Below are 144179 nucleotides of genomic sequence, written 5' to 3'. Positions count from 1 at the left end.
GAGTGCTGGCCTTTAGTTCTGAATGAGCCCCTGGTGACAGCTCCTGAGTCCGTGTGTGTGTGTGTGTGCGCGCGCGCACGCGCCCTGAGGATGTGACTCAAAGTTCTTGCAGGGCTAAAAGCCCTTCAGATCCGTGATGACTGGACTGGATTCAAAGAGCCTGTTGAACCAAAGAAAGATTAAAAAAAACTCTCGAATCACAAAATCGTTCTTTTCAACAGAAAATTGTAAAAAAATGAAATTAAAATAAATTGTGCCTGAAAGCGTTTCAGCCTTTTCTCAAACACAAAGCTATTCCTTTGAGGGTTTTTCATATAATTTAAAATTAGAGCACAGTAAAAAATAACCACCTCACCACTGATCGGACTGGCAGTGAGAAATTCACGCCTCTACTTTTATTGTATTTTATTTTTCCACTGAGCAATGCAAAGCGTTTACTCTCTCGGGTTTTGCAATCGCAGTTGTTCCTGTTTTGTTCTTTTTGGCTTGTCATGACTTTACTTTGAACAGTTCCTCCTTTCTCACTGATGTCTAGAGACGACGCTCACAGCGGCTTGTGATCGGTGTAAAATCTACATTTTATGTAGTGGAAATGTTAGTGAAAAAAGCACAAAGGCAGGTTTATGTAATTTTTTGGCTGTTTTTAAGAAGAAGAAAAAACGTTTATACACATTTTATCATGTTATTGTTGTAATTCAACCAGAAATTATTTACTGTGACTTTATTTTCTAGAATATTTTGTTTTTGTTGTTTATGCATTTTAATTTAGAAGAGTGGCTGGGCTCTCCCTTAGAGATAGGGTGAGAAAATCGTTCATTCGGGAGGGGCTCGGAGTAGACCCGCTGCTCCTCCACATCGAGAGGAGCCAGTTGAGGTGGCTCGAGCATCTGGTCAGGATGTTTCCTGGACGCCTCCCTGGTGAGGTTTTCCCGGGCACGTCCAACCGGGAGGAGACCTAAAGGGAGACCTAGAACACGGTGGAGGGACTATGTCTCTCACCTGGCCAGGGAACGCCTTGGGATTCCCCCGGAGGAGCTGGCCCAAGTGGCTGGGGAGAGGGAAGTCTGGGCCTCTCGCCTCAGGCTACGGCCCCCGCGACCCGACTCCAGATAAGCGGGTGAAAATGGATGGATGGAATTTAGTTTGTATTTGTTCAATAAAATTCATTTATATTTAATGGTTTAATTTTGTATATTTCATTAACTATTCACAGCATTTGAGGCGCAACACATTCATTTATAACTGAAATGGTTTCCGACTAAATCCTGATTTTCCCTTCGGCAAAAACGATTTATTAACCTGATCTTCTCACATTTTTATTCTCATTATTATATTTCCTTAAAGGTCTCTGTGAATGCTGCATACACCATACGGTGCAACAGTTTAAACCCGTTAAATCAAAAGTACCTTAAAGCTGCACAAAACCTCTGAAGAGCAGCAAACTAAAGTACTGGGAGTACTTACAAGTGCCTGATGATTGTATCCGGCATGTTTCATCTGATAAATCCGTCGGCGTTGAAGCGATCCGTGAACCACATGTTGTTTCTGCGCAGCTCTCAGCGCTGTGTTCCTCCTCCTCCTCCTCCTGGTCACTTCATGTGATCACGTCAGTGTCTCTGAGGTCACAACTGGAGCCAAAGTGTCTGACAACAATCAGAAGAATCCTTAAATTACTTTAAAAATCCAGAAATGCATTTTGAAAAAGATTCAGAGTTAAATTGTGTCCATATCTGTGAAAATAAACGTGTTTGTCTTCCTGTGTTGAAGTTTCTCTTCTGGATGAAGACACAAGTAGATGGGTCTTCCCTCCCTGTCCCTATGTCATCTTCACCTCTCCGTCTTTCACCGCCCCGTCTGTCCCCATCACCCGTCTTTGCCAAGAAGACACAATGATCGAGGTGGATGCCAGAGTCCTGGTTCTGGCAAATGAGAGGTGGGAGAGTGGGGTGGGGGGTGGGGGGAGTTTTCCGCTCCCTGCTGGACAAGAGGATGTGCTCATACAATGTGGTGGCTGCTGATAAGAGCCTCAAAGCTGCCTGTGGTCTTTAGATAAGGACTCACTACCACCCCTTCTCTACATCCCCATCAACACACACACACACACACACACACACACTGGCAGGTTGACGCCTGCACGGATGCACACACAAACATGGCACCAAGTTGGTCAGTCCCAGACTTTGAAGGGAATGCTGGACGTTTTCCAGGCAATCTTGTGCCACTACACTAACATCACAATGAGCATAACAGACCATGTAGCATCCACACACACACACACACACACGGAAATATGTACACAAAAACCAAACAGGACACCATTAATAATAATAATAATGCATTGAACTTATATAGCGCTTTTCTAGATCCCCAAAGACGCTTTCACACACTCTCACATTCACACACTGCTAGTGATGGTAAGCTACTTGTAGCCACAGCCACCCTGGGGAGGTCTGACAGAGGCGAGGCTGCCATTTGGCGCCGTCGGACCCTCTGACCACCACTAACACTGGCAAGTTGGGTGAAGTGCCTTGCACAAGGACACAACAGCACGATACCCCTGGCGGGAGCTGGAATCGAGCCCATGACCCTCCGATCATGAGGCAACCCGCTCTACCACCTGAGCTACTGCTGCCCCATTAGCTACTGTTATAGCTTCATTTGACTCAGTTCAGGTAAAATGCCCCCAAAACACATCCTGGACCGGTTCAGAAGGATAATCAGCACACTCGTAACCCATTTATGATTTACATGAATTTGATTGTTTCCACCTCTCAAATGTGAAGAAAATCAAAGTTTAAAGAGGACTTTGCTTTTTAAAGCTACTGGATTAACGAGCATCTGAACGCAGAATATTAAAGAAAAAATAAAAGCACGACGCCGATGAAAGCCAACCTCCTCTATTCCGGTTCACGTTGATGCTTGCTTCATGGTTTTGACACCAGAACTCACAGCTGTGTCACTAATGACCACTGCACAAGCCGTCGTCTTGTGCAGTGGTGCAGTACTTTCCTCTCCAAGAGCTCTGAACTTCCTTCCTACAGACAGTCTATGAGCCGTTCTCAGTGCCGACTCGTTCCAGTCAGAATGTGTGTGTGTATGCGTGCGTGCGTGCATGTGTGTGTGTGTGTGTGTGTGCGCCACCCTCAGGGTCAGAGCGTCTTTCACCTCCAGCCCCTGTTCAGGCATTTCCTCCTTACACAAACAGTATAGGGCCTTTACAGTTACCTGACCTTTGAGGTCCTGGGAAAACAACCAGGTTTGCAAAGCAATAAATCTGTCACCATCATTGTTATTTTGTGATTTTTCTCACCTTTGTTATCACAACAAACAATCGGATTCCGTCTGATTCTGGGATGACTGATGCAGACAGCGAACAGGTCGTCACGCTGCGGTGCGTCTGACAGCTGTGGTTCTGGCTGATCACACCCACAGGGAGAGGAAGACGTTGCGCAGCGGCACCGTTGAGCTCGCAGATGCATCGTGAATTTGCCTGTAACACATAAAGAGCTCCTCGAGGGACACCGAAAATCCTCGGGGATCACCTTGTCCCGTTGCCTTGCGGAGCAATCTTCAGATAAAGACAAATCAATCTTCTACAGTTGAGTTTAATGTTTCTGATGTGACTTACCTGGAAGTTCAACACAGAACTTAAAAACGTAGTACTTCGAATTGGTAAATGCTTTCATTATAATGTGTGTTGTGTTTGTTGGAAATACATTTGGATGAAAATATGGTAGAGCAGGGGTGTCAAACTCATTTTAGCTCAGGGGCCGCATTCAGGGAAATCTAGTCCCAAGTGGGCCGGACCGGTAAATTAAAAACAACTTCAGATTGTTTCCTTTGTTTTAATACAATCCATATAAAACAAGGCTGGAGCCTGAGGACAGTGTATCCAAAATAGTACAAGTACAACACCTGAGGTGTACTTGAAAATTTGAAAAACATTAAAAATCAATAAATGAAAATAAAAAAACATTCCTTAGTGATTCAAAGAGCTTAAAGATCACATGGCTAGATCAGTTTCATGCAGCACTTAAAGTATATTTGACTCACTTTACTTTTACATCTTTTAGCTTTCACCGGCACATCAACATCAGAAGTCACATCCTGAGTGGCGGCCAACTTCAGGATGTGATTCAAGTTCTTGTGTGAGCCTTGAGTGCAGCTTTGTTTTATTTATACTCATTACAGAGAAAACTTGCTCACAAAGATAAGTTTATTTTCACTCTACATTGTAAAGTTTGAAAATAAACCATCTTGCGGGCCGGATTTAATCCGCTTGCGGGCCGAATCCGGCCCGTGGGCCGCATATTTGACACCCCTGTGGTAAAGGCTTGAAGACCATCTGCAGGCAGCTGGATGTTCTTGTGCCACAGGAACATAAAGTTGACAGAATTCCCCCCCCCCCCCCCCCCCCCCCCCCAGGACCTGAAGGCAGGAGCAAACGCAACCCCATCAGCAACGCCAAACAAAACTTTCACCACAAAGTTTCTAATTAATTGCATTTCAGAAGCTACCGATTAGTCCCCAAGCGGTTTCCTTTCTTCCTTTAAAGGATTTCTCCTCTCTGGAACGAACACAAGATGAACTGTGGACTTTCTCATAAAGGGCCAGCCTGAGCGCTCAAACTGTAAATAGGGAATAATAATAGAAACAAACGATAACAGACCGCTTCCGCTTTCCCCCTGAGTGAGGAAGAAATCAAGAGAGGATTGTTTTAATCTGAGAGCGGCGCTGCAGCGCCCTCCCCCTCGCTGCCTTAAAATAGGAGAATCGATGGGGGAGACTTCAAGTGAAATGTGTGTGTGTGTGTGTGTGTGTGTGTGTGTGTGTGTGTGTGTGTGTGTGTGTGTGTGTGTGTGTGTGTGTGTGTGTGTGTGTGTGTGTGTGTGTGTGTGAGCTGCAGCAGCTTAATGTTAAATGTGTGAATCTCATCACCCTGCAGAGCTGATTGTTTGTGGCGATCGTCCGACTAAATTGTGAAATGTATTTCCAGAATGCACCAGACATCTCTATTAAGGTCCATGTTAGAACTTCCTGGTGGTGAATCCACAACATGAGGTTCACATGCCTCAGCGTGGCTTCGTTGTTGAAAACATGAACCAGAATTAGTGGAGGCCATGACCCTTGCTAGAGAAAACGCACAACTACCAATGCTGAATTTGGGTTCTACCTGTGCAGAGGTTCTAAGTTTGCCAAGCGTGGTGATGTGTAAACCCTGCAGACCACCTTTGGAAGTAAACAGCATTCCTGCAGCAGCTCTCACACACTAAACACTTCCTGGTTTTCACTCAAAGTTGTGCCCACAGCGCATTAATTAACAGGCTCTTTACTGTCCCCTGAGTACCAAGTATTTACCCAGTACTAACGTGGTACATTTCAGGTAATGATTGAGTATTTGTTAATTAATTACAGAGTAATTGCAAACAAACGGCATTATTTCTGAGTAAAATGTGACTCTCCGAGTGTGCTTGGCTGCAGAGGCTTGGTTCTTGGTTGTCTGTTCTTCAACCAAACTAAGTTTCTGCTTCCAAACTTTATTTTTATCCAATTGCAGAATTATTGACCAAAAGCTTGGTTCAATACTCAGGGGAGCTTTTAGTAAAGGGTTAAGGCAGCTTCAGTGTCAGAGTTGGAAATTAACATATAGCTCACCGTGATGCTAGCTAAACAAATAATTGCTCATGTATAAACCTAGACATTACTAACCAAACAATTAGTCTAAACACGAAGTAGTCAGACATGAAAACATGTCAGCGGTGAAAAAGGTGAGACGCCCACCACTCGTGTGCCTGGAGACACTTAATTGGGGAAAGTAGCGACTACTCTCATAAGCTGAAAGCTATAATTATCACAATTATAACATAATATCTGGCTTTGCATGTAATAAGTAAGTCTCATAGATTTGTTTCACCACTGAATTACTGAAATAAAATAACTTTAGCAATATATTGTCATTTTTTTGGGTTTCACCTGTTATTTCACCAGAAAAGAAACAAAACAATGCCCTGATCAAAGCAAACACAGCAGGTGACACACATTCCAATTCCCTATAATTCGGGTCTGGATATGAAGCAAAACAGGAAGTACCAAAAATTGCAGTTCCACCCTCATCCGCTGGGGGCTGGTGTCAGAAGCGAGCAAATCCTCATTGACTCCCACGTTAAAAATACCAATTTCACAGCAGAAATAAACATGTTTACAGCCTGGTACCAAAACATGTTTTTGGTTTAAATGATCTAGTTTACACTCATGACAACTCTGAGGGGGGTGAATTTTTTTTGTCACTCGCTCTTCTGTTTGTGTATTAAAAGCCTAAAATTTTGTATAATTAATGAGCATCCGACCCACGTGAACGCAGAGCCAGCTCAGCGGAAAGGCCTCAGTCTGAGCCTCAGCCTCACCTGAAAACTGTTCAGCCATTTTCAGTCTCTCAACTTAGACCATTAGTTGTTGCGTTTGCACGTTCTTTTTTGGATATTATTTGTGCAATTGTTGGGCAAAATGACTTGCTGTGGTATTAATTGCACTAATAGAGCATCCAAGAAGTCTCCACTTCATTTATTTTGGTAAGTAAAATTATATTTATGTATTTTAAATGGTAAATGGTAAATGGTCTGTATTTGATATAGCGCCTTCTAGAGTCCTAGAACCCCCCAAGGCGCTTTACAACACAATCAGTCATTCACCCATTCACACACACATTCACACACTGGTGGGGATGAGCTACAATGTAGCCACAGCTGCCCTGGGGCGCACTGACAGAGGCGAGGCTGCCGAGCACTGGCGCCACCGGTCCCTCTGACCACCACCAGCAGGCAAGGTGGGTTAAGTGTCTTGCCCAAGGACACAACGACAGCGACAGACTGAGCGGGACTCAAACCAGCAACCCTCTGATTTTGGGGCGAGCACTTAACTCCTGTGCCACCGTCGCCCCACTGCCGCTCTTGCACTAGCTGAGTTTATCAAAGTAGCTTGCTAACTACCATTTTAACATGTACTGTTTAACCATGAAATTTAAATTTAATAGGGTAAAACCCAGTGCATTTAACATAATGCTGCATTTTTAAAAATGGGGTGAAATATGACATGTTGGTGGAGCTGGGATCCGACTATATATATATATATATATATATATATATATATATATATATATATATATATATATACACACACATATAATCAACAAGAATATTTTGTGTGTATATATTTTCATATATTCACACAAAAAGCATTATGTTGATTATATGTGTGTGTATATATATATATATATATATATATATATATATATATATATATATATATATATATACATACATGCACACATATATAATCAACAAAATGATAGTGTGTGTGTGTGTGTGTGTGTGTGTGTGTGTGTGTGTGTGTGTGTGTGTGTGTGTGTGTGTGTGTGTGTGTGTGTACACAAAATCATTTTAATAATTTCCAAAAAAGGAAAAAAGATAAATAAATCATATATGTAAATATGTAAATATGTATAAATAAATTCTAATTTATTTATTTATTTAAAGAGCAAGTCACCCCAAATCAACTTTTTTTGCTGATAAACTATATAAATGAGTGTCTGATTGTGCTGCAGACAAATGCAGTCAGTAATACGGCACTTTAGTGCATCTTAGGTAAAATTTAAATATTCTGCCTAAAACTGTCAGTGTTGCACCCTCTTCAGGTAAAAACTCAGCACTGCATTTTAATTTAAATCTGCCATCGCTATTGGCTAAGAGGTACACTATGATGTTAGCTGGTACATTATGATGTCACAATATCGTGAGTGTGTGTATTTGTTAGCGGCTCTGCCCTCTCGTCCTGCTAGGCAACAGCATTTGTTGCATTTTTCAAACAGGAAGTGGGAGATGAGTAAGAATCTGGTGGGGGGGGTGACTTGCTCTTTAAAAAAGGAGAACAAAGGGAAAAAAGTGATAATCATGGACAGAGAGGATAAAAGGAGGGAATGTAATGACATCATACCAGTACTTGTGACATCATCATAGGGATAGCACCTCTATTGCACACTCGTCCAGCTATTGAACAGAGGACAAGATTTTCAGAAATCAACCATGACTGCCTTATCTTATGTGGAATTATTTTACCTCAGCAAGCAACTGGGGAGGGAAAGAGATGAATTGTCTCGAAAAGTCACGGATTATGAACGAGATATTCGGGTTTTGACAGAGAAACACGCGGCAGAAAAATTGAAATTTAAGGAGACGTATGAGAAGGATCTTAAACAAAAAGATGTTGATAAGAACACTAAAATTAAAAAAGCAAATGAAGAGATTGCTCGTTTGAAAAACAAGATCTCACAACAAGAGGAGTCTATTAAAAAACTCAAACAGGAGAATAAATCTCTTAAAATATGTGACAAAAAACTGAACAAAATGACTCTTGATGAAGAGACCCTAAAAGATAGAATTACGACCATCAAGGAAAATAACGAAAAGCTCAAAGCAAAAAATTTGAAGTTAGCTCAAGAGATTCTCGCACTTCATAAACAGAGAGACCTTCAGAAAGAAGAAGATTCTTTACATGTTAAAGAGAAGATGATAGAGAAACTCCAGCTTGATCTGGAAACCTGTAAGTTGTCGAACCAATCATTTGAGAATGATTTATTGGATGCAAAGAAAGAAATCAACAGACTGCAAAAGCAGATTAAAGATACAGAAGCACAGGAAACCATAGCCTACAAGGAGAAAGTCGTAGCCTTACAAAACCAGACAGAGAAATGTGAGGCTTTGGTTGATGAGCTGTGGCAAGCCAAGCGGGACTTAAAAAGAGCCAGGGATGAGCGTGAAAATGCATGTAAAACCATGGAGCAACTACGAGAGGAAATGGAAGAAATAAATAGAGAAAAAGAAAGTATGTTTGTGGATATTTATCACAAACAACTGAAGATAGATGGCTTGGGAAAGAAATTAGATGGCATCAAGGCAAATTTGAAAGTAGAAAAGGAGACTAACATTTTGTTGCGTGAGAAGTATCTTAAGGAAAAAGAAAGCGTACCTCAGAATGTATACAAGAATAAGGCGGAATGCCCATCATCAGATCTTAATATGTGGCATTTGAAAGTACAAGATGAATTAAATACTCCCAGTACGCCCAAATTTTCTAAGCGGTTTGACTTTAGACCCAAAGACGTTGCACCTTTCCGATACAACGGTAATGTTGTTAAACTCCCCCCCATAAACCAACCTGTTGGACACAATGTGTACACAAAGAAACCCTTTAGGGGACCACATCCTAATCCAGATCACTGTAACATTTTCAACACGAGCGGCTCAAACTTCCTTTACATTCGGCAGACATAGTCAACTTAGATCTTATATTCTAATTTACCTTAGATCTTATATTCTAATTTACCTTCTGAGGAAGCATGGGTTAACACAAAGTCAGAGGTCTTGTCAGAAGACAGAGCTAAACAGATATAATTCATCGTGGGTACGTACGAAGCTACGGCCGAGCTTGAACCCAAACAGAGGCAGAGCTTCTATCCTAGTTTACAATACCGTTGGAAAGTAAAATTATTGAATAAGTGCAGCTGTTTAAGGCTTCACGTGAATCTTAAAACATTTAGTAGTGAAACGTTGTTGCAGAACGTTAAGCAACGATACGTGGTTTCAGATGGGTGAGAATCGGGAGGCTTACCGTGAAATGCTTGTAGATGCTGACCTGCTATTGAAACGTTTAGTTAACCATTTATAAATCAGAGATCACCGATGACGACATGAAAATAGTCTCCTACAACGAGCTCCAGCATTAGCTCTAGAAAATAGACGGTGAGACTCTAGGATATGAAAATCCTGACAGATCTAGGTCACACTTTCAAAATAACATGGCCTCCACTAACTTAACTCACGACAGGGAAGGCTGTTGTTGGCTTAGCGTCCAGCAAACAGCAGAGAACGTCTCGACTAGTAGAAGCTAACTGTTAGGATTAGCAACTCCACCACTCCAGGCTTGTGTCATTTGTGGAGATAAAACTTCAACGTTACAAAACAAACAGTGTCAGTGTTAGAGCTCGTTTCTGTTAGCCAATCAGAGACGAGATGTCCAAATATTAGAGATGCTTGGCACCGGCCCAGCTAATTCAAGTTTATTTATATAGCGCCAAATCACGACTAGAGTAATCACAAGGCACTTCACACACAGGTCAGTTTATTAAGCCAGTCAGTAAAAAGTTTTCTATTGACCCTTTGCCCTTTTGATCGAAATGAAACTCCTGCTTTATGCTTTGCAGGCGTTTGCAGGAACAGCGCCACCTAATCTCTCAGAGCTTTTAATAAGGTATGTTTCTACTCGACCTCTCCGCTCTGCAGATGAGGATTTATTGGTCGAGCCTAGGTTTAGCTGCAGGTCTCGAGGAGTGAGCCTTTGCAATGCTGGCCCCAAGACTGTGGAACAAAGACTCTGCATTATTCTGGTAGAAGTCCAGTCCCTGTTCGAGTTCATTAATAGAAACCTTGTGCTCCTCACATTCAACCTCAAGCTTAAATGTTCTCACCTTTTCTTCCTGGCACCATTTGTTCACGATTTCCAGCTCTGATTGGAAATATCTCGGCTTGACCGAAAGAAGATCAACATTTTTTGTAAATCTCCAAATGATTCCTGCTGGACAGTCACAGATGGAGAATTTTCTTGTTGATTAGACATAATTACAGAGTTTTTTGTTTGTTTAACAGGCATAAAACTGTGTCTCAGAGAATATAGACTGGGGGGGGGAGGGGTGACGTCACAAAGGAAATGCAAATTAGGGGGCGGGGCGTAATTGAGGGACGCGCTGCAGACGCTGACAGAACCGTTGCTGTTCTGCACGGGGGGGGGGGGGGGGGGAGAGGAGGGGGGCGGCTCGGGATCCTTCGACTGCCAATGACGTCACATTACTGCAAATCTACTCGCTTTCACACACACGTTTTGGAAAGACATCAGCAGTTTTGTTAATAAATTCTTGTTTGTTGACACCTAAATGTTTTCTTTAGAATTGTAATTTGTTTAAAAAAAAACATATTATCTTTGTTTTGTAAAGAATGTGAAACTGCATAGAACCCACATCGGACTGACAAAAAATAGAACAGTTCTTATATGTGAAGCCATATCTGTCACGTTTAGGAGGGATGGTAGAACCCAAATTGCAGAACCCAGGAAGGACACGAGGCAGGAGTTGATATGTAAGGTAAAAATCCTTTATTTGGAGGAGGAACAAAAATAAATCCAAATGGCAGCGAGCCAAAATTCCAGAAGAACTAAAGCTCACTTAAGAGCACAGACACAGAGTGACATGATAAGGCTTATAAACAGGAGGGGGGTAATCAGGGAAACAGGTGACAGGTGTGAGGAGTGTGAGCTGAGGAGACACTGGTGGAATCAATTAACAAAATGGGAAGGGAAGGAGCTTGACCAGAGGGCAGATAAACGTTAACCTATAAACACAAAACTAAACCTAAAGACTGAGGGCCAAAAACAAACAACTAATAACTAGACGGATGAGGAGGACTTAATAAAGATTGAGTAGGAATGGGGAATGATTAGAAGGACACCTGAGGGAAGTCTACAGAGGGCTGGAGATAATAATGGGACACAAGAGGATGACCTGGAGTGGGAACGGTGGAGGGGTTGGGAAACAAAGGGACACAGAACATGACAGTACTGGAGATATGGGAGACTGGGAGATATGGGAGACTGGGAGATATGGGAGACTGGGAGACTGGAGATATGGGAGACTGGGAGATATGGGAGACTGGGAGATATGGGAGACTGGAGATATGGGACACTGGGAGATATGGGAGACTGGGAGACTGGAGATATGGGAGACGGGGAGATATGGGAGACTGGGAGATATGGGAGACTGGAGATATGGGAGACTGGGAGACTGGAGATATGGGACACTGGGAGATATGGGAGACTGGGAGACTGGAGATATGGGAGACTGGAAGACTGGAGATATGGGAGACTGGAGATATGGGAGACTGGGAGATTTGGGAGACTGGAGATATGGGAGACTGGAGATATGGGAGACTGGGAGATTTGGGAGACTGGAGATATGGGAGACTGGGAGACTGGAGATATGGGAGGATGCATCAGCGCATTGCATCCTGTTCCGGTGGTGGTACTAGAGGACGCATCGCATCCTGTTCTGGCGGTGGTACCGGAGGACGCATCGCACCCTGTTCCGGCGGTGGTCCCGGAGGACGCACCACATCCGGTCCAGCCTTTCCAAGAGGCTCCGGTCCAGCCCGTCCAGGCCCGAAGTCGACGCCTCCCGTCTCGAAGTCGACGCCCCCAAGTGAGATGTCGACGCCCCCAGGCCAGAAGTTGACTGAAGTAGACTTTTCCAGCTCTGAAGTAGACGTCTCCACACCTCAAGCCTCGACGCCCAAGTCTCAAGCCTCGACTGGAGATATGGGAGACTGGGAGACTGGAGATATGGGAGACTGGAGATATGGGAGATTGGGAGACTGGAGATATAGGAGACTGGGAGACTGGAGATATAGGAGACTGGGAGATATGGGAGACTGGGAGACTGGAGATATGGGAGATATGGGAGACTGGGAGATATGGGAGACTGGGATACTGGAGATATGGGAGACTGGGAGACTGGAGATATGGGAGACTGGAGATATGGGAAACTGGGACATATGGGAGACTGGGAAATATGGGAGACTGGAGATATGGGAGACTGGGAGACTGGAGATATGGGAGACTGGGAGAGTGGAACACTTCAGACTTGGGCATCGAGGCTTGAGACTTGGGCGTCGAGGCTTGAGGTGTGGAGACGTCTACTTCAGAGCTGGAAAAGTCTACTTCAGTCAACTTCTGGCCTGGGGGCGTCGACATCTCACTTGGGGGCGTTGACTTCGAGACGGGAGGCGTCGACTTCGAGACGGGAGGCGTCGACTTCGAGACGGGAGACGTCGACTTCGAGACGGGAGACGTCGACTTCGGGCCTGGACGGGCTGGACCGGAGCCTCTTGGAAGGGCTGGACCAGATCCTCTTGGAAGGGCTGGACCGGAGCCTCTTGGAAAGGCTGGACCGGATGTGGTGTGTCCTCCGGTACCACCGCCAGAACAGGATGCGATGCGTCCTCCGGTACCACCGCCAGAACAGGATGCGATGCGTCCTCCGGTACCACCGCCAGAACAGGATGCAATGCGTCCTCAGGGACCACCACCGGAACAGGATGCGATGCGTCCTCAGGGACCACCACCGGAACAGGATGCGATGCGCCGATGCACCGGAACAGGATCCTGCACCCGAGCAGATCCTGTACCGACAACGGACGTTAATGCAGCTCGAATGGCTGCGTGCACCCTGGCTGGAGTCATGCGTTGTGCAAAAGTGCATCAGTTTAGTTGACAGACTTGGATCTTTGACGATTTGCCACGTTTGTTTTCCATGTACTTTAACAGGTTGTATGCATTATTGTTTTATTTCCAAGGGAGACATGCATTTAAACAATGGCTTTATGGCTTTGGATCAATATTTGTTGCTTGATATACACTTTGACATTCATGTTGCTGTTTTTTATATGAATGCTTTTTTGCCGTTTCTTGATTTTTAATTCAGAATTAATAAACTAATTTACTGATACTTTTTGTATTCCTTGAAATAAAAAAAGAACAGAAACTCTTTTATGGATTTACAGTAATAAAATTACAGCAAATCGGTAATGAAACTACAGTGAAATTGTTATGAAATTACAGTAAAAAAGTTATTAAAGCGGGCTAGCTAGCAGCCCTGCTGTCAGCAAGCTACTGTAAAATTTACAGGAATTTTAACAGTGAGAATTTTTTATGGAACATCAGAAAACATTTCTAAATATTATAACATGCAGTGATTACCGACCAGGGGAAATGTTATATTGTTTTACCCAGATGAGAGCATTCTCTGTGCCTTGGTGAAAAAAACAACAACATTAGGCTGGGATGTGTTATGTTTTATGAATACTCAAATATAGTAATGCACGGTAGTATAAGGCTGATATCATATTATCAATTTAGGCCCACCTCGACTGGGCATGGATTTTGTCAAGCTGTGTCAGCCAGCGCAAAGCATGGGAATTAAAGGGGCATTATGGAAGTTTGACAGCCAAAACATGTGTAGAAATAATAAATGTCTTCTTCATACATTCTCCTGCAATGCCCTGGTCCTGTAGAATGAGCCCTGGCATTTTTACTGTGATTGCATGTTTTTCTGTAAAATCACAGAAAAAGAGAGATGCTCGGGTCGAGCAGGCTGCTTCATGCGCGTTCACGCTCAGGCATAGCCCGTAGCATTTGCTATCCGTAGCTTTAGCAGCAGAGAGAGAGGCAGTGCCACTTTGTCGCTGTTCCTAACGCCTAGTGACAAAGCTAGCTACATTTCTGAGGACCCTTAGCTACTTTCTGTAGAACTTTCTTCTAGATATTTCCTGCAAATTAGCAACAAAATAGCCATTTTCGCTTCGAATCGTTCTTTGGTTTGACGTTGTTTCAACTGTCATCAAGCAGTGTTAATTTTGACAGGAACTTTTCATTTTATTTTAGTCTTAGTCTTTTGGCTAAAAATTAATTTTAGTCTTAGTCCAATTTTAGTCATTAGATTTATTTTAGTTTTAGTCCTATTTTAGTCAATGAAAATAACAAGTAATTTTAGTCGATAAAAATAAGCAATTATAGTCAACAAAATACATATATTTTTTCTAATGAAGTAATTTCCTACTTTTGTATAGAGCACGAAAAAACTAGTAGTGTAATTTAATACACAGGGTCCAAACTCTTCACCACCACTAATCAGATATAGTGCACACAGCTAAGAATATAGAATATTTGAATAAAAAAACACTTCACATGTTTAACACTTACGTGTTTAATGAAAAAATAAAAAGCACACTGGGAATTACAAAGGTGCTCTTTTTAGCAATTGCACAACAAGCATTTTTCAAACTAGCAAGCAGAAATACTCAAAAATAAAAATTCCTCCTTTGTGGGCATGCATTTTTCCAGAAACTTTTCACAATAAAATGGTTAACACCCCAAAATAAGTACAGTACAGTACCTGTAAGCTGTTAGTTACGGGTGTGTTTTTGGTATTTAACACATACAAAAGGCGTACTGGGTTATAGGGCGCGGGCCGGGGCACGGTAAAACGTACCGGTAAAACATCTGTGCGGGCTCGGGACTCAGAACATATCAGTGCAAACCAGACATTGTGAAAATTATAAACAGCCAAAAGCATGCTTCACTTTACTGGTCTAGTCCTGGTTTAGAGCGCACGTGCACTTCCTCATTGCGCAAAAACGAACAACGTGTGTGCATGATTGTGCATGCGCCATGAGCAGTTCTGGTACTTTTTGGGTCGCAGCCGCTCGCTGCACCGCTTCAACTGTGCAATCGTGAGCTCGCACGGACATCTGGCGTGTTTGATATTTTGCTCGTCCCTCGTGAGGGTATCACACTCCGTGCGAGCTCACGATTGCACAGTTGAAGCGGTGCAGCGAGCGGCTGCGACCCAAAAAGTACCAGAACCGCTCACTGCGCATGTGCAATCATGCATCTACACTGCTCGCCTGCTATTTCCCTAATAACACACGTTGTTCGTTTTTATTTCTACAAGAGCATGGTCTCGGTTCTCATCCCAGCTGCTTCACACTCGGCTGTGAACCGCTCCAGCGAAAGCTGGAGGTCATGTTCTGATGAAGTCAACAGGACCTCATCTGCAAAAATCAGAGAGCTGATCCTGGCCACCAAAACAAATCCCCTCAACACCTTGGCTGCAGCTAGAAAATCCCTCCATAAAGTTATGAACAGAATCGGTGACAAAAGGCAGCCTTGGCGGAGTCCAACTCTCATTGGGAATGAGTCCGACTCACTGCTGACAGTGGGGACCAAGCTCTGACTCAGGCCATACAGGGACCTCACACCCTCTAAGACACACACACACACACGGCCAGGACGAAAACCACACTGCTCTTTCTGGATCCGATCCGAGGTTTGACAATCTGATGGACCCTCCTCTCCAGAACCCTTGAATAAACGTTACCAGGGAGGTTCATGAGTGTGATCCCCCTGTAGTTGGAACACCCTGCTGCAGTCCCCAGAAATGGCATTTCCACCCGTTTGTAGCTATAATGAAGCATTGTTGTAATACAACCGCTAATCTTCCACATCACATTGTGAGCTTTGTGTCTAAGAGATTATAAAGTGAGGACGTGCACATGCTAGGAAAACACACACACTCCCCAAAGTGGGCTCCATGGCTACATTTCCTCCTCATCATGTAAACACTATTGTGTTCAGGGCGATAGGGATCGCTGCAACCTAATTGTTTCAGCCAATATTTGCAGTGAATTTCATGGAGAAAGTGACAAACAACGTTTCAAGCACTGGCCGGGACAGATGCTCTCTCCCTCTTCTTCTGCTGCGACAGATGTCCTCTCTGTTTATTATTGCTGATGTTTATAGAGACGGGCTGTCCCCAAGCCCCCACAATGCGGCTCAGAAATTGGTCTCAACCCGGAAGTACAAAAATTGCAGTTCCACTCTCATCCACTAGGGGCTGGTGTCAGAAGCGAGCAAATCCTCATTGACTCCCACATTAAAAATACCAATTTCACAGCAGAAATAAACATGTTTACAGCCTGGTACCAGAACATGTTTTTTGTTTAAATGATCTAGTTTACACTCATGACAACTCTGAGGGGGGTGAATTTTTTTCTCACTCTTCTGTTTAAGTGTATTAAAAGCCTAAAATTCTGTGTAATTAATGAGCATCCGACCCACGTGACCACAGAGCTAGCTCCGTGGAAAGGCCTCAGTAGAGCCTCGGCCTGGCTTGGAAACTGCTCCGGGATTTTGAGTCTCTCTGTGTGTGTGTATTCTTTTTTGGATACTTTTTGTGCAATCGTTGGACAAAATGACTTGCTGTGGCATTAATTGCACTAATAGAGCATCCAAGGAGTCTCCACTTCATTTTTATCACTAAGTAAAATTATATTTACGTATTTTAGGTCACTGCCGAGCTGAGCTTAGATTTTAACATGTACTGTTTAACCATGAAATTTAAATGTAATAGGGTAAAACCCAGTGCATTTAACATAATGCTGCACTTTAGAAAATGGGTTGAAATATAACATGCTGATGGAGCTGGGTTCCAACTATCGGCTTGTGGAGCTCGGGAGACCGATGTTTTCCACCCGGTTCTCCCCTCCCCGCAGCTCGGCGCATCTCTGTCTGATCGCGGCTTCTGTGTGCTGCGTGTGCTGACGGCTTGTGGAGCTCTGGGATGGAAACCTTTCCACCCGGTTCTCCCCAGCGGCAGCTCTGCGCATCTCAAATCGCAGCGGCGCTTGTCTGCTGTGCGGCTGCCGGCTTGTGGAGCTCTCCGAGACCTCTGTGTTCCACCCGGTTTTACCCAGCGGTCAGCCCGGCGTATCTCTGACTCAGAAGCTCTGGTGTTGTGCACAGTTAACTCCGGTTGTAGCTAGGTTGCTACCTCCATTAGCTTAGCTCCCACCTCCGCATTAGCTTTGGGTTAGCTTAAGGTTAGCTTGTAGCTAGTTCGACCGGGTGTAGTCAGTTGATCCCAGCCTTACAGCCCCACCCTCAGCTCCGCCTCTCTTCCCTTTTATGGGCTTGACGGAACCTGTGACACGGTCAAAATGGCGGTGGTGGCCACCTCCATTTTAGTACAAAAACTTATTATTGGAGTCTATGGGAACCCATTGTCCATATATGTATGTCGATGGCTGTCCAGCTACAATGGTGGTTCCCAAAGTTAACTTTCTCATGAAGTAAGTAGCTGTTGAGTAAGGGCAGTAGACTTGTATAGGACTGGGTATGACAGGTTTGTGAAGAAGGTGTCCTGTTACTTCATCTGGATGCTTTAAAGCTACATAATAAGGGCTACAGTGAAATAATCACAAATCGGTCTAATGACTCAATCATTATTAGGAATGTATGACATTCCACGTGAGTTTTGGGAGATTTATTCAGAGAAATAAGACCCAGATTTCTAAAGACAATACATAATGTAGTATATAAAATGTGTTTCTTCTTTCATCAGGATTATTCCTCTAAATTACTCTCCCCATGCATGTATGGTTTTTTTTTGTTAATACTTTGTTTTCATCCCACAGGCCAAAAACATGCATGTTTAATGTCTAACGTCTTTTATTTAAAGCTGCTTTGACCTAAATCTTTTATTTTCTTATTTCTAACACAAATTTGTAACCATCTTTCATCTGCTTATGAAATTTTATAGTTTATGATGATTGTATGACTATTTTTTCTGATGTTATTCTATTTCTGTTTTGAGATCATTTTGATTTCATGACTTTGTTTTGTTTTAAGCACTTTGTGATATATTTGTGATAAGTGTTATATAAATAAAATGTACTTACTTACTAAAATTGTAACAGCAGGAATACACTTTGGTTATAGACTACAATAACACCCTGGGGTTGAAATTTAAAAAAATTCAAATACTTCAATGAGTGCCCTATAAAAGGTTAAAACTGGGTGTTTTAGTCCTTTCTGTGCTGACGTCGGTTAGGGGAAGCAGCCATCTTGAACTGGATGGTCTGAGAGTTAATCTGTGGAACAATAAACGTCCAAAAATAATAAACTGATGTTTCATAGCTACAGAAACTGAGAGATGGAGCAGAAAATGAGCAGTTTTGATTTAAAAAAATCTGAGTGTAGAAAAAATCTAACAAAGCCAAGTGGCACCCCTCATGTGGCCAACAGCTCGATCTTAAAAACACAATTATTTCTTTCATAAAACTTTGTGAAATCAGTTATTATCCCCTTTTTACGTTCCTGAAGTATCAAACTTAGTCTATCCTCTGATGATTTTCCACACGCTGGTTTATTTCATTTTGGCAATATTGTAAGATGTTTACTAATGGGTGCACACATTTAGTAATTTATCTTATACATAGTTTTTTTTGATCATTAACTATTTTCATTTGCATTCTGAGATTGGATGAACTGGCAGAGAGAGGGGACACGCCCAATGTAACTCCAGGCAGGAAGTGGAACATTCCATCTGGCTCCTGGAAGCAGGGAGCGTGATAATGAAGAAACCAGAAACCAGACGTTCTGAAGCTCTATTGAGTTTACCAGATTTTGTTAGGATGTATTAGTTAAACTTTTTTTGTGGTAGTTATGCTTTGTTGACTTAGTTTCCTAGGTTTATTTACTGTTTGTCTTAGTGTTTCCCCTGTCTCTCCCCTCCTCGTTGTCTGTAGGCTAGCCTGTGTGTATAAATTCCCCTGTGTGTCTCAGTTTAGTGAGAGTCTTGATTGTTACTTTTAGTTAAGGTTATTTTTGTGGCCATTTTTTCCTTTGGGCCCGTTTTTGTTTTGATTTTGTTTAATTCTTTATAAAATAAATGGAGAAGATATTCTTTTTAAACCAGTGTCCTGGAGTTTTACTGCTCGGTCCCTGACACCTGTAAAACCAAACTAACAACAAACACTCAATAAACTGATTTTTACCCTCTGCCTGTATGAAGTTAACCCTGATACAGCGTCAGCCCCACATCGATGGACACACTCGGATCCGTTCCCAGGATGCACCTGGTGTGAGGCGAACAGGCGGATATGAGGGACAGCTGTTTCCTGCGCACACTTCCTGGATGAGCAGAGAGAAGGGAGGGGCAGTGGGGTGCAGAGGGGTATTATTGGGCGGTGGGGATGAATCCAAGAGTGGGTAAAAGGGTGGATTTAAGTGTTTGGAGCTTTTTTTCCAAACAGGAAATGTCTCCTGCAGCCACGGTGTGAAAGTACAGAAGGTGACGTTTCATTTAGTGGATCTGAGGATTTAGGTGAGGGAGAGAGGAAGTGCAGGGACAAAAAGTTAAGGGCAAGCAATGGAGAGGTGAGAGAAAAAGGTTCCTTAATTGTCTTTAATCTGAGAAAAGACTGACTCAGATGGGATGTGAGCTAATCAGAGTGTAGCGGGCTCGATCGATAGCTTCCTTGATGGCACACGTACTCCACATTCCTCCGGAGGCAGAAGAGCTGCACAACACCGTGTCTCGGACTGAAAGACCAAGTGGATTCTCCCACAATGCACCTGAATACTTATCTGAGCTTCTCTGCTCTCATTACTCTGGATGCTTCAGAGCTCCTGAACAGGTTCTCCAAAATGCTGTGTTCTAGATTAGAAAGGGCGAAACCTTAATATATTACATTCAATCTGATCAGGAATCAGTCAGAGTTCAGATCTAAAGGACATCAACTCTGTGGTGCTTCACCGTTTCTGGTAGATCACTCATTCCCAACACTTGTCCCATCAGCAGAATGCAGGAAGAGCTCCAACACCATCAGTCCCCAGCTTTTAGCACCGTCTGTTTCAGTTTATATTATTTAAAGAGCGGTTTCACTGAGAAACCATTTCTTACAAATTACGGAAAATGAGCGGTCACTCAGTTTTTCATGCAAGCTGAACATGAAAATAGTCTCCTACACCTGTCTCCTGCATTATCTACATTACTGTTCATGGACTCACCCATCGTGACTCGTGACGGGGAATGCTGTTGTTGGTTTAGCATCCAGGAAACAGCGGATAAGCTAACCATTAGCATTAGCAACTTCACCAAACAGCAGAACTCCTTCTGGCTTGTGTAATTAGTGGAGATAAAACATCAATGTCGCCGAGCAAATGGAGTCAGTGGTAGAGTCGTGTTGCTGTTAGCAAATCAGAGGCGAGATGTCAGAATAACAGGAAATGAGGGTCCAAATCCTGTCATCTGAAGCTACTTTCTCCTCCAGCTGACTCTACATCCTCAAACAGGCACACCGGAGCGTTTCTTTCCCAGAGAGCGACTTAGAAGGCAATAACTTTTACTAGAGATCACTGCAAATGTAATACCAATATGAGTTCAGTTGACCTTTAGGTCTCTGATGTCTGCATGAACTATCACGATGGGATGCAGGAACCCAGAAACTTCTCAGGCAGGAGCAGTTGCATAAATAAAAAATCCTTTTATTAGGACGATGAGCAAAACTCCAAAAGGGGCAGGAAGCCAAGCCTAATATACAAAGACACTGAGTGGCAAAAGGTCAAAAGCTCACTTAGGAGCAAGAGCCTAGAGTTCCTGGAGGGGTGCATAACAACACTAACAAAGACGATGGACCGACACACGAGAGACAAGACAGGGTTTTATACGCAGAGGGAAGCAATCAGGGAAACAGGTAGCAGGTGTGTGGGGAGTGTGAGCTGAAGGGATAAGGAGAGACTAATGAACTAAGGTCCTGTCCACACGTAGCCGGGGATCTGCCAAAACGTAGATATTTTTCTACGTTTTGGCCTGTCATCCACACGAAAACGGAGTTTTTTCACACGAAAACGGATCTTTTTAAAAACTCTGACCAAAGTGAAGATCTGCGTTTTCTCCGTTTTGGGTGTCTGCGTGTGGACAGACAAAACCGGAGTTTTAAGGTCCGCAACGTCACTTTCCGCGACAAAAAAAATGCTGACATCACGTGTGCGACCTTTGTTTACACTAGCCGGCAGCATGGATGCCCTCAGAGCTGCGCTCGCTTTATCAATTGTCCAAGCGCTTTTTGCTTGTTTGTTTTTGCAAGCGGAATTACTGCTCCTTGCGGAAGACCACAGACGAAGGACGAGGTTAAGAACGGGGGAAGTACTGCCGCCTACAGGTCTGGCATGTCCTTACCAACGTATTTATCCGGGTACGTGTGGACAGTTTTTTTTTTAAACGAGGTGGTGTGGATGCAAGTTTTTGGAGGGGCGGATATTCGTTTTAAAACAAACCTGGCTACGTGTGGACTAGGCCTAAGTGGGGAAGGAACACATAGTGCTAAGAAGGAAATACTAACTAGATAATATAAATATACAGAGAACTAAAGATAAGTGAACTAATAAACCTGAAACTAGACATCAGAACAAACAACACTAGACCTTTAACTTGGGGAACTAAAGAGACAAGAACCAAAGAGAGGGAATCTATGGGAAGACTAACACTAAAAGGGATGGGATAACTAAGTATGAAGTGACTGAGGGGACGTGAGGGAGACCTGGAGGGGGCCGGGGACCGAAAGGACACGGAACATGACATCAACACACCGAATGCTATTAAATGATGTTGACAGTGACATGAATACAACAACTAGTAAACAGGTGTTCCATCAGCCAGACCCGTTGCAGAGTAAAGAGTGGTGTGCAGACCTGGGCTGACTCATCATTTGACCTCTGACCTTGATATGTCACTACGTGCAGAACCTTACAAGAACAACCTCACGTCCATTTCCACTTCTGGCAGCACGGATACAAATATTTTCATGTCAGATGATGAGCTCTGACAATAGCGCCAGTGTGTGTGTGTGTGTGTGTGTGTGTGTGTGTGTGTGTGTGTGTGTGTGTGTGTGTGTGTGTGTGTGTGTGTGTGTGTGTGTGTGTGTGTGTGTGTGTTTTGGATAAGTATGTGGAACATCAGCCTCACACTGAGTGCCTCTCTCTCAGATTTCTCATCATCCTACTCATCCTGGTCCAGATTCCACTGGTGTGTCCACAGCGTGACGGAGGGACTGGGACCTGTTTTTAACCCTTGTTCTGTAATAATAGGAAACACAGCATCGCTTTCCATATTCTCGCATGGGGGGTGTTTCGCTCATTGTTCAATGCACTTGCAGTAGTCTACTGGAAAAATTTAAAAATAAACAAATAGGATGTGAATCTAAAGTTGATTTATGTCAGTAATTCAACCTAAAAGGAAACTAATCCATGAGACAGACTCATGCAAATCCAGATATTTCTGCCTATATTTATTATAATTGTGATGATTATGGCTTTCCAAAGGGTTCAAATGAGTTTCGGCTCGTTAAACAACAACAGACAGCTACAGCTTATAAGCTTTACTTTCCCATATTCCAGTCAGATTTGACAAAGCTCCTCGGATGAGAAGCGAAACGTCTTCGAGTCCAGTTGCCTTCATTTGAACCATTCGGATTATCATGACCTGGATGACTGAGAGCCTTCACCAGCATATGATTATGGCTCACAGCTTATGAAAACCCCAAATGCAAAATCTCTGACAATTACAACATTCAAAATTCTGAACTCAACGTGTCAGCGAATGAATCCAGAGCACCCGCAAAGGGTCTTAAGCCTTTAGATGGTCTCTCAGTTTAAACTGGGTTACCAACAAAAATGTACTTTTGCATTAAATTCTCATTTTTAGAGTCGCATCTGTAAATGAACACCATGTCAGATGATCTCTGTAGGTAGAAAGCTCTCTCACTCCTGTTTAAGGATTTATAAGTTCGTTGGAGCAGAAAACGCCAGATTTCGGAGTCTTTCTCATCATCAGTTTCTGATGTTTGCACATCTCTCCTCTGATTGGCTAATAGCAATGCGACTTAACACTGACTCTGTTAGCTCTGCACAATTGAGGTTTTATTTTCACAAATAACAAGCCTGAAGGAGTTCTGCTGCGTTGTGGAGTTGCTAATGCTAATGGCTAATTTCTACTAGCCAAGGCGTGCCCTGTATACTTTTTTCAGAGTGAGAAATTGGAGGTGTAGCGCGAGTGTGTGTGTAGACAGTCAAAGGTGTGTGTTTCACACTGGATTTGGAGGCCCTGTCAGCATGACCCAGGGACTCCTCTGTGCGATGGAGGGAGCTTGCTTAATCTCTGTAGGCTGAGATTACATGTTTGTAAATGGGGAGGCCAGATTATTGCAAGCAGAAGCCGTTCAAAGGTTTTTCTGCAGAGAAAGGTTCAGAGCTACTAAATATTTTCATTCCAAGTTGGGTTTTGCAGCGGCTGTGAAGTTCAGTCTACGTTTCTGACTCTGAACTTTCCTAATATGCAAATTTCAGATGGTCGTCAAACATTTGTATCCCAGCTTCAGCGAGGCTATGAAAGCCACAGATGAGCCTTAACTGCTGTGGTTCGGTGTTGTTTCAGTTTCTGTGAGTCATCCTGAGTGAAACAGGTGTGCTTGTCAACGTTCTACCCAGCGAGCATCTTTGTGGCTAACAAAAACTAACAAAAGCTACTGTTTACTGACAGAAATGTGAGAAAGGGTCATCTCTCAGATCACTGTACAGGTTTTATCTTGTCTGTATTCCTGCCACTAGATGGCGCCAAAAGCAGTTTTTTCTTTAGCTTTTTTTTATTTCAGCCAGTTGATTTCACTTTTCTTAACGGTTTAATCTTTTATTGTGCAGCGAGTTGATTGAGTGAAAAAGTGGGCTGCGCTACGGCTCCTTTTTACTGCCCCATAGTTTGAACCAATGATGTGGCGCTCATGGACGAATCAAATCTTTTGAATGGGTTTTCAAAGTGAACGGTGGGAATCGAGTCTTAGTGGTGAATCGTTCATTTTGTCTTTAAGAAGCACGTTTTAACACCAAACGAGTCAAGTCTTTTAAACGGCTCTCTTCTAGTTTAAACCACCAAATAGTTCCATGGCGCAGCCACTGCTGCAGCGCACCACTCCTCATGGGGATGGGTCAAACGCAGAGATGTTATTCAAACAGTGATGATGACTAATGACTGTCAACCATTCTTGTGTTTGTTATGCACGAAAGGCAGGAAAGAGACAAAACTACTTACCAAAGAGTGAGCCAAATCTGTTGACCTAGTTGCTATGGTAAATATTTCAAACTAAGTTACTTTGTAAGTGTAATGAGCATTATAAACATCTAAGTGGAGACCTATTGTACGTAAAAGGGTTTGTCAGCACACCAAATGTGACAAATTCTGATTATTACACTTATAGTTTCAAATTAATGTCAGCTTTGCTTATTCAGTTACGAACATGAAAGACTCGGGACACATTCAGACGATTCATTTGGGATTTATTACAAAAAAAAGCCCATGAACACATACCAAAGTCTACCTTCAGAAGGGAAAATGGTTATTCAATGCAAAAACACAACATACAAAGAAACTTGTGCAGATAAAACCTGACCTTAGACGGTGTTTCTAGAGTCAGATTAGTAACGGTGCCTGCACAAAAACGCCTGTCACTGTTGACCTTTCCCACGCAGGTCATGGTTTTAAATAAACATTTCAACAATCCTGGCTAAACCTTCCAATAATTGTGCCATGTGTTTGTTTTTGTTTTGTCCCCCCCCCCCCCCCCCCCCCCAAAAAAAAAGAACTTCAGCTCTCCTAAAACATCTGGGTGCTCTGCATGTGATGTTTTCTCCACCAAGACAAAAGGAAAACGTGCAACAGCTGCATAAAAGGAACACGAACAAACGAGGGAAAACTGTGGCAGATATCCAAGTTTCACATTTTAGAACATTTCTTATTAAATCATGCTTTTTCTTTTTACAATCTTATCACTACTGAACCGTAAGAATATCTGAACAGGTAACCCACAAACTCAAACCAGCATTCACTCTAAGCGCTTTGTTTCCTCTGAGCTGAGGACACTTTCACCGAGTTTCCACACTTGAAGCAGATGGAGCTGGAGTTGCTCTCTTTCCGGGGGATGTGCCAGCACTTGACACAGCGCACTCGGTACTTCTTATACCTGAAACAGTTGGACAATAATAAACGTGGGATTAAAGCCAAACAAGCACACTTGCAGAACATCAGCAGCTGTAAAATGTTTCATTAAAACCCTTTTGGGGTCCATCCATCCATTATCTAAACCGCTCCATCGTCACTCAGCTCCAGCAGTCATCAGGTGAGAGACAAACAACCATTCACACACACACACACACACACAAATCTAGGGGATATTTAGAGCACCCAATTAACCTCACATGCATGTGGCAAGCCAGACTAAATAAATGTATTATTGGCCCACCATTATGGACCAATCACAGCTCTTTATGTGTTTGAAACCCCTCTAGAGAGCTGTGATTGGCTAGCCAGAGTCCTGGTAGGAGCTACTGAGGTTCCAATGGAGCATGCCTAGACCAAACTTTGCAAAGCAAGACTTTGGTCTAGTTCACTAGGCTATGTTGTTGTCTGTGTGGAAGAAAAAACAAATGCATGCATTGGAGAGAACACGCCAACTTCCACCCAGGAAGGCTGCAGCCAGGAATCAAACCTGCAACCTTGGTGCAGCGAGCTACTATGGAGCATTTAATAATGTGTTCTTCAGACTGATTACTGCATGGCTGGCGTTATGAAAAGGTTATTGAAGGGAAACAAGAAGCTATTTAAAATATTTAAAGAACTGTATGGAACTTTTAAATGCACAAGCAGGAACCTCCCGAGGTTTTAGGAGGTTTCGTGAACAGGGCTACGTTACTGAAAGCTACCTTATCCCACAGGCGTTGCAGAGCGGAGTGCCGTCCTCGGCATCCCTCCACATGGGCGTCTTCCTGGTGCAGCACGACGCACACACTTTGCCTCCTGGTGATATACACACAAGACATTCGTTATCTGCTCGTAATTATTTTGCAAAGTAAACTTCCATCTTTTTGTTGTTCTTAACTGAAGAGTTTTATAAATGTTTTACCACCTTAAATGGTAAATGGTCTGCATTTGTTTAGCGCCTTCTTAGGGTTCTACAACACCAAAGGCGCTTCACAAGTTACACAATCAGTCATCTACACACACACACACACACACGGGGATGAGCTACGATGAAGCCACAGCTGCCCTGGGGCGCACTGACAGAGGTGCAGGCAAGGAGAGTTAAGTGTCTTGCCCAAGGACACGACAGCAGAATTCTATGGTGGGAGCCGGGATTGAACCGGCAATCTTTCTGGACAACCTGCTCTACCTCCTGAGCTACTGCTGCCCAAACTGCAATATACAGAAAAAGTGAAAAACAGACTAATACACACATCTTAGCATCACGCTTAGCTTAGCTTAGTGTGTATACTGCTCTCATTTAATAAACTATGTAACTTTAACACATCTCAGTAGATGTTTATGGCATGTATGAACCATGTGTACATCAGATTAGATTAGATTAGATTATTAATGCGTCTGTTGTGGGTTCTATACAACATTTCAGGTAATTAAGAGGGATTTTTGTGGATGTTATAGCAGATGGAAACACATCTGGTCTGATTGGAAATAACATTTTTAATTGTGAAACAGACTTTATGGTGTTGGGGGGGGGGGGGGGGGGATCTAGCAGCACCCCCTAGTGGGCTATTTTCTATATATATATATGAGAGAAGCTACTGCTGGAGCTTTAACTAGAGAACATTATTATTTAATCGTTATATTTAAAACACCATTTCCTTTTGTTGCTGAGGCTAGCTATTTTAATATGTCTTTGTGTTTATTTGTTTTGTGTGAATCTCTGATAAACAGTGCCAGGGAATCAGGTGTTACTCATGGCATTAGCTGCAAGGTCGTTATCTTCTTCTGAGCTGGTGGACTTTACAGATTTCTGGGCAGTTCTGGTCCTCAGCTTTGGCTTTCGCACCCTCTTGCAGAGCTCCTTGCTGTGATGGGAACAAAATCAATAAATTACCTAAAATTAGGATTAAATATATACTTATACACACGCCATAGCTTTCCAAACCTGTACTTGGATGTAATGAGGAGCCGAGACTGCCCTCTGGTGCCATCCAGTTCTGTGTCTATCCTGAACGTCACTCCCTGGAAGTCTGGGTCCTGAATGTCTGCGCTGCGAGAGGGACAGGGTTGTTTTCGTCGAGTCCTGGGTCGACGCTGGTGGGCAGGAGGAAGATCCGTTTGCAACACCCAAACGTCCGACGGCGATGTTGCAGGCTCACAGCTTGAGGATTTCAGGTGGTGGGCTGCAGGAGACTTTTCCTCTGTGAGAGTTTTACTACATCCAGGTTTAGATGTGGTGAACTTGTCACCTTGCTCTAGAAGTGCCCGGCAGCTGTCTGTAGTGTCAAATCTGAAGGTTTCCGAGTGTGCGGGGAGCAGAAATGTAGGTAAGGTCATGTTTGCGTTTGACTGATCTGTGCACACGTTACTGTTTGAACCAAAGGTCATCGGGGTGTTTGGGCATGCATCAGGGCTCTGTCCTCCGTGTAAAGCCTTTTTAGTAAGTAGAACACCAAGATGATCTTCCCTGGTACCCTCCTGGCTCCAAACTAAAGATGTGTGAATGCTGGATTCTGCTCTGTATCTACTCAGAGGCTGCAAAGACTCAGACGAACTGTCTTTTTGCAGCTTCGAGGTACCTGGGCCTGTTTTCTCAGAGGTCTGAACACGCACACCACACTCCTCATCTTCATCATAGCTCTGGAGTACACGATGGTCCCCTGAGCCCTTCAGCCTAAGATCCGGAGTGGTAAATGCTGCAAGCCCTTGTCTTCCGACAGGAACGCTGTTCCTCTGAACTCCATCACGTACATCTGAGACAGCTAATGTGGTCATTAGGTGGCAAGATTTTGTGGAAGACCTTAAAGTTGAGTTCAGCTCAACATCTTTCTGTAGGAGTCTCTCACAGTGCAGGTTGATCAGGTTCAGAACCTTCCACGGACTGCTGCGTTCCTGTGGCGTGTCCCGGGTTGAGACATTGTTGTACACCAGGCCGTCCTTTTCTATTACTAAACAATCCTCCACACGACCACTAGAGGCTTTGCGTGATTTCTCATCCTCTTCTTCCTTTTTATTATTAAAAATGTACCTCTTTGATGTGTCCTTAAGCCATTTGGAGGATGGATTGGAATCCAAGCAGCTGTTATGAGTGGGCGACGCTAGTTTGGAGACTTCCTGGAAGAGGTAGAAGAGCGCTGAATCTGCACCGTTGACGTCAGCTGTGTTCTGGGATTCCTGGATAAATCCAGCTTCGGTCTGTCGTGCAGAGCTCATGCTGAGGGAGTTGCTGCATTTTAAATAAAAACAAATTAAGCTATAACCAATTATTTATAACAAGAATACCTAAATTCCCTCTGGGAATAAGAAAGTATAGCTTTATTTTTCCCTCAGTGGGGAAACTGCATTGTAGCAACAGCTCGAGGACCGAGGACAGCAGCAGTGGCACACAAAAGATATCACGTGAGAGTATAATTGTAAATTAAGATAATCAAGGTAATTATTACACGATAGTAATGGAAATATTGCACATGTTGGTGATATTAGGCATGGAAAGTTACAGATGTATGGGCTCCATTCAGTGACCATTATTTAGAGCAGGAGTGGGGAACCCTGGTCGTCGAGGGCCGGTGTCCTGCATGTCTTTGCTCCAGCACTTCTATTTCGGTGTTTAATGCACCTGTTCTGCAGCTCATCAGGCTCTGCAGAAGCTTGTTAATCACCTGCTGATTGAAATCAGGTGTGATGATGCAGGGTTGAAACTAAAATATGCTGGATAGCGGCCCTCGATGGACCAGGGTTCCCCACCCCGGGTCAGCCCGGCCCGGATAGCTCCAGTCGGCCCCAGCCTGGCCCGGTTGATTCCACACATCCTTGCTTAGGTATGCAAGGAATGCAGTCAGAGACACTTCCAGCGTCTGGGTAATCAGCATGATAATGAATGATAATGAATTGAGCATGCCTTAAGCCCATGTGGGCTGATTCTACCCACCAATCAGAGGCTTGCTCTAATGGAAGGTGTGAATTTGCTGTCAGCAGTGGGTGTGTTGGCCCTGGTCGGCCTGAAGCAGACCCCCTCGAGAAGAGGGCTGAGAATGAGCCTTGGTTGGCCCGGAAAAATACCAGGCCACCCAGATATGTAAACAACCTACGCTACCCGGCCCGGGCCGACCCGGTACAGGTGGGAATGGGGCTTAACAGCTGCTGGAAGGAAAGACCTGCGGTATCTCTCCTTCACACAGCGAGGACGGATCAGCCTGTCACTGAAGCTGCTCTCCAGAGCAGACAGAGCGTCCTGCAGGGGGTGAGACTCATGGTCCAGCGCTGATCTGAGTTCTTCCAGAAACATCTTGTCCCCCACCTCTTGTAGAGTCCAGAGGACAGCCCAGGACAGAGCTGGACTTCCAAATATCTTCTAAATGAAAATTAAAGTACTTCTAATAATTTCACTACATTGTTTTACTTTGATGAGAGTATGAAGTATATCTACTCTATCAGGTGAATCTACAGTAAATGGTATATATGGTCAGTTGGACATTTACCTGTTGGAAGGATTGGTTTTTATTGTTTTGTTGTAAAGAAAAATATTTATTTCTCCTGCTTGTGTGTGGTAGTGTGTGTTTATTTATTTATTTTTTACTAATTTTCTGTCTTGTTTGTTGAACCACAAACATGTTTAAATTAATTTCTATTATTTTGTATTTGTTTAAATAATTGTAAAAATTAAATCAACTGTTATGATCAAACACATCAACTTTTTCTAACTCTTGAGTCGTTTTGATGACTACTTTTTACTTCTACTCCAATAAAAGTGGTGCTACTTTACTAGAGAACAATACCCGCCGGCTTAGATGACTGTTTATATAAATAAACCACTGCCTGCTAATAAGCCATTTGTTTGTTTCCCTCCTTTTTACAATGAAACCGCAGTAAGACGAGCCGGTCAAGAAGGTTCGGCAGGTTTTGGAGTAAATGGGCACGAATTTCAATGAAACTGGGCCAACTGGGATAGTTGGGAGGAATGTTTTAACCACACATGTTAGCAGGGTAAATAAAAACATTTAGCCTTTGTTACACAAACGTAGAAATGCCCCCTTTAACTAAATGCGACTTTGTTAAAACTCACCTGAGGAAACGAGACTCGCTATTCGAAGCTGTGGTCGAGTTTAATCGCGTTCTACAACTCAAATGTTGCAGTTTCTTCGTTCTAGAACGTCGGACGTTTTGGCGGTTCTCCGACTTTGATGTCGCGCGTGGTCAATTTGAAAAATGCATCTTTCCGATTCTCCATCGTCTGCTACTTTAGACCTCATTCATGAGCTTTAGATGGACTTAGAACGACAGGAGCTTTGAGTAATTTTAATAGAGAAGACTCCCACTGATCATTTCCAGGAAGGTTGTCTTATGACGTTTCACGATATTTCGTGTTTTTATCGCATTTTAGGTGAATCGAAGTGGTTGTAGGACTCACCTAAAACGTTCTAGGTGGTTTTATTTTGCTTTCTGTGGCTAAAAGCCCCCCTGGCTGAAAATCTCTCTACTCACCTTAGATGATCATGTTGGTGTAAAACTGAAACCTAAATAACATTTCTTTAGAGACTTACATGGTGTGCATGGTGCAGCGTTGTGGAGCTGCAGAAGCCAGCCACACAGGTGTTTGCTGTTCTCTAGATTACAGCTGGGCAGGTACAAAGAGCTGCTCGGTCTGTGTCAAACACACCTACAAGCCACCGAGTTTATGTCCAACAAACTAATCCTAATCCGTGGCAATCAACTAGAAATCCCACTCATTAAAAATGAAAGTGAATGAAGGCAATCTGCTTAAAACCATTTTCAATGAAATATTTAATTGTACAACTTGAAATATTTGCAATTATACGAGAAAATTCACTTCCATTTGTGCATGTTGGACAAATAGACTTGAGTCAAAGGTAGACTACTCTGTTGATGGAGAACACACACTTCCGGCTCTGGATCAGGCCACAGCTGAATGGGGCACCAGAACGTTCTGAAATGTTTCGAATGAACAGACTTCATCCCTTTGTTCAGTTTTGTGGTTAATCCACCTTTAAGCATCAGTTACTTTATTGTAGATTATGGCTTTTCGGTCCGACTAAAGAAGGAAAGCTTTTCTGAAATTTGACTTTTAGGACTAATTCAACAAAACACTGAAACATCTACAGATGAATATGGTACATAAAAGTGAACAATATGCATATGCGACATAAATCAGGACAATAATGGTCATGAGGATTATTCTGGGATTCTTGTGCGTATAAAAGCTGTAACAAGGAATGTTCCGTTCAGAGATAATCTCGATCCGACTGATGTTTCAGGTCTCTGAGACTGAAGCCTGAGAGCTCCTCACATAAATAAATACATCATCAGTTTCTCTTTGCATGTAACCATGGAGACCAACTCCAGTGGGACTAGTGTAGTTTGAGGACTTGGCCTGTTCTCTGCTGCAGGTCTGTGCTGACGTCAGTGACACTTCCTGGGAGTTGCTGCTCACATTATTATCCTAGTTGTAAATCTTTGCAGTCATCCCACCTCTCAGCAAAAGCCTCACATCTTTAGATACAACCCCCCTCCCCTTTATCATCTGTGGCTCCATTCAGTGAGGTTTGGGGACATGGCCGTCCACGTAGAAGTTCCTGGTGACTTTTGGCAGGGTGAGCTCTATCCCATCGAGGTCTGGAGTGAGAACGATCTGACATGCGAGTCGGGAGTTCTCCTGCAGCATGGGCGCCATGTCGAGCATGTCGTCCTCTCTGGGAACGGAGACACCAGTCATTGTTTCCTGTGTAGTCACCGTCACAAAGCCTCAGTTTGCCCCTACCTTTCTTCTGGTTCTGGCAGTTTGTCGAAATGAGCTGCGCTCACGTAGACGTGGCACGTTGAGCAGGCCAGCGACGCCTCACAGGCTCCTAAAACAAAAAAAAACATGTAAAATATCAGCAAATATCTGAGCAGCTGGTTTAATCCAGATTTTAAACCCTTACCTTCTAGTTCAATTCCATGTTTGTGGGCCAGAAACAAGACGTTATCTCCCGTTTTGCCTTTAACGGGGATCCTCTTGCCAGACCGGTCTATGAACACCACATTAACTCTAAGAGGGAGGGAAGAAAAGTCCTTTTTATCGAAAATTAAATATGTTAAAAATATAAAATACAGTGATCCCTCGCTACTTCGCGGTTCGTCTATCGCGGATTCACGACTTCGCGGATTTTTTCTTTGGAGCCTTATTCAAGGGAAATTCGCCGATTCGCGGTATTTTTCTATGCGAAATATCAAGAAATTCCTGTTTTTTTCATCAATTTCATCATAAAATGCACTTTTTGTAATAAAACTATAAAAAAAGCAAGTAAATAATTTTTTTTCTTGAGTTTTACCCACAAAAAGAGAACGTGATCATACGATAATTCAATATAGTACTGTACTGTAAATATGGTGTCCCTACTTCGCGGATTTTCACCTATCGCGGCCAGATCTGGAACGCATCTACCGCGATAAACGAGGGATCACTGTACCATTAATACTACAGTGGCACACAAATGAGAGGCTTTGGTTAGGGCGAAAGGAGGATTACACGGACTTTGTACAAATATTAAGTGGAATTGTATCCCACACAGCCAGACAAGCTCCAACTCTCCAGATGTTGGTAGGTGGCTGAAAACTCATTTCTACTAATTAGCTTTTGATTCTTATATGTAACGAAATCTCTTTGACACTTGTGGGATTCATCTATAGCTCACTGTAGATTCTAAAATTACTTTAATTGTTGTGTACAACACTTAGGCCAACTGTGATGGTTCGGAGAAAGTGCTTTATGGATAAAGATGATGAACTCTTTACTCGTGGAAATAGGAAATTTCCTCTTATTTGAAAAAATGCAAATAAAAATGATCAAATCAATTCTTTAAAATGTGAGATTAAAACTTTGATTATAAGCTGAATGCTTTGATTATAACCGTATTAAACAAGTCATTATAATTAACTTAATGTCATTTCCTTTTATAAATGTAGACTGCAGACCGGCCAATGAACTATTTTAACTATTAGCATCTGATATTTTCATTTTTATGTCCACAAACTAAAGCTGTTAATGTTAACGATCCACTAAGTTTTTCTCTTGCAATCATACAAATGTTTCTAGAAAAACAGCGGAAATACGTTTATTTTGTAGGTTCAACTTTACGGTGCACGTGCACATATTGACTTCCTGTTAGCTGCGCCTGGTCTAGAGCAGCAGCTCTGGCTACATTTCACAATAAAAGCTCTGGCAGACTCACACATCATCTGGGTCTTCTGAGTTGGAGCTACCCTCCTGGGCCTGGGAAAGACCTTTAGAAAAAGAAAATCAATGTTTTCGTTTAATAGCATCAAACCCACCAGAGGAAAAGAATAAACGAGTTGCAGAAGTTTAGAATGTTTAAAGTTACACGTGTTAAGAGTTTTCATAGTGACGTTTCTTAGGCAAATAAAACATTTCAGGCAGGGTTAACACCTAAAACGCATTCAAAGAAATGAGGTGATTCGCGACTACGTAATGATTGTGTCGTAAGAACACTTCGAAAGGACGAATGAACCTCTAATGCTAACTGTTAGCAAACAAAATCACTTACATTTACTCGTCTGCAGATGCCGATTCATCGTCCGAAAGCTATTAAATGAGCTTCTTCTTTGGGGGTTAGCTCTGTTGCTGGTACAGCTCTTTAGTCTGTACAGGGGGCATTTGCTACAGTCCGGAATTACTCGATGAAACCTCAAAGTTAAACCAATGCTCGTCCGGGCAGCTGCAGACGCCGCCATGACTCTGTTTTGATCACATGATTGAAAGTAGCCAATAGAAAAAAAGCTGTGGCAGAACGAGGCTTCAGTTGTTGTGTACTTTCTCTGACAGCAGAGGGCGCCAGTGAAAAACAATCCAAGACGTCTACCTTTTGGATCCGGTCAGGGGTCAGGTGGGGACATTAAATTTCAGGTCATAAGAATGTGTTCCCTCATTTGTTTTTATGGAAATGTGATAAAATTGAAAAATGACCGGTGAAACGCATGTAAACATAATTTATGTCACACTTCATATTATATTTGGAACAATGGGAATATTTTTACTTAATTGGGCAGAAAATAATTAAATAAGACATGATGCTTCACAGCAGCACTTTTACTGAGAAAGTAAAAGAAATGTTCTTGTGTTTTTGTTGAATTTTCGACATGAGAAACAAAACTTATGCTGGACAAATTTCGCCCTTTTTGAGAATGTAGTAGTGTTACACGAGACCTCCTTTTAAAAACCCGTTATGTATTTTTATCTGTGGGTGATTTTTTCAACGAATAACTACTTTGGATCTAAACAACCTAAAAGCGGCGTATATCGGTGCTGTCTGATGAGTTAAGGCAATTTAAAAAAAAATAAAAGTAAATTAAAAAAAACAACCGTTAACTTTAGTTCATCGATATTTGCCTAAATCATATTACTTTAAGTCTTTACATTTCTATATTAACAACATCATGACAAAAGTGATTTTGAAAGAGTCAAATGTGATTTTAAACTCAGTTTAGTTTGGTCTGTTCAAAGAAACATTTGTACGAATGTCTTCATTTACACCATTAAAACTCGCCTGCCTAAAGAGACAAACCTGTTCAGGTGCTTCTAATTGTCTGATCATGACCAACAACCTGACCTTTAACCTGTTAACCTTTCACCAATCCTTTGAAAAGTATCTTAATTCCTGTGAGATATCTGATTAGACAGATGCAAGGGTGTTTATGGTTCCACCTGCATGCAAAGAGGGTGAGAAGTATCACTAAATACTGTAAAGCAGCTGATATGCTTGTATTTAAAACACATGGACATAAACTAGCTAAACATGCAGTACAAAAATAAGTACAGGTGTACATATTTCATGTTGCATTTGAACAGAGACGCATCATGGTGGTGGTCGGTGGGCGGTAGCCTCGCCTCTGTGTCCTGAAGCAGCTGTGGCTACAGTTTTCACCATCGGTGTGTGAGTGATTGGATTGCAAAGCACTTTGGAGTTTTTGACTTAGAAAAGCGTTTTTCAAATCTGCAATATTATTTTTAATACATTAATTGTCCACCATATCCCAAATAAAACTTGTTTTCTTTACAAAACTCATTAAAACTTTCACTCTTTGCTTTACTGAACTTGTTTCTTACGCTGAAACGCGACTCCTGATGTGTTTTCAGTCTCAAACATCCGGTGCAAACAGTGAAAGCTGGAGGGCAGCTCCTTGTTTTCAGCTCCGGAGGCTCTCCTGTCGCCCCCGGCTGAAAGACTTCCACCCACCGTGAAGATCACAAACTCTGGGATCAACAGATGGGCTCACTTCCCTTTTCCTGTCTCCAATAGGTGTCGAGGTCCCGTCACCAAGGAGGAGTCCACCTAAAGAGCCCCCCTGTTCTCAGTATCCACTGTTTCGACGCATGAAGGCATGGCCCCACACTGGGTGGAACATCTCGGTGAAGCTGAGGGGCCCCACCGTGATCTCACTGGGGCCCCTCACCTTGAAACCAGACTTCTGGTAGAAGGGAACCAGGAAGTCCTCACACATGAGGACGGCTCGGCGCACGTAGGGCAGACAGTGAAGGTACTGCAGGTATCGCCACATCAGGATGGAGCCTTTCCCCTGCTGCCTGAAGGTGCGGTGGACGGCCAGGACGTGGATGTGGACCGTGGTCCCGTGAGGCTTATGGAGGGTCAAGGCGTCCTGGAGAACAGAGTAAAAGAGAAGCTGTAGGAGCAATAAGACATGGGCTCTAAGGAAACGGGACCAAAACAACCAGAACGTGGTTTATTACCAAGAATCGTTTAGTAGTCAGTCAACTAATTATTAAACATAAACTCTAATCTCAGAACAGCCTCAGTTTGGAGAATGTTGCAACAAGATTGATGAGCTAACCACTAGTTTCAGTGGGACTAACCAAAAGGAAGATGGCCGCCTCTGTCAACAACTCTAATCTCAAATGTTTTAGAGCTGCTTGTGATTCAGATTTTATTATTTAATCCCATCAACTGAGACGTTAGTTCATTATTTTGATGCTAGCAGCAGCTAGCTGTAGCCCGTCTGGTGCGGCCCGGGGAACTTCGTATTTCTGCTGGAATATTTGTGTGACATTTAATGGTTTGTAGATCAGTAGCTGCTTTTACATGTGCCAAATTTCCTCAATCCGATTGAAATCTTGATTGATCGGAATTTCCGAATCTCTGTTCACATGGACAGGAACTGAAATGATCCGATCATGCCGTGCGTACATACGCACCAAGCATTTAATCCGATTAAATAGGTTGAGCATGCGCAGAGTTGCCTTTCCCGAAAGAAAAATTGCAAACAAACGCCATGAAACAAAATGAAAAATGTAAAAACAGAAATAACTATTCTTCCTGCTTTCCTGATCCATTTATTCAATTTAGTATTTTTATTTAGCTCATAGAAGTTACGTTTTCTTCAGTGAATAACAGCAGATATTTGCTTTGCTGCATTTTATTGTTGATTAAAATAAGGGAGGGTTATGTCTCTGCCTCTGGATCAGCTGGTCCGCGGGTCTGAAGTGACAGCTGTGATGTTGCGCTGCGCTGCGGCACAGAGCGGGGGTGGGGGGGTTAGACTCATGTTTTATTACTGAGCTCTGTTGTGGCTTATTATTAATAACATGTAACAATCAGCTGAAACTGTTGAGAAAAATCTGTTCAAACAAAATAACAGAAGATGTTCAGAAAGTTTAGAAGCCTGTGTTCATCCTTGACGAACCGCATCTCAGGTCATCTGCGTTTACAATCAATCAATCAATCAATCAATCAATCAATCAATCAAAGCTTTATTTATAAAGCGCCTTCCACAACCCTGTCAGGAAGCCCAAAGCGCTGAACATGGTACAGTAGAAGGTAAATATATTGAATAAATCAAAAATAAAAGCAATAAAAATTACAAAATAGGTGAAACATTCTGGTGCAGGACAAATGTGTAAAACAATGGATTGAGTGAACCAATGGAAACTGTGAAATAAATTCAACATAAAAGAGGGCCAAAATCAAACATGTTCAGGAAACGCCAAGCGGAGGAGGTGTGTTTTTAGGTGATTCTTAAAGACTGGCAGAGATGGGGACAGCCTAACTGAGCGTGGCAACTGGTTCCAGAGTGATGGTGCTAGGACTGAGAAAGCCCGGTCCCCGCGAGTACGACACCTAGAACGAGGGACAGCGAGCAGGCCTTGGTCAGAGGAGCGCAGAGCGCGTGATGGGGAATGTTTGTTCAGGAGTGTGGCCAGATAGGGGGGACCACCACCCTGGAAGAAATTATAAACAAAGACGAGGATTTTGAATTGTGAACGATAGCGAACCGGAAGCCAGTGCAGGGAGGCCAGAACCGGACTGATGTGGTCCCGTTTCCTGGTCCCAGTCAGGAACCTTGCTGCGCTGTTCTGCACAACCTGTAGGCGACGGAGTGATGACTGACACAACCCTGCATAGAGAGAGCTGCAGTAATCTAGCCTAGAAATAACAAAGGCATGCAGTACCCGCTCCAGGTGGGCTCTCGACAGCATAGGCTTGATTTTAGCAAGGCGTCTCAGGTGAAAGAAACTTGACCGGATCACAGAATTGATGTGAGCATCAAATTTAAGTCCAGCATCAAGTTTCACCCCCAAACTGGTAACAACTGGTTTTGAGTAGGGAGAAAGTGGGCCAAGATCAACATAACAACCCACTTTCCTGCTGTTGGGGTGAAAAACAATGAGCTCTGTCTTTCCCTCATTCAGATGTAGATAGTTGGCCATTAGCCAAGACTTCACCTCATTAATACAGGACACAAAGGACTGGATAGAGAGACCTTTCTCCTGACACAATGGAGAGTAAATCTGGCAATCGTCAGCATAGAGATGGAATGATAGGCCATGTTTACGAAAGATTGACCCCAGAGGTAGCAGATAAATGGCAAACAAAAGAGGACCAAGGATCAATCCCGGCGGGACTCCCCAGCGGAGCCCCTCCCAAGATGAAAAAACATCACCCAGTTTAACGCAGAATGTCCTGTTGTGGAGATACGATCTAAACCAGTCCAGAACAACCCATCGTTCCAAGCGATCGAGTAGAATCGCGTGGTCAACTGTGTCGAAGGCTGCTGTCAGGTCTAACAACAGAAGCACCTCAGATGTACCCTGATCTAGTGATAGATAGATGTCATTTAGGACCCTCAGTAGAGCTGACTCTGTGCTATGGCCAGACCTGAACCCTGATTGAAAAACCTCGAACAGATCAGAGTCAGCTAAATGTGAGACCAGCTGCTGATAAACGACTTTCTCAAGCAGTTTTGATGTAAAAGGCAGGGTAGAGATAGATTTACGTGCTTTTAACACGGACTTTACTGTCGTCCAGAGAATTTAACCGAGGACGTTTTCCTACCCAACATCAGCCTCCAATCAGGTCTGTAAAACCCACATTATCCTGTGTTCTTTACAAGCGCATCTCCATCACCTGCTGCAGAAGCTGCTGCGTTCAAAGCTGACAGAAACGGGGATCCGTGCGCTGCAACCCCCGCAATAAACCTGCGTATTTCCAGTACAGATTTGAACATGTTTGTCGAGTGATTGGTGCAATAATCAGATTTTTATTTTACTTCCACAAAATGCAAGTTCTGAATTAAATATTACTGAAACGGGGACGGCTTGTCATCGTATTTAAAAGCCGCCGCTCGTTAATTACGCCGTCATTTTTGAAGTCAGGCAGTCCAATTGACAGCAGAGAGGCCCGCTCGCTGTTGCACACATGCGCAGTGGGCATTATTTTACCCCGACAATCCGAATGGCTGTGTTCATGCACGTCAGTCGGAATGAAGAACGGAATAAACCACCTCTCTCAATCGGATTGAAATTTCAATCCAATCGGGCCGAATCGGATCATAATATTCCGATTGACATGTTTACATGCAGAATTTTCGATCTGATTGGGCATTCAATCCGATTAAATATGTACATGTAAACGTGGCTACTGTCTGCACACCATGGTGAGTTTTTCAGTTAGAATCCACTTTGGTTATGATTCCACTGAGTCTAGCTGTTAGCTTATCAATCAGGTCAGTTCTAACCAACCTAACCTTGTTGTTCGGAGTTATCTACAGCAGCTAAGATAACTGTTCATAACTTTTACACAGAATCCGTCTCAGATGTATGTGGCAAGTGAGAGTTGGCAATATAAAAAGATTGCAACGCCATCACATGTAGTTTTGTTATCTGCCTCCCAGCAGGTCAGACATGGAACAGAACCAGAATACTGCTCAGATTTGGGCTCAGACCAGAGAAGTCACGTCCATAGTTAGACTGGTGGGGCTGATTCCAGAACAGTTTTGACACATGGGTTTGCATCTGTTCAAAACTAAGAAATTACAAAGAAACTACAGAATACAACTTAGTTTTATTCAGAATTTTTTCTGGATATTTTAGATCTTTCTGGATCACCTACAGTATTTGGAAGCCTCATTTATTTTATTGGGAATTTTATCCCCATTAATGTGGACTTTAATCGCCACTGTTATTCTGGCTGGTGTGAAATTGAAAAGTTAAAATGAAAAAATGAAAAAAAAAATCTGTACTGGACAGAAGACATCATTCATCGTAGCAGAAAATGAAAGATCGTAAGAAAAAAAATTTTTTTTTGGTGAATACTATTGCATTCAACCCGAAGAAGTACCATGTGCTGTTTTCCATTGTAAATCTTGTGTGACAGTCCACCCATAATCAGCTCTGGAGAGGTCTTATTCTTGTGAGTCTGATGGTGCAGCCTTAACAAATACCTGAAGATCACACACACACACACACACACACACACACACACACACACACACACACACACACACACACACACACACACACACACACACACAAACACACACACACACACGCACACACACACACACACACACACACACACACACACACACGCACACACACGCGCACACACACACACACACGCACACACACACGCACACACACACGCACACACGCACGGCACGCACACACACACACACACACACACACACACACACAGGAATGTTTCGTGCAAACACATTTGTGCCTTTAATATTCTGCTCAGATCGCCACGTGCATCTTTAACTTTGCAATCCAAGTTGAATATTTAAACCAGATCACTCTTTATATTTGAAATACTTTGAAAGTTCTCCTTAAATTTACATTTATAAACTGTTTCAGAGACCTTCAGCGGGGTAAAGTTTATATGGAGACATATGTTTTGTCTTGTAAGAAGTCATTTAAGAATTCCGTGAGAAGTAAAACAATAATGATTTTGTGAGATTTATTTGTTTTTAACAGAATACAGCAATAAACGTTCATTTCCACTAAAAACCTTTACTTTTTTTTATGAACAGCGCCTCTTAGTGGTGACGTGAGGTACTGTGCGATTACGTTCTCCCCAGACGTATCCGTCCGTAGCTTACGTAAACACGTGTGATCGGCTGCTTCCAGTTTCAGCTTCTTCACGCCACCGTCATCCGTGCGCTCTGTATCACTTCTTGACAACAGCAGCGATGGCGAAGCCCGGAACATCAGATGAAACAGCGAAGGCAGCATCACCCACACCCGGCCTCTCCCCACCAGCCAGCCCGGGCTCGGAGCCTCCGTCCATGGCCCTATCTCCTTCCACGGAGGGCTCCCAGCGGCTCCTCTTCTCCCACGACCTGGTCTCTGGGCGGTATCGCGGTTCAGTCCGGTTTGGCCTCGTTCGGATGATCCACGGAGAGGAGGATTTCAACTCAGACTCGGACCTGGACGACGGCGGAGGGAGAGGCGGCGGGGAAGGGGGTGGCGGGGGCGGCGGGGGAGGAGGAGGACGAGTCCTGTGCGGTTCGGACACGGAGAGCGCCGTGGACACCCCGAGTCGGCCTCTCGGTAGGGGATACGTCCGCGTCCAGTGGTACCCCGAAGGAGCGAAGCAGGACATCGGGGAGACAAAGGTACTACATCCGCTATTGTTTTAACAGCTTCCCTGGCAGCGAGTGGATGCTGGGCTGTGACTGGGAGGGTGTTTTGTTTTATTTCGTTTGCTGGGTTTTGGAAGAGTAACGTGGACACATCAGCTTGTCCCGGATCAGGTCCTCCTAATCCATCTGCTTTAAACCGAGGCTCGCTAATTGGTTAGCATGCACGCAAGCTAGTTAGCAGCGTAGCTCGGAGCCAAGATACCAGGAAGGCTAACCCGGCTCGTTTAGCCATCTCCCCGGTCCCAACTGGTGCTCTCACACCTAGCACACCCAACACGCTGTCAGTGAGCGGGCTCCAGGGTGCAGGTTGGAGCAGGTGCAGGTCTCCGGCTAAAGCCCACACATCTTGATTAGCTCATCCTTTAGTTCCTTAGCTAGGTGGGACTGGGCTTCACAGTTAGAATTTAGCATCCTTGTTTCAGAAAAAGGTGTATCCAGTCAAGCCACAGCTGGCTAACAGACAGGAAGCCTCCACATCGATGCTAACAGGAGGTGTTTATGGTTGTTTCTGCATGTTGACATTTTCAAACCTTAAACTCTTGTTTTCTATCAGTTAACCGCGAGAGGGCTGTTGCTTTCCCCTTGCAACCTTCACTGTTAGAAGGGTGCATTTTCCTCCACTGAAACACTGTTGTCATGCTCTTGTTCCTGTTTAACACACAATAGGATGTGTTCTTGTACGTGATAAAGAAATGCGTGGATCTGCTGCATCCAACAGGGTTCTCCAGTTACTGACTAGGTTACAGGGTTTACATTTGGACAAATCTGGAACGAGCTCCTTTCAGGGACACTGGAAGGGACCAGCAGAGTCCTGTGTTAGTTGTGCAAACAAGTAAAGTTCTGGTCTGTCATTCAGGCTCTCGCAACAAAAGCTTACCAGCATGTTACTTTAACAATCGTGTGCATGGCCCATAAAGGCCGTGCTGTCAAAGATGTGGTGTGAGCGTTCTATTGTGTTGGTTTAGGTTTCCTTTTGACTTTTGTCACAAATGGCTCAGAAGCTCAGCTCACTGAGAAAATTGCTTTAAATTTTAATCAGGGATTCCCGACAATAAAAAGAAATCCCCACATCAGCTCATGATATTTGGAATTTTATTTGTTTTATAATATGTAGTGTTTTGCATCAGGGTGGCGCATGAATGGAAGCTAAACACTCCCAAAGCAACAATTAAAGCTGCTATAGCGGATCTACAGAACCAGTGTTGCCAGATCCAAAATCCCACAATATCGTACAGAGAGGCTTAAATTATCGTTTTTCAGTACAAATTATTGTACATTATAAATTTGATAATAACGTTCTATAAACGATAGGGCTGGGGGTAAACGATTATTTTTAAAACGATTATTCTGACGATTATTTTATCAAATAGTCGACTATTCTAATGACTATTTAGAAAATTAATCTAATGATTATTTTTCTATTGCGCAATTAACAAAAACCAGAAAATCTCAAATAAATTCCTCAAAAAATTGATAAATTCTTACTGTAAGAGAATAAACACTACAGGCCTTCCATTTTGTATAACACTGCTTTTATTGTGTTGGTTGGTTATGTTCTGGTGACGTGTAGAACTTGGGAGTGCAGGCTGCTGCCTGAGAGGTGGTAGAAGATGGAGTGTCTCCATGCTGCTTTGTTTTGGTCACTTATGTGCGTGAGGCGAGTGGTCTTACGGGTTAAACCAAACTCAAGGTGATATTTTACACTAAACCGAAAACCCACAACACTCTAAATGTAATAAAAGGGAGATCTACACCACAAAAAAGATGAACTCTAAACCAAAACGTAACAGCTTATCCCAACGCAAGAAGCTGTTAGCGAAGATGCTAACAGTAGCTTTACCAACATTAAGTTCAAGTTACCAAGTTTAAATAAACCAAAAACACCCAGCAGCAAACAGACCAGCATGGAGGAGAGACTGCTACCACCAAAACAGCTCTCCTAATGTCTGAAAGAAGCTCCTTAATGAAGGGAGAAGCGCTCCCGGTGATTTTCTACATCTGCGACAGAGACGGAGCAGCGCATCTGACCCCGGAAGTTGTTGTCCGTTGCCGGGAGACGAAGGGGCAAAACAGGAAAATAATCTAGTAGTGGACGGACGTTGTTCCGGGTCTTCGGTATTTGGCGGAGATGTTAGTGAAGGCGGAGAAGAGGGCGAACTAGAGGAAAAACAGGCAGATTCCTCCTCTATTTACAAACTCCTGGGGATGCAACAAGTGGGCGCGGTGCGTCGACTTCCGGATCTGACGTCGACAAATTTTTAGAATCGAGCCGTCGACTTCGTCGAGGCTTCGCTACAGCCCTAATAAACGACTTCTCATTCCAATATAATATAACAAAGAAGGTGTTTTATATTGCCCTGTTTAAATAAACATCTTTAAAACCAGTAATATAATGCCTATAAACGTGCAGAGTGTCTCGGCACCACTCCGACCTCCACGCATTGACACAATATGCACATTTGCGCAGTCCTATTTATTTCATTTCTACATAGGTTAAAAGCACGCAACAAAACATCACAGCATTGGAAAAACTGACCCAATAAATGACACAGCAGCCTACTCACCTAGTTGCTGATCTCGATCTCCTCATCTGATTCACTGTCTGTCGCAGCAGAATGCCTTTAATCACCTGTACTAAGTGGTCTGTGCTTCTCATTGCAATGTTGTGCTCGGCTAAAAAGCCACATAGCTTGATTTCAGCGTTTTTCACATCATTTTCAAACTTCTCTTTTTCATTAGTTTGTAGGAGACATTTATAAACCTGTAAGCACTGAGGTGAAATCTGACTTCAGAACAGTTTAAAATTATGTAATTGACTTGGGAAAGCCACAGCAAAAGACGGTGTTACTAGATGCAATGTGAAATTATCGTACATTTGAGGATTTTTGAAACTATTGATCGTACATCGTACAGAGCCCAAAATTATGGTACAAATACGATAATTATCGTACATCTGGCAACACTGTACAGAACACGCTAGGATTTTAATGCAAACACGAAACACTCACCCCTCCCATGAGGTGTCATCCCTGAGAAGCAAGATGGCGTCCTTGGTCGGCTGCGTGTCTGCTCGGCTCCCGACCTTTTTTGTTTTTCTTTTCTATTTTATGGTTTGTTCCATATATGGTGCTGATTTTCGGCTGGCGTATGATCGGGACTTCCTGCTCTCGATCCGGTCTGGAATGGACAACCTCGGTACTCTAATACCGGACACCCTTTTCCACCGGCGCTGGAGACTGACGCTGACCAAGCCTTCGGGCTTATGTTGCCTGTTGGTTTGCCGCTGCCTCGGAGCCGTGGAGGAAGAAGCGGGGGAAACGAGGCGGCTTCTTCGTTCAGCTCCGTAGGATTCGGTGTGGCGAAGCCATATCTGATTGCTGCTCCGCGACTGTGATGTGGCGGATCCAGCGTCATCTCGGCCGTGCTGGGCCGGTCTCGCTACTACCGGGAGCACACGGAGCCGAATGTTCCATGGATGCGTCTGAAATGAGGATGTCCTGCCGGCTGGGAGCTCTCGGAGCGGAGAGCTTCATGAGTGCGTGTGATGTGAGGATGTTTCACCAGCCGGGTGCCCACTCGCGTTTCGGCTGCTCTCGTTCTGGCCGGCTCATTCAGCGGGGAAGAAATCCCGCCAACCTGCGTTATGTTGCAAGATCTGATGGAACTGGACTTTCTCTACAATCGGATACTCAGTCGGCTCGCTTTGCGCTGATCAACGCCAGATCGGCTGGAAATAAATATTTTATTCTGAAGTAGGGCTGCAACAACGAATCGATAAATTCGATGAAAATCAATTACTAAAAGCGTTGGCAACGAATTGCGTCATCGATTCGTTGTGTCGCACAACTCTTCCAAAAGCGCCCCCCCCCCTTCCTGCCCGCCGTTGCGCGCAGACCAGAGCAAGTCAGATCAGCGCGGGGGAGAGCCGCAGATCAGCGCGAGGGAGAGCCGGTACCGGCAGATCAGCGCGAGGGAGAGCCGGCAGACTTGCGCTGCTGCGAACCGGTTCCGCATTGTCGCGCAGCGATCCAGGCAGCTGCTTCCAGCGCACGGTCCATTCTCAAAGTGGCGCAACCAAAAAACTATAATTAGCACACGATCGTTCATGTCCGCACATGTTCTCTATTTTCTGTCTTATTTGTGCCTGAAGCTCGCTACTGTGGAGCTCATCACCTGTGCTGTGGTGATGTCACCTCACGCAGCATCGAAAACGCGCTCTGCGCTTTTCGGTCAGGAGATCCCTTTGATCTGCTCAAAAGTAACTGATGAGGTGAAAAGTTAAGAATCCAGGCAACAGATTTTCTGGAGAATTAAGAGGAGATGCAGGAAGATGAGAGACAGACAGGACAGGAAAATAGTTAAATAAAAACAAGAAAACAAAACAAAGTGTTGAAAAGTCAAATGTAGGTAGATTTATCTCCACGACACGTTTTTACCAGTAAAAAACAATAAGTTATACACATGTAATATTTATACATCTGATACAATTCAGATCACCTTCAAAACTCAGTCACACACCCAGGGCCGTTTCAAGACATTTTGGGGGCCAAGGCAAAATGCCCCCCCCCCCCCCCCCCAATAACTGGGCTCCCCAGAAGCCTCTGTGTAATTCATGCCCTCTCCAGTAGTGTTAGTTATACAGTGTTTATAAAAGCCCCTCAGACATTACTGACATGTTCTAATATTATCAGATGAAAAACTAAATTATCAGACATGCTGTCTCATCTGCTGCTTTTCTAAACCTGCTAAAAGTAACAAAACCATTTGAAAGCCACTATTTGTGGATTCTCTGAAAGTTTCCATGGAGTGTGTGACAACTTATTTTTTCATTGACCCTATCGTCTAATCTCACAGCTGAAACAAGCATCCTTAATAATCTTTGCACAGGAAGCTTACCGATGCTGTAGTAAAACAAAAGGTATAATAATTTATTATTAATAAAACCTTGTTGCAGCACTAAAGCAGAAAAATTAGATTTTGCATTAAATATGCAAAATATTTACATATGAATTGTTTTAGAGCCCTTTAATTGGCAGAATCTGATATTAATTTAGTTCTTACAAAAAATGGGTCCCAACATGGTTTGTGTGGCGTTGCCATAGTGTGACGTCATAGGCACAGATCCCCTGTCCTCTTGTTTGGAAATGGAAATATGATCACCCTACATTAAACAAACTGTCCACCCGGGCTTTTGCACTGCACAGAGACGCTTCGCTGCCTACGACTGAACGTCAGTTGAGAGTCAGTCTCATGCAGACTGACCAATGAAGAGAGGGCCTCAAGTTAAGACCCTCTCCTCATTGGTCAGTCCACACGAGGTGGGTCAAAGGTTACTCTGGGCGGGTTACGTGTTGTCAGGCATTCAAGTATTGAGTATATTTACTGCATATCACAGTAAAATATTCTGTATGTGACCACATTATGGTGATCCTTTGGTCGTGATGATGGGGCCCTTAAATATTGTTGCCCAGGGTACAACAAAGTGTTAATCTGGCCCTGGTTCCGCCGTCACATTCCCGCAGAAACTGGTTGATCACACCGGGGCCAGACTACTAGCATGTGGTTTTACAACCACAATGTCCTCAGAAGCAAAAACGCTTTTAAAAGGGAGGGAGGAGTCCTAACTGTTGCTGCAGGCGTGTTGTGTGAGAGTGCAGTTATATACTGGTTAATATATTTTTGGGTTCAGTTGCTTTCATGTGGCCTAATGTGAGTCTATTTGGGATCATTGGAATGATCAGCAGCATTTCTTGATGTGACTTTATGGCAGTTGCCCAGGGCATCATCGTAAGGAGGATGGCATTCATTTACTTTTGTTTTATTTGGTATTTTTTCAGTCAGTTTTGGAAATAGTGATCAATTTTGATTAATTCACAGCCTATGTTTAATTACATTTAAAATAAATGTTAACAGATGAGATCAAACAAAACAGATGAGAATTGCCCTTAAGCTGTTTAACTTGGACCAAGCATTTTAGGTCACAGATAGATGTAGCTTAGGGTCTCTGTCTATACACCTTATAAGACAATTTAGGTGATGGCATGTTGTTTTTCTGCTATTGAACTGTTTTCTAATAATGTTGTGTTAAATAAAGTGAAGGAAGGAGAGAAATAACGTTTCCCTAGCAGTTTTTAAAAATTTCCCCATGTAATCCGATTAATCGATTAATCGTGTCGAGACCCCATCCGATTAATCGATTATCCAAATAATCGTTTTTTGCAGCCCTATTCTGAAGGAATTCTTCCAGTACAATAGCCGGGATGTTTTATGCGCCACTGAATCTAGGATCACCCATGGGGATTCGGCAACAATAGTGGAATTGTTACCTCCTGGATGCTCCATCATTAACATTCCAAGAGTACATCGCAGGGGGCGGAGGTCTATTGACTATATTTAAATCAGATCTTATCTGCACACCGATTACCCCTCAAACAACTCCTTTGTCCTTTGAATTAAGTGTGTTTGAATTGGGTCGTTCACCTACATTGCTATGTGCTCTCATTTACCGTCCACCACAATACAATAAGGATTTTCTAAATGAATTTGCAGCTTTTGTGGCTGAAGTCTCCTGTAGATACGGAAAAATACTCCTGCTTGGTGATTTTAATATTCATGTCTGCTGTCCTGAAAAACCTTTGGTAAGGGATTTCCTAGACATTATCGACTCTTTTAGTTTGTCCCAATGTGTTAATGGGCCCACACATGGGCTTAAACACACACATGACCTGGTTTTATGTCATAAGCTGGAAAGTAGTGATCTTGGCATTTTACCTGCGACTTTTTCAGATCACTCACCTATTTTTGCCATATTGCCCAGTCCTTCTGTAGATGGCTCATTCCTTATGTCGTCCGCGTCTGTTCTGCATCCTGGGGCTCAACAGGAATCTACCATATTTCCTGTTTGATTGAGTTTTCTGACAATAACAAATAGTCCAGCTGCGGGCTTCTGCCTGCCAATATGGCGCCGTTTCGATTTGAACTGTTGCATGCCGGAAGAAGTGACGTCAACTCCCGTAGCTCTACGGGACACCCTGTTTAGATGTGGTCTGTGTTGGTGGGACATAAAGATGTAATAAAGTCACTCTTGATTTTCTGCTCCAGTCAACAAGTTTGCCCTCTTCAGGCTAAACATGATGCACACTGAGGGCGTGAGAAACGTCAAATATCATCAGTTTGTGTACAAATAAAAAAAAACATTTTATAAAAATCTTTCCAATACACGTGTGTACGTAGTCCACAAAGTAGAAATTCTGGTAGCCCCAGGTTGGCTTGCAGTCTTGTCTTTTCATATCCGCAAAATTTTCCTCTTGCTGTCAGACTTGATTGTGTAAATGATGCAAGCGGCACAAGTGGAACCAACCTGGTTGCAGCAGCAGCTTTAAAAACGAGAGCACGTCCGCAGCGTCACTTTTTCCCCCTCACCCTATGAAATCTTAATAACTTTCCCCAGAGGAGGTGATGGGCCTGAGATCTGCGTTTCTCTGCAGGTGTGACTGAGGACACCAGAGCTGTCTGCTGCTCTGCTGCTCTGCTTCCACTTTCATTATTGATTTGGTTGGAAGCCAGTCAGCGGCATGGCTGACGTAGTTGATTACCTGAAGATTTCCAAACAGCTGCCACGAGCACCTGAATAAACAACGATGCCCTGGTCTGGTATTAGACCGGAATTTTAGGACAACAGGAAGGTTGGCCCTGTGTTAAGGCTCTTTGGGGCTTCTTTTCTCCGCAATAACTAATTATCACAACTGTTTTGACAACATCGGAGTTGCTCGCCGTATATCTGTCTTCAGCTGAGAACCCATTTGGAACGCTGCAGAGCTGCTCTTCGTTAAGAGCATCAAGTGGTATATCTCAGACATGCACAGGAATCAGGAAGTCTGCAGGGTAGATGGTACAATGTGAACTTGTTCACACAAAATGACTCGTTAAGCATTCATTTAGAGAACACATCAAATGAATGAAGATCAAGTGAATGCAAGCTTCAATGAGATGAGAGAGCATATTTAACCAGAAGGTGGCAGAGCTGCATTTTTAGATGGTGAATACATATTTAGGAGAATATAAATTATGAGAGCAAAATGACTGTAAACCCAATCATTCACTTTTCTACTTTGTTTTTTTTTTGGTTCTCCTGCTATAAAAGGAGAGAAGAGCTGCTACAGGAGCCTTGAAGTCCAAGCAGGAAGTCTGTGCAAAAGTAGTGTGTTTTTCAACGATTTCTTGGAATTGGAAGCATCGGGAGTAAAATTATGATAGAGTAAAATAGCTGGAGAGTAGGGCTGGGCGATACGGCCTAAAATCAATGCCACGATATGTTGAGGATTTCACCCCGATAACGATAAACGGACGATAACTACAGGTATGCGCAGAAACAAAAGCTGTCCACTAGATGGGGCTGTCAAATCAAATCAACTTTATTTATATAGCACTTTTCATACAAAAAAAAAATGCAACTCAAAGTGCTTTACAGATTAAAATGGCCCCATAGATCCCACATTCCCATCCCAGGCCCCCTCCCCAAGTATAAAACAATTAAAAATTACAGTTCCCCTCCCGCACCCAACTTCCAAAAGTGGACATACAATCACCCGCACACTCGTCCATGCACACACACACACGCACACACACACAATCGTGAACACCAGAGTAAACAATAGGCTGAGTTCAGATGGGTCAGGTAATGAACGACACATCATCAGCGGAGCCATCTGCCCTGGCAGCAACAGATCCACGGCAGCAGCCAAGACACCGGCCCATGACGCCCAGTGGCGTAGGGCAGAAACCCCCACCAGTGCCCGGGCACTACCCGGGGAGCGCCCCGGCTGCCGCCGCCCCTGACCACCGGCCCCAAGGCAGAGGGCTCCGCAGAGGAAACACTGGAGGATTTAAGATATATAACATATAAAATAATAAAAGCTAATAATGATAAAAAGTAACTGATAAAAAGTGATTATAAAGATAGTAAAAGAAAACATAATCATGTAAAAACACTAAGATGTAGATAAAATGATAAAAATAATAAAAGAGATAAATATGTATTTGTAGATAAATAGTGATCAGTTAAAAGCTAAGCTAAAAAGGTGCGTCTTGAGCCTATTCTTAAAAGCCTGGATGTTCCCTTCGGACCTGAGGTCCTCCGGCAGCCCGTTCCAAAGGCGAGGGCCGTAATACTTGAAGGACGCCTCGCCGTGGGTGTGAGTCTTAACTTTAGGGATAACTAGGCGACGGCTGCCAGAGGAGCGCAGAGACCGCAAGGGTTTATATAGTAAAAGCAGTTCTGAAAGATAAGAAGGCCCAAGACCATTAAGACACTTAAAAACCATTAAAAGAACCTTAAAATCGATCCTGAAACATACGGGGAGCCAGTGCAGTGACGGGGCTGTCACATGTATTGGGTGAGTGACAACTTTTACGTGACTCGAGGTGGTACAGCTTCTTAAAGGGACATGAACGTTGTCAACCTACACATCTTTTAAATTTTTTACGATCAAATTTATTGACATGGAAAAAATTATCTCGATAAGAGTCAGAAATTTCGATAAAGATACATTTTCGATTCATTACCCAACCCTACTGGAGAGCATAATTAAAAATGATGGAGGTGCATTTCCTACCATTTTTATTTGTGCTAATTTTTAAAGCATCAGCACAAGATGAATGTGTCTTTAGACCTCAAATGGAGACTAAGTCTGTATCATCAATAAGACATAATGCTAATTGTCGACCCTCACAGCAGGCAGGCTTATCTTTAGGTTTACTATTTGCTGAATAAGAAACCTACATGTGGTTTATTTTCTTAATTTTCTCCTTAAACACTCATGTAACCGACACCAAGGCTATTGGGAGCGTAAATCCACGTACAGAACCTGACTGAAAAAGTCAGCCAGACCGTCCGAGTACCAGGTGGTCATTATGGAAATGTGTAGGCTTTTACATCATGAGGTGACATCCGCTCACCTTCAGCTCTCTGAACCATTTAAAATTCTACACATTTGGTTTATTTACTTCTCTAAAATCTCGGTTTGCTCATTTTCTAGAAGCAAGCCAAGCCTGAATGCATCAGACATGAATTCAGTTGGCAGGAGTTTCTTCATATTTCTGCAGAACTAACCGTGTAGTGTCAAGTCAAGGTTGGTGCCGAGGTTTAACGAATAACGTCAAGCAAACATTTGGGAACTTTTATTCAGACGGCAGCAGTACACTTTGGCCTTGGTCGTGTTTGGTCTAAAAATCAATAGTTTGGTCCAAAAGTGTTATCTGAGCTTAGCAGTGAGTAATAAAGCTTTAATATTTATGCCAGTATCACTACAAACCAGTACAAACTGGACGTAACATATTATCTTGCTGATAGCAGTAAATCTTTATTCTAAACAGCCAATCAGAGTACCGGTAATTCATCCTGCTGCCAGATGTATAGGACCAAAGTCTTTAACCGACTGTGTTCTGCACACAGAAAAGACGAGGTGTCAAAAGTTCACCAACTATCCCATCGCCCTCATTTTGTTTTTTTGCCACTGAGTTCATCATAAACTTGCTGCTGAACTTGAGGGTGACTTTGCTGCACCCTTTTCTATTATTATTCATGCCTTGCCATTTATCACACGCACGCACGCACGCCATGCTGTCAAGCTGTTGTTGGTGTGTCCTTGTCATCAGAGGTTTTGTTGATGTTGATTTGTGTTAACTTATTTGTGACTAGCAGTGGCTTGTTTTAATATTAATAGGATTTAATTTAAGTGAAAGCATAACATTTAGTGATGCACCGATATGAAATTTTGGGCCGTTATTGCTCTCCGATATTAAGATCACTGTTATGGCCGATAACCGATATTTGCCGATACCGATATACTGACTTCAGTGCTTCTAAAATCAGCAGATTTTGTATAGAATGAAAATGATTAAAGCTGAATTTACGTTATCATGTACACACAACACACACATTTACGGTTCAGAGATGATTTCATTCACTGTTCACATGACTAAACAATTACACATCACCCTCTCACCCTCTGAAACAGGCAAACAAATGGAGACTATATGGAAAAAATATCAGTTGTTAATATCGGCCCGATACCGATAAGTTAAAATATGACTAACATCGACCAATATCAATATTGATGCCGATATATTGTCCATTCCTAATAACATTATTTATTAAAACATTTTGTGTGTTTGGTAAAACCACATTTCAAAATTTTGCCTTTTTGTACGACAAATAAGTGTTTATTAAAAGCGTATAACACAACATAATTTTAAACTTCCTGATAACTTTTTTTCCTACAAAATCACAACGGGCTGCCCACCACCGGGCTTGGCACGTTTTCTGGGGGAAACCCTGCCTTTATTTCTCTGATATCCGATGTTTATGTGTTTGCTGAGGCGTCGCTGGACATGTCGTTGTGTGTATCGGTTAAGTTGTTCATTCTGAACTGACCAAACTGCTGTAAGCTCCTTTTTTTGAGCCATGTCTTTTGATCAGTGTTCATGTTTCATTTGTCGCTGTGGTGTTCACACTAATTTGACACTTTTATTACAAACGTATCCAGTGAAGCATAAAGCTTTACTCCAGTTTCATCCTTGTTCCAAAGCAGTTTTTTTCCCCCACAGCCGTGTGTTTTGACTGTCACAGTATGAAAATCAGCATCAAATACTTTAGTTTATTGCAAAAAGGATCTCTTCAGGTTAAAGCGATCCTGGAATTTAAAGATTCTGCAAACAAGCTAGGTTTTGAAAGCAAACAGTCACATAACACTGCCCCGCCTGTCGGAGGTCTTCTCTAGATCCGGAAACCCCCATTTCCAGAGGATACGAGATGGCGCTAAACACCTGCAATGACTTTTGTCGTCTGCGACTTCAAATGGTGTTTTTCTTTTTGGGACTGTGGTAGTTTGTCCTGAAGTTGAAGTGGAAGCAGCCGGCTGTTTCTCTGATATTACTGAGCGGAGAACCTCACACACCAGGGCTGTTCTGTTTGTAAATACATGAGTGTGTAATGAATGGAGGATCCTGGGAAGTGTGGTGGTTCGTTGACGGACAATCGGACCGTCCAATGGTTGCTTTTGGTCCCAAACGTGTTATTGGTGGAGGCTTTTAGACAAATGCAAGAGAACCACTTTATTATTGTTTTAATTTAATATATTTAAAGCTATACCTTGTTGGAATGTTAAGAGCCATGAAAATATGTTTCAAGCTAATTTGTTTATCAAATTTGCAGAAGCTTTAGTAAAAAGCTCAATTTTAGCGCATTAGCCATTCCCTTCTCAAACGGTAGACATCTTGGGTCCATCTGATTGGCCAAATATGTCATTTGTTTGAAGAAGTAAATGTGTTGAACTTGAAATATTAAATCAGTGTGTTGTCACATGTAAGCCATCTCTTGCATTAGTTAAATGATTTCTTAATATATTATGCAGCTCTATTTTGGTATAAGTATGACCAATAATTGTTAATTGTTATTTTTGGGACGTTCTGAAACTAAATGAATAGTTTGCTCTCTGTAGCTTCAGAGCATCAATGACCTGGTTTGGTTCCAAGTTTTAGCTCCAGGTGGAGCTCCACTGTCCTCCCCTCTCATCTTCCTCCTCCATCTCCATCTCCCTCCATTTTAATTCCCTCTCAACCTGCGTTGTCATTCATGACCCTCTCACTCAGACCTGCTTCTTTTGACCCTTCTCCACCCTCCTCCCTGCGATCAGCTCCCTCCTCACCTCTCAACATTCTGCTGGTGAAGTAGACTGATGTAATGTGGTGCTGACTGATCACTTGTCCAGCTACCCAGATAATGCGCGCACGCACGCACGCACACACGCGCACACGCACACACACACACACTAGGAATATAGACTCTGGAGCAGAGTGCCTCCTCTTTCTGGCCATCTCCCTTTTTCCTCTGCAGCAGTATTTGGTCCTGCTCGGTGGGGAGACTGCTCTCTCTCTCCTTCTCCCTGTCTATCTGTCCAGGTTTCAGCCCCTCCCAAACTCCCTATCTGTCCTGTTTTGCTGCACTCTTGTCTATTTCTGGCTCCTGCTTTTCTCGTTTCCTCTCTCTCCATCTCCCTCCCGGGATTGGCCTTGATCTTCCACATGTTGGACTGGTTGCTGTCTCTTCTGTGTCTCGTTTGCTGCTCGTCTTCAGTTTCCTCCTCCCCACACATCTTCCAGCTCTCAACGCACTACATCATCATCTTCCCCCTGAGTTTTCCATCTATCCTTTTACCTCAGTCTTTTTGACCCTCCCTGCTGCCCATCCCTTAGTCCTTTCTTATCTTCTGAGCCATTTGACTTCATTCCTTCTGACTTATTAATTTTTAACGTCCCTTTTTGCTCTCTAACATATAGTTTTCTATCTCCTGCCTTCTTCTGTGGGTTCTTCCCAGTTTAGTTTCACGCTTTACTGCTGGTTCCTTTTTGTTTCCAGTTACAGTCAGGAGATTGCTCTGTAATAGACACTCAGCGCTATTAGTGCTCTTGTCATTCCCCTGTGGACTCATGGGTAAAAAGCCTTGTGCCTGCTCTCTTTTTAATAGAGCTGTGCATGCTTCCAGTATGTTCCAATCAATAGCCTTCAGTCCAACTGCAGGAGGCAGCGAGGTTAGGTTTGGTGTTGATTAATGCTCACAACTCCAGGGTTTAGAATGGTTTTTGCATGTCCAGATGAATGTTTTATTCGTTTACTTTTGTAAAAGCTAAACAACAATTGAAAGATGGATCAGACATGAAGTTTAGCTTCAGCCAATCAGGAAGCAGTGACACAGCAGTTTCCACCAACCGGGAAGCACCAAGGTTCCTTCACAGGTGATGAGATGGAAGCTTTAATCACCACAGGAAGGTGCTGCATCCATTTAGATGGAATAAACGTGCAGTTGTCTTTGCACGAGTTGGTGATTGGTGTCAGTCCCAGTCTCTCTGGCTCGTCTCTGAGTGAGTCCACACCTCTACTGTGTCGAAACAAGGCTACGTGTAAATGGTAGTGGTGCAACTAGGGATGGGTACCGAATACGGTACTTTTTAAGGTACCAACCGAATTCCATAGTACCGACCGAGCACCGATTCACGTCATTTCAAACGGTGCCTCGTTTCGGTACCCGTCCTTCACAACGAGAACTTGCCTAGACAGCTGCGCATGCGCAAGAGTGTTATGCCGTCGCTCGCTGCGAGCGAGTTGTAAACAGAGCAGCATGGTAGAAAGAACGCACGCTAACGCTTGGGTCCACTTCACTAAATGTGATGGGTAACTGGGTGATGATGAAACCAGCGACAACGATCTAAGTGAGACATCCTCATCTTAATCTGCTCCGGTAGGTAAATAAAATGTTTAAGATAACGTTAGCTTGATATGTTAGCTTCCGTTTCACTAATGGTGCGTTCGCTTTCTCCTCGGAACTCCGATTTTCCGACTAGAAGAACATGAACGCGCTCTAAAGTTTGGCTTCACTTTACTAAATGCGACAGGTGATTGGGTGAAGATGAAACCAGCGACAACGATCTAAGTGTGAGGCATCATCGTTTTAATCTGCTCCAGCAGCTAAATAAACTGTTAAAGATAACGTTAGCTTGATATGTTAGCTTCCATTGCTACCATTGTTATCAGCTAATGGTGCGTTCGCTTTCTCCTCGGAAATTCTAACTTCCCAGTAGGAAAAATCAAATGAAAAAGGACGGCAAAAGGAATGAAGATACACAGTAAATTTAGTTCACAGTAAAGATGTTTGCTTCAGTTTAATTATCAGCTTATAAAACTACAAGGACGATGTTAAAATACAAACAGTTGTATGTTATTTATCTTGATATTTATCAAATATTGTTATTTATTGAGAAAAATTTATATTTAATTATAAAAGAGAATTAAAATAATAAACACTCAAAAGTATCGAAAATTGGTACCGTTAAGTACCGGTATCGATTCGTAGGTACCGGGAATTAGTACCGGATCGATTCAGATGTCAAAGGTACCCATCCCTAGGTGCAACCGATCAAAAGACTCACGGTTCGGACCCTAACCCCAGCAGAAAGAAAAGGATAAAACAAGTAGCTTTGCTCTCTCTTTATTTTGTAGAACAATTAGTGCAACTTTTTTCTGCTCAATTTTACAACATCTGCAGTGATGCTGGCGTTGTTTTGGCCTGTCTTGGTAAAGAGAGCGCTGAGTCAGAAGGCGAAGCTCTCGCTTTACCGGTTGATCTACGTTCCTACCCTCATCTATGGTCATGGGCTTTGGGTAGTGACCAAAAGAAAGAGATCGCTGGTACAAGCGGCTGAAATGAGTTTTCTCCGCAGGATGGCTGGGCTCTCCCTTGGAGATAGGGTGAGAAGCTCAGTCATCCGGGTGGGGCTCGGAGTAGATTTGCTGCTCCTCCACATCGAGAGGAGCCAGTTGAGGTGGCTCGGGCATCTGGTCAGGATGCCTCCTGGACGCCTCCCTGGTGAGGTTTACTGGGCACGTCCAACTGGGAGGAGACCTAAAGGTAGACCCAGGACACGCTGGAGGGACTATGTCTCTCACTTGGCCAGGAAACGCCTTGGGATTCCCCCGGAGGAGCTGGCCCAAGTGGCTGGGGAGAGGGAAGTCTGGGCCTCTTGACTTAGGCTGCTGCCCCCGCGACCCGACTCCGGATAAGCGGATGAAACTGGATGGATGGAATTTTACAACTCAGATTTGTAATTTGCAAATCAAAGAGGTCTAATCGCTGATTAAATGTAAGTGTCTTGCCCAAGGACACAACAGCAGCGTTCTGGATAACCCGCTGTACCCGCTGAGCTACTGCTGCCCTGTGGGGTCGCTGTGAAGACAGCTGCAGTAGATGGAGAGACACCATCAGCATTAGTACGTTCATCTCAAAGCTGCCACGTCCAGCATCATAAGGTCTACTGTCCTCTGCTGGTGGATCTACAGGTGGAAACGGCCAATTTCATTTTTTACTTCCATAGAGTCATATAATTATTAGGTTATTATTGATTTAACACAAATGTTTGGTTTAAAAACTTTTTTAAGAGGTTAAGTTGTGGTTTGGTTTCTCTCCATATAGAAAGCTGCAAGTGAAGCAAAAGGTGTCACAATAAAGTACACTTGGCCTTCTGATTGGTCAGATGTCTGGGGGCGGGACTAATCAAACATGACTGCAGGGAGGTGGTTCTGCTGTGACCTGGTGCTGGTCTACAACATGGAGTGGTGGTTTAATGGTGTGGTGTTGGATAATGCTTACATGAAGGAACTGTACCGACGCCTTTCAAAGGCTCTCAGTAGGTTTAATCCATTTCCTAGTGAGGCTGCTGCATCCAGGTCTCAGTCTGTCTGTTTTCACCCGCTTTTCCAAGTCTGAGTTGTGGGGGTAGCTGCCCCAGAAGCAAAAACTCAAACCGCCCTCTCCCCAGCAGCCTCCAGCAGGGATCCCTAGACATTCCTTAAGCCTGGTTTATGCTTCTCCGTCAGCTCCGCAAGGGACAGACACGCACGGATTGATGGAAGCGTTTTGCTCTCATACTTCTCCGTCTCCTGGGGAGTGTTGCAAAGCAATTGCCCGGCAGGACCACAGAGGGCGTAGCGCTGTTCTGTGGTATCCTGTCATGTATCGGTCCAAGATCGTGTGTTTATATTGTGTTTTTTGTGTATATAAGAGACTTTTAACACGGACATAATTGTCTCTCATTCTCCCACCGCTTCATGCGCTCCCCACCTCTAAACCCACGTTTCCTGTCATTTCCGTCCACAAATAAAACGCTTGCTGCGCATCTTTTCACTCCTCCAGTCACGGGAGAATTAAACGTTCATGTTTTTAGAGTTTTTTCGCGAGGTATTCTTCAAGCTTCTCCGTGTCTGCCGCTAGTTATCCTCGGCTCTCTTTGCAATGGCGGCGCTGTAAACAACATCGGCGTCCTGACCAATCACAAGCTTGCGTAATCCGTCTCGTTTGACGGATGTTTAAAAAAGTGGGCTCGACTCCGTACGTACTTGCGTGCCTGCAGGAGCCCTACGCAAGGACGGATAATGGCGTTGCGTGTCTCCGCACTGACGCAGACGGAGAAGCATAAATCAGGCTTTAGCCAACGTAGAGAGATAATCCCTCTAACGTGTCTTAGGTTGACCCGGTGACCTCCTGTTGGCAGGACATGCCTCAGACACCTCCCCTGGGAGGCACCCAGGAGACCTGGTCACCAATTGCCAGAACCACCTCAACTAGCTCCTCTTGACATGGAGGAGCAGCAGCTCTACTCAGTCTCTCCCCGATGTCTGAGCTCTTCAACTCATCTCCAAGGCTGAGCCTGGCCACAGGACGGAGGAAACTCATTTTGGCAGCTTGTGCTTGCTTCTGTTCAGATCTGCATAAGCAAACTGCACCAAGGAGGAGAAACGTGGAAACACCCTCAGGGTGAGGCTGAATGAGGTCCAGAAGGATCACCCAGCAGCTCTACGTTTGCTTTCACCCTCTGTGGGTTGAGTTTAGCTTTGTAGGGTGCTGGAGTGAAACGCGGTGTGTGCTCTTGATGCTCCTGAGGAGATGAGAAGTACAAAACCGTCCGAATAAACGGGCGTGGCCCTGAGGTAAAGCTCCCTGCATGCCTCCTTGTCTTGGCGCTGCACCTGAATATTGACTCGAGGTAATCAGGTCAGAGATTTCTGTCTGACATTGATTCTTGTCTGGACCTCTATCGGCTTGGATGGAGGTGAAATGGAGCTCGTCGTCATCTCAAAACGAGAAGCCCAGAAGCTGCCACCACTCTGCAGCATCAGCTCTTCCTGCTGTAGTCTGAGGCTTAGCAGCTGGTGCTTTAGGTGATCAGTGTGGGATAGTTCACAAAGAGACCGAGGATTGTTCTGTAGTCACTAATGACTTTGCAGCAGTGATGCTGAGACTCTACGCAGATTCCAGTCTGAAGGATCTGAGAAGCCTTCGTCTTCTTTAGTTAACTGCACTTCTTCTCTGTTGACTTCCAAACAATCTAGACCGCCAACCCCTTTCCTCTTCGTCAGGCGACTGGGTCGCTCAGAGCCGTCGGGTGTGTGCTGCCTCAGCTGCTGCTGCGTTAGGATTCACAGAAATCCGCAGCCATGCCGAGGTAAAGGTGAACGTCTGTTATCAGTGCAGCAAAAGGTGTTTCTGCTGCGGATGACACTCGGACGGTAAAACGTCCCTTTAATCTAACTTAACTCCCAGTCTCACACGCCGATGGAGAGCAGCTCTGTGCTCCCCGGCAGGACCTCCACGAATCCCGAACAGTGTCACGCCCTCGGATTGTTTGGTCTCTTCTTGGGATGTAATCTCTGTTTTCAACACAGCGTCTGTATCGGTGAGGAAATGTGTTGCTATAGTAGCGCACTGCAGCACGATGCTCTGAAGGAATATTAATGAAGATGTTCTGCAAGTGGGTTTCAGAGGCTGGTGCTCCTCGCAGCTAAAACATTCAGACGAGCAGGCAGGTGTGTGTGTGTATGTGCGCGCATACATGTGTGTGTGTGTATGTGTGTGTGTGCGCGCGTGCGTATACTCCCAACAACAAGCAGTGGAGCCATCAGGAGATCACTGTTCAATAGTGTTGCTTCAGACACAACTAAGACTCATCTGGGAGACACACACACACACACACACCACACACACACACGCACACACACACACCTTTGCTCTCTCAGTAGGCAGTGGAATAGAGTTACAGCGATGCAGGCACTGCCAGGAGCCCAGGTGTGTGTACTTGTTCCTAACTGCAGGTGTTTGAAGTGTGTTCGTTAACAGCTTGTTTGGGTGAGAACAGCAGGTACATGAAACTGACATCTCTGGAGTTGTTTTGCTGACTCAGCTCGACTTAAACAAAGTCCCGACCTTTCCACTGTATCCGTGTCTTCTCCTGCAGCAGTTCTGGTCAACCACGCACTGAGCTTTGGGTCTCATGTTAAACGTGTTGGGTGCTGGAGGTCTGCAGCAGACCGCTTGTCCTCGACAGCCTAATTCACATCAAGTGCCGTCCAAGAAATACTATTTGAAAAGCTTATTGTGGATATTTTGTTTTAAAATACATGACAGCTGAGTTTTTTTAGTAAAAAGTGACCTTTCTCAGCAAAGCTTCTAAAAAGGCTTTTTTTTTTCTAAATCTGAACCTCTGAAGTAACCAAAGGGAGTTAGAAGCCAGGCTGCCTCAGCTCAGTGTGGAGAGTGGCTAGTTTTAGGGTAGAGAGTTCATGTGATCCAGTCAGTGTGTGTGTTTACTAGTTTTGGATTGGGTTCATGTTGATAAACTATAGTGTGTGAAGGCTGTACCAACTCCAGCCTGTCTGGACTTCGAGTCCACGGGTTTCCAGAAGCAACACCTCTAGGCATCCAGGAGAGGATGCGTGGCCTTTAAAAATACCAGTGAGCCAGTGGAGCTGGTGTATGGGTCGGATCCAGCTCACAGAAGCCCGCATGAGCTCCAGAACCGGATCACAGGTGTCTCTCTCCCTCTCTCTAAGCGCTAAACTACGTTACGTGAACGGATATTAACAAGTATGAGACAGCTGACAGACGCTCATTAGTATTAATATTATATTAACTGACCGATTCTATTTTAACTGTCTGGTACATGATAGTAATCTGTACAATATTGTGATGCTAGCACACAAGTTTAAGCTAGCATTAACTCGCCTGCTGCTCCCCTGCTGCTTTGGCTGATGGTTTCTCCCTCTGGTTTGTCTCTGCTCTCTGGGGCGAGCAGCAAACTAATAACTTCATGGTTTTGGTCCATCATAAGTAGAATTATGAACATCTAAAGTTTCCTCTTTGTCAGAGCCGCACTAGAATCCATATTTTTCTCTGGATTAAGCTAACAGGACTCCCTAAGTTGACGCCACTTGGTTTGGCCAAAAATAAAATCTTTCTCACAAAAATCACTAAACGTCTAAATAATTTATGTTTGTGTTAACAATGTTTTAAACGAGTTTCTATTATGTTTCTAAACATTGGTTCATGGGAGTGCTCCTGCCTTACGCTAGTCGGAGTCGGCTGATCTCGTTTCACGCTGAACACACGAACTCTTGTTGTGGCCCTGAATGAACTGGGGCGGGTTTTCTTTGCTGTCTGAGCTCAACGCGACTCAGACTGTCAGACCGGAGTGTGACTGCTGTAGGACGAACCCTGCTGTGGGCGGGGCTTCTGTCTGTTAGACAGCTGTTGTGGAAACAGCAGTTTGTGCTAATCCCATACCTGTGTGCTATCAGACACTCGTTAAAAGTCCTTACGTAAGTGTGTGTGCGTTAGTGTTGTCAAAAAAATCGATACCTAGATATAAATCGATGCTAAAAGTGGTATCTAAATGAGATATTCCATCCCTGTGGCATCGATATTATGGACTATTATACACAGCCTTCTTCAAGTACACCGACACGCACGACAGCCAGATGCCGTAAAGCAGCCTCCGCCTCCCAGACAAACAGAAGAAGAAGACGCCGCATGGCTACATTGCAATTTCCCACGCGAGTTGTCTCCGATCCAAGTTTTGTGTGCCAAATAAATAAACAAAAACATAAACAGCGAATTTGGGAGGCGCTTCACAGCCCAACTTCATTAGCATACCAAGTCCGACACATAGTTGTATATTCACGCTTATGTGCTTAAAGGAAAACTCCCGTTTATTGCAACCCGGACTTAATTTCTAGCATGCAGTACGTTTGTTTACTCACGCTGACAACTTTGGTGCTACTTGGATTCCCCGGGGTATTTAGATCCATCGGCGAATCGCCATCAGTGTATATCCATATAACGGGTGCGGACGGGCACCCATGTGCAGCCTCGAAATAAGACATTATCTGCACCAAAACATCTTCATGTCGAAAGGTTTTGTTAGGAATCATTAACGTGATTCCTCTGTTCGTTTGGAGCGGGTCTGGTCTGGGATTTCTAGGCGTAAACAGACTATCTAACCGGCGCTTTTAACGACGTCACTGCCGTGCGCCAGTCTGTTTTTATTAAGATTACCGGTAGATGTACCTTTGTCCTACTGTGGAGAAATTCGTTTTCTCCCTTTATTGACCAACAGAGTTGTTCAAAAGTACAGAACAAAACATATGGCATTACATCTTATGACAAAAATGCACCTTAAGCAGAGTTTAAGCAGCAAAACATCACTCTGCAAATAGTGTATATATAATGAGACAATTCATGATTTAAAGTGTTAACTTTCACCAGTTTTTGTATGCACGTTTTAAAAAATGCTGATACTTGAAAGGTTTAAGCACTTAATACACTTAATTCTTAACATTTAATTTTTGTAATATAAATTGAGGAATGTTATTTTTTGAACAAACTTGTTCGATAAATGGGTGCTTTTAAATAGTATCGAAATCGAGCACCGAGTTTTTTTTCAAGTATCGAATCGAGTTTGAAATTTTAGTATCGTGACAACCCTAGTGTGCGTGCGTGCGTGCGTGCGTGTGTGTGTGTGTGTGTTGTGACAACAGTCTAGGGCTGGGCAATAAATCGAAAATGTATCGTTATTGGAATTTCTGACTCTTGTTGAGAAAAATTTTCCCATGCCAATAAATTTGATAATTAAAACATGAAAAGATGTGCATAGGTTGGAAGCGTTCATGTCCCTTTAAGAAGCTGTACCCTTGAGTCGTGTAAAAATGTGACTCAAAGTAGTACAGGCGACAGCCCCATCTGGTGGACAACTTTTGTTTCTGCGCATACCTGTAATTATCGTCTGTTTATCGTTATCGAGGTGAAATCTTCAATATATCGTGATATTGACTTTAGGCCGTATCGCCCAGCCCTACAACAGTCTGAGGGTTCTGCTTGAAGCTTGGTTTATGCTTGACGCATTCACTTTCCGCGCGGTGATGCGGCTCGCAGCTGGAACGCGCTTCACAACTCGCAGCGTTTATGGTTCGTGCGGCTTGTCTCTGCGGTGAGCCAATATTCTCCCAAACTGTAGGGGGCAGCATGGAGCTCTACAGCATGCATCCAACACTACACCATAGTAGAAGTAGAAATCACTGTTTACAACATGGTATTCCAGCATTTTTAACAGCGTTCTCGTCTTTTCCGACAGTGCGAGCTATTTCTCTCCAAGAATTATTAACAACATGTTGATCACGGTGATCTCTGAGAGCTGAATCATACAAATGTCTCTATTTACGAACCTCTGCCTTGCCGGTCCGCCATGTTTTTCCGCGTCCGACCGTCCCCGTGGTTAGAAATTTTCCGAGGTGCGCGTTGCGGAAATCTTGGGCCGTGCGGAGACGCGGTGGAGGGGCGTGGTTGTTAAAATGACGCAACTTTTCCGCGCGGAGCTGTGCAGACCTCGCAGACGCGTCAAGCATAAACCAACCTTTAGAATCCCAGCCACAACTTTCTGGAGTAGCATCAACGCTCTACTGGTTGTTGATTAGCATAAACAAACATCATTCACATGTGCACTAGATCTGAAAGAACAGAAACAAAGTTTTACATGAACTTTAGCCTTTGACCTGCTAACTGAGACCTGTAGAGTGTGCCATTCTCTCCGGGTTTTGAAATGGCTTTAGCATTGACCTTTTACCTCGGTGAGGATTTTCAGTGACGTGTTCTTAGTAGAACGATGGACTGCTATAGGGATGTAAGAAAATATCGATAAGGCAATATATCGTGATATTTTTTTCAATGATATTATATCGATATTCAAAATCGCGTTCTTGTTCTTCTAGTCGGAATTTCGGAGTTCCGAGGAGAAAGCGAACACACCATTAGTGAAACGGAAGCTAACCAAATCAAGCTAACGTTATCTTAAACATCATATTTACCTACCGGAGCAGATTAAGATGAGGATGTCTCACTTAGATCGTTGTCGCTGGTTTCATCATCACCCAGTTACGCATCACATTTAGTGAAGTGGACCCAAGCTTTAGCGTGCGTTCTTTCTACCATGCTGCTCTGTTTACAACTCGCTCGCAGCGACCGATGACATAACGCTCTTGCGCATGCGCAGCTGTCTAGGCAAGTTCTCGTTGTGAAGGACGGGTACCGAAACGAGGCACCGTTTGAAACGACGTGAATCGGTGCTCGGTCGGTACTATGGAATTCGGTCGGTACCTTAAAAAGTACCGAATTCGGTACCCATCCCTATCCTCCGCCCACTCCATGCTTGCAGTCACTGCCATTCTGTTGTCCCAATGTCAGCAGGGTGCACATCTTAGTGACATCATGTGTTATTGCGATATCGCGGTATTGCTATATAGCCAAAAACTCTATCATTACCCAATTTAATATCGTTTGTACCTTATATCGTTTATATTGCCCACCCCTAGATATTAGTCTAGTGTTCTTATCATTTGTTTTTATCTATTTGTGAATCCTTGTTTGTTTTACTTTAAGCTCAATTGTCTTTGCTCACTGTACCTGTTCCTGTCCCGGCGCCGGACCTGTTTCTTACCCGGTGCTGGCGCACACACTTCAGTGAGACGGCAGTATTGCACTAGGTTCCTACTGGGAGCCGAGTTGTTGCCAGGTTAATGTCCGTAGCTTCTGTCCTCTTCCTGCTGCCAGGAAACCACGTCCAGTTTGAGCTTCAGACCCTCGGCTGATTCGTTTGTAAGGAAATGACATCAGTGAGAAGTTAACCAACCTTCTCCGCCTTTTTGTCTTTTCTCCACAGCTGAAACTAGAAGATCGATCAATCGTCATCAGAGACATTGTGAGACGGAACAACTCGTGTGTAAGTGAAGTCTGACAGTCTTTGATGTTACTGAAAAATCACTAATCTTTCACTATGATGTCATCGATTCACATTGCTATTGATCATTGTGTGTGCGTGCGTGCGTGTGTGTGTGTGTGTTGTATTTCAGGACAACCAGTGTGGTATTGTGACCAACATTGACATTGAATGTGCCGTGAAGCTGGTGGGAACCAGCTGTGTTCTGTATCCAGTGAACAGCAGAGACCTGCAGCACATCTGGGTGAGACACACGCACGCACACACACACGCACGTGCGCGCACGCACGCACTGTCCTGCAGGCTCATGAATAACCTGGTGAAACTAACATGATCTTTATTTGTTTTTAGTCTTTTATGTACGGAGACTACATAGCCTATGACTTCTGGCTGGGCAAAGTGTACGACCTGACCAATCACATCATCCTCAAGCTGTCTAACGGAGCCAGGTGTGTGTGTGTGTGTGTGTGTGTGTCAGAGCGTTAGAGCATGCCAGGTCAGACTCACCATCTGCCCCCTGTCCAGGTGCTCCATGAGTGTGGAAGACGGTGCCAAGCTTTACGATGTCTGTCCACACGTCAGTGACTCGGTACGTAGCCTGAAGCTCCCGTCTTCTACTGACGTCCAGGTCTCTTTGGAGTACTTTCTCTGCTCTGTGGGGAGCAACCTGATTTAGGACGACGGATTATTTTCAGCTTCATGGTGGTGTAAACTGTAATTTTTCATTTAGCATCGAAAAATAAGTTTTTGTTAGAAGTTGTTTAGTTGGTTCTTCCTGGAAGGAGACCTGTTCTTCACTTCAGGGGAGAACAAAGCCGGAGATATTTGGATCTAAGATGTCGGTCTAAGGTTAAAGTGGTGCTCAGAACCATCCTTGACTATTCTGCTGTGGAACCATGAAGAGCTGGTCTGAGTTGTGTCTGTGCTGTTTTTATCTTTAGGGTCTGTTCTTTGACGAGGCGTACGGTTTTTACCCGGGCCAGGTCCTGATCGGTCCCGCCAAAGTCTTCTCTAATGTCCAGTGGCTGTCGGGGGTCAAACCCGTCCTGAGCAGGAAATGCAAGTTCAGAGTTGTGGTGGAGGAGGTAAATCCGCACTCATGTAACCTGACAACTCTTACTTTAACATACGTCTCCTTTTCCTCCCTGTTCAGCTTCCAGGTAGCGCCGGTTCTTATGTTTTTAATGCTGACTTGGAGACTTGTGCTCCCCCCCCCCCCCCCCCAGGTGCAGGTGGTGGAGTTAAAAGTCACCTGGATCACAAAGAGCTACTCCCCAAAAGGCTCAGATGGTGTTTACCCACCTCCCTCCACCATCGCGCAGGAAGACCTGCAGCGGTCAGTCCACTCGGTCTCATTCGGCATCCGCTTCATCAGAGTCGGACCTTTGTGGGTCCAGGCCAGCCTACTGAATGTGATGTTTGCTTCTAGGGTGAGACGTCTGGGCTACTACGACCACACGCAGAGGCAGCTGGGGGAAAGGGCCCTCTACATCTTTCCAGCCAAAGGCGACGTCACGCGCATCATCTGCGACGGACCTGAGGGTGCTCATGTTCCGCTGGAGGACCCCGTTGCTAGAAAGGTGCTGCTGACACATTTTAGATTTTTAAATATTTGTGTTCAAGATGTGGAACAGTCTGGGTACCGAATTCGGTACTTTTTAAGGTACCGACCGAATTCCATAGTACCGACCGAGCACCGATTCACGTCGTTTCAAACGGTGCCTCGTTTCGGTACCCGTCCTTCATAACGAGAACTTGCCTAGACAGCTGCGCATGCGCAAGAGCGTTATGTCATCGGTCGCTGCGAGCCAGTTGTAAACGGAGCAGCATGGTAGAAAGAACGCACGCTAACGCTTGGGTCCACTTCACTAAATGTGATGGGTAACTGGGTGATGATGAAACCAGCGACAACGATCTAAGTGAGACATCCTCATCTTAATCTGCTCCGGTAGGTAAATAAAATGTTTAAGATAGCGTTAGCTTGATATGTTAGCTTCCGTTTCACTAATGGTGCGTTCGCTTTCTCCTCGGAACTCCGATTTTTCGACTAGAACATGAACGCGCTCTAAAGTTTGGCTTCACTTTACTAAATGCGACGGGTGATTGGGTGAAGATGAAACCAGCGACAACGATCTAAGTGTGAGGCATCATCGTTTTAATCTGCTCCAGCAGTTAAATAAACTGTTTAAGATAACGTTAGCTTGATATGTTAGCTTCCATTGCCACCATTGTTATCAGCTAATGGTGCGTTCGCTTTCTCCTCGGAAATTCTAACTTCCCAGTAGGAAAAATCAAATGAAAAAAGACGGCAAAAGGAATGAAGATACACAGTAAATTTAGTTCACAGTAAAGATGTTTGCTTCAGTTTAATTATCAGCTTGTAAAACTACAAGGACAATGTTAAAATACAAACAGTTGAATGTTATTTATCGTGATATTTATCAAATATGGTTATATATTGAGAAAAATATATATTTAATTATAAAAGAGAATTAAAATGATAAACACTCAAAAGTATCTAAAATTGGTACCGTTAAGTACCGGTATCGATTCCTAGGTACCTGGAATTAGTACCGGATCGATTCAAATGTCAAAGGTACCCATCCCTAGGAACAGAAGCACGTCGATGATTTAACAATGAGACCTGGGTCCGTTTGGGTTTACAGGCTAATTTACTCTTTGTGTTTTCTGCAGCTTAAAAGGATGTTCAAGAAGGATTCTGGGAAGAAGACAGAAAACGCCGACTCAGAAGGTGTTTACAATCAGATCATGAAAGCGCTGTAGTTTTTGTTTTGTCCTCCTAACACCAGCAGCTCGTTCCTCACACACACTCGGCCGTTACAGAGGGGTGTGTGTGAAAGTTTAGCTGCAGAGTAGAGACACGTTTCCTGTCCTTATGCTGACTTTAGTGTTTGTATTTCCTTCTAATTTAAATTTTAACTGGATGAAGCAAATTCAGCAGAGCACAAGTCTGATCAGACCGACTCGTCTCAGCCCAACGGCCCGGTGAGCCCCGCTCAGAACCCGCCGGACTCTCAGAACACCAGTGATGCCGCGCACGGGGAGCAGGACGCCGATGACGAGGCTGGAGAGGACACGGACGACACCAGGTCTGTGGGGACCACTTTAAATATGGAGTCCAGTTTAGTCTGGTTTAAAAGATCTGAGCATAGGAAGCTCCTAACGTGGGGGGTGTGACCTTTTCTAACATTAAACATCAGTTATAAAGAAAAACGATGTGTGTGTGTGTGTGTGTGTGTCTGAATCTTTCTGCAGCTCTCTGACGTCCTCAGCCAGCTCCACGGCATCCTCTCAGAGCGGCGGTCTGGGAACAAACCGCAAAAAGAGCATCCCGCTCTCCATCCGCAACCTCAAGAGGAAACACAAGAAGAAGAGGACCAAGTTCTCCCGCGAGTTCAAGCCCGGAGACCGGTGCGTTCCCTCTTGGAGAGTAGTCACTTTTTAAAACATGGTAGCATGAAGAATAACTCTTCTGTCGCCCGGACGCGGGTCACCAAAGCGCCCCCCTCCCCGTGAGCTGTCAGTGAGCGCCTGGTGGCCTTCACCCATGGAGATGACTTGGCGGTCTGATCTAGGGATGAGTACCGAATTCTGTACTTTTTAAGGTACCGACCGAATTCCATAGTACCGACCGAACACCGATTCACGTCATTTCAAACGATGCCTCGTTTCGGTACTGCCAAGACAGTTGCGCATGCGCAAGAGCGTTATGTTGCCGGTCCCTGCGAGCCCGTTGTAAACAGAGCAAGCATGGTAGAAAAAACGCACGCTAAAGCTTGGGTCCACTTCACTAAATGTGATGAGTAACTGGGTGATGAAACTAGCGACAGACAACGATCTAAGTGAGACATCCTCATCTTAATCTGCTCCAGTAGGTAAATAAAATGTTTAAGATAACGTTACCTTGATTTGTTAGCTTCCGTTTCGCTAATGGTGCGTTCGCTTTCTCCTCGGAACTCCGAATTTCCGACTAGAAGAACATGAACGCGCTCTAAAGTTTGGCTTTACTTTACTAAATGCGACGGGTGAATGGATGAAGGTAAAACCAGCGACAACGATCTAAGTTTGAGGCATCATCGTTTTAATCTGCTCCAGCAGCTAAATAAACTGTTAAAGATAACGTTAGCTTGATATGTTAGCTTCCATTGCCACCGTTGTTACCAGCTAATGGTGCGTTCGCTTTCTCCTCGGAAATTCTAACTTCCCAGTAGGAAAAATCAAATGAAAAAGGACGGCAAAAGGAATGAAGATACACAGTAAATTTAGTTCACAGTAAAGATGTTTGCTTCAGTTTAATTATCAACTTATAAAACTACAAGGACGATGTTAAAATACAAACTTGTATGTTATTCATCGTGATATTTATCAAATATGGTTATATATATATATATATATATATATATATATATATATATATATATATATATATTGAGAAAAATATATATTTAATTATAAAAGAGAATTAAAATAATAAACACTCAAAAGTATCGAAAATTGGTACCGTTAAGTACCGGTATCGACTCGTAGGTACCGGGAATTAGTACCGGATCGATTCAAATGTCAAAGGTACCCATCCCTAGTCTGATCCTCGGTTACAAAAGCTGGCTCTCGGTACGTGGACTGTGACCTCTGTGATGGAGAGTCGGAGTTGGTGTGTGTGAGGTTGAGAGGACTCACCTCGACGCATGGCTCTGACTCCAGAACCGGTTCCACTCTGGAGCTGCTCCCACTGAGAGGCCTCCATCCTGGTGCCTGCACGTTGGCGAACGAGAGGGTAGCCTCCCTCTGTCTACGTGTGGTGGGGTCGGGTCCTGGCTGAGGTCCGTGCTCATCCACCTAACTACAGCTCAGACTACCCACCGTTACTGGAGTCCATGGAGGAGGCGCTGGAGAGCGCTTCTTACGTTGGCTTCCTCGTTCTGCTGGGGGACTTGAACACTCGAGTGGGTAATGACGGTGAGACCTGGAGAGGTGTGGTTGGGAGGAACGAGCAAGGTTTTGTCACTGGACCTCTGTGCTCACCATGGATTGTCCATAATGAACACCATGTTGTCCACATGTGCTCTTGGCACCAGGATACCACAGGCTGCAGCTCGATGATCGGCTCTGTCGTTTCATCTGATCTTGGACGCTCGGGTGAAGAGAGGGGCGGAGCTGCCAACTGACCACTGGGCAGGATGCTGGTCAGACCTGGCAGGCCCAAACATGTTCTGAGGGTCTGCTGGGAACGTCTGGCCGTCTCCTGTCAGGAGCTTCAATTCCCACCTCGACAGAACTTCCAAAACGTTTCTGGGGGGGCGAGGAATATCGAGTCCGAGTGGACCCTGTTAGGTTACTCAGCTGCCTGTTGTGGCGGCAACTAGGGATGCAACGATACCACTTTTTTCCAAACCGATACGATACCAATACTTGGATCTGAATACTTGCCGATACAGATTACAGATTCCGATACTTCTACCACACAAAAAATGCAATGATTTGGAATACAGATTTTATTTTCTTCTCTTCTTTCAACAGGAAAAGACTGTGAGGTAGATAAAAAGTAAAACATATGAATAGAAATAATCCCAAAAATAAAATATTAGGTGAACAGAAATGACAAGTTACAGTGAAGCCATTTTCAAGCAACTGCATTGGTATCAGTTAACTTTTACCGATACCGATACTGGTATCGGTATTGGTGCTTCCCTAGCGGCAACCCCCGAACCCGCTGCTGGACACCTTTGTTATTAACCAGATCTGAGTAGAAACCTGATCAGGGTTTGTTTTCTGTCTCAGGGTGGCCGTGGAAGTGGTATCCACAAAAACCACAGCCGATGTGATGTGGAAGGACGGGCGGGTGGAGAAGGGCATCAGATCAAATGACCTGATCCCCATTCAGCACCTGGACAGCCACGAGTTCTGCCCCGGGGACTTCGTAGTGGACAAACGACGTGAGGAAACAACGCTAGCGTTCAACAACCCCGTGTCACTGGCTCTCTGACCTGTGTGTATGTGCCCCCCCCCCCCACAGCTCAAAGCCTGCAGGACCCAGGAGTGTACGGTGTGATCCAGTCTGGAGATCACAAGGGTCGGACGTGCGTGGTTAAGTGGATCAACCTGAACTCCAGCGGGGACGGCGTGGAGGTCAGCCAGGGACGGGTGTCACAGGGAGACGGGTGAACATCACAGGGTGCCGACATTCCTGTTTGTTTATATTTGTCTAACGCAGGTCATCGGCGTGGAGGAGGATGTCAGCGTGTACGACATCTCCGACCATCCAGATTTCCACTTCCGCACCACCGATATAGTCATCCGAATCTGGAACTCCGAGAACGGACAGAACGACTGTGAGAACGAGGTGAGCGTCGCTCTTCTGAGACAGACGGATTCATAAAGCCGGGCGGACACTGTGCGACTTTTTCACTCGTAGCACTCAGCTTCAGCTCAAACTGTACGACTTCCTCTCAGGACAGATCTCACGAGTCCTGGGGGGGGGGGGTCAGACCCATGTTAAGAAGAAGAAGAAAATATCATTTCTATAGCGCCTCTCAAGATAAAAATCACGAGGCGCTTAAGCATAATTCTGCGCACACGAAGACGCATAAGAGTCCTGGATGATGAAGCTCAATGGTTAAAGGAATCACTGAAGCGGTGTGAAGCGCTCCGTCGTGCGTCTACACGGTACCGTAGGAGGCGAGCTGCCGTGGTTCGCCGCATGCTACAGCAGCGAGCTATCTAGGTGCGCACAGCGTCCCCCGGTCCCCTCCTCCTCCCCCTCCCCCTTGTCCGGAACTTTACCTCACCAGTCTGAAGCAGCCACCCTGTCCGTAACAAGTCCGGACCTGTTACTAGGGGCTTCGTCCGGATAAATTCCGGAACACGTTATCCGGATGTTTGTATTCAGACACAAAGGTCTTACGGACAGAGTCCGGAACATTTCCGTTTTTCATGGCCTGTCTGAAGGGGGCTTTAGGGTCGCAGCTGCTCGCAGCGCCGCTTCAACAGTGCGATACCCTCACGAGGGACGAGCGAAATATTAAACACGCCAGAAGTCCGTGCGAGCTCACGACTGCTGATCGGTAGCTGGTCACGTGGTGTTAATCGCCTCTCGTAACCCCCTGTACACTACACGACGCTCGGCACAAAACTCACCCCGATCTCGTGGATTCTCGCACGAGTGGAAAATCGGCTCAAAAAAGTGAAAAAGTCGCACAGCGTACGCCCGGCTTAAAGCACTCTGACTCACCGAGTCGGCTCCAGATCCCCAGAAACACCTGTTGTGTTTTTGTAAATGTTGAAACGACAGCAGGAAGGATAAAGGAATCGACGCAGATACTTCATTTAGATCTCCGGTTGATTTGAAAGACGAGGTTTGGGTGAGACCGTCTCAGCAGTTTACATTCAGACTGACCCCGGGTCAGCAGCAGCAGCACCTTATATTTGAATCTGGATCATGACACGCCTGATTCAAATGTCACCACGAATGAGCTTCCAGAATATCTCGAGTCGTTCCCGAGGGTTCTCAGTTTCCTCGTGCGAGTCACGTGGCTGTAATCCCATGTGGAAGTGGAGAAATGTTCAAGAAATTTCTGCTGAGTCATGGCGGTCGCTGGAACCTGCTTGAGTTTACTTTGAGTCACAAACGTGAGACGGCGTTGTGTGTGGTTAGACCCCGTTTCTAATCGAATCAAGGGAGGACAAGTCATGTGACGTGATGGAGCAACCAGGCTCTAACCACGCTGCTGGGGTGTGTGTTTGTGTGTGTGTGTTCCTCAGACGTCAGTGGGACAGGTGTCCAGAGTGGACGTGAGCAGCAAAGTGGAGGTGGTCTGGGCCGACAACTCCAAGACCATCGTCCTGCCGCAGGTGAGTGCTTGTAAAAACTAGAGCCGTTTGCATCATGAGCGAGCGCTTCAGCGACTCTGACCATCCCACAGCACCTCTACAACGTGGAGTCCGAGATCGAGGAGACGGACTACGACTCGGTGGACGAGACGAGCAGCGTCCTGTCCACCGAGGAGTGGGAGGACGAGAGCGACAGCTGGGAGACGGACAACGGCTTGACCACTGAGGACGACGGCCACGTCAACAACGCAGACGCCACAGACACGGCCACGCCCACCCCCACGCCCACCGGCTCTACCGCCTTCATCCTCCCCCCTCAGGAGGGCAGCAAGCCGGCCACCAGTCCCACCAACGGAGCTCCTGCAGCGGAGGGAGAAGCAGCGGTGGCCAGTCCTGCTTCAGGAGGAGGTGGGGAGCTTCCTGCTGTCTTGTCTCGTGGTTCAGGGTCGTCTCAGGCCTCAGTCTGAGGGGCAGCTGCGCAGCACAGATTCATATCTAGTTATTGTCCGGCCAGCGTGACCTTTAACAGAAACGACTGTAGAATAAACCAGACTGATGTAATCCGATTACATCAGATGAATCTTACCCCCAAATTCCACTACCTCTGCCCCGCCCCCGCCTTCCGCAGCCGCTCGCTTCCGAACTCAATTTTTACTGCTACCCGCTCTACAACGGCTCCGCTCCGGTGCGGAGACCTGAGGGGGGCAAACAAGCATGCGCGGGATTTTCGAGATCTTGCGATACAGTCCGAGCAATAAACGCGGAAGTTAGATCCAAACACCCGTTGTGTGGGAGAAGCATCGACATGAACTGTTTAATCTGCCCATCATTTGTGTTGAGACATCAGCAGTGTTTGGATCAACAAAGTGTGACTACTTTGATAGTAGAAACTGTATTTATGGCTTACTTTTGTGCATTTAAACTTCAGCCGCCATTGATAGTTGTTAAAAGTTGTTAAACTTGTGCATATGAAACAAAAAACGCCTTTTGTTTATCGATTTATTGTGAAAAACGGAGGTTGTGCTTGCTCCTTTTCCTGTTGGGCGGTTGTGATTTCTGTCCATTTACTGCGGAGGTGCTCCGGCGTCCGGCGAAAATAGGATCGATTCTATTTTTGCCGGACACCGGAACACCTCCGCAGTAGTGGAATTGCTTTGATTGACTACAACGGGACCGATTTTGCTCCGGCGGTCGTGTCGGAGCGGAGCGGAGGTAGTGGAATTTGGGGGTTAGTCCCGGGGTACACATCTGGACAGCTTCACAGCTGGATTATCCATTTTATCTGGAGTTTTCATTTTAGAGAGCCAGCAGGCACCGGTCTGCTCCAGCAGGTGGCAGAATCGTGTTTAGTGGTGAAGTAACTTTTACCTCACGAGTATTAATACACGAGCTTAAGATAAAACAGGTGTGTAAAGCTTTAAAGAGTCCATTTTTGGTCCTTTTTTTAAAACACGGATGAGGTTTCTCTTTACCTCGCTGCTGCAAACGAAACCATCAGCAAGGTAAAGAAAAACCTCGTCTGTGTTTGAAAACGAACCGCAAATGGACTCAGAAGACGAACACAGCAGCGGCGTACAAGAGGAGCGTTAAAGAGGTGTGAATTTCAAGGCAGGAAATGAAACCGGGGCTTCACGGAGGGGCGGTTGGTAGTACTGTTGCCTTGCAGTGTAAAGGTTGCTGGTTCAAGTCCCAGCTCCAGCTGTTCTGCGTAGAGGTAGCACGTTTTCCCCGTGCACGTGTGGGATTTCTCCGGATACTCTGGGGTTAGCTGGAAAATGTGTGGGCAGTCTTCCGTCTCCGTGTGTCCCTGTGATGGACCGGAGACCTGTCCATGGTGTCCCTCTCCTCTCACCCGCCGACCGCTGGAATTGGTCACGAGCGCGAGAGGGAGGGAGTTGTGAGTTTAATTCTTCACCAGTGGAAGCTTCTGGAAAATCTCCTAAACTCTGAATTATATTTTGACAAACGTGAGGTCAACAGGACGCGATCAAACAGGTTTCAGATCTTGATGCTAACGGCAGTTTTACGGACTGTTGTGTGGTCTGTCGTCCGGTGCAGGAACAACTCCAGCGGCGTCGGTAAACGGAGCGGAGAAGCCCAACAAGGACGGTTCCTCTCGAGGGTTCAGGGAGCTGAGGGAGGCCCTCAGGATCCTGGAGAGTCTGAAGAACATGACGGTGGAGCAGTTGTGGACCGGTGGCTCGCCAACCTCCCCGACCTCAGCGGAACCGGTGTCCACGGCCAACGTAGCGAGTTCGGTGATGCCTCCTGCCTCTGAAAAACCCACCAAGGAGAAGCGCTTCCTGGACGACCTCAAGAAACTGCAGGAGAACCTGAGGAAGACTCTGGACAACGTGGCCATTGTGGAGGAAGAGAAGATGGAAGCTGTTGTGGAGTCTGCTGGGAGCGGCGGAGCAGGAACAGAGGTAGGTGTCCCGCTGCTGTGATGATCCGCCTCGTCAGTAGAGGAGGTTTGACCCGCCGCGTCTCCTCAGGCAGAGAGGAGCACGGAGGAGAAACCCCAGCAGGAGCCACAGACGCCGGTGGGGAACCAGGAGTGGCCCAGTGAGTTCCTGAGCGAAACGCCGGTGCTGTGCCAACAGAGTGGAGGGAAACCTGGAGTGACCTTCACCAGCGCCAAAGGGGAGGTGTTCTCGGTGCTGGAGTGGGCTCCAGGTGAGGTCACGGGTTCCTCACACGGGTGTGAAACCGTTAATCTACAGATCAACAAGAGCTCAGCTGTGTAAAGTTCACTTTCATCCGTTTCCTCACCAACAGACACTCACTCCTTTAAGAAAATGGAGTTTCAGCCGGCAGAGGCCAAGAAGTTTTTCAGCACAGTGAGGAAGGAGATGGCTCTGCTGGCAACGTCGCTGCCCGACGGCATCATGGTCAAGACCTTCGAGGACCGCATGGTGGGTTTTATCTGATCCGTACTGACACGCACGCACGCACGCACATTCACTCACGCACACGCACGCACGCACATTCACTCACGCACACGCACGCACGCACATTCACTCACGCACACACACACACATTCGCACACACACGCACACACACACACATTCACACACACACGCACACACACACACATTCACACGCACACGCACGCACGCACATTCACTCACGCACACGCACGCACGCACATTCACACACGCACACACACACATTCGCACACACACGCACACACACACACATTCACACGCACACACACGCATGCACATTCACACACGCACGCACGCACGCACGCACACACACACGCACGCACACTCACACGCACGCACGCACACACACACGCACGCACACACACGCACGCTCACACACACACACACACACACATTCACACACCCGCACGCACGCACACACACGCACACACATGCACACGCACGCACGCACGCATGCACGCACGCATGCACACACACACATGTGCACGCATGCACACGCACGCACGCACACACGCACACACACACGCACGCACGCACATTCACACACACACACGCACGCGCGCACGCACATTCGCACACACACACACACACACACGCACACGCATGCACACACCTGATGACGTAGATGTTTTTTTGTCCAATCACCAAAGATCTGTTTTGGTTTGCTTTAGAAGTGTTGCCATGACAACACACTTGTTTCTTCAGACTCATCAAACCAACAAAGTAGTTGGCCACAGTTAGGTTGTTTGGGCGGAACCAGGATGCAGCAGAACCTTCTGTTCATCTGGACCACATTCATAGACCAGATTAGGAAGCAGCCTGACGGTGCAGCCGTAGCTACAGATGTAGAGCTGGAGGATGACACAAATATAGTTTCTGGATCAGCACCGGCTCTGCTTCCGCTCGGCGTTAAGAGTGTGAGAAAACACTTGTGATTCTACTCGGGTAACCAGTGATCCACCAGCACCGGCATCTTTTGACCCCTAAAGAACAAGTGGGTGAGTTCTGCTCTTCCTGTGACACAGGACCTGTTTTCAGCTCTGATCAAAGGACCAACCAGAACCCCGTACGAGGACGGACTCTTCCTCTTCGACATCCAGCTGCCCAACATCTACCCGGCCGTGCCGCCGCTGTTCCGCTACCTGTCCCAGTGCAGCGGCCGCCTCAATCCCAACCTGTACGACAACGGCAAAGTCTGCGTCAGCCTGCTGGGAACCTGGATCGGAAAGGTGAGTGCTGTTGGGCCGTCCCAGCCAGTACTGGACCCAACCCAGTTCAACTCCCTGGTTCTGTCGTCCACAGGGGACTGAGAGGTGGACCAGCAAGTCCAGCCTGCTGCAAGTCCTCATCTCCATACAAGGTTAGACACACACACACACACACACGCACACACACACTCTCTCTCTTTCTCTCTTTTCTCTTTCTCTCTCTTTCTCTCTCTCTCTCTCTCTTTTTCTCTCTTTCTCTCTCTCTTTCTTTCTCTCTCTCTCTCTTTCTTTCTCTCTCTCTCTTTTCTCTTTCTCTCTCTCTCTCTTTCTCTCTCTCTCTTTTTCTCTCTTTCTCTCTCTCTTTTTCTCTCTTTCTTTCTCTCTCTCTCTCTTTCTTTCTCTCTCTCTCTTTTCTCTTTCTCTCTCTCTCTCTTTCTCTCTCTCTTTTCCTCTCTTTCTCTCTCTCTTTCTCTCTCTCTTTCTCTCTCTTTCTCTCACACACATACACCCACTCACACACACTCTCTCTTTCACTGTCACACTCACTCACTCACTCACTCTCACACACACACTCTCTCTCACGCTCACACACTCTCTCACTCTCTCTCTCTCTCTATCTCACACACACACACACACTCTCACACACTCTCTCACACACACACACACACACACACACACACACACACACACACACACACACACACACACACACAGCACTTCCTGGTTCTCCAGGTGTTTTAGGGTTTTTTCTGAGCCCGTGGTTCTGGCGGTTCCTCTGCAGGTCTGATCCTGGTCAACGAGCCGTACTACAACGAAGCCGGCTTCGACAGCGACCGGGGTCTGCAGGAGGGCTATGAGAACAGTCGCTGCTACAACGAGATGGCTCTCATCAAGATGGTCCAGTCCATGACGCAGCTCCTCCAGCATCCTGCGGAGGTCTTCAAGCAGGAGATCCGGGAGCACTTTGTGTCCAGCGGCTGGCGACTCGTGCACCGTCTGGAGGCGTGGCTGGAGCTGCACGACGCCGCTGAGCGAGGCCACTCGGCCTACTCCTCTTCCAGGAGCCACCACTTGAAAGACGAGCAGCAGCCTGCGGGCTCTGGACTGGTGGCTGTGGCCCACAGCAGTCCCAGTAAGCCCAGTGATGAGGCGGTGATGGGAGTTAGCAGTATTCTAGAGGAGGAGCTGGAGGATTCGGGGCTGAGTCCGTCCACCACTACAGCTCCTCAGGAGGAGCTGAGCCAGAACTCAGACGGTGACCTCACCCTGGGGGGTGAGGTCAAAGCTGGCTCTGTGGTCCGCACTGGGACGTCAGATTCTGGTTCCGTGTCCGCCAGCGTGGGGGGGGCGGGCTCCTCGGGGAGCCAGCCAGTGGTTCGACCAAAGAAAAGGAGGAAGAGTTACCGGAGTTTCCTCCCGGAGGGCAGCGGGTACCCGGACATCGGCTTCCCGCTCTTCCCGCTCTCCAAAGGGTTTGTGAAGAGCGTCCGCGGCGTGCTGCATCAGTACAAAGCCGCTCTGGCGGCCGCTGGCGTCCCAGAGCACACGGTGGACAAGTAAGTGCCTCCTCACCATCTTCTAACTGCTCCCTGACCTGTCCTCCTTCTCTTCTACCTTTTTCACCCGCCTCAAGTCACAGAGGAGGACCCATCAGCACTAGTCAGGGTGGGGTTCCAGTCTGGACCCCGCCCCGAGCTGCACGGTGCCCCAGCACTGCCCACACCTTTCCTCCACCTCCGTGTCTCCGCCTTTACTGCTCCTGCTGCCCTCCTCCGTAACATTCTGACTCCTCTCTCGATCAGCGCTGGACAGCAGCTCGGAAGCTTTGCTAATGTTTGTTTCTCTCCTTCAGTGATGACTCAGACGAGGGTGACGGATAACAGAGGTCCCCCCCCCCCCTCCCTCCCCCGCTCCACCACAGCAGGAGGAGACTCTGAGCTCCTGCTGGAGCTGCTCCCTTCCAGGAAAAGTTTAACTTCAGTGCAAAAAGAAATGTGGATGAGATGGAAACCCAGTGCCATGAAGCCCCTCCCCCTTTTTCATCTGACTCACCTTCAGCACCCCAACCCCCTCCTGGTGGTGACCCTTTAAGAGTAGAGTAACGCGAGGCTGTAGCAACCACACACACGCACACACACACACACACACACACACACACACACTAGGCTGAAGGTGACTAAAGCTGCCATCCTCTTCCTCCTTCCCGGCTGACTGCTCCCTCTGGAGTGACGTGTTTACATTCAGATCACCTCAGCTGGGTGGAGAGGAGAACGCTTCGTCTTCTCTCGGTGGAACGGGCGTTCTGCTGTGTGATGAACTCACGAGACATTAGTTCCATCATCCGTCGGTCGACATGTTGCCTTATTTGAGATCCTCTAGAGGATCCGAGACGCTGCGTGTGTCGTCCTGCTTCACAGGCTGGAAAACCACCGAAATCCTGCTTTAAGTCCCCGGTCCTATTAAGCACCCGGATCTTGGTCCGGACTTTATTTTCCAGCTGGCTTTACCTGATCCGACTCATCAGAGCACAAGGGTGCCGACTGGACTCCGGTTTAGATGAACTAATGAGTCCGGGTTTTCTCGGCGCTCCGCTGCAGAGCCCCGGGTTGTGAAGCTGACCTCTGGGTGCTTCCTGGGGACATCACCAGTCTTTGTTTACATCTTTTAAACCACGTCTCACCCTTTACATCTCATGTGTTGATCAGAATCAGAAGGACTGAGTTTTTGCTGTGATCTGAAATGAAACGTCTGTTTTACTTGAACTTTGATGCTGAGAAGTGTTTGTCGGCGAGCTACGAGCAGAGAGCTGCTGCGTTATGAACTAAAAAGAATGAGTGTGTTTTGTTTTTGCATCGTCTTCCACTCCTGTCCTCGGTCCCAGATGTGGCGACCGCCCCCCTGGAACAGCTAGCCGCTCACGGAGGAGAATCAAGGTGTTGCCGCTTGCTTTCTCTCGTTCTCATCTATCTGTAAAAAAGAGCGGGAGAAGTCCGTTTTCAGAGGAGCGGTGACATCCCGCTCTGGCGAAGCTGCTTCACCCTCGTCCCTGTGACAGAAAATGTGAAGCTCTGAGTGAAAGTGAGCCAGGAAGACGAGCCTGTGTACAATTTCCTGTGTAAATTCTCCAGATTGAAACTATTATTACTGCAAGACGTTTGTTTTCCAGCCAAAGCATGCAACCTGTTGCTTTAAGCCTCCGGACTGGGCTACACTCAACACTTGACTGTACGATGTCTACATTTCCACTGTGGCCTGTTATTGCTATATTTAAAAAGAACTAATAAAGTTATTATTTGTAGCCGGACTCCCTCTGTACAGACGTCCTGATTCAGATCAATCACAACACGATATATTTAACACAAGCTCGAGGCTTCGTTTCTTTTTTAAATGGTTTCGTTGCTTTAATGGGCCATTCCCATCTGTACCGGGTCGGCCCGGGCCGGGTAGCCCCAGTCGGCCCCAGCCTGGCCCGGTTGATTCCACACATCCTTGTCTTAAGCCCATGTGGGCTGATTCTACCCACCAATCAGAGGCTTGCTCTAATGGAAGGTGTGAATTTGCTGTCAGCAGTGGGTGTGTTGGCCCTGGTCGGCCTGAAGCAGACCCCCTCGAGAAGAGGGCTGAGAATGAGCCTTGGTTGGCCCGGAAAAATACCAGGCCACCCAGATATGTAAACAACCTACGCTACCCGGCCCGGGCCGACCCGGTACAGGTGGGAATGGCCCATAAGACCGCTGTAGTGATGCATTAAACACGTTTCAGTAATAAAGATGAAATGGCTTATTTCACACGCACTAGTTTAGGAGGCGTTTGAAGCACCAACCTGAGATGAAGCTGAGAAACTGGGTCTTGTAGGTTTTACATCATTTGTGCTGATATCAAACACGAGAACATGGAGCAAAAGTCTTTATGTCAGTAATCCTGCACAGACTGAGAGACCATCTAAAGGCTCAGGGACCCTTTTCAGGATTCATAGTGACAATATTCTGTAAGCCATAATCATCTCAATTCTAACAAAAAGGTAGAAATATCTTTAAATATTGGAATAACTGCTTATAATCTGGCACCTGACCGGATTCAGGTGCAGATGAACTTTACAGTAACTTAGTTATAATCATCTTTAAAAGGCTGAAGAACCCGTTAAGGATGGAATAAAAACAAACAGAGCAGGTTCTTGTTTGTTTATTCGATTCAAACACACTAGCAGAGCGTTTTAATCAGTCATAGAAAAGTTACAGACATTTGTCTCAATCAGAAAATAGATCCCTCTGGATAAAAATGATTCATTCAGTAGTCAGTGTTGCAAAAATCACAAAACAATTCAATAAAGCACACAAGACCACTGAGTCTGAACTGGACTGAATGACTGAATCGTTTCCTTTGAACACAAAACACGGACGCCTTCGTGTCCTGATGGAAGATTCAACAGTGGTCATTCATCCAGAAGCAGCTGTAGTGGCTTGTTGTGGCCAGCAGGAGGTAGCAGATTCAAGGCACAATAGAACAAACACACACACACACACACACACACACACACACACACACCCACACACACACACACACACACACCAACCAGAATAATCTCCGCTAGATTTCATTTTCAAACATCTGCTGGTTCTGAAGCAGATGAGCTCAGTTTCAGTTGGAACATCGTGAGATCTTCAGACAGGGTGTTGGTCAGGGATTCGTACTACAGACCAGTCTAGTCCAAGGCGGGTCTGTACTTTTCTGCTTCAGATATCAGCTAAACGACACAATTACACCTTCAGGAGTTCAAACCGGACCACTTATGAAAATCCAGACAGTCAGAAGCATTTGCAGCGGGTTTTACGAGTGTGGTGGTGCTCCGTAGCTGCCGGCACTTTGAGTTTGGTTCTGACCCGTTTGTTAATGTTCCCCAGACTTCATGTGTAGAGGAGGAAGGGGCACATCTCTACCTCCTCATGCAGCATTTAACACATCAATATCTCCCCCTCCTCCCTACACTTACCACCCATTCTAACCAGTTTAAGCCCCTCCCCCCTCCCATTGCTGCTCACATGGTCTCAACCTCTTTGTTTCATCTGATCTCATAAACAGCTAAAAGCACCAGTCGTCCTTCTGAAGCTCGACGTTAAGGACACCGTGGTGATGGAGATCGATGTGTGTGAGTGTGTGTGTGTGTGTGTGACACAAACATGGGCTGGAACACAGGAAGCAGAATTCTGGATACAGAGATGAAGCACGTGGAGACCAGAAAATAACTAAATCGCTAAACAACTCATCATTTAGCTGATCAGTAGCTGCAGCGACTGGTTGAGCGAGAAGATCCACCTCAGATCTTCTAGAGCCCAGTTGCTTCTGCTGGTTTAGCATCACACACACTCTCAGCCTGTAACAGTGGATCAATTCTTGTTGACATTTTCAGGTAACGGGTAGGACATCCATGGAGAAGGGCCCTGACAGATTATATTAAAAGACATCATCGACCATAATGGCCTGAACTGTTCAGCCGTGTGTGTGTGTGTGTGTGTGTGTGTCTTCATATGTTTAAATGGACAAATTTTTACTTTAACCCGTGACGCGTGGACATTTTTACACTGTGGGGACATCGTGCCAGTCCACAATGCAAAGTACCCGAATACTTGGTTATAGAGAAGTGGTCGGAATTCACGTGGAGTTTAGGTTAGGGTATGGGTTCGGCTTAGGGGAGTTATTAGATGAATGGAATTCAATGGAGGTCCACAAAAACATAAACACAGGTAGGTGTGTGTGTGTGTGTGTGTGTGGTTTAACTGTTTGAAGTCGGTCATGGTGACAGCATGTTCTGACAAAGTCAGGGAAAGGGCTCATTTGTTCAACCATCAGAACCAGCGCCGCAGGATATGAACCTTTACGACCCCAGATGAGAGCTAATATCCGAATTTCTCACCGAGGAACCAGAAAGCGTTATAGAATGAGAAGAATGGTTAAGTGTTGCACATCATGACCCTAACCCTATCACTACGGCCCTGATCCAATCTGTGGACCTCTCCGTGAAACAGAACACGACCAAAACTCCCACTGATGGGTTGAAGCAGATCTTCTGATGATCTAAAAAAAGATTTTACTCTTTCGGGCTCTTTGTGTCCAAAACACACCCTTCTGTCACCCCGTAAAGCTGTTTCGAGTGTGTGTGTGTGTGTGTGTGTGTGTGTTGTTAACAATAAAGCTGTTTGCGTTCATGATTTGAACCACAGAGGAGCTGGGTGGGTAGACGTCGACTCTATGCTGGATTCATTTTGTTCCATGAAAACAAAAATCTTTGTTTTTGGTTATTTATTTATTTATTTTGCCTCCTGAGACCCAGATTTATTTTGGTGTGACTTTTTTTTTCTAGGATGTGAATTTTTTTTTTCAAATTTTCTAAAATAAATACCAAAAAAAAAAAAAAAGAAAAGAAAAATTTTATTATTATAAATCAAAATCAAACATCTCTAAATAATAAAAAGAGGTCTGAGGAGAATAAAATGTCCTCTGAGGGTCTCAGGAGCGGTGGGCCTGCTCTGGAGGCTTACGGATCTCCTGGAGGAGCGTGAGCCCTGAGGTTGTGACCTTAAACAACCTCATGGTGGTTAAAGCTACAGAAAGCCAGTGTGTAAAGCATCATGACTGATGTTCTAATGAGATGATTTAATGTTCCTGCTGTGAGTCCAGACCTCACAGTGAGTTCAGGAGAAACACGGTTCCTCTGACACCATGACGGATAAACGAGTCCAGCTTCGCCACCGGCGTGTTTCTGATCTGAAAAGCTTCAAACAGCAGAGATGAAAGCTTCGTTTCACCCACTGATCACCCTGGACAGGCCTCGGTGCACCTCCGCCTGCACCGGGCCGTACTGCACCACCTCCCCGTCCACTGTTATTTTCCCTTTGAGGCCAGTATTTGGCTCCAGTCTGAGGGCTCGCACCTTGGTGTGCACCAGATGTTGGCAGTTAGAGGCCAGATGTGTCCCCTTCTCCATAGCTAGAAAGAGTCTGAGCAGAGCGGTGCGAGATATCCCGGCTGTGACGTAGAAGAGATGGATGATGCCGTCGTCCAGTCGGGATTCCGGCGCCGCCAGCAGGTCCTCTGCCAGGTGAGACTGATACATGGCCAGCATGAGGACAAAGTCCTCCTCAGGAACCACTACCCAGTTCCCTGGCAGCGGCTGATCCAGAGGAGGCAGCAAGGAGTCAGGAGGACCGCGCGGGGCCTCCGTGGCTCTTTGAGAAGGCGTAGAGTTTTCCAAGTCCCCCTCCTCTCCGGAGGCAGGCAGGTAAGCCAGCTTACCCTTGTAGACCCGGAGTGAAGCCAGCCTCACCAGCGTGCCGATGGTGAAGCGAGCAGCTCCCATGTGACGGTACTTCTCACTCTCCACGTCGACGTCGGCCACAAAGCCCCAGGCCAGGGACAGGAAGGAGAAGAGACGAGGGCCAGAGGACAGCTGGATGGAGACCAGGTCCATGTGGGACACGGACCCTTTACAGAGCAGGAAGCCACAGCTCACCAGAAGGTCCTCACCGGACACCGGAGGAGCTCTGAGGGAGGAGAAGAGACAGTTAAAGATCTCCTCCAAGCACCTGCAGCTCCTCAAAGATCACAACTAAAACACCAAGTCCAAGTTTCAGCTCCTCAGAGGTCTTTAGTCTGCATCTGATGTTTGATGTTCCAGACAGGAGATAAAGAAATGAAAGTATGTCTGCACACTTATTTATGAACACACACACACACACACACACACACACACACACACACACACACACACACACACACACACACACACCCTAAAGCCAAGAACAGTGTCTCAGTGGAGTTCACACAGATCTACATAATCATCATCCAGTCCAGCTGGAGGTTACAGCTTCCTCCACAGATCTCCTTTCTGATCCACATTCTGGTTTAAAGGATGGATCTCCAACTGAGAGTTTAAATCCAGTGATTTTAACACATAATAAAGCAACTAAACTCAAGCGTTTTGTGGTTTTGGTTTTAAAAGGCAAGAATGAAGAAATGGTGGAGGCATCTGACCATGTCTGCCGATTTTTTTCAATAACAGGTCGAGTCCAGCAACGTTTCTCCGTACGGCTCTAATTCCAAACATTAACACTCCTGAAAAACACTTTGTTCATAAGTAATCTGCTTACTTGGCTATCTGGGTTCTGTACTAACTTCGTTTTGTTAAAGGTGCATGATGTAAAAATGAAGTAACAATGGCATCCTGTGGTCAAACTTGGGTACTGCAGTCCAAGTCCGGTCAAAATAATCGAGACTCCCTGCTCCTGTTCGTGAGTTTCAAGGCTGTTGACAGCTGCGGCTCAGCACCAGAAGATTCTAGATGGTGAGTGAAGACGAGTCATACACAATAAGCTGATTAGTAGAAGAAAACATTTCACTGTAATATCGAAAATGGGCCTCCTTTCCACCGACGCTATCATTACATTTTGGGTTTATCGCTACGCTTTCAAAAAATGCCAAACTCCACAGACTAGACTGGGCAAGACAGGAATTTAAATGCCAAAGCAGTGGAAAACATCCAAAAAACTTTCAAAATAAAAGTCATGTGCAGATAGACGTACATCATTTCCTCTGACACACCCTGTAGCCGATGTAAAATGAACAGAAAAAAAGCCACAGACCTTTTTGAATACATGGGCTGGAACCACTGACATAGGCCTGAACTGTCTTTCTCCTTGCTTGTTATCGTGTGAACTCCCAAAATCACGCGTGATGTTACATTTCTGCCGTGATTTTGTGATCTCACGGAATCGAGGTGGACCGCTTTCACTGTCGTTCGCGTCACAATTGCTCCTGGTTAGAAAAGAGCTCGTGAGTAGAATGTCCATTTCGGTACACACCGCTTTCACTTTCAGTGGAAAGAAGGCTTAAGGGGTATACAAAATAACTTCTGGGTCGCTTCTGCTTAGGATCTTTAAAAAACAGTGAAGATTTTTGCCACTCTGTGTGGAATGGCGGCATTGCAGCGTTTGTTGGGGCAGATATGGTGGCCCAGCAGGCTCACAGATTGTAAACAAAGACTACATCCCTCTTTGGCCTTTTTAAAAGGAGAAAAGCCGACACTACCCCAGCCATCTGAGCATGAAATCAGTATAATGTGACTTTCCTTCAAACACGATGGACATGAAGCTGCTTAGTGAGCATTCCACTGTTAAAGTCTTACTTATGGTACCTTTACCAGGTCATCCAGGTGGTTCGCCACTAGACAGCTCAACTCTGACACCTGCTGACATAAATTAGTATCTTTCATGCTTTCTGGACATTTTAGGTTTTATGTAATCAGAAAACTAGGGTTATAAAATCCATTTAATAAAGCTGATATTTCTAAAGATTTTCATTCAAACTGTCCAACAATAAAAAACTGGTAACATGAACACATGTCACAACAGATAGTATGACAACATTTATTAGGAGCCTGGACCCTAAAGCAACCATCTGACACTAAATAAAACAAAATGAAAATAAAAATGCAGCAAAGGAGGTATTTTAAACCTCTCAACAAAGAAGAAGTACAGCAGTCAGTCTCCAGGAGGACGGGTGATGCAACACAGAGGTAACACGTCCCTGTTCAACCTTTCTGGTTAGACGTTTAAACTCACATTTAGCTTCAAATTAAAGGCAGGAAGTGATAATAGTAGAAAACATTAGTTATGTCGTGTTTCTGCCATCTTCAGAAGTTCTCAGGTAAAGTTTTGAGTTAAAAATAAAAAGGACTTTCAGGATCTTCATTTTATTTATTTTTTTGTCTGGATTCCCTTTGAAAAAAAAAGAATTTAGAAGTTCACTATGTTACATTTGAGCGTCAACAATGTGGTGTGTGTGTGCAGCGATCTACCAACCACTCACAATAGTTATTAATCAGTTTGTGGAAGCAGACTGCAAGTGGTTTAACCAAGAAGTCTAGACAAATAGTAGCAGTAGCAAAAAAGAAATTGCTCTGCAGGTTGGTCTAGCCACGCTCCACTGTAGCTTCGGCAGGTCTACCATTGGCTAGAACAGTTTTGTGACTTGCCAATCACAGCACGCTTTATTGGACGGACTTAATGCTAGAGCTACAATGGAGAAACAGCAAACATGGTGTTGGCTCAGGAATGGTGCTTGTTTGAAATGGCTTCGGCATCAACTTTGGACGATTTAGACTTGAGCTTTTATTTAAGACATGAGTAGATAGAGCTACTTAAGTCTTTTATTTTGAAACAATGTGCATAGGGAACCTAACCCCCAAATTCCACTACCTCCGCTCCGCTCCGGTCAATTTTTCTTGGTACCTGCTCTACAACGGCTCCGCTCCGGTGCGGAGACCTGAGGGGGGCAAACAAGCATGCGCGGGATTTTCGAGATCTTGCGATACAGTCCGAGCAATAAACGCGGAAGTTAGATCCAAACACCCGTTGTGTGGGAGAAGCATCGAAATGAACTGTTTAATCTGCCCATCATTTGTGTTGAGAGATCAGCAGTGTTTGGATCAACAAAGTGTGACTACTTTGATAGTAGAAACTGTATTTATGGCTTACTTTTGTGCATTTAAACTTCAGCCGCCATTGATAGTTGTTAAAAGTTGTTAAACCTGTGCATATGAAACAAAAAACGCCTTTTGTTTATCGATTTATTGTGAAAAATGGAAGTTGTGCTTGCTCCTTTTCCTGTTGGGCGGTTGTGATTTCTGTCCATTTACTGCAGAGGTGCTCCGGTGTCCGGCGAAAATAGGATCGATTCTATTTTTGCCGGACACCGGAACAGAGGGCGGCGCACGGCGCCGCACTGCCGGAGCACGGCTGCAGTAGTGGAATTGCTCTGATTGACTACAACGGGACCGATTTTGCTCCGGCGTTCATGTCGGAGCGGAGGTAGTGGAATTTTGGGGGTTAGTCGACTCCACCTCGGGTCGACTCATGGGTCCCCTGAACAAAAACAAATAATGAATGTAAGTGAACGGGGAAAGAAAAGTTATTTTCTAATTTCCTATGTTGTACTTTAATTTAAATAAAAAAACATTATTTGTGTTTTGACTATGTCTGTCACGTAATTTGAGATTTGCTTGTAAAGGTTTGTGATTAAATGACTACAAATCCGACGCCGCACGTATGACGTTACTGCAGTCTCTTCTCTCCAGCGTAGCTGCTACTTACCACATGACCACATTTATAGTGGTGTTCTCCAAGTTTAATGCCCCTTCTTTTATCCTAGAAGAAGGATTCTAAGCTCGCTAAACCCTGCCATTTTTCTTTTCCTAGTCGGCTTTGATGATGTCATTTGGTGAGGCGAAGAGTTGGAATCCTCAAAACCTAAAATAACTTTTCCCGCCTGTCAGAAAAAAGCGCTGTCTTGGTATCAGAACATGTCTTTAAAATTCACGTTATATATGGAATCCATGGCACGTATCAAACAAGATATTGCTCCATAAACCCCCATTCATTTTTTTTAGCAGTAGGGGACCTATGGTCTGGAAATAGATGGGCGTGGCTTAGGCTCCCAATGGCGGAATGCCCTGTTGACTGACATCAGTAGCAGTGAGTATGTCACGTCGCTCTTTGTTGCTCGGATTGGTCCTAGCACTGTCCAATTACGTGAGGAGACAGTTTGAAAGACAACTATAGATGCCGCCCCTTGAGTGAGCTGTATCAGTGGTTCGTGGCCAGACTATATATTTACATATTTAAGATAGCTCACCAGTCTATGAGGGATTGGGTTTTCTGACAAAACATCTGATGTTATTTTCAGGATTTTATTGGCTATTTGCTGCATCTATCAACAACAACAGAACTGCTGTTGGTTCAAGCTAGACACGTGAGAATCGAGGGTGGCACCATAGACCTGTCGGTCAATGGCTGGAGATTTCGCCCTTCATCAAAGCTCCCCTATCAGGGTCAGCGATACAGTATAAGAGTCTGAAGCTAATATAAGGATGCTAACAGACATTATGAAGAAAACTTTCCAATAAAGAGACTCATCTGAAGGACACTTTGGTGGTTTTCAGCCTAATTTTATGTCGGATTGTGGGCGTGAGACTAGTTGTTGACTAACTGGAGGACATCCATTGGACGCTTCTCTTATCTGTCAGTGATATGAGGCTTTGAACAGCGTTATTTAGCATTTCTGACTTACTCTGTCTTCAGTTAGGATTGTATCACGTTACAAAAACAACAAGCTGACTTGATCTAGAAGACTGCCAGTAATGGTCAACCCCATGGCAGGAGTGCAGCATAGTTTAACGTGGTTTTCAAATCATCTTTACAAGTTCTGTATGTTTACTATCACAATAAACACTCACCTAAAGGATTATTAGGAACACCTGTTCAAATTCTCCTTAACGCAATTATCTAATCAACCAATCACATGGCAGTTGCTTGAATGCATTTAGGGGTGTGGTCCTGGTCAAGACTATCTCCTGAACTCCAAACTGAAGGTCAGAATGGGAAAGAAAGGTGATTTAAGCAATTCTGAGTGTGTCACGGTTGTTGGTCCCAGACGGGCCGGTCTGAGTATTTCACTATCTGCTCAGTTACTGGGATTTTCACCCACAACCATTTCTAAGGTTTACAAAGACCGGTGTGAAAGGGGAAAACCATCCAGTATGCGGCAGTCCTGTGGGCGAAAACGCCTTGTTGATGCTAGAGGTCAGAGGAGAATGGGCCGACTGGTTCAACCTGATAGAAGAGCAGCTTTGACTGAAATAACCACTCGTTACAACCGAGGATTGCGGCAAAGCATTTGTGAAGCCACAACACGCACAACCTTGAGGCGGATGGGCTACAACAGCAGAAGACCCCACCGAGTACCACTCATCTCCACTACAAACAAGAAAAAGAGGCTACAATTTGCACCAGCTCACCAAAATCGGACATTTGAAGACTGGAAAAATGTTGCCTGGTCTGATGAGTCTCGATTTCTTTTGAGACATTCAAATGGTAGAGTCAGAATTTGGCGTAAACAGAATGAGAACATGGGTCCATCCATGTTACCACTGTGTAAAGAATGCTTTCAGCACCTTGTTGAATCAATGCCATGTAGAATTAAGGCAGTTCTTAAGGCGAAAGGGGGTAAAACACTGTGTTAGTACGGTGTTCCTAATATTCCTTTAGGTGAGTGTATATCTCAGTATTAGAAACGGGCACCAATGTGAAGCCTTAATCGGACCCTAATGTCTCCTAGTTTCCAGGTTCTCTGTAACATCTTCCTGGTCCAGCAGCCAAAGGACAAACAAGGCTTCTTCAGAACTGAAGAAGCCTCTCGGATGAGAGGTGAAACGTCTTCAAGCAACTCAAAGAAGTCCAGACGCTTTTCTTTCAAAGCTCATTAGACGACAAACAGAACCGTTTCTTTCAGAAATCGACTCCAGCTGCAAACATTCAGCTGGTGTAAACCCAGACAGGATCTGTCCTCGGCTAGCGCCAGGCAGCCGGTAGCAACCACAGAGAGATTTTCTGGATGATCCGAGAGAGAGAGGAGGGAAAACAATGCAGAGTCTGGTCCCTTCCTCTCATTGTTGCTGTGGCTCTGGATGGAAGAGCTTTGTGTGATGAGGGGATAACTGGATGACAGAACCATCAGTAAGGTGGGTTTCCTCCCACTTTACCCTGTTTCATTCAGGAAATCAAGACACAAACTCACACAAAAGTTGTAAAACAACCAGAAAGTAGAGGAACAAAAACAAGTCCCACCTGTGTGTGAGGACGCACAGAGCCATGACTCCTGATTATACGTTCTACCTGAACAGGAGAACATGGTTGTCAGAATCTAGATGGTGTTGGCTCTCGAGTTAAAATACTTCATCTGTTCCCGTGGTACCCAGATGATCTACCAGCCTGACCGAACCAAACAGCAGTGAGAAGACCTGGCTTTGATCCGCTGCGGGATAATTATGCGTAAACTTGAATTGGTACGTTTTACACTCCAACACCAGTTCATAGGGTTAGGGTTACAACTAGAGCCCTGCACGGGCCTAAAATCTGAGCCCGTGTCCAGCACGGCCCGAGGGGGCGGAGCCCCAGCCCGACCCGGTCCGAAAAGGTTTTCAGGATTCTCTGGCCCGACCCGAGCCCGACTTTTTTTTTAACCTTTCATAATGTTTTAGCGTGATAGAATGCTCCCCATTCTAATGATCTGTGGGAAGCGTTCTGCAGTAAAAAAAAAAAAAAAGACAAGAAAGAAAAACGGCATCAATGCAGCTTTTTTTTCCAACAGAGCGTATTTTTTGAGCGGCAGATGAAATTTACGAACACTATATTAATTGGATGCGTTTGTAAATTTAATCTGCTCTGAAAACGCGCTCTTGTGCAATTAGAAAAAAAAGCTGCATTCAAATTTTCTAACTGCAGAGCGCATTTTCAGAGCGGCAGATTAAATAAACGCCCCCAATTAATAAAGCGTTTGTAAATTTAATCTGCCGCTCTGAAAATGCGCTCTCCAGTTAGAAAAAACCCAGCGATGAATGCTGTATTTTTTTAACTGCAGAGCGAATTTATTCACAGAAAAACAAAATGCTGCAGTTTCCATGAGAATGAACGAATGGTTTCCGACATCAAAGTGGACATAAAATGGCGTATTAGAACAGGGGCACATGTTTCAATCAGCAGTGTGAGAATTCGTTTATGTAGGCGCATTTATAAACCACGCACACCTTAACTGAGCTAACGGTGCGTGAGAAGAAGGCAGGTGCTGCTGCGTTTAAGGGTTTCGTTTTTTTTAATGAATTCGATTAAAAATAAAGGCGCCCGGCCCGGCCCGTGTCCGAGGTAATTACACAGTTGTTGGCCCGAAGCCCGGCCCTCGGGCTGTCGGGCCGGGCCGACCCGCAGCCTAGGGCACCACTGCAGGGCTCTAGTTACAACGACAACCACCTGCTGTCCTCTGCAGACTAAACTACTTCTAGGCAGCAAAAATAAATAAAAATAAAACTCATCATTTGTGTTTGACTTTTCTGTCCTTTAAGTTTGTAACCATCTTTTCTCTTTAAATGACTCCACTATTTAATATTAATGATCAAATTACACATGGAGATGTTTTATTCTGAAAATCCACACACAGTGAGGTGTGCGTGTGTGTGTGTGTGTGTGTGTGTGTGTGTGTGTGTGTGTGTGTGTGTGTGTGTGTGTGTGTGTGTGTGTGTGTGTGTGTGTGTGTGTGCTTTTAGATGACTTTTGGACCAAACCTGGGTAGAATCTGCACACAGCATGAGCATACACAAATGCTGTCTAACTGGTTTGACTGGTTTCTATAGTGCATGTTTGGTAACCCCATTGCCAGAAATACCTTTAATGTTTTTACCATCAACTAAAGCAGCGGTTCCCAAACTTATTTAGACGCGCACCCCCTTCTATGTCCCGACCATGTCGACCCCCCCCCAGCCCCCACATCAGGGCATGGATATATATATATATATATATATATATATATATATATATATATATATATATATGTATATATGTCAGACGTCAAGCTAAACAGACAGGGTTAAAAAAATATGATCAACCTTTTTCCCCATCACTTTCTTTTTTTAAATAGTAATTAATAAACATTCAATACCATTACAATTTCCTTTTATTTAATTTTAAATACATATTTAGAGTGCCCAGGTAGCACATAAAAATGCACTTAACGGTTTTCTTAAAGTAGGAACGTTTAACCTGTGCGGCCAGAGCGCTCTCCTTCCTTCTGCTCTGCGTAAACCTGAGCTGATCACCTACTTGTGTGTAATCAAATGTCTATAGGGGAAAATATGGAAAAGCCATGAGGTTCACTTTTGCCTCAGACCGACTTATTGTTGCTGTTTTATGGTGTGGCTGAATCTGCGATGGGGACTGGAATAACAAATGCTGCAGTAACGGCGCAGCGCGTGTGCTTATTGAATGTGTGTGTGTGTGTGTGTGTGTGTGTGTGTGTGTGTGTGTGTGTGTGTGTGTGCGTGCGGTACAGCTCCATGAGCCGCTCCAGTCACCGCGTCTCGTTATTGGCGCTATTTAAACCAATGTTGTAAAATTCCTTCTGCCCAGCCCAGATGTGCTCACATGTGCACCCGTGAGCCGTGGCTCCGCTGGAACGCGTCTGACCTCTGACAGACGCGCTCTGAACTTCAGATCTTCAGCGCGCTGTTAGAATACTGTCCCACAGTCAGTGGGCTAATATAATAATATAATAATGCTAAAATGCTCAGATGGGAATCATTTCTTGATTTATTTAGTTACATCCACAATGTTCTGTGTGTGAGGTTGACGATGTCAGAACACCTGCATGAGACAGGTGTTAATTACAATGTGGCAGGCACCACCTTCAGATTTCTCCAACATCGTTAAAAATGATCAAATACTGAACATATCTTGCTATTGACAGCGTGCGCAGGCCAGAGTGCTGAAGCTCGGCGCGCATTATTATTATGAAGCTAGGGCACATGCGGCGGACACACACACACACACACACACACACACACACACACACACACACACACACACACACACACACACACACACACACAATATACTTGTTTTCAATTACGTTTATTGGGCCCACTTACTTTTTCTTAAGCCCACTTACAAATGAGTTTCTGGCTACGCTAATGGCGACATATGACAGACTTCTCTGAGCTCCGCAGCCATTACACTTTTCACCTCGCGCACCCCCTAGCGGCAGCTCGCGCACCACACTTTGGGAATCCCTGAACTAAAGATTGTTTACACTTTTACTGAGGATTTTATTTATTTTTTTTGTTATTTGATGAAAAAAAGGCAGAATAATGTTTCAAATATTAATTTAACTGATGATTTCTAATCTCTGAGTCGTTATTTTATTTGGGTGAACAGCTAAAATGCAAAAACAGGATGAATGGTTTTAGAACTGAACCATCAAATGCTAAAAGATTTGAAATAAACACAAACAAAGGCGTGTTTTGTTTCCAGGATGAAGCTCACCCAGAGTAGTAAAGTAGAGAAGCAGCCAGGGCGTTCCCAGACCCACCAGGAAGGATACCCAGTGGTTTTTGGATGGCCTCCTCCCAGTCTGGACGCTCCACCAGTCCATTAATCACCTGACACAGAAAATACACATAAAAACCTGCCACTGCTTCAGTTTTTACTCAGGAACCTTTTCACTATAAGGAACGGACCGACTCAAGTCCTACTGATTCTGATTTCTAAGTGAGGAAAATGAAACGAGTGTGATGTTTTGTCCATTAACATGTACCGTCCCAATCAGATGAACGTGTCTGATGTCTCTGATGTGTCTGTACCTCAAACAGGAGTCCATCTCCCGACAAGATGACCAAAGCGTCCAACTGTGTAAGGTCAGCTTCCCTCACTATCTCTCGGGCGTGACCCTGCTTCTCTGCAAGACACAAACACACGCAAAGATGTCGAGAGTGTTCTGGTGCAGGTGTGTCTTTCTCATCAGAGCAAGAGACATTTGTTCACCCAACTATCAGGTGAATGGTCACGAGAAGCCCACATGCAGGTGGAGGAACTCGTGTTTTGGCTGGACTAAAGTCTACCTGCTCGTGTGTGTGTGTGTGTGTGTGTGTGTGTGTGTGTGTGTGTGTGTGTGTGTGTGTGTGTGTGTGTGTGAGTGAGTGAGTGAGACATCAATCATCCACACTCCTGAAGGTTGGTTTATGCTTGACGCGTCCGCGAGGTCCGCACGGCTCCGCGCGGAAAAGTTGCGTCATTTTAACATCCACGCCCCTCCACCGAGTCTCCGCACGGCTCAAGATTTCCGCAATGCACACCTCGGAAAATTTCTAACCACGCGGACGGACGGACGCGGAAAAACATGGCGGACCGGCAAGAACTAGTACGGCAGAGGTTCGTAAATACAGACTTTTGTATGATTCAGCTCTCAGAGATCACCGTGATCAACTTGTTGTTAATCATTCTTGGAGAGAAATAGCTCGCACTGTCGGAAAAGACGAGGACGCTGTTAAAAATGCTGAAATGCCATGTTGTAAACAGTAATTTCTACTTCTACTATGGTGTAGTGTTGGATGCATGCCGTAGAGCTCCATGCTGCCCCCTACAGTTTGGGAGAATATTGGCTCACCGCAGAGACAAGCCGCACGAACCATAAACGCTGCGAGTTGTGAAGCGCGTTCCATCCGCGAGCCGCATCACCACGCGGAAAGTGAATGCGTCAAGCATAAACCAAGCTTGAGTCTCCTCACACTTAATTTCTGTTCACCAGCTTCTGCCTGTCCAGGTCCGAGTCACGGGGGCAGCAGGCCCAACTTAGATGCCTGAACCCCCCCCCCACCACCACCACCACCAGCAACACTACCACCACCCTAAAGCCTTTCTTCCTCATTCTCCTCCACCTCTTCGTGCAGTCGCCACCTTCAAACACATGCTTCCCATAATTCTGCTGCGTGTACTCCTTCAGCCAAGAGTTGTAGAAATGTTCTTATCGTCACATTTCTTCTGCAAGACGTTCTTATATGTGTTCCGTGTTTGTCGTTAGACATCTTCTGAAAAACAGCTGTTCTGTTGATGAGTTTTACAGGAAGTGGCATCCTGACCAATCACATACTTGTGCTCTCAGCAGCTTTGGACAGTCATTTAGAAAACTGGGCCCTCTGCAGGCCTGCTGCAGCGCTTGCGTTGATGGAAGATGGCGCTGGGTGTCTTTGCCACCTGCTGATGGAGGAGTATAAACTAGGCTTTAGGCTGAGCCTGGCATTCTTTACAGTAAAAGCTCTTGAGCGGAGGTGGGGGCTGGAACGTAGACTGACCACTAAATCCAGAGCTCTGCTTTCCTCATCAGTTCCTAAATTCAAGAATGGCAGTGAGAAGGAAAGTTGATCCAAGGTGTTAAATGAAGCATCCTCCACAAACCAGTCAAACTTGCAGCTCTCAGTCATCCTGGAGCACTTTGTCAAATTGATCAGAGACTGAGTAACCTGAGGTTTCAAAACACCAGTGGCAAGGCCAGCCACCTGTCACGGTGGATGTTTGACTGTTCAGGTCACTGCAGGATTTTAGTTTTACCAAGGTTCTAGAAAAGCAAGGTCAGATCTGGTGAAAGCTCTTGATACTTACATAACTGAAGAATTTAAAAGACTATTTGGTGCCACTTTTATTTACAGTTCTCATAAAGGTTTATTAATAATTAAAAGCAGGGATGTGTATTGTTGAAATTCTGGCGATACGATACATATCACGATACGGGGAGACGATACGATACATCACAATATATTGCAATACATTCAGTCAGATGTTACAAAGCAATTTTTTTTACAGAATTTATTGTAAGAGTGTTCAATAAGCAGTCCAAACTGATACGTAACATGGTTAACATGAGGTATCTGAACCATGACTACGTTTACATGCAGCCAATATCCGGGTTATGATGGGGTTAAGGTCGGTATTTGGGTTTCTGAGTTGATCAGAATAACCCGTTTACAAGCATAAATAGAAAGAGTTACCCCTAACTTGCATAACCCGATTTAAATGCGGACGTTGGGGTAGCGTCAGGACGTATGGACTACGTCCAGACGCAATATGCCTCATTTCCGGTTCTTCTTGTTCCGGTATCCGTGAAAACAACAACATGTTTCCCAGTTCGGAAGAGATAGCGACCGCGTTTGTTTGCATTTTACTTTCCTCGTCACTCCAAAAGTGTGGTGCTGTGCTGCGACTCGCCATGTTGCTCCCAACTTGTTGTTTACTTCCGGTGTTCTGGCGCATACAAGACGTCTCGCTACTCAAAAGACCAAGATTCCTTGCGAACAGAGCATGCGCAGAACACACGCTTTGATGGGAATATCCCGGTATGCGTTTACACGACCAAACATTCGGGTTAGAAAAGGGTTACCCCAGGTGTAGTAACCGGGTTTTTAAAAACCCGGTTATGAGCATATCCGGGTTTTTGGCTGTGTTTACACGGACCTGCGGAACCGGGTTATTGTGAATATTCGGGTTTTAAAAGGGTTACTGGCTGCATGTAAACGCACTGTATGATGGAGGGATTTACATTTCAATGGTGGAAACAAAATCTGCTGCCAACTAGCGGGTGGCGATTGAATTGTACAAAACGAAAAGAAAATGCACAAATGTTTGCATGTAAATTCTTTCAAAAATTAGATACACGGCCTTTGAATATCGATGTAATAATCGCAGGAATAAAATATCACGATATATTGCCATATCAATATTTCCGATACACGGCTTTTGAATATCGATATAATATTGCTGGAAAAAATATCACGATATATTGCCATATCGATATTTTCTTACATCCCTAATTAAAAGTTTATTATTTAGTTTGTAAATACTTTTAAAAGTTCAAATGAGTAATGAGACACTGTTTGTGAACGGATGCAGGATAAGTGTTTGACTAGAGGCAGACCGCTGATGCTCTTTTCCTGTAATGCAGCTCACAACTGCTCATACTTCAGATCTTCTGATGATGTGATGTTTATTTGACAAGGACACAGCAATTACATTGGACGAACCAGATGCATTGTTTAGTGTGTTAGCACACGTGCTAATTTGCAACACTTGTCCATAGAACCTTTCTAAAAAGTAGAGTACATTTAAATAAAATACAAAGAGATCAACAATAAATCAAAGAGAAAACAGATTAAAATTGCAAACAATTTTCAATAAGAAAGAATAAAAAGAATAAAACAAGGCAATTTGAGCAGCAATGTAAGAGTTTAAAACTATTCATGTAGACACTGTTGTTTAGACTAACTATTTTTTGAGTTCTTTGTTAAAAACGTTTCTGTCCGTTTCTAGTTTTAGCTCAGTAGGTAGAGAGTTCCAAAGTTCGACCCCCTTTACAGAAAGAGCAGACTGACCAAAATAAGTCTTGCACCACGGGATGAGACAATCACCACAGGTGGAGGCTCGAGTGATCGCTCTGTGAGAGCTCTGACATCTGATGGCCACAGTAGAGAACAGTTTAGACAAGTTATCATTTAGACAATTGAAAAAGAATCTTAGAGTGCTAAAATTAATAAAATTTTCAAAAGTGAGAAGATTGTTTCCTTAAAATGCGACAATGATGCCATTTCAATGGTTTCTGGTCCATAATTTTTATTGCTTGCTTGTATATTAAGACTATAGGTTTTAGAGTGGTGGATGAGGCCTGTGACCATGATGTAATGCAGTATGATAAGTGGGGAAAGATCAGTGCATGCATGTACAGTTTAGCAGTTTGGTGTGACAGGTTCCTTCTGATAAAACGGAAGCAGTTTAAATTTGTATTAACCTTATTACAGACGTGCTCAACCTGACTGTCAAATTTTAAGTGTTTGTCTAGGATGATCCCAAGGTACTTCACATCACTCCTTACTTCAATGAATTCCTCTTTAATCCCAACCTCAAATAGTTCCTGATCAGGCCTGTTTCTCACAGAGAAGCATATGGACACAGTTTTTTTAACATTAAGAGTTAGGTGGGACGACTCTAGCCATTCTGAGATGTCTGATAAAGCCTGCGTCAGGCGCTTTCCTGCCAGGCCAGGTGTTTTTGTGGACACATAAGTGACGGTGTCATCAGCATACATCTGGCAGTTGACGACCATCTTCTGAGGTGGGTTTGGGTGGAAACGTTGGGAACGATCAGAAATCTCTAAAATAAGCTATAAGCTGGGACCAGACTGATGAGCTAATCTAGTTCAAGTGGAGCCAAAACCAAAGGAGAAACTGGCCAAATGCAGCTCAGTACCTGTAAAACTGATTGAATTGCTTAAAGGTGTCACACACATCCTACAGGGAGTGTGTGTTGATCCAGTAGGAACCAGTATGAACAGCTTACTCAGCTGCTGGGAAGTTCCTGTGGGCACAAATATATCCAGCAGCACACATAAAGACAGATTAACTGTCCAACAGCGTCCCTCTGTCTGACTGTGACTAGCATGCACCTCATTACGAAGCGACTTGGACATTTTCTGGATTATTTAGATTAGAACTAGTCCAGTTCAGTTTGACTTTAGCCAGACTAACGTGTTTAACTGCATTTTAGAAGTCTGACTTCAGTGGAACTAAGGCAATAGTTCGGTGACAAGTTTTCTGGTGCTGCATGTAAATGCACCAAGGGATGGTGATGCAGTGAAGGATTGTGGGAGTGTTGTACTGAAGCAGTATGGATGGTGTGGTTGCTTTAACATGATGTCAAACATGTAGAGACACCTATAAGATATAGAAGTCATGTTGGTATCATCAGCCATGGAATTCATGGAGGAAGATCCAGGGAGGCATCTCGAGTGAAAATATGCTCCCCACAGTCAGAAAGTGTGGTGGTCCTCCAACAGAATAATGAGCCCTAACCTGCAGAAAAATCCTTTGGGGAGGCTGAGGATAAACACGGGACTGACTTTAGATGGTCCTGCATAACACCAGGAACACACCAGCGGCGAAGCGCCGCGAAGTGGGTCGCTCACGAAATTCGTGCGCGGTCTGCTCCTCCTCTGTTCACATCAGGCGAGAATTTTTAACGAGCGCTTCTGCTCACGCCCACTGCTTTTCAAACCCCACCCCAGTGCCCTTGCTGTGTGTGTGTGTGTGTAACCAGTTTGCCCCACTTGTTGATATCGGAAACAGCGCTGATCTTCCTGCTGTGTATTTGTTTGTAGTCACATTTATGAAATCCATCTTTTGCTGTAAAAACTGCATTTAAAATTATGGAAACGTGATGTTTCTCCACAGGAGTGTGTGACTAGTAACCAGTGACTAGTGACCAGAATACTGGTGACTAGTAACCAGTGACTAGTGACCAGAATACTGGTGACTAGTAACCAGTGACTAGTGACCAGAATACTGGTGATTAGTGAACAGAATGCTCGAGACTAGGATACTGATGACTAGTGACCAGAATACTGGTGACTAGTAACCAGTGACTAGTGACCAGAATACTGGTGATTAGTGAACAGAATGCTAGAGACTAGGATACTGATGCCTAGTGACCAGAATACTGGTGACTAGTAACCAGTGACTAGTGACCAGAATACTGGTGATTAGTGAACAGAATGCTAGAGACTAGGATACTGATGACTAGTGACCAGAATACTGGTGACTAGTAACCAGTGACTAGTGACCAGAATACCGGTGATTAGTGAACAGAATGCTAGAGACTAGGATACTGATGCCTAGTGACCAGAATACTGGTGACTAGTAACCAGTGACTAGTGACCAGAATACTGGTGATTAGTGAACAGAATGCTAGAGACTAGGATACTGATGACTAGTGACCAGAATACTGGTGACTAGTAACCAGTGACTAGTGACCAGAATACCGGTGATTAGTGAACAGAATGCTAGAGACTAGGATACTGATGCCTAGTGACCAGAATACTGGTGACTAGTAACCAGTGACTAGTGACCAGAATACTGGTGATTAGTGAACAGAATGCTAGAGACTAGGATACTGATGACTAGTGACCAGAATACTGGTGACTAGTAACCAGTGACTAGTGACCAGAATACCGGTGATTAGTGAACAGAATGCTAGAGACTAGGATACTGATGCCTAGTGACCAGAATACTGGTGACTAGTAACCAGTGACTAGTGACCAGAATACTGGTGATTAGTGAACAGAATGCTAGAGACTAGGATACTGATGACTAGTGACCAGAATACTGGTGACTAGTAACCAGTGACTAGTGACCAGAATACCGGTGATTAGTGAACAGAATGCTAGAGACTAGGATACTGATGCCTAGTGACCAGAATACTGGTGACTAGTAACCAGTGACTAGTGACCAGAATACTGGTGATTAGTGAACAGAATGCTAGAGACTAGGATACTGATGACTAGTGACCAGAATACTGGTGACTAGTAACCAGTGACTAGTGACCAGAATACCGGTGATTAGTGAACAGAATGCTAGAGACTAGGATACTGATGCCTAGTGACCAGAATACTGGTGACTAGTAACCAGTGACTAGTGACCAGAATACTGGTGATTAGTGAACAGAATGCTAGAGACTAGGATACTGATGACTAGTGACCAGAATACTGGTGACTAGTAACCAGTGACTAGTGACCAGAATACCGGTGATTAGTGAACAGAATGCTAGAGACTAGGATACTGATGCTTAGTGACCAGTATACAAGTGACTAGAGACTACAGTACTGGTGACTATATTAGTGACAGTTTCACTACTGATCCAGAAAACACCGTGGATAACAGGATCCTGCTACGGTGCTACCGAGCATCAGACTGCATGTTTGGGAATCTTCGAGGGCAACTTAACCCACGCTGCCGGCTGGTGGTGGTCGGAGGCACCGGTGGCGCCAGTGCTCGGCAGCCTCGCCTCTGTCAGCGCCCCAGGGCAGCTGCGACTACATCGTAGCTCATCCCCACCAGCGTGTGAATGTGTGTGTGAATGGGTTAATGATTGTGTTGTGAAGCACCTTGGGGCCTTCCAGGACTCTAGAAGGTGCTATATCAAATACGAAACCGTTTCATTAGACTCCTGTTCGTGATGCCATACGCTCACACAAACGCACCAAACTGTAAAACAGAAGGGACGCCAGTCACCAGCAAGTGTACCATCACCACCAACACAGCTCTACTTTCACTCCACTGGCCTGACAGGAACAGAAACACGACTCACCACAGACCCGCCGTGACCCAAACGGGCCGGGCCAAAAGCTGCACGACGCTGACAGACACTTCCTGCTCCGATGCTGCGCTCAGCTTGGGCTGAACCAGGATCTGCTCACAGCAGTTTAAACACGGGCGCTCTTTTGTGGTCGGCCTCTGCAAAAAGTCTCTAGACGGAGTGACAGTCATGAAACGGCTCAACGTGGAGGTTGTGATTACGGCTGGAAGCTGCAATTTTGGACGAGTGACGTCCTAAATCACAAACGCAGCACTGTTCACTACTCTGTGGCAAGGTGGAGAAACGAGGGCCCGGGCGGGATTCGATCCCCAGACTCCCGGGTGAGAGTCAGGCGTGCTAACCAGTCAGCCAAAGGGACATCCACTTGGCCAAGTAGCCAGGGCGCATGACCAATCAGAACACTGTGACAGGACGCTCACACTGCCACATCTGGGATTATTGTTTTAGTCACAGCTCAGAAGGGTTTCTAAGTGAAACACGAGTTACAGCCACAGAACGTTTTATGCGCGTGCGCCTTCAGTCAGCAAGTCAAAGGATGTTTAACAGTGCAAGCTCTTCGCCATGTCGGGATGGACAGAAATAAGCAATGACACGGCAGGAACTCGGGACGACCACCAAACGGTTTTTGCTGCAGAGCGGCTCCCCCTTCCAGGTCAGGAGGTTCCTGTGATGAATCAGAACGATTCTACATCACGGTGATGGTGACTGAAGACAGCTCAGACCTGACATTTTATTCTGTGATTATTTCAGTAGTTGAATCAGTCGAGATAATCGATGCAGAAGTTCTCACTTCCTACACAAAGGAACTCAAAATGACCCTTCTTGTTTACTTTCCTATAAACTACTTGTTGTTCCATCGATGTCTGACCAGGTATTTGTTTTTCACACAGGATGTACGAGCTCCGAATCCCTGTCCCTGACCCATTTTGAGTCAACACTATTCAAAAGTTGTCTACAAAAAGATGTCGAGCTGTCAGCAGCGTTCCTGTGCTGCTCCAGCGAGGATTCGTAGGCCCAATTCTAGCAGGAGGTGTTACATGTTTTAATGACTTCCTGGCAGTTTGGTGGGATCTAGGGCATTTCCGAGAGCACTGTCCTCTGGTTTCCTACTCTTCTTACACACATACAAGAATCATTTTCAACACTTCACTACATGCTGCTGTAAACACAGAAGACTGGAACCCTGTTAAACAAGCTAAGCCCATTCTGGAAGTGAGAACGAGCGGCAGACAAAAGAGCGGCACAGCCTGTTGTTTCTGAGGACACACGTCTTCTGATAAATATTTTAAATCGGTATCAGGCCCACGAGTCTGGGCAGGAGGAGAGCTTTTAGCTAACTGTGTCTGACAGACGCCTTAGGAAGCCTCTCTCTCTCTCTCTCTCTCTCTCTCTCTCTCTCTCTCTCTCTCTCTCTCTCTCTCTCTCTCTCTCTCTCTCTCTCTCTCTCTCTCTCTCTCTCTCTCTCTCTCTCTCTCTCTCTCTCTCTCTCTCTCTCTCTCTCTCTCTCTCTCTCTCTCTCTCTCTCTCTCTCTCTCTCTCTCTCTCTCTCTCTCTCTCTCTCTCTCTCTCTCTCTCTCTCTCTCTCTCTCTCTCTCTCTCTCTCTCTCTCTCTCTCTCTCTCTCTCTCTCTCTCTCTCTCTCTCTCTCTCTCTCTCTCTCTCTCTCTCTCTCTCTCTCTCTCTCTCTCTCTCCCTCCCTCCCTCCCTCTCTCCCTCCCATCCTCCGACCGCTGGGCAGCTCCCACACAGCCTACAGTCCAGTAATGACGCTGTCCTCTTTTGTCCACATACATGAGACTTCCAGCATGATCCTGACCCCAGAGACACATGGGGAACAGCAACGTGCTGCTGCTGCTCCAGTGCCAAACACATAGAGCACATTTTACTGGAGCTGTTAACATGGGTGTGTCTGGGCTGAATGACCTCTAACTGGGACGGTGTTGATCAACTCACTCATCTGTTTCTCATCCCTGCATCAGCCCGCCTGCCCTCCCTCAACAATCACTCTCATCACAGTGGAACGGTCCTTTGTTTCTCCATTTTTAAGTCACCTCCTCGAGTCTCCTGTTTGTCCAAATGTTCCTGATTCACCAGTTTTAATGATTTGATCAACGTTCAAACTGCTATTAATTTCTTCTGCACATCTTTTAGACCGGTCCTACTATTTGTGTCTGATTTGAGTCATTTCTGAATCAAACTCCTCAATCGGGAATTCTAAGCTGGTATTACATACTTGACCTCGTTAGGTCTTTTTAGATCACAGTCTTATTTCCTGATTTTCAAACATCTCTCCTCTGATTGGCTAACAGCAACACGACTCCACCACTGAATGTTTACTCTGCAATGTTGATGTTTTATCTCCACAAATAACACAAGCCAGGAGGTGGAGTTGCTAATGCTAATGATTAGCTTCTGCGGTTTCCTGGACGCTAAACCATCATCAGCCTCCCCGTCTTGAGTCAAGATGACAGCGCGGCGTAGATCTTTCAGACTTTTCAAATCCTAGAGCTTCACCGTCTATTTTTTATCAGAAGCTAACGCAGGAGATAGTTGTAGGAGACTATTTTCATGTTCACCCTGCATGAAAAACTCACAGGGGCCAATCATTGTCAAAAACACAAATCTAAATTTAGGTCATGTTATTGTTCTAGGGTCTTTAACAGGGTATCTGCAGGTTTAAGGGAGCCAAATTTAAGACTTTTTAAGACCTTTTTAAGACTACTTTGACCAAATTTAAGCTATTTTTTAAATTAAATTTAAGTTATAACTTCCAGCTATTGCCTGGAACCGGTGCTAACCACGTTGCGAACGTGGGATTAGCCATCCAGTTACCATTAAACTTGCACTTCCCCATGGCGCAAGCTCCCACTAGCTTAACCAGCTAATGTGCTCATCTAAGAATAGCCCCCTTTCACAACCAACTGAATGTGTATGGTTCCACTTATGCAAATATCACACACAAAAAATGCTGAACACTAACTTATAAAAATAAAAGAATCTTGTTTATGGGGTCTTTGGTAATTTAAGACCTTTGGAAACTGTATTTAAGGATTATTTGTCATTTTTAAGGATTGTTAAGGCCTTAAATTTGGAAAAGCTAATTTAAAACTTTAAGACTCTTTAAGGAGCCGTGGATACCCTGTTTAATGAGCAAAGAAAATGTTAAACCAGAGCGTTTCAGAAAGGCAAAAGACAAAAGCAAGCCTAAACTCTTATAATACTAGATTTATAGTTGCACAGAAAACATTGATGCATGAATACAAACTTCAGGTTCTCACATATAAGCTCCAGCTCCATGTTAGTGTAACAAAAAGGCTGCTTGGCATGACCGGAATCAGAAGATCTTTATCTTGGCTGATGATGGGCTGCAGGGCTGAAACGACTCACTGAATGATTCAAACTCCATTACAAAAACTCCTGGAGGGAAACTTGTTAGATGTTCAGTTTGAGCCACGTGAGCGCTTACAGCTCAGCGATCAGAGATCATTAGTACTGCCAACATGCTGATGGTTTTACATGGGAAAGAGGGAAAATAACAGGGAGAAGATCAGAGAAAGATCAAACAGAAGAGAAACAAAGACGATTCAGTATAACTGAAGTAGTTCCCTTCATCAGTGAAGCATCAGCAACTCTGTACAAACGAGTGACGGGTTTCGGGTTAAACCTGCATCCTTGCAGACACAATCAGTCTTCGTGAACTCAACAAAAGCTGGAATCTGAATTAGGGATGGGTACCTTTGACATTTGAATCGATACCGGTAATTCCCGGTACCTAGGAATCGATACCGGTACTTAACGGTACCAATTTTCGATACTTTTGAGTGTTTATTATTTTAATTCTCTTTTGTAATTAAATATATATTTTTCTCAATATATAACAATATTTGATAAATATCACGATAAATAACATTCAACTGTTTGTATTTTAACATCGTCCTTGTAGTTTTATAAGCGGATAATTAAACTGAAGCAAACATCTTTACTGTGAACTAAATTTACTGTGTATCTTCATTCCTTTTGCCGTCTTTTTTCATTTGATTTTTCCTACTGGGAAGTTAGAATTTCCGAGGAGAAAGCGAATGCACCATTAGCTGATAATAACGGTGGCAATGGAAGCTAACATATCAAGCTAACGTTATCTTAAACAGTTTATTTAGCTGCTGGAGCAGATTAAAACGATGATGCCTCACACTTAAATCGTTGTCACTGGTTTCGTCTTCACCCAATAACCTGTCGCATTTAGTAAAGTGAAGCCAAACTTTAGAGCGCGTTCATGTTCTTCTAGTCGGGAATTTGGAGTTCCGAGGAGAAAGCGAACGCACCATTAGCGAAACGGAAGCTAACATATCAAGCTAATTTTATTTACCTACCGGAGCAGATTAAGATGAGGATGTCTCACTTAGATCGATGACGCTGGTTTCATCATCACCCAGTTACCCGTCACATTTAGTGAAGTGGACCCAAGCTTTAGCGTGCGTTCTTTCTACCATGCTGCTCTGTTTACAACTGGCTCGCAGTGAGCGACGACATAACGCTCTTGTGCATGCGCAGCTGTCTAGGCAAGTTCTCGTTAGCAAGTTCTCGTTATGAAGGACGGTTACCGAAACGAGGCACCGTTTGAAATGACGTGAATCGGTGCTCGGTCGGTACTATGGGATTCGGTCGGTACCTTAAAAAGTACCGAATTCGGTACCCATCCCTATCCTGAAAAACATGTCAAATGTAGAGCTGCCAATGCGCACGCTCCCAGCTCTACTTTACCAGTCCACACGGTCCCATAAATGAGCTGTTGGATTTCCCACAACATCTCAGCGAGGATGAAGAACACATCTGCCTGAAAACTGATTCGGTGCCAAAAGAATATGTCCACAAGGACACATAATCTGGATTAGGAAAGGACCAAGTCGAGCTCCAGTTCATTTTCATTCATCTCCACACTCCGGCCTGAGATTCTATCCCCAGATATAGGGGAGTGGTGATGACAGGCTTTTATATGCATGTTCTGAAATTAAATCCATTAGTAAATTATAACTGGACTGACTCTTAAGCTTGGTTTATGCTTGACGCATTCACTTTCCGCTTGGTGATGCGGCTCGCGGATGGAACGCGCTTCGTTTATGGTTCGTGCAGCTCGTCTCTGTGGTGAGCCAATATTCTCCCAAACTGTAGGGGGCAGCATGGAGCTCTACGGCATGCATCCAACACTACACCATAGTAGAAGTAAAAATGACTGTTTACAACATGGCATTTCAGCATTTTTAACAGCGTCCTCGTCTTTTCCGACAGTGCGAGCTATTTCTCTCCAAGAATTATTAACAAAATGTTGATCACGGTGATCTCTGAGAGCTGAATCATACAAATGTCTGTATTTACGAACTTCTGCCATACTAGTTCCTGCCGGTCCGCCATGTTTTTCTGTGTCCGACCGTCCGCGTGGTTAGAAATTCCTAGGTGCGCGTTGCGGAAATTTTGTGCCGTGCGGAGGCGCGGTGGAGGGGCGTGGTTGTTAAAATGACGCAATTTCACCACGCGGAGCCATGCGGACCTCGCGGACGCGTCAAGCATAAACCAACCTTTAGACGTGCCTGGCGCATGCACGTGTACAAAAGAATACTTGGTTGTGACAGTGGAGAGGAATGCAGATTATTAATCAGAGATTATTCAACATCATACTTGATAACTAAAATATCAGATAGCTGCTCCCTATGGTAAACAGCCTGTATAGCACCTTTCTACAACCCCCCAAAGCCAAAGGGCACCACCAAGGGGTGGCCATGGTCACCCCCAGAAAATTGCTGTCCCCCCAGGAAAAGCCAGTGTTAAAAAATCATATTAATGTTCAGTCAAACCATATATTGCTCTTGTTTACTCAAGACATAAATGTAAAACAAAATAAAAATATTGCAACTAATGTGTAAAGAAATAAGCAGAATAAAGAAAATACACGTTTCTGCTGCTCACCATTTAAAAAAAGTTTTTGTCTCCATAGATTTTTTTTAACACAGCAGCAGGTGAATTAACCTAAAAAATGTTTTTAAATTAAACTATGGAAAAGATTTTAAATAACTGAAATGTATATTTATGAAATGTTTGTGTTTGTAAAATTAAAGTTAAATGTTTAGGATACCTATTGTTATTTTAATAAATATGAATAAAGGCGCAATGAAGTACATCGCCACAGGCTAAATTCTCCCAGCGCTACCACAAGGACCAATTTGGTGTGCCACCCCAAAAGTTTCTTTGGCACCATCTGGCCACCCCATCGAAATTTTCTGGAGGCGCCCCTGCCCAAGGCGCAACACAATCAGTCATTCACCCATTCACAGGCTGGTGATGAGGAGCTACATTGTAGCCACAGCCGCCCTAGCGGCGACACTGCCGAGCACAGGCGCCACCGGTCCCTCCGACCACCACCAGCAGGCAAGGAAGGTTAGCTGTCTTGCCCAAGGACACAACAACAGAATTGTCTGGAGGGAGCCGGAGTCGAACCTGCAACCTTCCAATTACTGAACAACCTGCTCTACCTAAGGAGTTCCCAGGCCATCCTGTAGATAAAGTCCCTTCAGTGTGTCCTGGGTGGGCCTCTTCAGTTGGACATATCTGAAAGTCCTCACCCAGGAGGCGTCCAGGAAACATTCTGACCAAATACCCAAACCACCTAACCCTAACCCATCGCTCCTCCAGATGAAATCCTCTTCTCGCTGTTGTGCTTCCTACATCATTATCCTGATCAAATGCCTCTGACCCATATGCAGGCAGTTCTGTTACATAACAGTGTGTGCACACACAGGCAGATGCGTAATGTGTAAAGACACATTTGCTGAACACACACATGTAATCGCACTAATCTCCTTTAACTGGTTCTTGTTTTCTCGCAAGTTTGCACGGACTGATGCTGAGTTTTAGAATAACGATGGGAAGAAAAATCACAATAATTCAGTTTTGCAATAACAAACATAACCCTGATAACATACAGTGAAGAACACAATATTATATCAATAGCAAGAGAACAGAATGACCACTGATCCAGCCGTAATTGAAATCTTCTGAAATTAATCCTTTTTGGTTAATCTCTGCCAACTGGCTCTGACTAACATGGAGCAGAAAGATGTTCCCTGCAGGACGCTGACTAAACTGCACCAGAACAAATCTGTCATCAGCAGAATTACATGTTTAGCCTTTTAAACTGAAACTAATCACTTCGTTCTTCAAAACAGCTAACACTGAACTCTGCCTGAAGTAATTACCTGCTTAAAATCTGAGATCATCCTCTGAAAATCTAAATTTATTGTCATAAAATGTAAACTTATTATTTTAAAATGTGAAATTAGCATCTCTGAGAGCTGTGGGCTGAAGCTAGAGCTACCAGAGGAAAAACTCTTATGTAATCAGTCAAAATCTAATTAGAATAATTTTGACTAAAAACAGAAGAAAAAAAAATATAAAGAGAATTTAGCATTTTCAACTCAGAGACAGTTAGGACCATCACAGCCTATGAGGAGAATGGAGCTGATAGTAACAACGAGAGAGAAGTCTGATCCATCTCTAAACATCATAGTGAGAAGTTTTAACCGTCTGACATGTTTGTGACCTCATTCTGTCACTTTGCCTACTTTACAGATGTTAAAGAATAAAAACACATCTATCGGTGGATGGTAGGGGCTGCAAGACTTAATTTTTTTAAAAGCCGACAGTCAAGTAATGAAAATCGAGTCGACTTTGACTAGTCGTTGATGATGTCATACACCTGAAGCGGCGCACGGAGGGGGGGGGGGGGGGGGGGGGTCCTGTTGGTTCGCTGGAGTTTTTGACAATTAAAATTGCGCCCACATTTTCTAAGTCAAACACATTTCTTTTAACAACGGTAGTTTCTGCTTCAGCCCTCTCCCCCCTCCCCCGTGCAGCGGCCGCAAACTCACTGATGCGCCTGCAGCCTCTCAGAGTTCCTGCTGCTCTAAACATTAAAATAATTATTTCATTTTCTGTTCCTCACTTCTGATTTCCTTCAATGGTGTCTGTTTGTTGCAACCAGCAGGTACAAAAACAAACTTGTTTTTATTTGACTATTTTTCTGTCCTGTCTGTTTATTATCTACCTGCATCTCCTCTCAATCCTAAAGAAAAACTGCTACCTGGGTTCATATATATTCACCTTATGAGTTACCTTTGAACTGCAGTTCTAAAAGATCCACTGACTGCAAAAACAGCGGAGTGCACGCTGCGCGCCGGCCGCACTGGTGAGGTGCGTCACCGGAGGACAAAACAGGTGATGCGCCTTGCTCCACAGCAGCGAAACGCATCAGGCACAAATAAAAGACAGAAAACATAAAAGGAAATGAGCCGACATGAACGATCGCATGTTAAATTTGTTTTTGAGGTGGCGACACCAGATTTGATAACGTTACTGTGGCCGTCCGTGCTCAGGACGCAGATGTCTGGAATGCGTCAATGATCAGAGCTTTGCATGCACAAGCTGGTTAAGATTAGGATGGGGGTGAGGGGAAGGTTAAATTGCAAGAGGGTAAAGGTCACAATTTGTTTAATTGTCCGTTTTACGGCGGGTGTCAGTACCGACGCTCTGGCACAGCGCGTCGCCTCCCGACGCGCAGGGGCTCGTCACCTGCTGTCTTTTCCGAGGACTGCATCTTGTCGGTCATTATCACGTGACAGCGACTAGTCGATGACAGGCACAAAAAGTCACTACAGAGCAGTGAAGTCGACTAGTTCATACAACCCCTAGTGGATGGATGAACAAACCGCACACAAATTACACTTTAGGATCATTTACTGAACTGCCCCCTCTTTGAGCTGGCACCTTACCATGATGGAGGGGTTTGAGTGTCCCAGTGATACTAGGAGCTAAGTTGTCTGAGGCTTTATGCCTCTGGTAGGGTCACCCATGGTCCTAGGTGAGGATCAGTGTTGGGAAAGTTACTTTTAAAAGTAATTAGTTATAGTTACTAATTACTTTGTCAAAAAAGTAACCCAGTTACTTACAGAGTTACGAGATTATAACTAACTTGTAACTAATTACCAAGAAAAATAACTACTTTGTTACTTTTTTTCATTAAAGAATGCAAGACAAATGGGTTCCCCTCTTAATTAAACTTACTTAAATGACTACAATAGTGAAATATAAATGACTAATGACTGGAACATAATAAAATGTACGTCCAAATGTTTTTTATAAACCTGAATAATTTAAATAAATAAGCACTTAACAGGAGGAACTACTAACAGGATCATTACACTTATCTAGACTATTAAAATATCACTGTGTGATATTTAACAAGACCCCAATCAGCTAAAATTTAAAATTGCAAATAGAAACACCCGTAAAGGTTCCTGAGCCTTTAAATGGTCTCTCAGTGTAGTTAAATTACAGAAATAAATGTAAATTTGTATAGTATTCTAATTTTTCCAGCTTGACATAACTGTGTGTTTTTGGCAGCATTTCTGTTGCTGGTAATCTAGTAATGGTTAAATAAATAAATAAAATCCTTTAAAATGACACTAGAAGAGGCACAAGCCCGATGGAGGACTTACATTTACTAACTTGGGTCAGACCCAAACACAGAAGAGCTGAAGCTGGGTGGTAAACACACACAGGTAGTTCAACTGAGACTGATGCATCAGTGTTACAGCGGGACTAAAGACATGATCAGAAACCGGTTACAGCTGGATGATCTATGAAGGTAGAAGATCAGGACGTCTGAGCGGTGAACAGGTGAGCAGACCTTCGGGACGTCCCGCTAAGAAGGGCGTAGACCAGGGGTGTTAAATATGCGGCCCGCGGGCCGCATCCGGCCCGCAAGCGGGTTAGATCCGGCCCGCGAGATGGTTGTGTAAACTTTATTTTCATACTTTACGATGTAGAGTGAAAATAAACGTATCTTTGTGAGCAAGTTTTCTCTGTAATGACTATAAATAAAACAAAGCTGCGCTCAATGCTCACAATAACTTGAATCACATCCTGAAGTTGGCCGCCACTCAGGATGTGACTTCTGATGTTGATGTGCTGGTGAAAGCTAAAAGATGTAAAGTAAAATGAGTCAAATATACTTTAAGTGCTGCATGAAACTGATCTTGCCATGTGATCTGTAAGCTCTTTGAATCACTAAGCAATGTTTTTTTTATTTGTAGATTTTTTTATTTGTAGATTTATTTTTTTTTTTTTTTCAAATTTTCAAGTACACTTCAGGTGTTGTACTTGTACTACACTGTCCTCGGGCTCCAGCCTTGTTTTATATTGATTGTATTAAAACAAAGAAAACAATCTGAAGTTTTTTTTTAATTTACCGGTCCGGCCCACTTGGGACTAGATTTCCCTCAATGTGGCCCCTGAGCTAAAATGAGTTTGACACCCCTGGCGTAGACTATTCATCACGTCTTCCTCGTTCTTCGCGGGTCGTGATGGGTTTGGATGAAAACATCTGCCTCTTTAGCTCCTGATCAGCTGATGACAGCTTCAACACACCGCGCTGCTTAACGCACGCTTTTTCTCATCAGTAACAGAAACGACGTTTTGATAAAAGAAGACGGTAATTAACTAGATTGCTCGTTAATGAAAAAATATATTTTTTAGTAACGCGGTTATTTTAAACAGCGTTATTCCCATCACTGCTCTGTTGTGTCTACAGCAGGCAGTGACTGAGACAGTGAGGGTCTCCGCCCACCCGGCCAATCATCATCGTGTTTGTAAGTGCGTTACCGACACCTCTCTCTCTCCCTGGCTGTAGCTGAAGTGTGGCGGTCAGAAAGCCTCACACTGTTGCTCAACGTTCGACAAGCACATAGTAACGCACAACCTTCCATCCCCAGTAACGGTAACGGCGTTGCAACAGTGAGAAAAGTAATTAATTAGATTATTTCGTTACCCAAAAAAAGAACGCCGTTATTTTAAACAGCGTTATTCCCACCACTGGTGAGGATTCAGACGAAGTACAGCCCACAGACCCCTTATGATGAATAATACAAATGGAAACAGTGTTCGCTTTCCTGGACGCAAGTCATCAGGGCCCCCCTCTGGAGCCAGGACGGGAGGTGGGCTACGTCGCAGAGTGCCTAGTGGCGGGGATTTCTTCAATGGAGCACAGCCGGGCACAGCCCGAAGAGGAAACGCCTTCCCATGGACTCATCACTTGTCGGACGGGCCAAAAGGGTCGGGTGCATTGTGTGATGGGTGGATGAATGAACAAAGGCCAAAGGCGGGGGCCTTATGGGACATTCCCATCTGTACCGGGTCGGCCCGGGCCGGGTAACCCCAGTCGGCCCCAGCCTGGCCCGGTTGATTCCACACATCCTTGCATTAAGCCCATGTGGACTGATTCTACCCACCAATCAGAGGCTTGCTCTAATGGAAGGTGTGAATTTGCTGTCAGCAGTGGGTGTGTTGGCCCTGGTCGGCCTGAAGCAGACCCCCTCGAGAAGAGGGCTGAGAATGAGCCTTGGTTGGCCCGGAAAAATACCAGGCCACCAAGATATGTAAACAACCTACGCTACCCGGCCCGGTACAGATGGGAATGGTCCATTAGTGGTCTGATCCTTGTCTAAAGAAGCTGGCTCTCTGAATGAGGAATGCCACTTATCTGGGTGGAAGGAGCCTGAGTTGGTGTGTGAGATTCCAACTAGACATAGTCAGACTCACCTCACATGGCTCTGGCTCCAGAACCAGTTTCCTTGAGAGGGGCGGGACACTCTCTGGAGTTGCCCCTACTGAGAGGCAAGGAGCAGGGGTGGGTATACTAGTTGCCCCCCATCGTAGTGCCTGTATGTTGAGGTTTGCCCTGGTGAAAGAGAGGGTAGCCTCCCTCCGCCTACATGCAGGGGGACGGGTCCTGACTGTTGTCTGTGCTTATGCAAACGACTACCCACTCTTTTTGGAGTCCTTGGAGGGACACTGGAGAGTGCTCCTTCCGGTGGGGGTTGGAGGTACAATGGGAGTATGGAGGTACCAGGCCCTCTGATAGGGGCTGTTAGGTCCCTATGTATGACCGGTGTAACAGCTTGGTCCGCATTTCCAGCAGTAAATACGTCTTGTTTCTGTTGAGAGTTGGACTCCACCTAGGCTGCACTTTATCACTGATTCTGTTCATAACATTTATGGACAGGATTTCTAAGTGCAGCCAAGGTTTTGAGGGGATCCGTTTCGGTGGCCTAAGGATTGAGCCTCTGATTTTTGCAGATGATGTGGTCCTGTTGGCTTCATCAGAATGTGATCTTTGGCTCTCACTGGAGCGGTTCGCAGCCAAGTGTGAAGCAGCTGAATGAGAATCAGCTTCTCTAAATCCTAGACCATGTTCTTGAGTCGGAAAAGGGCAGAATGCCTTATCCGGGTCAAAAAGGTGGTCCTGCCCCAAGTGGATGAGTTTAAGTATCTTGGAGTCTTGTTCATGAGTTCAGACAGGCAGAGTGATGCTTCGTCCTTTGTACCAATCTATCATGGTGAAGAGAGAGCTGAGCCAGAGGGCAAAGTTCTTGATTCATCGGTCAATCTACATTTTGATCCTCACCTATGGTCAAGAGCTTTGGGTAGTGACCGAAAGAACATGATGGCCCAAATGAATTTTTTCCGCAAGGGTGGCTGGGTTCTCCGTTAGAGATGAGGTGACAAGCTCAGTAATCTGGGAGGGGCTCGGAGTAGACCCTTTGCTCCTCCACATCGAGAGGGGCCAGTTGAGGTGGCTCGGGCATCTGGTCGGAGATTGCTCCTGGACACCTCCCTGGTGAGGTTTTCTGGGCACGTCCAACCAGGGAGAAGACCTAAAGGAAGACCCAGGACACGCTAAAGGGACTATGTCTCTCGGCTGGCCAGGGAACGTCTTAGGATTCCCCTGGAGGAGCTGGCTCAAGTGGCTGGAGAGAGGGAAGTCTGGGCCTCCCTTCTTAGGCTACTGCCCCGCGACCCGACCCCGGATAAGTGGCCGAAAATGGATAAATGGATGGATTACTAACGCTGGTAGCATGTAAGGTAGTAAGAAGCTCACCTGTGATAATTAGAGTGTGTGCGATACCAGCTTCGTTGAGCATTCGCTGGACGTGGTTGTAATAAAAGGTTAGCGCCTGTCCTTTCCCGCTCTGGGGGTTTACCAGCAGCATCATTGTCCGGTCCGGATGGGACCAGCTTCTCAGCAACATACCTGAAAATAGAAAAAGAGTGAACATAACTAACTGATCTAGAGCACACAAAAGGTTTTCATGCTTATAGTTGGTTCTCTTTGGCCTGAATTGGTTCACAAGTTTGTTGAATTGTACCAAATTGTTGTTGTTCTGTTTCTTTTCAAACTGAGAAAACCGAGTGAACCAAAACGTGCTCAGTCTGCTGACTGGTCATTAAAACCAAATCAAGATCAGCTCCTCCAAAAGGTCCTGGTACGGTTGACTTTAGAGAGTATAAAATATTGATAGACTGAAACATCGTGATAATTTCATGTTATGATGCTGAATCAATATTTAAAAGTAATGTATCAATTTGTAAATCGAGAATTTACAAGATTTACCGTTTTACTTTTGTGAGGTGCAATTCAAATTCCAATTGCTAGGTGGCAGCAGGTTTTACCGCCTTCATTCTGACACGACAACAAGATTTAGCTATAACCCTGAATGTGTCTTGGAAGCGTTAGGCTTGAATTCAGTCATAAAAATGGAAAAAATCTGGCTTTTAGAATCAAAATTTATTGTACCTCCTCTCCTGTATGGTGATACGTATCACCAGATTCCTCCCAACTAACACCCTAGTTGACTTAGTCCACCTATGGCTTATATCAGTAACTGGACTTTAAAAAGTCAGATATCAACGCCACTTTTTTATTTTTTCATGCAGTTTCAATGATTCAATGGGATAATAAGCAGTTTTACTTGCTTAAAGCACCCCCTAGTGTCCGGTGAGGATGTGGTAAAACCGAAAATAAAAGTTGTCTCCTTGCTTTGCTTTCATCTTTTTAATACCTTTAATCTAACAGCTGAAACATTTCCACAGCATTCCTTAGTGTCTACAGGAGTGGTTCATCAATAAATTACAAAATCAGCTGTGTCCGTGATCTAAAGCATGCAGGAAACGTGCTGGAAGCAGCCTGCAGCACCCGGTATGTAAACTCTTTTTTTTTCCCCCTATGTCCAACAGACCGGTACTCTGGAGTAGCAAAAGCCATATACTGACCACAGAGTGCACCGGGGCCTGAGTGACATTTCATTAACCCTGTATTCAACTCCGGGCCTGGAGGGCTGGTATCCAGCACGTTTTAGTAGTTTCTCTGCTCCAACGCACTTGATTCAGTGGTTGAATCACCTATGCAGCAGATGAGGCTCTGCAGAAGCCTGTTAATCACCTGCAGACTTGAAAGTAAAACGTGCTGGATACAGGCCCTCCGGGCCCAGGAGTGAACATCCCTGCTGTAAAGGGTAATTTTAACACATACTGGCTCAAGAAAATGATTTAAAATATAAAAAAAGCTGCAAAGTATGGCTTTAAATCTTTCGGGGCCAGGTGTCTGAGATTAAGTCATAAAATGACACTTAGCTGGTGTTTATATTTTTATGTAATCATCTATTAGTGTTCGAATTTAAAACCGATTCCTTTTGTGTTTTAGCTGACGCCAATTATCACCAATCTTTCAACCATATTTGTTTTTTAACAGCTAGACTGTCATGACAGGGTGACATAAGGACAAAAGTAAAAAAAAAGTATAATATTTCACACCTACACAAATTAAGTGAATATTTCTGAGGTGAGGAACATCATAAACCAGCATGCACTGAAGCATCTGGAGATCCACACACTAATTAGGGACCAGTGGAGGAGAGAGGGACAGACAAGACGCTACAGATACAGCACAGCGAGTCCTGAGTGTCCGACCTGTACCTGGGGGACTGATAGGACACGGTAATGAATGTCCTCAGCTAAAAAACCCTTATCCAACGTTCTGACTGCACAGAACAGACTGTAGGCTCTGGATGATCTGCACATTACAGCCATAATGTGAGCAGACTGGTGGTTGGCGCTTGTGCGCTCTGCACCAGCATATCAGGAAAGCCCTTCATCCCAAACCCGTTTCAGATAATATTTAGAGTGCTTGAATGTGTTTCTGATTCAACTTCATTTAGTTCAACTTCAGCCTGATTTAATCAAAAATTTTACTCAAGACAACAAAGAAGACAAGAAAAATTAAATAAAATCAAATATCTATGAATCCGTACATGAAATCTGATTCCACCCAGCATACAAATCCAGTAGCCGTGTTTTCAGCTGCAGCATTGATGCTAATTGGTAGGACTATCAGGATTTTTAAAGTCTAATTTAAACCCACTGAAGAGGAAGGTCTCTCAGGGACTAATAACTACAGAAACTGCATCTGATCGTTTGAGTTCAGCAAAGACACAAATGTAAAATATTAACTCCTCATTCCAGATCATGGGTGAGACTCAAGTGAAATGAAAAAAATGAAAAAATAACGTGAAACAGGTGACTCAGGCAGGAATGAGACGGAAGATTAAGACGATTTGCTGTGGAAATCCTCATAAAGACAGTAAAATAAATGTTTGTCCCCTGATTGAATCATTTTTGTATCCCTTAAAACACACGTAAATGAGAATTATAGATTTTAACAAACACACACACACACACACACACACACACACACACACACACACACACACACACACACACACACACACACACACACACACACACACACACACACACACACGTGTGCCGTAGGAATAACCCTGTAGAGGGATTCCTTGGCCTTTTGTAGAATTTCCACTTAACCCTCCCACCGTCAGATGGATGATGAATGAGTCAGACCCAAAGAGCACGAGCTCTGGCGTGAAACCAGTCAAACCCATTAATGAGCACAGACATCCACCAACAATGCAGAGAAACAGGTGAGAGGAATGTTCCCACGTAAAGGCACCTTCTCATCCATTAATTCCTGTCAGAGGGAGCTGAGCTGACCTGAGATCAACTTCACAGGAGGAGCGGCGCAGCCTCTATGTTAATCAATTTCCCTCTGGGATTAATAAAGTATTTTTGAATTGAATTGAATTACCGTAAATCACCTAAAATGGTGAGAATGCAGCCAAACAGGTCTCACTTTTGATGACAGGTATGTGAGGTGTTCAGGTGTGCAGCGTCGTTTAAGCCTGTGGACATCACATCCTTGTGGAAACGTAGCTTTAATTCCTCGAAACAACCATGAGTCAGAGCTACCATGTCAGCCGATTTCTGCTCCAGCCAGAGCTTCTCCTGCTGGACAAAACTGAGTCTGGTTCTGATTCTGTGTCAAATAAGCCACGTTACAAAAGTAGGGAAAGAGTAAGTGGACACGTTGTTCTTGGGGATGCGTCGATACGACATTTTGGACCGATACAGATATTATTATCATTGTTATGGCCAATAACTGATCATCTATGTACAGGTGTGTATATTAACACACACACACACACACACACACACACACACACACACACACACACACACACACATATATATATATAAGAGAGAGAGAGAGATCTATATCTATATAAATGCTTCTGGAATGAGTACCATCACTGTCACATTACTAAATAATTACACATTATAACCCCCCTCCCCCTCTGAGACAGACACACAAACATAAATAACATGTAAAAGATATCAGCCCAGTTTTAGTTTGCATCAGTCCGTAACAATTTGTTAAAACATGATTAACATCAGCCGATTCCAATATTGATGTTGATATATCGCGCAGCCCTAGTTATTCTAATTTATGTGTTTTTGTATTTAACACAAACTACGTTCTATTTTTTTCAGTTGCTGTAGTTGGGGCTTTCTACAAAGTTCTAACATTTGAATTTAAGAATTATTTGTACAAATAAATAAATAAATACACATCATTAAAACATCTTCATAAAAACAAATATTTAGATCTATAAAAAATAACTAAATGCAACAGTTGATCACAGTTTTTGTAAGAAAAACTAACACGTCTCCAAATATCTGACTTTTTAGACCCCAAAAACATCAGAACCATTGTTTCCTCTGCCGAGTGGTGAAACAATAACATAAAACAAAAAAACTCGATGACAGCGAATAGAAACATCCCGATTCATGCACTATGAGAAGATCAGTACCATTATTCATCATGAGGATCAAAGCCTGACGGTACAGCTGTAGCAGAGCGAGCTAAATGCTAGCAGGCTAACATCATCTGGATCAATCAATCAATCAATCAAAGCTTTATTTATAAAGCGCCTTCCGCAACCCTGTCAGGAAGCCCAAGGCGCTGAACATGGTACAGTAGAAGTACAAATCAAAAATTAAAGCAATTCTGAAATAAAAGCAATACAAATTACAAAAAAAGGTGAAACGTTCTTGTACAGGACAGATGGGTAAAACAAGGGATAGAGTGAACCAATGAAAACTGTGAAAGAAATTCAACGTAAAAGAGGGCCGAATCAAACATGTTCAGGAAACGCCAAGCGGAGAAGGTGTTTTTAGGCGACTCTTAAAGGCTGGCAGAGATGGGGACAGCCTAATTGAGGGTGGCAACTGGTTCCAGAGAGACGGTGCTAGGACTGAGAAAGCCCGGATCAGTGATGAGTTAAAAACGTACAGAATTTAAACATTTTAATAAAACTTGGCTGGTTTCAGGCAGCAAATTAACCACATACAGTTGTTAGAGTGTTATGTTCCGGTATAGAAACCAACCTCCATGCCGACAACAACAAACCCTTACTTTGGTGGGTTGTTTTAATGTAAAGCTTTTAGCCTCAGTGGGACGTTTCCAAATGTGCACAGCAGGGAGGTGACCTGGTTCACATGATGCATCAAGTCAAACCCTAAAAGAAGACAAAGAACCTCTGATGCAAACAGATAAACACGGCTTCATGAATCAGCTGGAAGAGAACGTTCTGACCTTCATATTGTGTGTGTGTGTGTGTGTGTGTGTGTGTGTGTGTGTGTGTGTGTGTGTGTGTGTGTGTGATTCACAACAAAGTCTCCAACAACTCTCGCCAGCTACACTTTGGTGCCACTTCCTGTTTGTCACCCCTCCCCTTCTGAAAATATTCCAGTGGGCACTAACAGGGGACTCATCTCTGTCTGATCTGGGTCCCCTCCTTCTCACCATCATCCTCATCATCATCACCATTATGGCACTGACTGAACCAAAGCATGACACTTTTCTCATTAAGAACCCTAAAGAACAGTTTCATTGAATCAACATTGTATTTAGGTGGAACTGTTGCCATGACAACAGATAGCGCATGTGGCATTTGTAAATGGATGTTTTTAGAAGATCAACACTGATGAAGAACAGCATAAACTGAGCAGTTGGGTGAAACCAGAGTGGTAATGCAAGCGCCACCATCCTCACTAACAGCTGCAGAGATGGAAAACTCCCAACAAGGCTCCGCTCCGCATCTCAACTATGTTTACTTGATCTGTGATTACAGACGTCTCATCTGCTCCTTAACGCCAGCAGCATGGGAACTGTCCCAGATCTTAACGGTAAAATAACTACTGAGGAAATAACAGCCTGCATGAAAGGGAAAACCCAAAAGCTGGAAAAAAACACATTTTCCAGACATGTTCCCTGTAATAGTTATCTGTGTGTATAGAGGGTGTTTTAGGTTGAGCCTGAAACCTAAAAATGTGTGTCTGGCAGAAGTTAGGGTTCTGCTTAAAAATGCACTCTTTCCTGTTTATTTGTGTAAAGCTTTTCCGTTTTTGCCCCCAGCACTAGGGTGTGATAATGAGTCAAGAATATTTCTAACGACTTAAGTGCATTCCTCGACAGAGGTGCAGTTTTCAACACAGCCCTTCTAAAACATTTTTGACATAATCCAGTATTTTTGCCTTTGTGTTGTTATTTTGAAAAGACTACAAAAACACTATGGCTACTGGTGAGCTTACTGCCCAGACATGGGAACACTCCTTTGTGCAGTCAGGTAAGCTTAAAGGAACTTAAATATAACATGTAACATCTGCAGCTTAGACATCTCATGGGGCTTAAAGGACATGTACAGTTGGATGTCATCTGCATAAAGATGGTAGGAGATTCCTTTGAAGGAGCTCAGGATGTGCTGAAGAGGAAGCAGATAGGAGGAAGAGCAGAGGCCCCAGCACAGAACCTTGTGGGACACCATGGGTAAGGGAGGTGGTGGAAGACCTAAACTTGGAGACGGCCACAGAAAAGGAGCACTCAAGAGAGATAAGAGGAGAACAACTCCAGCAGGACCAGAACAGAACAGTCCCCTGCATCACTGTGAGTCAGAAGGTCATTAGAGACCCTAAGAAGAGCTGTTTCAGTAGAATGAGCTCTACGAAAACCTGACTGGAAGCTATCATAGATGTTATGTTCATCAAGAGCAGCTGTGAGTTGTTTAGCCACAACCTTTTCCAAGATCTTGGAGATGAACGGAAGTTTAGAGATGGGTAGGGATGGGTACCTTTGACATTTGAATCGATCCGGTACTAATTACCGGTACCTAGGAATCGATACCGGTACTTAACGGTACCAATTTTCGATACTTTTGAGTGTTTATTATTTTAATTCTCTTTTATAATTAAATATATATTTTTCTCAATATATAACAATATTTGATAAATATCACAATAAATAAGATACAACTGTTTGTATTTTAACATCGTCCTTGTAGTTTTATAAGCTGATAATTAAACTGAAGCAAACATCTTTACTGTGAACTAAATTTACTGTGTATCTTCATTCCTTTTGCCGTCCTTTTTCATTTGATTTTTCCTACTAGGAAGTTAGAATTTCCGAGGACAAAGCGAACGCACCATTAGCTGAAAACAATGGTAGCAATGGAAGCTAACATATCAAGCTAACGATATCTTAAACAGTTTATTTAGCTGCTGGAGCAGATTAAAACGATGATGCCTCACACTTAGATCGTCACTGGTTTCGTCTTCATCCGTCAAATTTAGTAAAGTGAAGCCAAACTTTAGAGCGCGTTCATGTTGTTCTAGTCGGAGATTCGGAGTTCCGAGGAGAAAGCGAACGCACCATTAGCGAAACGGAAGCTAACATATCAAGCTAATTATATTTACCTACCGGAGCAGATTAAGATGAGGATGTCTCACTTAGATAGTTGTTGCTGGTTTCATCATCCAGTTACCCATCACATTTAGTGAAGTGGACCCAAGCTTTAGCGTGCGTTCTTTCTACCATGCTGCTCTGTTTACAACTGGTTCACAGCAAGCGACGACATAACGCTCTTGCGCATGCGCAGCTGTCTTGGCAAGTTCTCGTTATGAAGGACGGGTACCGAAACGAGGCACCGTTTGAAATGACGTGAATCGGTGCTCGGTCGGTACTATGGAATTCGGTCGGTACCTTAAAAAGTACCGAATTCGGTACCCATCCCTAGAGATGGGTCTGAAGCTGCTATGGAGAGAGGGGTTGAGACTCGGTTTTTTAAGAAGCGGGTGGATTACAGCGTTCTTAAAGTAAGGAGGGATGTGACCAGAAACCAGAGAAGCATTAATTTTAGAGATCACGCTGGGACCGATGTACTGAAAAGCACTTTTAAACAAAGATGAGGGTAAGATGTCGAGGGGGCATGCAGAGGTCTGGGACACCAGGTTGGAGAAAAAGGAAACCCTGGCGTCTCTGACTGCAGAATTAAAGGATGTCAGAAGATCCTTTAGGTGCAGCAGATGGACATGGAGATGGGTTTTCTTCCACAAACGTTCAATTTTTCTGCATTGGCGCTTCAGGCTGCAAAGGCTGTCATTAAACCAGGGAGTAGGGTTCACAGCAGGAACTGATCTGGGTCTGACAGGACAGATATTGTCCAGAATGGAGAGGCAGTGCTCGTTAAACTGAGAAGTTAAGGAATCTGGGTCGTTATCAGAAGAACAGGGTGGATCAAAAGCAGCAGAAAAATTTCTAGCTGTGCTCTCATTAAGAAAACGAGAACTAACCATACGGCGAGCAGGAGGTGGGGACGCAGAAACTGACAAGTTAAAGAAAATGCAATGGTGATCTGAAATATAAACGTCCTCAGGACAAACACTGTCAGAATTTAGACTCAGGGTAAAAACGAGGTCTAGAGTGTGCCCCCTGGTGTGTGTGGGGCCAGAAACATGCTGGGTAAAGCTGAAGGAGTCCATGAGGCTGGAGAAATTCAGGGAGCCTACGGTCATTCATAAGTGGTCATGGGGGCGGTCTCTGCACTGCCAAGCTGACTTTCATTTCTCTTAGACATAACTTGCTTTTTATTGCGATTGAAGCAGTGCTCATTAAGTTTTCTGGACAAGCTGCTCCTAAATGCATCTGTCCTCCATGGTTCCTGTGCACTCTCTGATGATTTGACCTCCAGCGCTAACGGAGAGAAGCTCCCAGAGCTCGGTGCGTTCATAAGACACACCATGGCGGCAATATTATTTGCCCGCATGATGTATCTTCTAAACGAGGCTACAGACTTCTCTGCACATCTGTTGCTTGGCCACGTGCTCACCAACATTCCTGAGAAGGTTGTGTGAACAAAACCTGGCCACGCGGGGGCTGGCCAACGCTACCAAGACTGGACCGGGCTTGGCCAGATAGGAAGACACCATAAAAGCACTCGTCATGCTAATATTAGAGATGTCCCGTTCCAATATTGTTATCGGCCCAAAAACAATGTATCGGATTACATTGGATTGCATCAAAAATCCCCGATATTAGCGGGACGTTCCGCTTTAAATTCCATTCCAGCGATTATATCCAGCAGTGCCCAGATCCAGCATGCAAAGTCGACGTGATCAGAACAGCGTGTGCTAGCAAAGTAGCAAGGAACAATGTCGGCCATGTGGCTGTATTTTTCGTTAAACGCCTAAAAAGACAGTTTGGCTCAGTGCAACACTTGTCATGCACAAGTTTCCCGTGGTGGAACAGAACCGGAAAAGATTAACACGTCCAACCTCATCGTGCATTTGAAGCAGGATCACAAAACACTGCATGAGGATTTTTGCAGTGTGTGAACTTTAAACTTTAGACACTCAACTTGTAGCGGCTGGTCAGTGAACAATATTGTGTTTTTTTTCCCTTCACATTAATGCAACAAAAGATTATTGGTCAGTTTTTTATATGTATATGTTGCTGGCTTTTGTTTTCTGATTGAGTAATATCACTTGATCGAGCCTTTTATACATTCCACACAGTGAAATAGGTAAAAGTATTTATGCTTTGTGCTGACACCATATCGGATTGATATCAGTCAATACCGAAGACTGCAATATTGGTATCGTATCAGTGAGGTGAAAAAAGTTGTATTGGGACATCCCTAGTCAATATGGACCAGAACCAGGATGTTTCCAACACCATGATGGATCTATGAGTACGTTTACATGCAGCCAATATCTGGGTTATGATCGGGTTAAGGTCAGTATTCGGGTTTCTGAGTTGATCAGAATAACCCGTTTACAAGCATAAATAGAAAGAGTTACCTCTAACTTGCATAATCCGATTTAAATGCAGACGTTGGGGTAGCGTCAGGACGTATGGACTACGTCCAGACGCAATATGCGTCATTTCCGGTTCTTCTTGTTCCGGTGTCCGTGAAAACAACAACGTTTCCCAGTTCGGAAGAGATAGCGACCACGTTTGTTTGTGCTTTAGTTTCCTCGTCACTCAAAGTGTGGTGCTGTGCTGCGACTCGCCATTTTGCTCCCAACTTGTTGTTTACTTCCGGTGTTCTGGCGCATACAAGACGTCTCGCTACTCAAGAGACCAAGATTCCTTGCGAACAGAGCATGCGCAGAACACACGCTTTGATGGGGACATCCCGATATGTGTTTACACGACCAGACATTCGGGTTAGAAAAGGGTTACCCCAGGTGTAGTAACCGGGTTTTTAAAAACCCGGTTATGAGCATATCCGGGTTTTTGGCGGAGTTTACAAGGACCTGCGGAACCGGGTTATTGTGAATATTCGGGTTTTAAAAGGGTTACTGGCTGCATGGAAACGCACTGTCTGATACCAAGAAATAAGGCTGCTCTGAAAGGTGTACCCAGTTGTACCTAATAAAGTGGCCACTGAGTGTGTATTTGTACTCATGTGTACCGTATAGCTGACAAAAGCTTGACAAACTTTATTGATGCTGATTTTTGAGACATCAGGACATATTAAAGCCTGTTTGTCGGCTGTATAAAGTCAGGTTTGTTAGTTTTTCTTGCTGCTCTTATCTTTTCTGACTGAATCCAACTGCAGTAGCATTTTGGATGCAGTGAGGCACTAATTCCTGATACTCTGTGAATCAGAGAAGCTGCTCAAGCACATGGGCCAAGATTTGCTTAACAAGAACCACAAAGGGTGTGGAAGGCTGAATGGGAGGAGGAGGAGGTGGTGGTTAGTCTTCTGTAGGTCTAAATTAAGGAAGAAAGGAAGTTAACCACAGCGGGGCTTGAATTAAAATGCTCCTGCTCTGGGGCTGCAGCAGCAATCCGTGCTGAATTTCAAGCTTTGCAATAAAGTGATGAATGTGAAAGGAGAATGGATGTGACCATTGTCTGTGGAGGTATGGTCATCATGTTTATGTATAGCCTTAATGTTGGATAAGATGGAAGGTGGCAGGACAACCCAGCTCATCCAGGCTGTGGATGTTTACCTTAAATAGCTTTTTGAAGTAAATTAAACTCAATTCTGTATTTTAAAAACACAATACTGCGGGAAACCCTCCACCCATTCTTCATTTGCTAATCTTTTAGCCAAAATTTTAAACAGTGTGACTTTAAGGTCTTTCAGCGGTTTCCTTTAGACTTTAGCAGTTTTTTTCTCTACTCATTATTTTATTTACAGTTTAAGATTAATTTTCCCATCTCTGAGAAAATCCTGTTCGGATTCAGCTCAATGGCTTTAGATGCTTTTCTACATGCTGCGCAAGTTTAATTTAAGTTCTCATTATCTTGTTATTGCAATGAATCTGCTGTGGCCTTGAGTCATTTTCTGAGGAAAAAAAGCTCTGGCGCAACCGTATCAGGAAGGAGATGTTTGTCAGATGAATGGGCAAGACAGGATTATGAGTCTTATTAATATTTGTGAAATGCAAACATCTAGTCTCTGATTGGCTAACAGCATTGTGAGTTCTCAGTGAATGAGAGCTTTACAAGTAGAGAAAACCAGCTTCTTATTGGGACACCAAGTGAGAAACAATGTCACGTCCTTTGGTCAGTTGTGTAAGTAAAAACAGCATGAAGCCCCAGAGCTCCAGAGAGGACAAGCAGCTCTGAACAACACATCAGGATCTATCATGAAGCATGTCTGATGAGAAGTCATCAGGGAGAGCTGCTGCCTGACTCAACACATAAATGCCTCTAACATCACATATGCATCTGCTCAGCTGGTTTTACCAAGCATCAACAAGTGTCACAATGAAAGGCGCTGGTTTATCACAGGGTTCAAAAGAAGCTGTGACGATGAGTAATTTATTTCTGGAGCGTCCTCCACCAGATAAAGCACTTATCAGCTTCAAACACACGTAAACATACGCGCACACACCCAAAGATCAATCCTCATCACAGCATCTCAGAGCTACAGGAGGAGGAGAAAAGCTGCTCAACACAGCGGAGTGACAACGTCTCCTCTGGGTCTTTTATTTCAATTCAAAATGTCTGTTTCAGTCTGACATGTTCTGCTTTTGACCTTTTCACCCACTTTTGGACACACACTTCCATTAATAAGCTTTCTGGATTAAAAAAAACAACTTACCACCAAAAAACTAAATCACACACTAATATTTCATTGGACCGCCTTTAGCTTTGATTACGACACTCATTCGCTGTGGAGTTGTTCTGATAAGCATCTGCAACATCACAAGATTTATTCCCATCCAGTGTTTCAACAAGATCTTACATAGATGATGGTAGAGTCTGGCCGCTCCACAAAGCCTTCTCCAGCACATCCCACAGATTCTCAATGGGGTTAAGGTCTGGACTCTGTGGTGGCCAATCCATGTGTGAAAATGATGTCTCATGCTCCCTGAACCACTCTTTCACTATTTGAGCCCGATGAATCCTAACATTGTCATTTTGGAATAAGCCCGTACCATCAGCGAAGATGGAATGACCTGGTCATTCAGTATATTCAGGTAGTCAGCTGACCTCATTCTTGGAGCACATCCTGTTGCTGAACCTAGACCTGACCAACTACAGCAACCCCAGATCATGATACTGCCCTCACAGGCTTGTACAATAAGCAATAGCAGGGTATCTGCAGGTTTAAGGGAGCCAAATGTAAGACTTTTTAAGACCTTTTTTAAGGCCACTTAGACCAAATTTGAGCTATTTTTATAATTAAATTTAAGCTTTATTTTCCAGCTATTGCCTGGAACCGGTGCTAACCGTGTCGCGAACATGGGATTAGCCACCCAGTTACCATCGAACTTGCACTTCCCCATGGCGCAAGCTCCCACTAGCTTAACCAGCTAATGTGCTCATCTAAAAATAGCCCCCTTTCACAAGCAACTGAATGTGTACGGTTCCGCTTACGCCAACATCACACACAAAAATGCTGAAGACTAACTAGAAATTCATGAAAATTTCATAGAAATAAAATAATCTTGTTTATTGGGTCTTTGGTAATTTAAGACCTTTGGAAACTGTATTTAAGGATTATTTGTCATTTTTAAGGATTTTTAAGGCCTTAAATTTGGAAAAGCTAATTTAAGACTTTTTAAGGACCCGCGGATACCCTGAATAGACATGATGGGTGCATCATCGCTTCATCTGGCTCTCTTCATACCCTGATGCAACATCACTCTGGAACAGGGTCCATCTGGACTCATCGGACCGCATGACCTGCTTCCATTGCTCCAGAGTCCAATCTTTATGCCCCCTAGCAAATTGAGTTTGCCTCACTGTTTAGTGGGGATGTGGCAACAACTAATGACTCAATTATACTCTAATTCTAAGGGTCATGATTCAATTCAGAATCAATTCTCTATTTATTCTCTTAGTAACAAAGGGTATCAACTAGAGTGTAGACTAGAATGTGTGTGTGGTCTGAAGAAGTGGGGAAAAAGAGAATAAAATGTGTCAGAATATGTGAAGCATCTTTATTAACAAACACACAGACACATAAACCAGTAACATTTATCATTGAACAAAGACTAGCTGGCACTAATTACTCTTAACCGTCGAGCGATGATGGCACTGGAGTTAAGTGCTCACACTGTAATCGGAAGGTTGCAGGTTCAAGTTTGTCGCTGTGTCCTTGGGCAAGACACTTAACCCACCTTGCCTGCTGGTGGTGATTGGAGGGACCGGTGGCGCCTGTGTACGGCAGGCTCACCTCTGTCAGTGTGCAACCCAGGGCCGCTGTGGCTATAAAGTAGCTCATCACCATCAGGGTGTGTATGTGTGTGTGAACGACTGATTGTGTTGTAAAGCGCCTTGGGGGGGTTCCAGGACACTAGAAGGTGCTATATCAAATACAGGCCATTTAAATCGCCTCAGTTGTGCATTGTGCAGTCGGCACGAAACAACACACAAACTAAACAGGATAACACCATTTAAACATTATAAAACATCATGAAACTTACTAGTTGACTCAAAAAATGCAAAACACGGGACAATAGGAGTGATGAGTTGTATTTCAGCAGATTGCAGCTTGTAAGAGCACACAGAGCGAGGAGCTCCGCTGGCGCCGGCTCCAGCGATGATGCATTCAGGGACGCTCAGAAACACGGCAGTTTGCATTCACGCTCACTGACAGAATCCATTCTGAATCTTTATGAATAAGAATCACGATTTAGGTGTGAATCTGTGTTCTCAGGCACCTCTACTGATTAGTGGTTTTCTTACGGCTGCGCAGATGTTCAGTCCCTTGAGTTCCCTTTACATTGTGTGTGTGTGTTTATGTGTGTGTATGTGTGTGTGAGACTATAGAAATGTCACTATTAACCAGCCACGAGTTCCACTGTTGCTTTTCAACAATGTTATTTCACCAAACGTTTAGGTGATTGCCAATCACGATCGTTCGGGAATTTTTTTTCAGCCACATTTCTTTTTGGAAGACGATGGGACCCCACTGTCTTTCCAGTTTTTAATAATGCGTTGGACAGTTCTTGACCCAAATGTAGTCGTTTCCGCTATCTACTTAGATGTTTTCTCTGCTTGATGCATGCCAATGATCTGACCCTTTTAAAACAGACTAACATCTTTTCCACGACCACCAGATGTGTCGTTCCACATGGTTGTTTATTGTTCATTGCACCAGTTGGGGTTAAATAATGTGTTGCCAGCTGAAAGATAATCGCCCATGCAGTAATTATCCAAAAGGAGACTCCTACATATTTGCTTAGTTACATTTAGGTGGCGACTTCTTGTTTGGCCAGGCGGTGTATTTTGTAATGCTAGTTGGGCTCCATACACCTTTTCTAACCTGCAGGGTTTCACAGCTCCTAATAAATATTTAACCCTTTGGTGCATAACGGTCACTAAAGTGGACAGGTACTCAAAATTGTTATTTATTTGTTTTTGCTATTAAGCACAGCTGTTGAAGACTTTATTGCATGTGAGCCCCTCCATTTGGACTTCAGTAAGCCAAGCCACCATATTTCATGATCAGAATGCACGCTGTCCGCTGAGGTGGACATGTAATAAATTATTTGTAAATTATAAAATTTTGCGAAAAATATTTGTTGAAATTTGTTTCATTCACACCTAAAGACAAATGAAAAAAATTGTTAAAATAATCATGGTTGAAGATTTCATAATTAATGCATCAAAGGGTTAACCCTTAAAAGTCACAAACGAGCTGTGAGCCACTCAACCAACAGTTACAGCATCAATTCCCCCAGGAAGTGTTCACAGTGATGCGTAAATAAATATTTATACTTTAAACGACGAGTTCACTGTTTATGTTCCGTTGGAAGCGTGTGTGTTCTGCTGGTCAGACTAGCTCACGAGTTGACCTTTCCATTTCCCTCTTTCTCAAAAACATTAATTAAAAAAAATGCTGTTTCTTGTAGTTAAAAAGTAACACAAAAAATCCATCGATTTTAAAGCATTTGTGGTATCCCACAAAAAAATCACAATACCCCCTTCTTTAATTTCATGGTGGATTCAAACCAAATAAAAGAATGCTGTTTACTTCTAATCCAAGGTTAAGTTTTGGGGCGGCAGTGGCTCAGCTTCTATTGCTGGGTTTCACTCACGTGACTCATGTGACTCTGCAGTCGAGCGAAACTCAAATGGGGGACAGGAAGTGTTTTGCTCCACAACAAAACAGCGCGATGATGGATGAAAGTGATTTTACTAAGGCTTTAACAGATGTGATATTGTGAAAAACCACCTAATTCCTTTAGTTTATAAAGTCGGACTTTTCATACTTTTCATGGAGGATTGACCCAGCGCTGACGCGATCATCATAACCATAAACGAAGAGGAAGAGGAAGAGGAAGAAAATATCATTTCTATAGCGCCTCTCAAGATAAAAATCACGAGGCGCTTCACAAAAACAAAAAAATACAAGAATGTAAAAATGTAAAAAAAGCATTTAGAAAATGTTTAAAAATATATTTAAAATGAGCAAAAATAAGCAATTGCGATTTAAAAGAAAAAATGTTAAGAGAGAGAGAATAGGAAAGAGGGAAATCAGTGGATCCTGAGGAAGGTGGAATAGGTGGGGAGAGCAGAATAAAGAGAAAGTGGTGAAGAAGGTCATACAAAAGCCAGCTTGAACAGGTGAGTCTTCAGCTGCTTTTTGAAGGAGACCACTGAGTCCACTGATCTCAGGCTCAGGGGGAGAGAGGTCCAGAGTCTGGGGGCCACAGCAGCAGATGATCTGTCACCTTTGGTCTTTAGCCTGGTGCTGCACAACCAGTAGGCTTTGATCACTGGACCTCAGGGACCTGCTGGGGGTGTAGGGACTAAGAAGATCACCAATGTATGATGGTGCTTGTCCATGTAAGGCCCTATAGACCAGAACCAGGATCTTGAAATGAACCCAATGAAGCTGGAGGAGAAGCGGGGTGATGTGGGTGTGTTTGGAGGACTTGGTCAGAAGCCGAGCACAGGCATTCTGAACCACCTGTAGACGGTTCAGGGAGGTTCTGCTCAGACACGTGAAAAGAGAGTTACAGTAGTCTAAGCGTGAGGAGATGAAGGTGTGGAGAACGGTCTCAAGTTCAGAGCAGGACAGAATGGGACTCAGCTTAGCAACCTTCCTGAGATGGAAGAAGGAAGAGCGAACAAGAGAACTGACATGAGAATCCAGGGTGAGAGCTGGGTCAAAGGTCACACCAAGATTCCTGACGGAAGGTTTGGTGTGGGAAGCAAGCAGACCAAGAGAGTCTCTGACTTTGGGAACCAGCTTGTCTGGGGCACAGATGAGGATCTCAGTCTTATCTTCATTCAGCTGAAGAAAGCTCCCAGCCATCCAGGTTTTGATAGAGTCTAAGCAGGTGAGTAACAGCTGCAGCTTAGACATCTCATGGGGCTTAAAGGAGATGTACAGTTGGATGTCATCTGCATAAAGATGGTAGGAGATTCCTTTGAAGGAGCTCAGGATGTGCTGAAGAGGAAGCAGAACGATAGAACGAAAGCCTTTTACAAGCCTGGAAGCCAACAGCTGTTTTATTTCAGGTTGGTAAACCTTTGAGTGATCTGGCGAAGCTTGACCATGTTGTTTTTGCTCGGTAATGAGTTGCGCTATTTTAATTAATTAGCTCAAGATAACAACGCTATAGCTAATGCTAACAATCACTATGTGCTAGGATCTACCTGTTACTAACATTTTATGCCTTTTTAAATCCAAATTTCTGTTACGTTTGTTTAACTTCAGTAAGGTATAAACGCCAAGTTACAACACTAAGCTAACTGCTAAAAACATTAGCACACTGAGAGTTATTTGCAGCGAGGACAAATGAAAACCATATCAAACTCATTTTTATGGCTGTTTCTACGCAACTGTTTAATAAAACACTCAGTAATCTCTCTTACCTGATAGAAACTGATCGCTGTAAACTCCAGCATCACCTGTTTCAACTCCCTTTTTAAGCTGTAGATTACTGATCCACTTCTGCCTTCTTTCAGTACGTTTTTTTTTATTAAGTCCTTTGTGGCGCACTACATTTGGGACTTTTTGGGGAAAAAAAAAACGTTTGTCTTTGTCCTGATCAGAGTGATTGTAATATTCATAGACCACATATAATTTCGTCATTTTAATACTCAGTCACCAAAATTTTGCGCAGCACCGGCTACTTCCAGACCCCCATCTGCAGATGCAACATCACGTGAAGCCCAGCAATACGCAGGGTTGTCGGTTTGAACACCGATCATTCATCATCGTTCTGCCGTTGTGTCCTTGGGCAAGACACCTCACCTTGCTGCCTTACGTCTGAGTTAGTCATTTTGGATTAAACCATTGCCAAATGCATAAACATGAGCATGGCCCTAGAACGCTGAGGCAGCCATTGAACAGAAGCTCCTGCTGAAAATCGTAACAATGAGGTTATTATGTACCGTTGATGCTCTCTTTCCTTGTTGCTGCTGCTGGTAAATTCACACTTCCTGGATAACTATATGGTCTCATAGCAACTGGCGATGTAGATTAATGTAGTTGGTAGGCAATGCATGCACATTATTTCTAACCTATACATTTAGGGGACAGCAGTAGCTCAGGTAGAGTGGGTTGTCCAGGAGTGCATCTCCCATTCGGAAAGTCGGAAAAATTTTACAACTCCGACATCGACATCTAATTTGGCAGCTCTCTGTTAATCAACAACAGTAAGTTTTAGTTGAAATTTGTTTATTTTACAAGACATGCTTATAAGAGTGAGTTTAAATTAAATGTTCCATGCAGCGCTTGCAACACTAAGCAGCAGATGAGATGCATATGTACTTAGTAGTCATCTGTTTTGTAGAAAGCCGACAAAACAATCGTTTTACAGCCCCTCGTTGAATGCTGCGATGATGTGAAGAGCCTCAGAAAACTTTCTTTTGCTGAACGATGCCAAGACAGAGGCTATCATTTTCAGCCCTAAGACTTCTCAAAGTCCCCAAATGACCCTTCCATTTATCACAAGTGGGTTGAAAACCCGTGTCACAAACTTAGGGGTTGTGATGGATGCTAAACTAAAAATGGACATTCATGTCAACCAGGTAGTTCAGACCTGTTTTTACCACCTGAGCATGGCGTCTCTCTAAAGTTAAGCCCATTTTAAAAAGGAGTCATCTCCATTCAGTTGTCCATGCCTTCATTACTTCCCGTCTCGACTACTCTAACTCAGTGCTATATGGTATCTCCTCCTCCACTCTCACTCGCCTTCGGCTAGTGCAGAACGCAGCAGCTCGATACTTGACTGGCACCAGGCAGCGAGAACACATCACACCGGTTTTAGCAAATCTCCATTGGCTCCCCATCCATCTCTGGATAGAGTTTAAGATCCTGGTTTTTGTGTTTAAATTCCTCAATAACTTAGCACCTGGCTACTTGTCTGAGCTCATTCACCCTTATGTCCCTACAAGATCCCTCCGATCAGCCGACCAGCACCTCCTCCATGTCCCTAGCTCCCGCTGTAAATCCCGCGGGGAGCGCGCCTTTTCAGTTTGTGCACCGAAGCTCTGGAACCACTTGCCCCTCCTGATCAGACTCTTCCTCTCTTTCCCTATTTAAGTCTCGTTTAAAAACTCACTTTTATTCGTTGGCTTTTAATTCTGTCTAACTTATTCTCTTTCTCCTTTTTTTATTTTTAAGTTGAATTACTCTATTTTAATGGATTTTGTTTTTATTTTTGATTGTTTTTTATTGTGTGTTTTTGTTCAGCACTTTGGTCGGCTCTCATGCCGTGTTTAAATGTGCTATACAAATAAACTTGGTATGGTATTTTCAAGGTCATTGCCATATTAGAATTGGGCTGAACGATTTTGGAAAATAATCTAATTGGGATTTTTTTTCTTCAGTATTGCAATTTGTGATTTTATTCAAGATTATTTTCTCAAGGGGCTTTTCATATTTTTCAACTAACGGAAGCAAAACAAAAACCTATGTAACTTGTACTGAAGATAAACAAGTTTATATATCTACATATCATATCAAGTTTATTTGTCTACATATACATAAACACTCACAAGTAAAGACAAAATTTTGTATTTGAAGGTGCAATCTCTTGAAGGAGCATAGGTATTAGCATCAACTGTGAACATTTATTAGTAGGAAAGAAGTGTGTCCCGTTTATTTAAGTCTTTTGTGGTTAGAGTTTTTGACGTCCATGCAGAGCTTCCGTAGTTCAGTTACGGTCATAGCTGCTAGCAAAAACTTTGTGGAGTTAGTCTCTTACAGTTTTCTAGCTTCACTAAAATACCTGTCCGTGCTTATTTGATTGATGGTAGTTTTTTATAATTTTTTAGACTCCAAATGTAATCATTTGGCACGTTGCTAATTCATAATTTGTAAGAATGTAATCGGCGATATTAGCATTAGCATCCCTATGGGTTCTACCATGTATATTAGCATCGTGCTAACCACTCCCTGCCAGTTAAATCGCAGACTTTGCGATTAGAAAATCTCCTTTTGTCACATCGCAGTTTAACTGCATATGCAATTAATCGTTCAGCCCTATATTGGAATCCCACATTCACCGACGAAGGTCACCAGAACGTTGTTAACTCTCGTGCAACGTCATTCCCAGTTCCAAGTTCAGACTTCTGAGGTAACTTGAACGTACCATAAGCCTGCCCAACCTCTCTCTACAAACAGAAAGCACTGTGATTGGTCAGACTTAGAAGTGTCCGGGCCAATGGTAGACCTGCTGAAGCTACAATGGACTGTGGCTGGTTCGACCTGAGGACCAAATTCTTTTGCTACTGCGACGGTTTGTCTACATCTCAAAACTTAAATTTTAGGATAATCAGCAATAAGAAAACAAGTGCTTATTGATTATAGTTCTTCAAGATAAATCTGAATCAGCTGAAATGGGTAGAGTTCCCTCGGTTTCACAGTGGAAGCATCAGCGGTACGAAACTGTTTACTCACAAACTTCAAAGCGGTCCTTTTGACACCGGGAGAGCCTTGGCCGTGCTTTCTTGCTGTGCTCTTCGCTGGCGAGATCCCAAAATCCCTCGAGACTTCTGCCATCCTCCTCGCTTGACTAGTGAGATCACAAGATCCCTCTAGACTTCAAAGGTCACATTTTTTTATGTAACCCTCATTAAACCAAAAAGAAGAAAATCACGTTTGATATCGCTGTTTGATGATTTTCCTCTCTACTGCCAGGACAAAACAAATGAAAAACACACCGAGGCACTTCTTGAACAATACTGGGAGTAAATAAGTCGTTGGGTCACACGTAAACTACATATATATGAAATTGCATTGCTGCAGTACTTTTTTTTTTTTTTGAAAAAGACTGGGCATTTTACACTGAAACCGTGTGTGATTTCCTCTCTAGCTCTATGCTAACTGCAGAAATTGACGCATCACAGAAGCAGCTTGCGCCAAAAATAGAACCCAATCTCATCTTTAGAAGCACGTGCCGCTTCTGGGACGCGCCAGAAAATTGTCGCGGCAGATTCAAAACACTCTATAGACCATGATTCTATTTGTAGCAGTGACGTTCTGCTGCCATTTCAGTGTGAAACCGGGTTTAGGGAAACACTTGAAAAGTTTTACAGCAAAAACATTTTTAAAAATACCATAAAAATACCGCCAAACACACAAGCTGTTTAACCTCTGAAATAAAGCCCCGAGTCAGATAAACATAGAGATGAAGAGGCAGGTACAGCAAACACTGGAGACCTTTTAGTCCAGGTTCCCGTCCCAAGACAGGCAACTTATTCAGTCACAGCTTCAGGTTACACTTTCAGCAGTCAAATCACGATATGCATCACGGCAAACAATACCGTCTAGAGTTACTAAACGTCTCCTCTTTCCCTCTCTGACAATGACAGGCAGCGCAGAAATCCAGCTTCTTTAGTCTCGCTAAAAAGACATTTGTACAAATGGGAAAAGCTAAGTGGGTCATGGAGTGTTACGGAATGCCGTGGCTGTGTGAAATAGTTCATCTGCAAGAGAAATGCAAAAATATATCTGGGAGTAACAATTAGACTGTAGGATAAACTGAAAAGGTTAGCCTAGGAATACTCTAATACTGTAGCATTCCCTACTTGAGCCACGGCACCTGAGGGCATTATTCTACATCTATAATGTCATCCAGGTTTGTTTTACACTGGAATGTGACTCTAGGCCACACCAGAGGCCCTGTTTTATTCACGTGAGAAGTAATGACAAATCAGGAGTAATAGACACAAACAGGAAGTGACGGTGCCACTGTGTTGTTGCCTACAGGTTTCATTACATTAGCACGTTTAGTTTGAATTCCCAGGTCTGTCATGGCGTTTGATTTAATCAGGCAGAACAATGAGGAGATAAATGCTGAACAGATGAGTGGTGTGAAGTTGCTTCTGTTCAGGGATCAAGAAAATGGTGATGTCAGTGAAACAATCACTTACTCAGTTGGGTAAATAAAAGGATGACAGAGACGCTGATTATTATCTTACTGGACGTTTTTTGGTGACTGAAACAAACCAGCCTGATTAAATGTGATGCTTACTCTCATAATCCCCGTTTCCAATTATTAATGCAATTATTATCATTATTAGAACCTCCACTGTTGTATGGAGCTCCAGTTGTAAAATAAAACATATTTAGAATCAAATCCAAATCGTTAAAAAAAATCCAAAACAAATGCGGCAGTTTTCAGTTAAATGTTCAGAAAATAAAACATATACCAGGTCAAAAGTGACCACACAGTAAATAGATTCTGGTAAATATTATTAATGTTTTTATTTATTGATGAAAACATAATTCATTAGAAATATGCGGAAGAGGAAAGTTGGGACTTTGCCATTAATACATCGGAACGCTAGTTGGGACTTTGCCATTAATACATCGGAACGCTTGTATAAATAAAATAAGTATTAACTTAGAACCGGAACTTCTTTGAAGTTTTCCTCCTCGTTGCCAACAACACTCACCGTCTCTAGGGGCTTGTTGCCGGGCAGAGCGTTCTAGAACGGCGCGAGCCCACTTCTCTGCCTCCTCCAGGTCAGCGCGCGGATCCTGGTGTGCCGAGAGCCGAAAGCACTGCTCCACTCTCTGCCGCGACTTTCCGGGAGACATCCAGCGGCGTCTCAGCGGGTAGAAGTAGGCTGCAAAGTACGCGCACCGGTTCGCCTTGTCGTCTCCGGGATAAGCCCGGCAGCCGACGCAGTCCTTCAGACTCAGAACCACCTTGGTCCGCCCGACAGGTGCAGAGGTGAGCCTCTGAACAATGAGGTCCTCCTCTGTCAGGTTCACGGAGCACCGGACTTTTCGGTTATTAATGAGCGTGAATTCTCCGTAGAACGTGACCAGAGCGGCGCCGTTTCTGACCTCGGGCTCAGCTCCCCTCTGAGCCATCCTGAACGACCGCCAGAGTTCGGAGACTCGGGAGGGATGGAGGATCCGTGAAGCTGCAGTCACTCACATCTGTGGAACGATGCGGAGCAGCTGAGCCACTCGGACCGGACCTGTCAAGATACCAGCACTAAGACACGCCTTTTCCGGCTGGATTTCAAAATAAAAGCATCCCCCCCACCTAAACGTTTACAGCGTTTTATTAAAAACAGTCATATTTAACATTACCTGTAAAGAATGTTTTTATTATGTAACTTTAACTGAATCCGTGGTATAATAGACGTATTTCAAGACACTGAAGGTCAACTTACAGTAAAAACAATGAACAGCAATGTAAAAACAAATAGAGAAGAAATGAATACACAAGCAGAATATCTTATTTTGCAAATATACGCCTTTGTTTAAAAAAAATCCTCTGTCGCAAATGTAACTGAGTAATTTATAGCTGAACAAACTAAACATTGAGTAATACAAACTAAATGTATTCTATGTAGGAAACCAGGTGTTTCCTGTCATTCCTTGTCTTCTGTAGGTTTATCATTTCTTTTGTTATAGTTTTTGTGCCTGTATTATTCTCGGATAGATGTGGCCTATATGTGCAGTAGTTAGAGCTCATGAAATAATGATGCTGAGATCCCAAGTGAGTTTAGTGAGCTCTTTGCCTGTTTGGTAATTCAATATTGGATAGTGTAGTTACATTTCAAAAGGAGAATAATAACATTTTGTATGATATTAGTTCATTGCGTATGAGTTTTTTGCAGCATCACTTAAATACAGAAAGTCGTTAAAATCTATGTATTTCAAGCAAATATTCCTGTTTTCCAGTTTAGTATAGCAGTAGAATAAAAGCATGTAGTATATTTTCCACAACATATTTGTTTTTTCTTGTCCTTTATGTAGCATGCTAATGAAAATCAGCAATTGTGGATTCAGTAAAGAGTTTGTCTTTTATTTTGAAGGTCATAGCTGTTGTTTTACCGGTCTATTGTTTGTTTCTTCATGCTGACTTGACACATCTCTGCAGCTAAACCAACCTGTTCAGGAGTTTTAGGAAAACGTGGAAAATAAATGTTTTGCTGCCCTCTAGTGGATATAACAGTAAGAGTTTGCAATAAAACTAATGGGTTGATTTATACACTCAAAAAATATAACGTAACATTTGTTTTTGGCCTTACCACTACCAGCCATGAGCTGAACGCAGATATTTGAGGCTTCTTTTATGGCATCGTTCTCTCAGGTGTGGCTGATTAGAGAGCACGATTACGATTCTGAAAACCAGTCAGTATCTGGTGTAGTAGTTTGGTGCACACGGCAGAGACAAACACCCCCGCGGCGAGCAGGGTCCAGCCAGCCGCATTGCGTTTCTGCTTAGGCTACAGAATGGGGGTTACTGTAGCTTTTCACTAACCAATCAGAATGTGTATCAAAATATGTTAATTTCCCTGCTACGTTTGTCAAAATAAAAGTCTACACTAATTGATTGTGCCGCTACACCTGTACTTGTTGGTTGATTTTTTGAAGATATTGTAATGACTCCAACTTGTTCTTTCTGTTTCGGATCTTTATTCCGGGTTATTGTTGGCCGCAACCCATGCCTTAAAGTCTGTTTCTGGAGTTTTCCCTCAGTAATTATGTATGATTTTTCTGAAATCAGTAAAAGTGATTGACTCACAATGAACTTTCACATAATGTAAGCAATACGTCTTTAAAAAAATGTTATTTTTGCTATGCGCGCCCCCGCAGAGCTCCGTGTAATAGGAAACTGAGCGCTGACCAGAACTTACCATCCATTCATCCATTTTCTGAACCTGCTTGTCCATATAGGGTCGCAGGGGGGGCTGGTGCCTATCTCCAGCGGTCAACGGGCAATCAGGCGGGGTACACCCTTGACAGAGAGCCAGTCCATCACAGGGCAACACAGAGACACACAGGACAAACAATCATCCACACACACACCTAGGGACAATGTAGACAGACCAATCAACCTAACGGTCATGTTTTTGGACTGTGGGAGGAAGCCGGAGCACCCGGAGAGAACCCACGCATGCACAGGGAGAACATGCAAACTCCATGCAGAAAGATCCCAGACCAGGAAGCGAACCCAGGACCTTCTTGCTGCAAGGCAACAGCTCTAACCACTGCGCCACTGCGAAGCACACCGGAGCTTTCCAGTAGTGTTAAACTACCCCTTAAATGCTTCAAATTTAAGGAAAACCTCGGCTGATGCAGAGTTGATTAACTTTTCACGGACAAGTAAGTCTCTAAAATATAAATATATGAGAACACAACATGACATGAGAATAATGCTTGTAAAACAACGTGTTTTAGCTCTGTTTGTCGGCTACGGAAGGACATAAATAAACAAGAAACATGAAGTCGCCATCTTAAAAAAAACGGAAGAAGAAATTATTTGTGTTATATGCCTGTCAGCCACTAGATGATGCCATCGGATAAGAGAAATACTCCGGAAAGAGACTAACTCCAGGAAAAACATTAACAATCTCCATTCACACTAACTTGTTTTTTCTTTCTAAACAACCGCACCGGAACTCGCCACACAACCGACCAAGAACACCCCCTTCAACATAAAAGTCTAACCATAACAAATCATTACCTGTTACACTGTTGTAAAACCAGTGGCGGATTTAGCAATTTGGGGGCCCAAGGCGAACACAGACATGGGGCCCCCTTACACAAAATTTTCGTTAATCTTATCTTTAACTCATTCACTGCCAGCCGTTTCCTGATCGCTAACGGCCTTCGCTGCCAGCATTTCTCACCGTTTTTACTGTTTATTTAAGAGTCACAGAACGTTGCGCGCTAGGATTATGTCGATGCCAAAACAAAGCGGAGACTCACCTCTTACATCAGGAAGAATCCGTGTGTTTCGAGCGTTATCCGTTCTTTCATAATCCTTTGTTGAATTGTGATCAGCAGACGCTTTTCCGGTTCGCGCCTCACTTTTTTTACAGGAACGGCCCAAAACGATCTCCTTATACATGGATGGTCTGCTTCCTGATCATGTGACGTGTGACGTATGCGGATGAAGATCGGTTTCAAGGCTGAGATGTTTGTTCTCTCAGCGCGAGGGCTCGCTCTGATGCTCAAACAGTAAAAAAATACCAACGACGACTTTAGTCGTCATTGGCAGTGAACGGTTGGATCTAAAATGACGACTTTAGTCGTCAATGGCAGTGAATGAGTTAACTGGATTTATGAAACTCTACCCTTCTCTGACATGCGTTATTTTTCACTTTTTATTAGTCCTCCTCTTTATTCTTTCTTCTATTTTCCATTTTGGCCCATGTTTTCCTCCCTTTAAACATTTTCCAATGTCTTTCCTTTTCTGCTTTCTTTTGATGTTTACATTGAAAAACAATGTCACTTTCGGAAGTGAAGATAAACGCTTTTTTAAAGCAAGCTGCTTCTTTCTCCTATTGGAGCCACTAGGATAACTCCATTTCATGCTTAATGTTTTGACTACTCCTTCGAGTTTGTTACGAATTCTCCCGCCTCTCTTTTTCTGCTTTCTCTTCTTCTTATTAGTGGTCTTTTGGCACTTGGCAAACAATAATTTGGTGCATTACTGCCACCAACTGGATTGGAGTGGAATGACTACCAATCACTTCCTGTTTGTGTATCGTGTCGGTACAGGATCTGCTCGGGTGCAAAATCGGCTCGGGGTCCTTCGACTGCCGATGACGTCAAAGTACGGCAAGCCCACTCGGACAAAAACACTACACATCTATACTGTTGGAAAGAATTTAGCAGTTTCGTTATAAAAATAATGTTTCTTAAGACGTAAGTTTGTGTTTATAATGGTATTTGTAAAATAAAACACTATGTTGTATTCATAATGTTGAACTCCTCTTTGAGCACATCCCTTGAAGGATAATAGGTATTAGCAACACCTGTGAAATTCTATTTGCAGGAAAGAAGTGTGTCCCGTTTATTGAAGTATTTTGTGTTTAGAGTTTTTGACGTCTTGTCCATGCGTAGTTCAGTTACGCTCATAGCTGCTAGCCAAAACTCTGGAGTTAAAAGTTTTCTGGCTTTACTAAAATACCTGTTTGTACTTATTTGATTGATGGTAGTTTTACTTTCTATTAGACTCCAAATGTAATCATTTGGCACGTTTCTAATTCATAATTTGTAATAATGTAATCGGTGATATTAGCATTAGCATTCCTATGGGTTTTTCCACGTATATTAGCATTGCGCTAACCACTCGCTGCCAAATTGCAGCCTTTGCGATTAGAAAATCTCCTTTTGTCACATCGCAATTTAATTGCACATGCAGTTAATCGTTCAGCCCTAATATACATGCAGCTCTATGCTAAAAGTGTATTTTCAAAGAGGTAATGATGGATTTCTTTGTAAAAGTTGTCCATCTTTCCAACAGAAAGATTTGCCTGGACCAACGTAACGTGATAACAACGTAACGTGATTACGTAATTCCGTAAGGTTCATGTTCAGCCAATTAACTACTTTGACGTCATCGGCAGTCGACGGACCCGAGCCGATTTTGCACCCGAGCAGATCTTGTACCGACATCGGCATCTTAAAGGAATAGTCCATTGTGGCCGGGCCCGGATGTAGCCATGGGCAAGGAGGGGCAATGCCCCCCTAAAAATAGTAACTGCCCCCCCAAATGCGATGATATGTAGAAATCCCAAATTTGAAAAGATCTGATGAAAAAGGGTCAGAGTGCTCTCTCTCTCTCTTTCTCTCTCTCTCTCTCCCTCACTCACTCAAAGTAGTTGCTGATTGATAGATTCAAAGGGAGGGTGTGGCCAGCCACTGCACTTCGTTCTCTGTGTCTCACTCGCTTCACACGCCTCAGACAGTCATCAGCAGCAGATCACAGAGACGCACCGTCGTTATCTGAGCTCAGCCACTGGTTGAAGTTTTCTTGTTCTGTCGGTCACTGGAATGATTTGGTACTCTTTCTCAAGGTTTTAGTTTGCCTCGTTCTCTTCTTTAAATTGTTTTTGAAGTGAACCGAGTCGACACGACAATGTGCACGTTTCTGGTTTCTAAATCGAGCAACAGTGCTAAGGCACTAGCGGCAGAAACCACCTCGTCGGCTGCTGCTTCTCAACTTGCCACAACCAGGTGCACAAGCACCACAGCCCATGGACGTAATTTTGTGTGTGTGTGTGTGGGGGGGGGGGGGGGGGGGGGGGGGGACATGTCCCCCTCACTTTTTCCAAAGTCAAGTTTTGACTCCTGCACTTTTTACCATCCAAAAACAATATTACGCTATATTAAATTGACAGTGGTTGAGCTCTAGGACCAAGCAGAAAACAACCGTTTGAGTTGAAGCCCATTTCCCATTAGAGCATACTGTAAAGATCCCCCCCCCCCCCCCCGTGTCCCCCCCACTTCTAAAGTGAAAATTACGTCCATGCCACAGCCCCTCCTGCTGTCCCCGTCGCTACCAACCCAGCCGTCGCTGTGGGTGACACAGGCCTGAACAGTAGCGCACCGTCCCAACCCACCGCTCTTATTTCCCCCCAGCGCCGTTTTGGGAAGAACATGCGCTCATTTTGCCCTACCTGGTATCGTGGGTGACCATGGCTGGAATATTCAGTAAAGCTGGATGCGTGCTTTTGTTTCCCATGTTGTAAGTTTGGAGGGAACAATGATGAGGATTTGGTTTTCACAAAACAAGGATTTAATAATTGGAAAACAGCACCGGAAAAGGACAAGGGATTCACAAAGCATGCATCAAGTCAATACCACATATAAAAAGAAAAAGCCTGGTCTGAAATGTCCCAAAGAGTGAACACAGGGGAAACAATGGGTAATTTAATAAGTCCCACACAAATCAAGAAAAACAGATACTATGTAAAAACTATTGGAGAAGTAGTTCAGTTCCTAGCAGTAAATGTACTGCCACTTCGTGGCAGCGTGGAAAGTGGTGATGATTTCTCTGCGGGACTGTTCTTAAAAATGATTGACTACACATTGGCCAAAGACTCCAAATTTAATTAAATAAACAAACACATCCCAGAAAATGCAAAATACACATCTCACAACATACAAAACAAAATTATTGCAACACTGGCAAGAATGGTATTGAAAAGAGCAAAGATAATTGTGACAAAGCAGATTATGCCGGGTTTTGCATTAAAAGTGATGGAACTAGGGACAGATGTGGAGAATCAGTCAGTCATGGTTAGATTTGTCTGTGGTGGCATTCCAGAGGAACTCCTGACCTATAGAGCGCTTAACAACCAGGCTCCAAGCTACCTATCTGAGCTTTTATCCCCCACACAACACTTCACGGAACCGTAGATCCACATCTGAAAACCTCCTGGCTGTTCCTCAAACCAGACTGAAAACCAAAGGGGACAGGGCCTTTCAGACTATTGCACCCAGACTTTGGAACAGTCTACCTTCAAATCTCTGTCTCTCTAACACTGTAGAGGTCTTTTAAAATCATCTAAAACTCACCTTTTCATCCAGGCGTTCCCTCCTCCAGTGAGTCGTGGAGGATGGCTGCTTATACTGAGCCAGGATCCTCTGGAGGTTTCTTCCTGTTAAAAGGGAGTTTTCCTCTCCACTGTCGCTGCATGCTTGCTTAGTATGAGGATTGCTGTACAGGTGCTGGCCAGTAAATTAGAATATCATCAAAAGGTTGAAAATATTTCAGTAATTCCATTCAAAACGTGAAACTTGTACATTATATTCATGCAATGCACACAGACCAATGTATTTCCAATGTTCATTACATTTAAATTTGATATTCATAAGTGACAACTAATGAAAACTCCAAATTTGGTATCTCAAAAAATTAGAATATTCTGAAAAGGCTGAATATAGAAGACACCTGCTGCCACTCTAATCAGCTGATTTACTCAAAACACCTGCAAAGGCCTTTAAAAGGTCCCTCAGTCTTGTTTTGAAGGCACCACAATCATGGGGAAGACTTCTGACTTAACAGCTGTCCAAAAGACAATCATTGACACCTTGCACAAGGAGGGCAAGACACAAAAGGTGATTGCTAAAGAAGCTGGCTGTTCGCAGAGCTCTGTGTCCAAGCACATTAACAGACAGGCGAAGGGACAGAAAAAATGTGGTAGAAAAAAGTGTACA

General features: G+C 44.2%; 5 protein-coding genes across 9 annotated transcripts; 1 reads left to right on the top strand and 4 right to left on the bottom strand.

Annotated features, from left to right (window-relative positions):
- Positions 1-24808: 24808 nt before the first annotated feature.
- On the bottom strand, positions 24809-31208 carry zglp1 (zinc finger GATA like protein 1). Of its 4 annotated transcripts, none has more exons than XM_054751673.2 (5): positions 31066-31189; positions 27471-28751; positions 27278-27390; positions 26248-26341; positions 24809-25508 (listed from the first exon to the last, which is right to left on the bottom strand). In XM_054751673.2, exons 1-5 carry the CDS (start codon positions 31074-31076, stop codon positions 25376-25378), a joined length of 1632 nt encoding a protein of 543 aa, XP_054607648.2. In that variant the 5' UTR covers positions 31077-31189; the 3' UTR covers positions 24809-25375. The 4 variants fall into 4 exon arrangements, with proteins under 4 accessions (XP_054607648.2, XP_054607649.2, XP_015809788.3 ...); XM_054751674.2 differs by having other exon boundaries at positions 31007-31173; XM_015954302.3 differs by lacking the exon at positions 31066-31189 and adding an exon at positions 30588-30933.
- Positions 31209-31287: 79 nt separating this feature from the next.
- fdx2 (ferredoxin 2) lies at positions 31288-34296 on the bottom strand. The gene is made up of 5 exons (XM_015954303.3): positions 34087-34296; positions 33754-33805; positions 32464-32570; positions 32301-32388; positions 31288-32232 (listed from the first exon to the last, which is right to left on the bottom strand). Exons 1-5 carry the CDS (start codon positions 34271-34273, stop codon positions 32076-32078), a joined length of 591 nt encoding a protein of 196 aa, XP_015809789.3. The 5' UTR covers positions 34274-34296; the 3' UTR covers positions 31288-32075.
- Positions 34297-35890: 1594 nt separating this feature from the next.
- Positions 35891-40093, bottom strand: LOC107382434 (serotonin N-acetyltransferase-like). Its single transcript, XM_054750942.2, has 2 exons — positions 40073-40093; positions 35891-36196 (listed from the first exon to the last, which is right to left on the bottom strand). The coding sequence occupies exons 1-2, from the start codon at positions 40091-40093 to the stop codon at positions 35891-35893; spliced, it is 327 nt and encodes a 108-aa protein (XP_054606917.2).
- An 824-nt stretch (positions 40094-40917) lies between these two features.
- Positions 40918-79232, top strand: ube2o (ubiquitin conjugating enzyme E2 O). 2 transcript variants are annotated; one of them, XM_054751671.2, is made up of 23 exons: positions 40918-41449; positions 65072-65131; positions 65262-65372; positions 65480-65577; positions 65654-65717; positions 66070-66213; positions 66355-66464; positions 66558-66708; positions 67823-67880; positions 68079-68238; positions 68405-68560; positions 70928-71082; positions 71163-71275; positions 71361-71489; positions 72908-72997; positions 73069-73384; positions 75035-75402; positions 75472-75652; positions 75755-75891; positions 76950-77153; positions 77227-77284; positions 77914-78688; positions 78985-79232. In XM_054751671.2, the coding sequence occupies exons 1-23, from the start codon at positions 41024-41026 to the stop codon at positions 79010-79012; spliced, it is 4092 nt and encodes a 1363-aa protein (XP_054607646.2). In that variant the 5' UTR covers positions 40918-41023; the 3' UTR covers positions 79013-79232. The 2 variants fall into 2 exon arrangements, with proteins under 2 accessions (XP_054607646.2, XP_054607647.2); XM_054751672.2 differs by lacking the exon at positions 78985-79232 and having other exon boundaries at positions 77914-78831.
- Positions 79233-83759: 4527 nt separating this feature from the next.
- LOC107382243 (sphingosine kinase 1) lies at positions 83760-137185 on the bottom strand. Its single transcript, XM_015954305.3, has 5 exons — positions 136658-137185; positions 114683-114835; positions 94369-94463; positions 94052-94167; positions 83760-84670 (listed from the first exon to the last, which is right to left on the bottom strand). Exons 1-5 carry the CDS (start codon positions 137079-137081, stop codon positions 83932-83934), a joined length of 1527 nt encoding a protein of 508 aa, XP_015809791.3. The 5' UTR covers positions 137082-137185; the 3' UTR covers positions 83760-83931.
- Between the last annotated feature and the right edge of the window lie 6994 nt (positions 137186-144179).

Source organism: Nothobranchius furzeri, chromosome 7 (assembly GCF_043380555.1).
Source record: "Nothobranchius furzeri strain GRZ-AD chromosome 7, NfurGRZ-RIMD1, whole genome shotgun sequence".
Lineage (NCBI taxonomy): Eukaryota > Metazoa > Chordata > Actinopteri > Cyprinodontiformes > Nothobranchiidae > Nothobranchius > Nothobranchius furzeri.
The sequence above is the reverse complement of the archived record's forward strand: the minus strand, read 5'-3'. Positions and strand labels throughout refer to the sequence as shown.

Bases quoted from the DNA above. Each gene is read 5' to 3' on its own strand.
- zglp1 (XM_054751673.2), bottom strand. The intron at 26,342-27,277 runs GTAACACCTGAT...GTATATCACCAG, and splicing joins CCTTGCAGCTAATGCCATGA to GAGGCAAAGTGTGTGCGTCG. The intron at 25,509-26,247 runs GTAGCTTTCAGT...CAACTGTTTCAG, and splicing joins TGCAACGCCTGTGGGATAAG to GTATAAGAAGTACCGAGTGC.
- fdx2 (XM_015954303.3), bottom strand. From the start codon at position 34,273: ATGGCGGCGTCTGCAGCTGCCCGGACGAGCATTGGTTTAACTTTGAGG. The intron at 32,389-32,463 runs GTAAGGGTTTAA...TTTTTGTTTTAG, and splicing joins ACATGGAATTGAACTAGAAG to GAGCCTGTGAGGCGTCGCTG. The intron at 32,233-32,300 runs GTAGGGGCAAAC...CTCCGTTCCCAG, and splicing joins CTGCCAGAACCAGAAGAAAG to AGAGGACGACATGCTCGACA.
- LOC107382434 (XM_054750942.2), bottom strand. From the start codon at position 40,093: ATGAATGATGTCTTCTGTCCA. The intron at 36,197-40,072 runs GTACAGATTTTT...TCTGTTCTCCAG, and splicing joins TGAATGATGTCTTCTGTCCA to GACGCCTTGACCCTCCATAA.
- ube2o (XM_054751671.2), top strand. From the start codon at position 41,024: ATGGCGAAGCCCGGAACATCAGATGAAACAGCGAAGGCAGCATCACCC. The intron at 72,998-73,068 runs GTGAGTGCTTGT...ACCATCCCACAG, and splicing joins AGACCATCGTCCTGCCGCAG to CACCTCTACAACGTGGAGTC. The intron at 77,154-77,226 runs GTGAGTGCTGTT...TGTCGTCCACAG, and splicing joins TGGGAACCTGGATCGGAAAG to GGGACTGAGAGGTGGACCAG.
- LOC107382243 (XM_015954305.3), bottom strand. From the start codon at position 137,081: ATGGCTCAGAGGGGAGCTGAGCCCGAGGTCAGAAACGGCGCCGCTCTG. The intron at 94,464-114,682 runs GTGAGCTTCTTA...TGTGTCTTGCAG, and splicing joins ACACACTCTAATTATCACAG to AGAAGCAGGGTCACGCCCGA. The intron at 84,671-94,051 runs GTGAGCTTCATC...CTCCTCCCTCAG, and splicing joins TCTCTACTTTACTACTCTGG to AGCTCCTCCGGTGTCCGGTG.